Source organism: Ursus arctos, unplaced genomic scaffold, assembly GCF_023065955.2.
Source record: "Ursus arctos isolate Adak ecotype North America unplaced genomic scaffold, UrsArc2.0 scaffold_20, whole genome shotgun sequence".
Classification (NCBI taxonomy): Eukaryota; Metazoa; Chordata; class Mammalia; order Carnivora; family Ursidae; genus Ursus; species Ursus arctos.
In genome coordinates this window covers 51,694,655-51,821,669 of record NW_026622875.1, presented here as the reverse complement: position 1 = coordinate 51,821,669, position 127,015 = coordinate 51,694,655, and the positions used below count along the sequence as shown (strand labels likewise).

Genomic DNA, 127,015 nt, shown 5'->3' with positions numbered 1-127,015 from the left:
AATCAAGACCCGGCAGATTTGGGGAAAGTTCTTTATCTACCCCCAGAACTGCCTAAAAGAATTTAGAAGGAGGAGCTGCTCCAGGAAGAGAGCTATTGCCATAGATAACTACATTATGATATGAACTAGGTATGGTAGACAGGGAGGAACCTAGAAAGGCCTGTTTGATCAAAATCTCTCTTTGTCCCACTGTTTCTGAATGGCTTAGCAAACATTCATTTACAAAACATGTACTCTTTTTCATTCTTCCTGAAGATTGCATTGCTTCCCTTTAAAGATCTGGACCCATACCCCTTTTTCCTTAGTTCAGAATGATATATATACCTCATTGTGCCTGACTGTCTTTCCATGTCCGTGTGGATTCCCTGTATGTACACTCATACACTATTAAATTTTATTTTCTCCTATTAATCTGTCTTATGGCAATTTGATTCTTAATCTAGCCAGAAGGACCTTGAAGGGGACAGAAATTCTTGCACCCTGACAATATTAACTCACTTAATTCTCATAAAAACACTAGGAAGTAGGTACTAATACCATCCTCATTTTATTAATATGAAACCAGAAACACAGAGAAACTAAGTAACTTGCCTAAACTCACACAGCTAGTTAGTGGTAAAAAGTCTGAATGCAAGCTCATGCAGTCCGAACTCAGAGTCCCTGCCCTTAACAAATAGTTTCAATCATATTTGAAACACTGATTAATATGTAATTCACTAAGAAGGGTTCTAAAATCATGTCTGGACTCAGGAGGAAAAGTGCCACAATTGATTAGCAATATCTACAATGATAGTGTCTATACTGTCTTTTTTACCATTATGTTATAGAATGACAAAGACTTCGCCCTTAACCAAACTTTAGTCAGACTCCTCTGAGCCCTCTTTTCAACTAGGCTTCAACATTGACCTTCATCCTGTGTTTGGCCTGCCTATCCTGGTCTTAACAAGAATCTTTCAAAGTCAATTTAGCAAGTTAGGGTAACATTTCAACAAGGGCAAGTGCTGAAAGCCTTACGCCAATGTGACATACTTAGGGGTGGCATATTCTGCTACCCTAAGTGGGCACAGCATGATGAGGGTCTAAAAGTTTCTCTCAATAAGTAAACAGTAGCTTGATAAGTGTTTGCCCTGGTGAATAAGATATAGTCCTGAGAAGGGAGCTCTTCAGGTCATAAGAATTCCCTGAAGCAAATGAGGAAGTACTGGTTCAAAGCCTTAATTCCCAGGCAAGAATTTTTTGAAGTGGACAGGTGATCTAGTTCTCCGTCCTTTTTTTTTTTTTTAAGATTTTATTTATTTATTTCACAGAGAGAGACAGCCAGCGAGAGAGGGAACACAAGCAGGGGGAGTGGGAGAGGAAGAAGCAGGCTCCCAGCAGAGGAGCCTGATGCAGGGCTCGATCCCAGAATGCTGGGATCACGCCCTGAGCCGAAGGCAGACGCTTAACGACTGAGCCACCCAGGTGCCCCTAGTTCTCTGTCCTGATTGTTAAGCTGATGGATGAAAGTGGTCTCAGTTCTCACAAGAAAAAGCACAGTAGGGGCTGAGCTTTCAGCCTGGACAGATGGTGATCCCAGCAACCAAATCTGGGTCTGGAGGACGAGGAAAGGCCACATGGGGCCAGGAATTACACTTGAATTTGAAGGTGTTAAGTCTGAAGTGGCTATAAGCCACCAACATAGGGAGTCCAGTGGGCAGCAGGTGTTTATTGATGAGAGCTGAGCTGTTGTTTAGGGGAAGGGGGTACTGTGAGGTGTTGGTAGTTGTAGACAAGCCATGGGATCATTTCAGTGAAAAATTGGCAAAGACAGTGCTTTATCCACAGTCCTCAACAGCTCTTTCAGCTGTGGATCTGCTGGATCCCAGATGGAGCCAGCTTTCAGCCTGTTCCATGTAAAGGTCTCTTTAGAAAACTTAAAGAAACCAATTAGCCATGTAGAGCTAAAGATGGCTATATTCTGGACTTGATCGAAGACAGATCTTTTGTCTTTTGTTACAAGCATGAAAGCCTAGAGGCATCCAGTGGCAGCAGACTTATACTTGATCCTGTATGCCAACACCAAAATGGTTTGATTAACTGCCACACTCAAAATGATCTCTGCTCAGCAAACTGGCTGTCTTACACCCATTAGTTCTAATTGTTTTCCTAGGTTTATCCTTTTCTGGCAGAAGCCTTTTGAAATCCATTCTGCTTATGCCCAACTCTCTCAGACCTGGTTCTAAATTTGAGTAGAGCTTACATATGAGTTAGCAAGACCCTTCCAAGATGTCATGTCAGGGATGTGAAGTCAATCTGACTACAACATCTGTCAACCCATTGATTGCCAGGATTGATTTGGCTGATCTGGCTGGCTAGGTGAATGTCCCCTTCCTTCCTCACCACTCCACATGGGTTCCTTCCAAAACTGCACACTGGGTCAAAGAAGACAACCTTCCCCAGTAGAGACTGTTCTTTGCTCAAGGATATAAGGTAGCTGTGCTCCTCTGCTAGACCCTCAGAGATGTTAGGTCAAAATCCTTGCATATGGCCCAAATGGAGTTCCATCTATACCACTTTCTCCAATATGCTGATTCAGGGAGCTTCCAGGCTCCTGTCAGGAATAATCCATTGGAAACCTAGGCTGGGGATCAGGTTTCCCTACTAGATCAGTCAGTTTTTACTAGGATACACTGTGGTAACAAACAAAATCCTGGTGGCTTATATCAGTGGTTAATTTATCATGCATCTGGCATGTCTTCTGCAGCTCAGCTTTAACCTCTCTTTGTCCTTTTCATAATAGGATCCATGGCTGAAAAAGCAAACCTTATCATGGCAGAGAAAAGAGAGCAATGTCAGGACAGCACAATGGCTCCCAAAGTTTCTACAGCAAACAGCACTCATTGGTTCCATTTACATTTCCTTGGCCAAAGTAAGTTATATTTGGTGAAGCCTGATGTCATTGGGGTCAGAGAATCTTTTCCTCCTACATAGAGGAGACTGCAAGTTACATGGCAACCATTAAGGGTAAATGTCCTCTTATAAGGAAGGACAACAAATAATTGAGATCAATGATACATTCTATGTCAGTTTCCCCTCTTGGTCACAAATATTCTCTTCCCTGCCTTACACAATCTGAATCCAGTCATCATTCATCCAAAACAAATATGCCAGGGGTGCCTGGCTGGCTCAGCTGGAAGAGCATGCGACTATAGGTCTTGGGGTTATGAGTTTGAGCTCCATGTTGGGTTTAGAGATTACTTAAATATATATGTAACTTTAAAAAAAAAACAAAAAACAAACAAAAACAAAGCAAATATGCCCGAAACCCATTCCAATCACAGCACCAGGCTCAAAGTCCAGGATCTCATTTTAGCAGATTGTAAAAACTGCTCTTCCTTGCATCTTCAGCCTTGCAAAAGGATATTGGCCATCCACAGATGGTCACATTACAGAGCAAGTTTATCGCTTCACCCACTGAATCTGGGCTTCACCATGAGACTTACTTTGGCCAATAGGACATTAGCAAACATGACACAGGCAGAGACTTCAAGAGGACTTGACCACTGGGGCTTGCCCTGTTACTGCACTTGGATTAGAACCTTTTGACCACCATGTGAATGAGCCTATGGGTGTTTACTAGATGCTGAGAGATAAATAACCCTGTTATCCCTGACTTAGCTAGCAACAGCCAAACACCAGAGATGTGAGTGAGGCTATCTTTGACCAGTCTGCCCTCAACTAACCCACCAGCTGAATGCAGACACCCAGCTAAGCACAGCCCAGACTGTGGACCCAAACAACCATGAATTAAATGAAAGATTGCTGGAGTGCATGGGTGGCTTAATTAGTTAAGGAAACAACTCTTGATCCCATCTCAGATCTGGATCTCAGGGTCATGAGTTCAAGCCCTGCATTGGGCTCTACATTGGGCATGGAGCCCACTTTAAATTAATTAATTAATTAATTAATTAATTAAAGGATTGTTGTTTTCAGCCATAAAATTTTGGGGTAGTTTGTTATGAAGCAAAAGCTAATTTAGGATAACCTCTACATCAGATTCCTAGGTGATTCCTCTTGATCTGATCACCCCCTAAATACACTACATATCATGTCTGTACCAGTCAGCTTTGGTTAACTTATTCTATGGAAAACACCAACAACAACCACCTGAAGATCTCCATGGCTTACAGCAGCAAAGGATTATTATTTGTTCTTGTTACATATGGACCATGTCAGCTACAGATCTGCTCCACATACCTCCTTCATTCTGGGACCCAGGCTGAAAGGACGACCCATCCCTGTGACATACAAAACAATTCTGATGTTGTTGGTAGAAATGTAATCCATCCACATGCAGGAGCACCCACCAGGGAGGGGCACCCAAATGATAAACCTGGTGAAGAGCAGGAACTAACAATCAGGAATGATATAATATACCACAACTGGTGTTTAGTTCTCTAGTTCTGGCTCAGCTCTTCCTTTTCCAATCTCACTTCCTCTGCCATAAAGTGTGTGTGTGTGTGTGTGTGTGTGTGTGTGTGTGTGTGTGTATGAGGGTAGAGGAGGAGAGGTGGGAGGAGTGAGCCTCTAAAGTTCTTTTCCAGTTTTGATGCTGATTTTTACAGTCCCACCCCAATCTCTAGATTCCCCTCTTATTGGTCCAACTGGGTTTAGAGCCGTAAATCAATCCCTCTTAGCCTAGTAAACTGGATAGTTAACATAAACCAACAATTTCCAGTCTCCCCCATTACCCTAAGATTGACAGCTTCCATGCACAACATACCCTGTAACCATTTCCAGTTTTACATAGATAGGCTATTGATTGTACGTGTGACCCAAAGTGGCAGATCACCCTCACCAGTGTCCCTCACCTTTGTGGAGGCAGTCAAGAAGTTCCGACTTACTGTCTCTCACACACAAGTGTCTACCTGCTAACACAACCCACTCCTGGTTCCATCTACTGTTCCTGATAATTACTGGCATCTCCCCTTGAAATCCTCATAGCTGTATGAGAGTTTGTATGTGGCTGGGGGAAGGAGATGGGGGACCCTTGCTCTTCTGGTCCCATTGCTTCCAGAACCCCATAATATAATTAGGGTGAATTCTATCCATCCATCCTTGAGCCAACCTGAATTGCTAGTCCCTACCCAGACCAAACCACAGCATCACAACATACACATATAAGTTTCTGTACCAAATAGTTGGGACAATCTCAGAGTAGTGGAAACTTAAGGGAGAAACAGAGCAGGGTGTTGGGAAAGGTCATCAAAAAGATGTTGCCACCAGTTGACCCATGAGTTGGACCCAGGCACTCAAAGAGACTCCTTACCCCCTCCTCATCCTTGGAATGTGGGTTCCCTTTGCCTTTCCCACTCCCAAAGCCTGCTCCAAGGACACAGCCTTAAGATGGCGATGTGGTGTTGAGAACACCTGCACGGTATCCGTGACTAAGCCCAGTTAGGGCCTCTTTATGAACTTCTAAGATTTTGGCAGCAGGTGCAGGGGTACGTTTGTCTTGAGCTGCCCAAGACAAGCCTTGTATATGAGTCCCCTTCCTTATTAAACCTGCCACCCGCCAACCTGGAGTGACCTGCTTCTTTCTTCCATCTCTCCTTACTCTCTGCTGGTTTCAGATTCCACCTGGGAAGCTCCCAGAGGGTTGTGAAAGGGTTCTTGGCTTTTTCCAAAGGCATGGTCTCCATGGAAGCTTCCAGCTTCTTCACTCAGTCTTTTTCCTATTGGATCTCCACTTTTCATATTCATTATTCTGAACAAGTGTCTCAATTCAGTGACCCCAACCACTACCTTATTTAAGGTGACCATGGACACAAAAGGTAAACCAAAAGAGGGTGCAAAAGATGCAGAGTCAACTTAAAACAGCAAAGACCTTCATTGTTAAAGGTGGTAAGAACTGTATAAGGAAAACCATGGGAGTGTAAGACACCTTCAGTCACAGACCTGAAGATGTGACACCAGGCAAGTTCTATTGGAATGCGAATTTCCAGCACTAACAAGATCACAAAGGTTGAGATGACAAGGGTTTCTTATGGACTGAGACCTCTTATGACAAACTCCTCTGAGAGCTGGCACAACCACACAGAGAGAATGTTGCTTGTAACTGAGTGTCTCAGGGTCTATGTGACAGGCCACTAATGCACACTGGTAGGTGTGCCTTCCTAATGGCAGAGGACAGAGGGAATATTCTCACTGGTCACAAAGCCAAGCTCTCAGGATACAGAATGAGACAAAATGAAAAACCCCATCCAGTTTTTACACAGGGGACCCACCGCAAAGTTTGTCTAAACAGAGGTCCATCTGATGAGAACCGTGAACTCTATAGTCTGGTAGACTGGCTTGAAAAGCAGGCCGATGGGTCCTATGCCTGTGTCCTACCCTTTGGGGGTTTTTTTCCTTATGACAAATGGCACAACAGACAGAGACAAAGAAAAACAGCAACCATCTCTGGGAGGAAAAGGATCAATAAAAACCAAGAGTACTCACACCAAATCGTCAGCTGAGTCCCCATACCCAAGGAACTAGTTCCACAAATATTTTCTCTTGCTGATCTAAATTTAGAAAAAGAGAAAAAGAACTCTTGTATTTTGGAGCCATCAGACCCTGCAGACAGAGATCCAGGAGGCTGATGGAGCAAGAATTCTTACCTTCTGCCGACTTTGTGTCAGAGGTCCCAGGATCTCTTTGTCTGCAGCAGTTCTGGGAGCAAGCAGTATCTGATCTTGCCAACCGTTCCCAAACTGTCAGGGAAGGGAAATTTCTCCCTACCCTTCCTGGTTCTTTTGGCAGGTCTAATAATTAAATTGATCAAGACAGATTAACAGGAGGAAAAAAATTTTTAAATACATTCATACAGATGTCTCATAAATGTGCTACCCAAAGAAGTGACCAAAGTAGGTAGCTTTTATACTTTTTAGACAAAGACACAATAAATTTGTGAAGAATTGACAAGACAAAGAAGTTTGGGCTTGGGTTAGTAAATTAGTAAAGAATTAATAAATTGTGTCTTATGCCTTCTTGGCCTTAAATTCCCCATCTCTGGCAATAAGGGTGACTCCTTTGCTCCACATGGAGATTTATCTCCTGCTTTCAGGGAGACAAAAGAAGGTCTGAGTGTCCTTCCTGCATCAGCTGTTTCTTAAGTAACTATAATTAAAAATAATCAATATGCCACTTTGGCTATTTTGGGAGGGACTGACCTGGGCCCCATTATAAAATTCCTATAAGTTTGAAATTGTCAAAATAAAAAATGAAACCAGAGTGAGGAAGGCTAGGTAAAAAAAATCTCAGCATGCCGATTTACAAAAGGGTAAAGGAGGAACCAGACCTATTCTCAGGGCCACCTCTGTGTTCAGTGGTTTGGCTAAAATGGATGTCTGCTTAGATTACACTAATTCTTTCACACAATAAATATTCACTATGTCTGAATATATTTAATGTCAGTGTTATGCCCTGGGGATACAAGAGTGAGCAAAATAGGCACGATCCCCCATTTATGGAAGTCAGCAAGCTAACTGGGGTTATAAACAAGTAAAAAGGCAATAACAACACATAAAACAAGTGATCAAACCTAGACTTGGGAGATGATGTAGTCTTCCCAAAGGGAGTAAGATCTAAGGAGAGACTGAGCAAAAAGCCAGAAAGGAAGGTGATTTAAAGTGTTTGCAAGTTTATATTAAAATATGCTTCATATGTTATCTGACCCAAGGGATAGTTAATGCTAAAATCTTGGCCCCTCCTGGAATCAACACTCTGATGTGGCAAGCATTTGAGCAGAGCAATGATGTTTCTTTGGAGATGTCTCTCCAGGCACTGTTCAATTCTCAATAAAGCAGACTCACTTTTCCCCCCATTCCATGGAAGTGGGAATGGGTGCTAAAACAAAAACCATCTTCCAAAAGTGACAAACTAGGCATTCCAGGAGCTCTGGGTATTTATCTGTAATGCCTTATAAACAGTTACTATGACAACAACCAAAGACGTTACCTCATGTATGCCTCTCAACTGGCTTTTACTGACCTGCTTACTTGTGCTCATGGTCCCCTAAATGTTGCTCCCATGGAGTCTGTGCTTTACTGGACATTTAGGGGATTCTGTGCTGAGATGATGTTACAGAGACTTGGTGTACAGAATGTGAAAGAACTCAAAAAGGAATAGCCAGGGCTATTTGGGAAAGAAACTGGTAACATAAAGTGATAAGCTTTTGTATTAAAATAACAAGTTAAAGCTTAGTGAATCTGGGGAGTTAATTGTGCATGAATGAGCATAAACTCAAGATCTTGAGATGTCCTATCTACTTTTGAAATTGCCATACTCTGCTTGGAGCATGCCTAAAGCAATCTTGCAGCCCAGGTAACAGGACCTTGGCCTCATTTTGCATGAAGGCACAGAGTCATATATATACATATATATGTTTTTTTATTATATTTTTTATATTATTTTTTTTATTATTTTTTATTATATTATGTTAGTCACCATACAGTACATCCTTAGTTTTTGATGTAGTGTTCCATGATTCATTATTTGTGCATAACACCCAGTGTTCCATGCAATATGTGCCCTCCTTAATACCCATTACCAGTTCTAACTTTTGGTTGGTGGAAGAAGATAAGACTGAATCACCTTTTCTTTTTCTTTTTCTTTTTTTAAAGATTTTATTTATTTATTCAACAGAGATAGAGACAGCCAGCGAGAGAGGGAACACAAGCAGGGGGAGTGGGAGAGGAAGAAGCAGGCTCATAGCAGAAGAGCCTGATGTGGGGCTCGATCCCATTACGCCGGGATCACGCCCTGAGCTGAAGGCAGACGCTTAACCGCTGTGCCACCCAGGCGCCCCTGAATCACTTTTTCTACAGCAGCAATGCCCTCTGAGTTTTCTTGTGAGGTGCAGCATTGGGTGGAACCAACTGGGGCCAGCCTAGAAGCAATTTATACTGGTGGAACTATATACTGTATATTGGTGGGACTGGTCAAGCAGAGCAAAACTTGCAAAGAAACTTAAGTCCCTGTAGGTTGGAGCTAAAATGTTCCTCCTTTCTCTCCCAAATGTGAGGAATTGAGTGGGCTGCCTGCCTACAAGGCTACGTTGAAGAAGAGCCTTGCAAACACTTCAAATGTGATACAGCTACAATGCCAGGTAGCACCTAGTTGAGATCATGAGAAATCATGCTAAAATGTAGGGCCACAACCAGGTTAGCTATGATAGACCTACTTCCCTAAATGCCTTTAGATCTGTCTGAAGGGCTCCAGTTCAGTGGGCTTGGAGGGTCAGCATGCCAATTATAGGCACTAAATTCTCTGTGGTAACTTGTTCAGGAAAAACACAGAGACGTGTGTGCTCCTGGGGTCTGTGCTCAATCTATTCCCATGGAAAGCAACAGAAGAAGCAGGAGGGGACCAAGTACAACTGGGGATTTTAGAAAAGTAAGCTCTCAGAACAGCTGACACAGAATTATTTGCTGTGAATGTCAACTGCCACGATTGTGATCCTTTTGCCTTGTGGTCCTCACATCCCCGCCAATCCAGACCCCTTGGCTGATCTGGGATGCACTCCTCAGCCCTACCTCCTCCTCCTCCTCTCTCATTTTGAAGCCTTGACAACCCAGCCTCTCCCCACCCTTGGGAAAGGAGTGAGGGAAGGCTAGACAGGCTCCAGGAGGCCCATTACCCCACCTCCGCACATTTAATCATTCATCTGTTCAAGAAATATGTATTAGAGCCCTATGGTGCTGAATAGGCAAAAGTGGATAAAGCAGATAATTCCAACTTTCAAGGAAGATAACAAGATAAATTCTAATTGTGGTAAATTCTGTAAAGTGAGCAAAGCAGAAAGCCATGACTGAGGGAAGTTGGGCCTCTCAGTGGCTTCTGGACTCGTATGCTGGTAGCAGCTGAAGCCTTCAGTCTTCATCCTCCAAGGGAAGAAGAGAAGCACCTTGGGGGAGTGGGGGTGGTGTGGGGTGGATCCCTCTGTTAGTTCAGCAGATTGCTGGCATCTGAGCCCTGTTGCCAGGCAACCCAGCCATGCCCCAGGCAAACTTGGCCTGAGTTTGGAACCCAGGTAAGCAAAGTCAACTTCTGCTAAGCAAGAAACCTCCCACCCAGAGCATCTTGGTATCTGGGTGGCCTTGCCCTGTGGGTCCTTGAAAGAGAGAGAGAAAGAAAAGCAATTTTGAGGGGGCAGAGTCAGAGGTCTAATTCTTGGTCCATGGAAGAGGCAAGATTGAAACATCTTTTCAAAAAGAACAATGTGAACAGCAACAATGCTTAGCAGTAGACTAAGTAAATCTTGGCCAAAAAGATCATTCCCTGTCTCTTTTGATTACACTTCTTCCCCTTTCAGCTGATTGGCCTTGTGCTGCATTCCCTGGCCCCACCATACATCTGGCAAACTGACACTCAGTAGGAGAGACACCTAAAGCAGGGGCTGTCCCTGGATGGCCAAAGGGCTCCGAGGTGTGGACACCTGTATCGAGCAGGTGGGTTGCTCCTCGAGAATGAGCCTTGTCCTCATTCTAACATCTCCCCAACCGTGAGCATTAGGTACATTTCTTTAGCCCCAATGGAGGAATGTGCAAACATGCTACTCAGAGAATCTCTTCTTACTGACGATCAACCCACCCCTTGTGATGAGAAACCTACTCTTAAATCTTACTGAGGATTTCTTGCATGTGACCAGTTCTCTGTTGCTGCTTTCAAGATTCTCTCTTTGGGTTTTGGCTTTTGACAGTTTGAATATGACATTTCTAAGTGTGATTTTTCATTTTCCGTTGTGTTTTGCAACTCCAAAATTCCTATTTGTGTCCTTTTTTTTTGTAAGTTCTGTCTCTTTATCAATGTTCCCTATGTCATGAGACCTTGTTCTCCTGGTTGTCTTTAGATCTTTGTCCATGGTTTCTTTTAGCTCTTTAAGCATATTTAAGATGGTTTAAATTCTTTGCCTGGTAATTCCAATATCAGGGTTTCTTTGGGGACAATTTCTATTAATTTCTCTTTTCCTATGATTAAACCATATTTACTAACTTCTTTTCATGTCTTTTAATTTTTGTGGAAAACCGTACATTTTTAATATTATAATTGGCAACTCTGGAAATCTGATCCTCTCCCCTCCCCAGAATTTTTGTTACTGCTGTTTATTATAGTTGTTTATTTAGTGAACTAATTTTATAGTCTGTAGTATTTGTCATGTGTGGTCTGAGTTCTCCATTCCAATAGTCCATTAGTGGTTACCTAATGATGAGACAGAGATTTCCTTAAATTCCCAGAACCACAAAGTCTCTAGTCTTTGCTGAGAAGTTCTGTGTGTGTGTTGAGGCATATGCTTAACACTCAACCGCACACTTCACAACCCTGCCTTAACCTTCACTTCCTGCTTCTTCAGAGCCTCGATGTCAGGAGAAGGTGAATCTTGAGGACCCTCTTCGGTTGTTCCTAATAGCATGTGCACACACCTAAGCATGCATGTGGACTTCCATCCCTCCAGAAATATGTCACTATTCCTGAGTGACCTTCATGCACAATCCCCTCTAATCCTTTTGAATGGTTCTTCCTCTAGCCCCTGGTAGTTTCCTCACATACAGTACTAGGCTGAATACTTGATCAGCACCTTCTGCAGTATCCAGAGTTCTCTCTTTGTGCAATTCACTACTTTCTGGTACTGTGCCCTGAGAATTCTAGCCATTTTGGCTTCACCAGACTCCCAGCTCCATCCCAGCTTGGGGAGACTACTGCTTTCTGCCTGGGTTCCCTCTCCATGCATTATGGCCTGGAAACACCCTCCAGGAAGTAAGCTGTGGCCATTATAGGGCTCACCCCATTTGTTTCCTATCTCTCAAGGATCACTTTCTTGATGGCCAGAGTCTTAAGTGCCATTGTGTCATTTATTTTTTTTGTATTTGATTTATTTCAACAGCATTTTATAACTTTCAACATATTAATCAGGTACATACTTTATCAAATTCATATCAAGGATCTTTTCACTTTTGATAGTGTAAGATAAACTGTATTATTTTTGTCAAGAAACATTTGTTTTTGTCCATTTGTTATTGTTAAAACAGAAAAGTAAATCCAGTCCCTGTTACTTCATCTTTTTTTTTAATTGAAATATAGTTGACACATAATGTTATACTAGTTTCAGGTGTACAACATATTGATTTAACAATTGTATACATTACAAAATGCTCACCACGATAAGTGTAGTTACCATATGTCACCACACAAAGTTACTACAGTATGAATAGACACTTCACTGAAAAGTAAACACAAACGGATTTTAAATGTCTGAAAAAGTTCTCATAAACTCTCCAATAATATGAAGAATGAATATTAAACTCAGATTACTAGATATAGCTATTCCATTGACAAAGGTCAAAAAGTGTAATAACACATTTGTAAGGATATAGGAAAATACGTTTCTCAGACATTGTAAAATGAAGAATAAATTAACCATTAGTTTATGGAAATTTAGCAAAACCTCAAATGCACACACACTTTAACCCAACAATTCCATTTCTAAGAATCTATCCTACAGACATGTTCTCTTACGTATGCAGATGAATGGACAACTACATCATTGTTTATGATGGTAAGAGATTGGAAACAATCTATGAGACTTGTTAGGTTATATATGTTGTAACTGTAAAAAGAACGAGGGGGGGCCCGGATGGCTTAGTCAGTTAAGCATCCCGCCCTTGATCTTAGCCCGGGTCTTGATCTCAGGGTCATGAGCTCCAGCCCCACAATGGGCTCCACGCTGGGCATGGAGCCCACTTAAAAAAAAAAAAAGGAGAGAGAGTGACATGTTATTATGTACCAATATATATAAAGTATGTTATTAAGTGAAAAAGAGAAAGGGCAATATTGTTTAGAAGAAAAACTAAAAATTCGGGAAGTCTTAATATTCATAGTATACTCTTGTGCAGTTTAAATGTTTTACCTTGTGTGTATTGTTGTTGTGTTTATAGGTAAAAACCCAGTCAAAATTAACTAATTTCAAAGTATATTATCCAAAATAGCTGTTTTCAGTTTAATGGTAAGTAATAAAAGATAGTTTTATGAGAACTAATCCAACTCTCCAGATGTAGCACTATTTAGGTGAAATGATAGATTTTCATTAATGACCCCAATTCTTCACTCTTCCTTATATCCATACCCTTTGCCTTTCTTAGGTAACTTGTTCAGGGATCTCTCACTGTGAGGGACAAAATTTCCCACTCCTGACATCAGTGTGACTTGCTTTGGCCAATACAATGACACTGAAGGAATGGGTGTAAGTTCCAATCCTGGGCTTCAAGAGACTCTCTGTGTTTCAATGTGTTCCTTGTGCTTCTGCTCTCTTCATGAAAAGGACATGACCAGGCTCATCCACTGGTCCCAGGAGGGGAATGAAGAACAGGTGGAGTAGATCTATTCCAGCTAAGACTGCCTAAAGCTCAGTAGGGAGCAGAAGCCCCAGATGACCCACAGACACATGAGCAAGCCTAGCTAAGATCAGCTAAGCCCAGCCTCATGACCTGTGAGCTCTAATATGAATGACTTCTGTTCTAAATGTTCTAAATATTCTAAATTAAGGTGGTTTGTTACACAATGATTTCTAACCAATAGGGCTGGTGTCGAGGCATTTTAAATATTGCCCTGGGTGATGTATGGTGAGACCATAAGCAAATTAAGAGAGAGAAAGTTGAAAGACTTTTACAATTTTGTTACTCACAGTTTCCCTGGGAGAAGACAGCACACCATGCAGGGCCACTCGGGGAAGCACAAGGGTTGGTCAGGAGGCAGAAGGAGAAAGGGAAACTGTAGGCAAGTGCCTTTACCGTGGCTTCCGAGCGAAGGATCGGGCAGGCAGGATGAGCAGGTTTAGGATTGGCCAATGTGAATAATGTCTGGGGCATAGAGGCTGTCCTTGGTTATTTGGTACCTGGCCCTGGGTGATTAGGGCAGCTGTGTGGTAGCCCATGTGTGTGTGGTGGTCCAGATGTAAAAGCCTGATAGGGTGGGGGTGGACTCAGCTAATCAGGAAGGAGAACTCGCCAGCCTCTAACTAGGACCTCAAAACTGGATCAGGGGAGTATTTTTTTTAAACTACAATACCCAAGGTCATAGTCCCTGTGATCTTAAGGACTTTATCATACAGGATATGTGCTAAGAAGCACTCAGAAGCAGGAATCCCAGTGAGAAAAAAAATCAGAAAAAGGCTGCAACAATTATTATTAATTATTGGGACTGAAAGTCCATTGGAGGTATTCCAGTTACTATGGCTGCAGAACAAACTACCCCAAAGCATAGTGGCTTAAAACAACATTTATTTTGCTTACAGATCTGCAGTTTATGTAGGGTTCAGTGAGATAGCTTGCCTACTCCATTAAGCATCACGTAGGGCAGCTCAAAGGCTGAGAGCTGGAATCATCAGAAGGCTTGCTCACCCACATGTCTAGTGATTGCATGTCTCGTGTCAGCTGAGACCTAAGAATGGGCTGTTGGTTGGAACACCCACAGATGGCCTCTCCATATGGCTGCTTAAGCTTCCTTACAGCATGGTGGCTGGGCTATCACTTCTTATGACTTAGCCTTCCAAGTAATAGTTTCCTTCTACTATATTCTTTTCCTCAAGGTAGTAACAAACTCCCACCAGTTCAAGGGGAGGGGAAATGAACCATCTCTTGGTGAGGAGTGTCAAAGTGCTGGTAGAGCACAGGGACTAAAAATACTTCTGTGCCAGCTTTTGGAAAACATAATCTGCCATGGGGGTGGGTGGAGAAAGACAAGTTGAAGACGATAGAAGAGCACAGGAGAGATGAAGTGGGGGTGTCCCTTAAGTGGGAAGGGGAGGAGGGGCATGAGGAAGCTCAGTTGCAAAGAGCCCAAGAGCGAAGCGAGCTATCAGCACTCTGCCCATGGTAGAAGCAACAGTGGGAGACATGGTAGGGCAGCTAGGAGCTTTATGTCCTGCCTGATGGTTTAACAGGAGTTGAGGGAGTCAGAGGTACCTGATGCTTGATCAGGCGCTGGATAGGGCACATGGCTCAGGCTGGCTGGCTGGATAGGCAAATCTGATTGCTGCCAAGGACACGGGGGGGACAGCCCATAACATCCCTCATGTTTATACTGCTCTAGCAAGATATGGAGCCCTGCTCGGTGAGGGGGTGAAGGAAAGGCACCATCACGTACCCTCACTGCCTCACACCTTTGTTTCTACATCTGCAGAGTGGACACTGCCTACTTTTCAAGGTCACCAGGAAGATGAAGCCCAATGAGAGCCATGAGGTACTTGCCAGTCACTGGGGGCTCTACACAGAGGCCACAATTGCTCTGCTTGGATCGCTCATGAGCTTTCTTGAGGGAAAAGGAATGAAGTATCAATTTCTTGATCAGGAATAGATTGATTCCCATGTGTCAAAATGATCTTATGATATTAATGCCTGGGAGCATTTAGGGGGAAGGCAACCGAGTTTGATAGGGGAGATGGCCCGCTCTTGATTTGCACCTGACAGAACTCAGAGCCTCCCACTCACAGCTGGAGGGCCTGCAGCCTGGATTTCCCAGAGAAACCAGCTCACTGTGGCTGCAAGGGAAGCGCCTCTGTTTGAAGCTGACTGACATACAGCCCCAGATTCAGGCTGGAAGAAATCCAGGAGCCTTGCTCTTCCCCCTCTTTACAAACCTCCCTGCATTCTCTCTACTGTCCCATGTCCCTTCTCAGAGACTAGGTTCAGGCTGTTTGGGCTCCTCTGCAAGCCTGCCTGGCTGGCTGGGCAGGGCAAGGCAGCACAGTGGGACAGGGAACAAAGGAGGCAGCACTTGAACATTATGACAGTCCCAGATGCATACGCTCCAATGCACACTCTTGGCCCTGATTCTGTTTTAAGCTGTGAGCCAAAAATGTGCCTCATCCAGATGGGAAAATGTATCTAGAATAGCAATTGTCTGCACCCACACACCACACACACACACACACACACACACACACACACACACACACCACCAGCCCCACCACATTTTGGCATTGTACATTAGGTCTGGCAAGTAGTAGGTGCTCAGCTCCCAGGCCTTCCCTTCCGTTCTCCCCATCCTTCTGCACTTCAGGGGCAACTCTCAGTTCACTCTGGAAGACTGCAAAGCTCATTCAAGGACACCAAAGATTCTTTTTCTTTTTTTCTTTTAATGATCTTCTGATTCTTTTACTTCCTCCAAAGCATATGTCCAACTTAATTCAACAAACATTTATGGAGCACATGCTGTGGGCCGAGCGCGTGCTTACCGCCAGGGCGGACATCTAGACGCTCTGGATCTAGAACTGCGCTGTGGCGATGGCCATGCTTTAGACCTGTGCTGTCCACTACAGAACCACCAGCCACATGTGGCTACAGAGCCCTTGAAATGTGGCTGCTGTGACCGTGGAACTGAATTTTCAGTTATATTGAATTTTTGCTGATTTTAGTTTAAATCACCATAAGTGGGTAGTGACTGCTCTGTTGGACAGTGCAGACTAGAAGGAGGCGGGCATGTGCGCAAAAGCCCTATTCCACCTCTGCTAAAATGCCACAGTGGAGGTGCAGAGACCACCTGAAAAAATTGGTGAATTTCCATGTGGGAATTATGGAAGTTTTCCTGGAGGTGGCAGCCTGGGAAAAGAGGATTAAGGGAGGGAAAACATTTGAACAGGTCGTCTGGCTGGGAAAGGGACTTGTGGAAGAAATAGCATTGGGCAAAAGTCAGGTACTGGAAAGTGCATACGCTCGAACAGTTAGGAAAGACAGAAAGTTTCTTGGGGGCAAAGGAGGCTGGACGGTAGGCTAGTGAGAGCCTGATCTGCATGCTAGTGTTTGGTGCCACTGAACACAGAATGATCTGGTCATCATGAGCTTTAGGAAGCAGACAGTGTGGCTAGGACACAAATGAGGGGGAAAGCTGAGAGGCCCTGGGCGGGGGTGGGTCATAGCTGGCCTGGTACTGGAGGGCAGGCATGGAGAGACTGAAGAAAGACGTGGGCCACTCCAGATTGGCAGGTGGCAGTTTTCACAAGCAAGACAACTTACTTACAGGCTTGTCTTGGGTGGCTGCAAGATGAGTAGGTCCCACACCTACCACCAGAATCTTAGAAGCTTATATAGAGGCCTTAAAGGGGCTCAGTCTTGTATAGTATCCAGAGGATTTCAACCACACACTGTTCCCTCAAGGCTGGGTCCTTGAAAACAGCTCCCACTATGGAAAGGTGGTTGGAACGGACTTCCCAAGGACAGGAGAAGGGTGAGGAGCCTCCAAGTCCCCGGGTCCAGCTTGCAGGTCATCCTCTCCATGACCTCCTCCAAGAAGGGGTCATGGTCCAAATGAGAGGGAACGAAGACCTGAATCAGGACAGAGGACACAGCGGGGGGGTGGGGAAGTGTGAACTTGTCCTTCAGTGACACTCCTAGTGCCTCCTACTCTGTCCTGCCTCCCTAACACCCAGCTACATTTCAGTCCATAAAATGGACTGTCAAGGGGCGCCTGGGTGGCTCAGTTGGTTAAGCATCTGCTTTCAGCTCAGGTCGTGATCTCAGGGTCCTGGGATCAAGCCCCGTGTTGGGTTCCCTGCTTAGTGGGGAGTCTGCTTTTTCCTCTCCCTCTGCCCCTCTCCCCCACTTGTGTTCTCTCTCACTCACTCTGCTATCTCTCTCAAATAAATAAAAAATCTTTTTGAAAAATGGACGGTCAAAGCACATAATAGACGTCCAATAAATGTTTGCAGAAGGATGGATGAGATTGAGCAATCTCTCAGGCGGGGTGATTGATTATAAATTAGTTTGGGAGATAAAGCAGGGTTAGACATTTATTCTGTCAGTCTCCAGATAGCTACTGTGTGCCCACTAAAGGTTGCACACAAAGGCATGGGCGGTGCAGCAGTGACACAGCCCAAGTCCTGCCCTCAGGGAGACCACAGTCGTGTTGAAGGATGTAACCAGCTGCTTCTGAGACTCATGACTGACGGAGGAAATGGCCCTTAAAGGAAATTGAGAAATCAGGACAAAAAGGTGGCCCAAGGGGGCAGAGCATTTTGTTTGGGGCACTGGAGTTTAGTGTGCCAGTGAGACATCAAGGTGAAAAGGGTCAGCATGTCCTTGGAAGAGGTGTTGGGGTGGGAAGACTTGCTATGAAGCCATGAGCACGCCAGGGAAACTGAGGCTGCAGGAGTGATGGAGATGTCCAGGCAGTAAGATCATTAAAGACAAAAGGGAAGCAGACGACAATGCTCAGAGGACAGCCTTTAGGCCCCCCGCAGCCAGACAGTCGTCCACACCTCACCTGCAGCATTACCGTCAACCAGATGACGTCAACCCTCGGTCCCCTCTGCTTAGCCCACACTTGCCCATCACAGGCTCTGCTCTCTGCAATCGGGCAACCAGGGCTCCTAGATCCAACCGAAGTCATTTTGCCACACATGTTGTTGAGAAAAGCTGATGCCTCTACCTGCAGCTACAGGCCGAGTTCTGTCCTTCAAAGTTCATAGGTCAAGGTCTTAACTCCCCCTACCTGAGAATGTAGAGATAGGGCCTTTTCAAAAGAGGTAGTTAAGCTAAATAAGTTTATTAGGGTGGGCTTTCATCCAATATGACCGGTGTCCTTATGAAAAAAGGAAATTTGGACGCAGACACACAAAAAGGCAAGACCACGTGAAGACACACAGAAAAGACAGCCATTTCCAGGCCAAGGAGAGCGGCCTCTGGAAAAACCAAACCACTGGCACCTTGATCTCAGACTTCCAGCCTCCAGAACTGTGAGAAAATACATTCTGTTGTTTTAAGCCCCCTAGTCTGTGGCACTTTGTTATGGCGGCCCTGGCCAACTCATCCACCCAGTTATCATCAGTGGGATGGGGGCCTTCTCCTCTCCTGTCAGACAGCTCCCTCCCTCTGTGCAGAGTTCCCCCCCCCCACCAACCTCCCTACTCTCCCTGCCCCCACACACCTGCTTCCATCCCTGCACAATGAGAAAGGGATTCATAGACCCTTCAGATTGCAGGCTCCCACTTCACTTTTTTAACTGTCTCCTGTAAAAAGTGTAGACAAAACAGTGTTTTTCCCTTGGCTAAGACTCCTTCTTAGATATATTTGTGGATTGCCGTTCACTTGAACTAAACAACAGTGGCTTAATTCCACCTGGACACCCCCAGGCAGCCTGTGCACTTTTTTTTCCCTTTAAATTAAATGCAAAGGAACAGACGGGATGAGAAATTCAACCACATGTACCTCCTTCCTTTATGTCCCAGTCCCCCCCCAACATACACACACACACACACACACACACGCACATGCACATGCACACACATGCGCACATGCAAGCATGCGGGCAGAGATGTTATTCTTTTCTCCTGGAGAGTGTTCTGCCTACTCAAAAGTTCTGCCCTTGCGGCCCAGGCCACGTTCCCACTCCTCAGCATAGACAGCCTCACAGCCCAGCATCTCAAGAGTCCACTTTAGTTCTAACAGGATTTCTGTTGCTTTAAAATTTTTATTTGAAAGCCCTTGATAGGAGAAGGATTAGTGTTCTTCCAGGAAGGCACCTCAGTCACAAACCCAGATCTCCCTGAAAACTCTAAGCCAAACTTAAGAGCTGAGTTTTGATGAGCAACAGGAAGGTCAGCAGTCCTCCAGTCAGCAATCCTGAGGACTTGGGTGTGGCATTAGGCACACAAAGTCCAGGATGACCAACTGCCTTTCATGTGGCTCTTCTGACATCTCAGAGCCCTAGCGGAAGGACTAAAGTGTTTTTCCCCTAGCTCTGACCCATAAGCTCTGAAAAAGCTCTGAAAAAGCTGAAAAAGTCACCAACCTGATCTGCAGTTCTGTTTCCTCCCTTCTGAAGTCAGGGGCATTCCATGTGAGGGACTCTTCCTCTTCCTTGGATGTGCTGGAGCCCTGTATTGTCCCAAGGGCCCCACTCCAAGACCAGCAACATGGCGGAAAGAATCCCCGACTTGGGGCTCACCATTATAGCTCCCACCAAGACAACAGACTTTGTGAACCGTGACAAAAACCAGATGCTGCCACCTCCTTCCAAACGCCAAATTAGCACCTGGAAGGTCAGCAGTCAAAAAGCCAAAGGGCTCCAGAGAATTGGAAACACACTGACAACTGCTTGAAAGAAAACTGAACAGAAGAAGAAATTGAAGATGGAAGAACAGTGTTTTTATTCTCAAGAAAATTTCCATCCTTTGTGTCTCTATAGACTAACTTCTCTGTGATCCCCACGGACTAGGGCTGGAGCAGGTAGTCCTGAGGCACAGGGTTACATAGAGCTTCCAGAGCTTAGGCGATATGGGTATGATGGAGGTGGTTGTGGGTATTCACCGAGGTAGGTCTTGTGTGAGCCAGTACTGAAGTACTTATTCACTAAATGACAGCTGCTGTGATTTTCATGCTTTTGCCTTGTCGCAAGCCCCGCACCTAGATGGGTGTGTCTTCATAGCTCAAGAAAGATGCCAGGGAATGTGGCAGGAGGATATCAGTTGGGAGACTTAAGAGCAAGGATGCTGCCAGGGGGTAAGAAGGTCTAGAGGCAGGAATACTAAGAGCAGGACATACAAGGATTAGGTGATAAAGTTCAAGTTGTCGTGAATGACCTTAAGGATTCCCTCTTATTCGCAGATGGCTGCAGATGCACTCCAGTGGAATGGAGGTCAGCTAGGATGAGAAGCACAGGACCTATGTGGGACTTCTGGGGTGTCTAGAAGAGCCTCCTTCCTACTGGATTGTCATCACCATGGAACATATGACAGTATTGCTTTCGAAACACCTGAGTGGGGGAAGCATGTTCCTCTCTGACCGCCTCTTTGAGCAACAAATATTTGCCCGCCGCAACTCTCCATTTTGATTTCTGAAAATATCCTTACTGTTTTCTGTAACCACAAATATAATCCAAACTATTTTTTAAAAATCTGGTTCTTACAGAGTACTCAGAATCACCACCACCACCAACTCCAATTTGGAATTAAATTTTTACTAATTTTACAAAAGTGGATTGAACCATAGAGACTCCTTTTTGGCTTGAGTTTTCAGTGAACAATTGATTTTTGCCATATTTCCATGCCAGCACATTTAGCTCTTTTTAAAAACTGAACCATATTCATGGTGTTTAACCACGCCCCTGATGAACACTGGAGTTGTCTCCAATTTTGCACTGTCCCAGATGCTCCTAAGGTTAGTAGGAATGCTGGTCATAAATGTATAATTGAATATGATTAAGCCTTAAGAAGGACAGAAATTCGGGCACATGCTACGACATGGATGAAGTTTGAGGACATTATTCTAAGTGAAGTAAGCCAGTTGCAAAAAGACAAATACTGCATGAATCCACTTATACGCATCACCTGGAGTAGTCAAAGTCATAGAGATAGAAAGTGGAACAGAGGGGGTGCCTGGGTGGCACAGCGGTGAAGCGTCTGCCTTCAGCTCAGGGCGTGATCCCGGCGTTATGGGATCGAGCCCCACATCAGGCTCCTCCACTATGAGCCTGCTTCTTCCTCTCCCACTCCCCCTGCTTGTGTTCCCTCTCTCGCTGGCTGTCTCTATCTCTGTCGAATAAATAAATAAAATCTTTAAAAAAAAAAGTGGAACAGTGGTTGCCAGAGGCTGAGGAAAGGGAGAATAGGGAGGTATGTTTCAAAGCGTAGAGAGTTTCAATTGAATTTCTGGAGATTGGTCATACAACAACATGAACGTAACTGAGCTGTATACACAAAAGTTTAAGATTGGAAATTGTATGTTACTTATAAAACACTGTATGTATCCTACCACAATTAAAATAATAATAATAATAAATAATTTCTTAAATCTCAAAAAACAAAAAGTAGGAATGCCAAGTTCAAAGGTGATCCCAGTTTTTATTTTAATAGATATTGGCAAAGTGCCTCCAGAAGGGCTGTACTGGTCTTATTTCCACTGTAGGGTGTGAGAGACCCCTTCTCCCACAGCCTCCAACACGGGCATTGCCAGTCTGTTCTCCGTCATGATCTGGTAATGGCAGATGGGGACAGAAAGGGGGCAGAAGCTCACTCTCCCCTTGAAGAACAAAAGAATGTTCTTCTGTTCAGCCCATCTCAACACTTGAGGGGCCACAAAATGAATTTGGGTTGCAGCATTCTACAGGGTAGGTGTAGATCTCTTTGGATGCCTCCGGAAACTCCAGAATTATTCTAGTTCTTCCCCGTCCCATCCCACTCCCTAACCTTAAAATCATGACTCCAAATATCATGGACTGGCCTACATATTTTCCTGAAACAGCTGTCCCGCAGAATCACTAAAACTTGGGTTAAAAATAGCCTCAGTCTCTAAAAGAAGGTTGAGTCCCCGGAAACAAAGCCTGCTTAGATATGTCTCCACCTCCGTAAAGGGCACACAAAATCTGACCCAGCTCTGTCCCCAGAGCTAGTCTCTACCTGTGACCACCCCTTCCTGCCCTGGAAACAGATCCCTGCCTGAGATCTTTTCCCACTCTTGGTCCATCTATGGAAGACAAACAGGGAACAAGGGAGGATAATGCAATTATAAACAAGCTACAAGCTCATGTCCTTATTTCCATTTTATAAATGCCCAAATGGGCTCAGAGACTTTAAATAACGTGTCTGAATTCCCACAACCAGTATAAGAAGCCAAATTTCAATCTTACATCTCACTTCAAAGCTACTGCGATGACAATATCCTGCTTCCCCAGGGCAACCTATCTCCCCTAAAAGGTCCTGTCAGGTATTCAGGTCCCATCACCACTGAGGAGGGTCAGATGATGTGTCTTAGGGAGAGAACAGAGAATTCTGAATAGGGTTAGAATTCTGCAGCACCAGGAGACATTTCTAGACAACAACCCACCTAAAGAACGCCCGGTACCTTGCTGATGGTTTCTCCCTCCCCCTTAGCAAGTGGGGAGACACATTTTCCTGAGTGGTGGGTGGGAGTGAGGATCAGCTGTCTACTTTTGTTGGCAGACCTGGTTTCTCTGCTGTGGTAAGGACTGGAAGTTTCTCAGGTTACACAGGGAAGCTACCCATGAGCTCTTAACCGCTGTGCTATAATGGGGGTTGCCAGGTGGGGAGATGGCCTCTGGCTGCCCACTTGACCTTGTGCTCTACAGTCAGGATCTCTGAAGCATATTTCAAGTGACAAGATCAGACAAAGCCAGCCTCAGTTGCTTAGGAAAGATATCTGTGGCAGAAGGAAGAGCAGTTACCTGCTGCACTGGTTTACCCATCCTCTGGATCATAAACTTAAGGATGATCCCCAGGACACAGATGTCTGGCAATTACATGGTATTGATCCAGGAAGGCCTTCAAGGCATCCCAGACCCCAAATCAGACTGTTGGAGAAGGCCAGGGATAATGTGTGTGTGTGTGTGTGTGTGTGTGTGTGTGTGAGAGAGAGAGAGAGAGAGAGAGACAGACAGACAGACAGACAGATTGAGATGTTAGATTTTGAGAAGATTAAGATGGTTATTATGGCAGGAGAATCTATGAATCCTGGATTCCTATCTGCAAAGACCCTGAAAGAGTCAGATGCATGAGGAGAAATGACCAAGAGAAGTGGCATGAAGCTGTGTTGTTAGCTACATACTCTGCCCCAGACCTGCAAAAAGAGTATGTATCCACAACCCTCTCCAGATTTTATTCCTGTAGTGAGGAGTCCCCTGATCAAATCACCCTGAGCCTCTTTTCCACCAATGTGCTGAATCCAAGGGGAAGCCAAGAGTGGCTGTTCGGGGAAGTGAGGATGCAGATATATAATGAGCTTTCATGTATGGTCAGAATGCCCATACTCATGCCAGGATACCCTTTGTGGTGTAAGCTGAAGACAAGAGTGGAAAGAGAAGGGATGGGGGAGAAATGTGTCTTTGTATCCTTATCCTACATCCCACAAATGTTAGGGGCAGGCCTGCCCTTCTGTGACAGCCAGCACAATTGGCTGCCAGTGTCTCGGGGGAACCAGAATCCAGGAGCTGAGTGATGAGAGCTCTGTAACATTGGTCCTAGTAACTCTCCCTGCAGGTTGTCCTGGCAACCAAGTCTTAGCTGCTAGTGAAGACTGCATGGCAAGCCAGATGTTAGGGTCTGGAGGGGAGGTGGCTAAGATGACAAATGCTTGGTTTCAGGTATGGGTTCTAGGATTCCTTGGGGTGCTAGGGTTCTAGGATCCCCACCAGGCCCGGTAGACAGGTGGATGAAACCCTTTCCTTCCAAGGGCAAACTATATAATAGCATGGGCTTCAATAGGGAGTTCTGCTCGCTGACCCTCTCCTTCACTTTACACATATTTGTGATAATCACTGTATTTTGGAGAGTTGTAAGATCTGGAGCTCACAGATACAACATGCTTAGGGCCTGGTTTCTGTTATCTATTACTGGGTAACAAACAATCCCAATACTTAGCAGCTTAAAGCCATAATGCTTTATTAATTCTCAGCTAATTTGGGCAAGTCTCAGCTGGTGGCGGTGGTGATGGCGTCACTGCTTTGGCCTCATTGAGCAGGCTCTGGGTTGAAAGTTCCAAGAAGGCTCTGCTCACATGAATGGTACCCCAGGGCTCCTGTGTGTGGCTCCTACATGTGGCCTCTCCACCCTGCTAGCTTGGGTTTCTTCACAGCATGGCGGCCTCGGTGCAGTTGAATTCTTACATAGCAGCTGGATTATCCCAAAGAAAAGCAGAAGCTATCAGACCCCTTAAAGGCCAGACCCAGGATCAGACAATGTCACTTCCACTGCAATCTATTGGCCAAAGCAAGTCATAAGGGGAAGGGAAACGGACTCCACCTCTTGATGGGCGGAATGACACATGCATGCAAGGAAAGTAAGAAATAGACAGTGGCTGTCTTTGAAATCTACCACTATAGCCCTCAACTCTTATTTAGCTATGAATTTGTGACTGTTCTCTCCAGACATTCCACCCCCTTTTCCAAGGGAGTAGCTAGGACTCCTCAGTTCAAGACTGACACAGGGGCCAGGTGATACCATGGCCAGTAGGGACCTGCACTCACACTCATTGCAATGCAAAGAGGAGGTGGGAAAACTTCAGGGATGATGGTTGAGTGGTTCATCTACAGATGCTGGACCAGATGTCCCAGGGCTCCTAGCCTTACCAAGCTCAGCTTGGAAGGAGTAAAGTCACCCGTCAACTCAGACCCCCTGCCAGCTTCGACAGAGTGTGTCAGCAGTGGCCACTATGAACTGAAGGAGAAAGGGCCTTCCTCCTTTTACCTATGCCATGTAGACCTCCCAAGACTTGAGACCTCAAGGAAGCAAAAGTTCCCCCAATAATAACTAGGGTTGAATTTCCCACCAAAGAGGGCTCAGAGTAGGATTTTAATTAATTTAAACAAAATGTGACGTTTCTTGTACAACTAAAATTCATGTGTACTGCATTATTGCTAGAGCATGAAATCCCAAGATTATCAAAACCATACTAAAATCAGATGGAAACACAGGAAATTCACATTCAATGTCATTCACATTCAAAAATTCAAATGAAATACCTCATACACATATTGGGTAAAACCTGGAAGTTGCTTTGCTGGGATTTTAACATTGAGTGTTTATAGCCTTGGTCATTTTCCTAGGCCCTGGGAGTGATCTCCCCATCTGAGTCTGGAGAAACCTTTCTGTAAGCTCCGGAGAGAGGGCAGAGTACAAGTCTTGTCCGTTTCTTGGCCTCATCCCTCTCACATCCCCACAAGCCATGTGCCTATCCTGCAGCACTGGAGGAGCCCAGAAGAGCCCAGGTCATGACACTAGAGAAATGAACAGCTGACGCACTCCAGCTATCAGGAGACCTTAGTGACGGCCAGGACCTGGAAGCACTACTATGCCGTCCTTCTGTGCTGAGAGCAGGTGTGAAATAAGCTGTAAATTACACTGAGCTCCATGAGCAGGTGCTCTTGCTATGGTCAGTGCTGGCCAGGATGCTCAGCAAACCTAGGGCTCATTTTGAGCTACAAGTGACCACTCTGGGGAAACTGACCAGGTTAGCAAAGGAAAAGTGAACATGGTATCTACAGCCCTGGGTTTGGAGGTAGGGGATGAAATGAGATTCAGTGTATGAACTTTAGTACGTGGGGTGAGGGGTGGGTGCACTCAGGAGAGAGTAAAGACACCAGCTTTGGGAGCAGTGCTAAGCTTTGCTATCCACTGGGACTGCCTTTGGGCAGCTGCTTTGTCCTGTTCTTGGGAGTCAGAGGCCAGGCTGCCCTGAGTGGGTGGCAGGAGGAGACACATTAATTTCCTTGCCAGCCATTCCACTTTCCTATAGGAAGACCCCAGTGCCAGACAGCAAGTGAGAAATTGAAGTGGGTGAGCTGTCAGCACCCAGGGACCAGTCAGCGCACTCTATGTACTGATACTGGGCAGGGGTGATGGGCTCCGGAAAGAATAGCTGACATTTGCTGTTGACCTCAGTGCCTGAGTCCTCCACAGAGAGAGTGCCAGCTGGGCTCAGAAAACCCAGTCCAGGTCTCAGCCATGCTTCAGACTGGCTCTGTGACCCAGGGTAAGATGCATCACCTGGGCCTGTTTCCCCACCAGCGATGAGGTGAAGTACAGAGCTGTTGGCTCCCACGTCAGTGTCCTTCCTTCCTCCAGTCATTGAAAGACTGAACCCATGTCCCCAGATTGAATTTGAGAACAAGAGCTCTTGGCTAAGAACAGTCAGGCCAAAACATGCACATGTTGGTAGGAGCCGTCCAGCCCTTTCCCTTCCCTCAGCAGGCCTCAAGGGCCCTAAACACCATTCTAAACAATTAATGCTGACAGCAAAGAAATGGAATTAATGTCTGAGGCAGTTAGGGAAAATAGCTGATTCTTTATGATGGGCTTTTGGAAGATGAGCTGTCCCTGAGAATTCACCCTCTTGACAGGGGAGATAGACATTAGCTATGTACATGCTTGTCCAGCAGCTGGGCACATGGGTGGGGCAGTGGGGGGGAGGTGGTGGGGACCACAGGTAGGCTAAGGGTTGATCATGACAGAGCTCCAGCCTGGGGGAATCCCTCGTGCAAGAGAGAGTTAAGACAGCAGGCCTGACTGATGTCTTTTGAAAGGCCTGCTTATGAGGCTGCCCCTTGGCTGGTGTCTGGGAATTTAATTTCTGGAGGGTTCCTGCCATCTCCAGAACTGATAACCGTGATTCAAAGTACTCAAATTGTTTGTACAAACAATGTAGTTTATGCTGAACACCTGCTTTCCTTCTGTGACACTGTGACTTGGATATGTTCTAGGCAGAAGATGTTTATATGACCAGCCCCCATTAAAAACTCTGAGCACTGAGTCTCTAATAATTTTTGATTGGCAACAATTCAGGTGTCTTGTCACACTCAGTGGGGGAACTAAGCGTGTCCTGTGTGAGTCCACTGGGAGAGGACCCTCAGAAGCTTGTACCTGGTGTCCCCCCCGCCCCGACTCGGCCCATGTGCCTTTTCCCTTTGCGGGTGGTGCTTGGTATGTTTGTCTATAATAAATCAGAGCCATGAATACAACCACATGCTGAGTCCTCTGAGCCCTCCTAATGGATTACTAAACCTGAGAATTACCAAACCTCTGACACACACACCCCATTCTGGATTTCCAGGCAAAGCCTGGGACACCAAAGCCCCTCCTACTGGGAAGGCTTTTGAGGTCATCGGTGGGAATTACTGACCCTGCTGCTGAATCCCATTCCTCACTCCCAACCTCCACACCCACACTCTAAGCCCCCCTACGAATTGAGAAAGTGGATTCCTGAGAGTGGTTCTCTCTAGAGAGTTCTATCAGACAGTGTTGATATAGAAGACAGCAGGCTCATCTGGCCCAGTTAGGAGCCTCCTGGACCTTGAAGCATAGGATCAGAGGCCACTTTGTTTCCTGAGATTCAGCTGTCCTGCTCACCCAACATAAGCAAACACTGAGATCACACAACCAAGACCTGAGGGTGCTCAAACCCATGGTAACAACCTACAGAACCACTGGGCATCAGGGCACAAAGGGCTCTTGGACCACTTGATTCCCCCAAAGGGGAAGCTGAGGCCCCACTGGGTTATGTAAATGCAGCTGCCACCCCGTGCGATATGCATTTCTATCACTGCTGCTTTTCCATGTCTCCACCTCCCTCTCACAGCAGACTCTGAGCCCCCAAGGTGGGGCCACATGTAGCACTCAGTGATCTGACCCACCCCAGGTTACACTGCTCAATAAGGGCAGGAGAGGATTCAACCTCGGGTTTCCTGCCTCCCAAGGCTGTGTTCTTGTTGGCGGCAGTCCCAAGAGGCAACACTGATGAAACTCCTTACAGTCCACACCCCAAATGCTGAAGAGGCACAGACAAGCCCTCAAGAGACACCACAACCAGCCCAGAGTCCCTAGATGTCTTCATTTCAGACGGCACAGCAAGCTTCTGCCCTGGTCGGCATCAACCAGCTGGCCACAGAGAACCAACACCAGGCTTTACCCTTCACTCTCTGAGTGGAGACCAGAAATGAATAAATGGACGGCTGCATGTAAGAGAAATGATTTAATTTCATAAAAATGTGATCATACAGTAAGATTTGATTGATTTTTTTCCCTTTTTTTTTTCTGGCAAGTGAAGTTTATAAAAAACACCTGGAATAAAAATTAGAAACATAACCTAATAAAAATTAGAAACAAGGAAATAGAGTCATTTAGAAAGACAATAAAGAGAAAACAATAAGCAGCAAAAGCAGCAGCAACATGGGGAGAAAGTTGGCTCTGCTGTGCAGACAGAGCAATGAAGGACCAACATAACCCGAGCTTTCCCAGCAGGCTGAGCTGAGGGGCAAGGGAGAGAGGGGGCAGTAACCATGAGCGGCCTGACGGCCTCCGGAATGGGACCACACTGATGGCCGCTGGCTCAGTGGGGGTTGGGGGTGAAGCAATAGCCTCCTTCAATCAAGAAAATGAGACATATAGAGCCACATACAAATGCTTTTTGGAATGTCTGCACCATAGCCAAGGCAGAGTTAGGACCACCTTGAAGAGGCAGGCTTGGAACCCCCTGCAACATCCCCAGGTTTGCCTCCTAGGGCAAAAGTCCAGAGGCTCCCGCCCACAGGACGCAGGGGGAGTTCAGGACTACATTCTGAGGTAGTCTAACCGTGACTTGCACAGGTAGCTGAAAATGATCACAAAAAAATGGGGAGAAGAAAGGCAGAAAAGGTGCACAGACAGAAGAGGCTAATGCAGATAACAGAAGGGACCTTAGGGACCTTGCTACAAGAAAGTTCAGAGATGACCAGAGGGTGTGGCCTGGGGGAGCACAAGTGGCCTGCAGTGGGCCCACAGGGACCCTGGGCGCACACGGCTCTTGTACTACTTGATGCTGCAGCCGTGTGAAAGGAGATGAAGGAATCCGTGGAGGGATTTCCCGGCCCAGAGCAGCGCCAACTCTGAGGGGAGGGATGTCCCTTGCTGATGACTCACGTCACAATGGTGATGTGCCAGAGAACCTCAGAGCTTCGGGGTGAGGCACCCCAAGGTTATTTCAGCTATGACTCCTCTCATCTGAACAAGTTCTAGAGAGAACTAACACTGCTAGACTTACAGGCGACAGAGCGATCAGATCAAAGCCACCGGTGAGAGAAATAAAAAGAACAAAAATCAAAAGTGTTGCTAGACACCCCCCCCTACTTTTTTAGGCTAATTTACATTCCTTTTCTCATCTGCCCCAGCACTCAGAATTCTACGTCAGGATGGAACGTTCTGAAGGCTTTGGAGGCAGCAGCTATGTGGATGTTAGTATTTTCTCTGCTTTCCACATTTCCGCAGACGCCTTCGAGGACGGAGCTCACCAAAGTCCTCCACTTCATTTTCATAATCATCTTCCTGAACAATACCTGTTTGAAAAGCAAAAACAAAAAACTAGAAACAAAGTACAGAATGGTGATTTCTTTTTTCACTCCACTATAAAATATAACATGCTAGTAAAACCTGATGTCTCTGTAATTGTTTTTTTTTTATTTTTTTTAAAGATTTTATTTATTTATTTGACAGAGAGAGACAGCCAGTGAGAGAGGGAACACAAGCAGGGGGAGTGGGAGAGGAAGAAGCAGGCTCATAGCAGAGGAGCCTGATGTGGGACTCGATCCCAGAACACTGGGATCACGCCCTGAGCCGAAGGCAGACGCTTAACGACTGCGCCACCCAGGTGCCCCTATTTTTTTATTTTTTAAAAAGATTTTTATTTATTTATTTGAGAGAGAGAGAGAGAGAGCACAAGCAGGGGGAGGGGCAAAGGGGGAGGGAGAAGCAGACTCCTTGCTGAGCCGGAAGCCCAACATGGGGCTCAAGCTCAGGACTGCTGAGATCATGACCTGAGCTGAAGTCAAACACTTAATCAACTGAACCACCCAGGCGCCCCTCTGTAATCATTTTAAATTAAAGGGCGAAAAAGCCTGAATTAGAGCCCAAGTGAATACCCTTCTCTAGAGTTAAGTTCTTATACAGGCTGATTCCTCTGCCCTCATTTCAGAGACCCCTCAAATGGCAAAGAAATCAAGCAAAACCTAAACTCAACCAAAAACTTGAGTTAGTATACCAGTTATCTTCCTTTTGAAATAATCATAAAAATCATAGTCCCGGCAGCCACTATATTCTAAAGATTTTTTACTGCCATAGATATTTGTGCCCAGTCCCTTCTAGTTTTTCCCAGCTCTGGGGTCTGGGTTTTCCGGTAGTATCTGGATTAGGAGGACCCACAGAAGAGCATTCTGGGGCACATGAAATATTTGGAGTAAGAAGAAATAACACCTGGCCAAGAGCGGGCAACAATTGGCATGGGCAAGAGGGAAGACCTCCCAGATGATAAAGAATTTGGCAAGATCATTCTGTCAGGAGAGAAACGTGACTCCCTCCATATAAGCACTTAACCCTCCATGGGAAGGCACACGCAAGTTTCCCCAATGATTTTGTGTGCTTCGCTCACAAATGTGCTTATTTCACATCCCCAAACTCAAAACAGTGCTGATACATACTAGACATTTAATAAATATTCACTGACTTATTACATGAATGGTTGACACAGACAAGCATATTTACCAAGAGAAGGCACTTCAATACTTTGTCTATCCTTGGGAGTCACTGTATTAGGGTGAGTAGTGACTGGATGTCATCAATAACAGTTCATAAGTGGCAAAAGAGGTTGTCTAAAAACCTGTGTGAGCCCTCACAGTCAGATGGGGAAACTCGGATCCTATGTTGCTAATAATTTGACTAACTGGGGGTGAAGCTCCTAGACAGTGAGTGGCCACTATTGACCCCTTCAGCAACCCCACTTCACATTGACCTGGGAGTCAGCAGAAGCAAGAATCATGAGACCCAGAGCATCACCCTGGGATAAAGGGCTCCTTACCTTCCTCCTTTAAGTGGAGTTCCGTCTTCATCAGCCAGTCCCGCGCATCCCTGACTGACGGGATCAGAATGTTGACCAGCCGAGCCATCACTTCCTCTGCTACAGGAACCAAAGAACAAGGGCTCTGAGTGAGGGGGCCGCTGCAGAGACTAGACCACTCAGTACTAGAGCCAAGGCCCCCACTTCCCAAGAGCCTGTTTCTGGGTTTCCCCTGAGGGGGACAATGGAATAAGAACTTACAGCCACCTTCTGCCACCACAAACAAACTACAATTACATGCTAGCCTGACACCATCACTGCATGTCTATAGAGATTGCCCGTAGCAAACCTCCCAAGGAAGCTTCGTTCATCATGTCACTAAACCTTACACTGGAGTGTCCAGATTATAGAATAAGTTTTAAATATCTAATTTCACTAATTTTATACATAAGGTGACTTCTACTCAGTGTTGCTAAGAAATAGCTAATAAGGAAGTTAGAGGAAATCTGATTCAGAGACCACATAAGAATTCTTATTGTTAAAGTCTCACACTGGGTATGGTTTAAGAACTCTCCTTAAAGGAAGAGACCAGCTACGCACCTCCGGATCTTAGTCAAGGGTTCAGTACAGAGTAGGTGTTCAAGAAGTGGTCACTGATGAACAGATCGGAAGCTTAAAGAGCTTCCTCAAGCCTGAACACTCTCCCTATATCCTTGCCACAGAACTAGTTAGCAAGCCGTTTTCTTGTCTGTAGTGCTGGGGAAACCATCCTGACCCAAGATAATCACAATATTTTAACTGGGGGCGGGGTGGTTCAAAGAATGGGGTTTTGCTGTAATTTGAGAACACACATTCCTCACTTGTATTTCTGCCAAAGCCAAGTTCTGTTATCCCCAGGACAGACCTCACCACAAAGGACTTGATTCTGACATGTGTTCTCAAAGCCTGGGTTCTCACACCACCTGGGCCCCAATTTCTGAGGACCCCTTACCGCCAGCCCAGGCCTTGCGCCTGTAGAGGTCCTCCACCGTATCCAAAACCTTCTTGATGTTCTCCTGGACCTTCCTCTGCAGCATGTGGCTGTGCTCTTTGGAGCCCAGGTGACTGCGGATCCACATGCTCTGCTCAATGTCCTGTACCACCAGCTTGCCTTCATCGATGGCCGGGTCCACCTTCTCACGGAAAAATTCGGAGTACTTCTGGTAGGCCACCTGCTGCCTCTGATGACCTTCTAGGCGGATGTGCTGCTCGTAAGACTCGCTATTCCTCTCCCGGCCCTCCGTGTCTCCCAACTCAGTGCTGGAAATGGCCACCACCTCTGAAGCCTCTCCCTCAAATGCTTTCCCAGGGCTGAAATAGTTGTCAGGACCTCGGGTGAACTTCACCCCACACAGGTCACACTGGGTCCTGTCGACGTCTGCCTTCTTGAAGTTCCCAGCCCCGGGCTCCCTGGCCTCCTCCCAGAAGCACTCTGCCTGCGCACTCACCCTTCTCCTCCAGCTGATGCACAGGGACACCACCAGGCATGCCTTTCTCAGCTTCCGCTGGATGGAAGCCTTCCGCTGCTTCTGGGAAAGGATGGCAGCAAGAAGGTGGTCCCGGTCTTCCAATGCCAGCTCATCTGTCTCGTCCTGACCAAACTCACACTCTGGCTCAGCAAAGTAGTCCACAGGGTCCACACAGAGTAGGCGGCTTAGTTTCACCTCCTCGTGATAGAGGCCACGCACCACGGACCCTTTGGTGTGCATGCTGTCCCAACGCCAGTGGCAGTCCATCAGGTACTCTTCGTCCCGTTCAGAGAGCAGGTCCTGCAGCGCCTCAGCCACAGACTTCACATTGACCTCTGTCAACACCCGCTTGACCACTTTCAGGAGCCTCTCGGGAACCTGGTCCGGGCAGTCCATGCTCATCAGCTGCAGCCTTGTCTGGATCTCCTGAAAGTGGCGGTACAGAAGAGGCTTGCAGTACGGCTGCAGAAGCTCCTCGGCATTCACCAGCATCACTAGGCACAGCACCAGGGTCCGCTCTGCCTCACCAGACACCACACAGTCTATTTCACTGAAGGCATCGAGCAGGACGTTGAAGTTCACATTCTCATGGCCACATAGCACCTTGACGAGGTAGGAGAGGTGGAACCGGAAATCCTGAATGGCTCTTGTCACGTCCTTGGGCTTGTATTCCTGAATGATGGAGAACACGTCCCCGAGCTCCCTGTCCTTCTTGCTGAACAGGAACTCCCAGTAGTGCAAGAGTGCAATGTAGCTCTTGGGGAGGCATAGGATGGCATTCTTCCAGAGGCGGGCCAGAACTGCTGCACAGTGGACAAACTGGAACTCCAACAGGGCCACCGTGTTTCCAATGCTGGGGATGAGCGGTTCTTTACACCTCTTGACAAGGACATTCATGAAGCGGAAAAAGAGCCTCTTGTAGTTTTCTGGGTTCCTGTATACATAGAACTGGTCAATGCAGTTCTCCAGCAGTCGGATGAAGCAAAGGTGGGTCTTCTCGGTATTGTCGTCATCCTTGTTGGGTGCCAACATGCCGAATTTTCCTTCTATTCCCTTCATCTTGCTGCCTCTCCCCCTGCCCCTTTCCTCTTTTTCAGCCTCTAGAGCTTTGAGATCCCTGTTGTAGCTGTCCTCCTCCTGGTGGAGCAGCTTTTCAAACTCCTCCGGATAGTTGGAGGAGACGAGGAAAGCCTGCATGGCGCTCAGCCACAGGTCTGTAGACTCCCGGCGGCTTCGTGCCCTTTCGTTTTGAAACAGAAAATGAATGTACTCTTTCAGAGCAGACCTGTAGGATCGAAAGGATTTGTAGTTTGGTTTGAGGATTTCTTTGCATGCCATGGGGTTTTCTGACAACACTCTCTGATGGAAATGCTTAGGGAAGAGGACATTCAGGAAGGATTTGCAAAGGCCATACATATCTGTAGGCAAAATATAATTAATTTCTTCAAGTTCTTCTGCTAAGATTTTAGGGAACACTTTTTTGGCCTCCAAAAGCAATCCACTGATTGCCACCAAGTGCATTTTTGACTGAACCAAACACCTGGCCTCGCAACGCCTCAAAGGCCTGTGGAAATCTTTACAGTTTTCATCCTCACATTTCAAGCCTACAATAAACCTCATGCAGACGCCTGGGTAGGTCTTCCCAAGCAGGCTTTGTGTGATCTGACACAGCCTGCTCAAAAGGTGTTTGTTGAGGGCTAATTTCACTTGGTCAGTCATTATCAAGAAATAGTCTTTTGTTTTCTTATCTGTGAAGTTCAAATCCAGGTCAAAAATTATTTTTAATATGGGTCCAGGGTCATTCTGAGCTATCTGGCAATACTTGGCATCCACCTGAGAAATTCCAAAAAACTCAAAGCAAGACTTGACCATCTCCTTCTCAGCATTGTTGGTCACTCTTTTGAGGGCCCTGACTAGATTGAGGAGGACTTCCAGGCCCCCCGGAGCCAGCGCCAGGACCTTCTCAGGCTCAGCCTCACACTGACTGGTGGCTTCATAGAGCGCCTCCACCACCCCAGCTGAGTGATTGAGCCTGTCAAACTTGAAGAAGGCATCCTTGAGCTTTTGAAAGTCTCTCAAGATTACCCCCTGGAGGAAATGAGCCTCAGCAATGCCAGACAACTGATTGGTTTGATAGCAGAGGTCAAGGGCTTCTCTCAGAATGGCCTTGGTGTGCTCTACATCTGAATCCCTGGCCACATTGAGGCGGGCAGCCCCCAGCAGACATGAGGCCTGAAAGTCCTTGTCGGCAGTGAGCCTGGCGGCCTCCAACAGGCAGCCATGTTGCTTCATCAACAAGGCAGCCTCTTCCCTCCGACCTTCCCTGTTCAGCAGGTCTGCAGCTTCTGCAAGCCGTCCGCGAGACTTCAGGAACACCAGCTGGTCTTCTATGTCTAGCTTCGAGAGGACAGCCATCATCTCCTTGATCTTATTTGCGCTCAGGTACTTTGCTGCTGCTTCCAGGTAAAGCTGACTTGCAGAATAAGACAGCTTGGATATGGGAAGGGTCTTGGCCCTTAGCATTTCTTCATACCTGAAACGACAGACAACACAAATGTCAACTCATTACCATCCAATAGAAAATGTTCTCCAAAATACAGCACAGAGCCAGTTAACTACAATTCCCACATGCAGATATAAATTACAAAATAGGACCTAAACCTATCCAGCATCTTTACAAATGTTTCATTTCACAAGGATAAGATTAATTCTTTATTCTCCAAAGGAACCAAGCATTAGTATATTAAATTAATGAAACATAATGGAGTTGCAACCTAAGCAAATGGAAGTTAGGTTTGGAAGTCAATCTGAGGGGCAACAATTATGCATAATCAAAATTATCATTAAAAAAAAACCTTAAGCTTTCATAAAAGCATGATAATCATTTTGGGTCTACAACTCCATTGAGTCTGAGACCAGACTAATGAGGAAGGGTGAAGACAGAGACTGCACACATACCAGCAGGACATTAAACTTCCTCTTATTCCCCGAACTGATTTTTCTCTTCTGCCAGGTATGCATGTGGTTGAGTTAGAGTGAGATTAATGAGGCTCTGAATGCTTCCCTTTACTCTTCTGATCAAAGTCAGTATATCCCACACTACAATTCCAGTTTTCAAGGCACTGGAACAATCCAATAAAGCATGCTTGGTTTTGAACTCTCATAAGATAAATCATCGCATCACAACCAGAAAAGTGCCCAGATGTCTTATGATGCCCCCGACTTACACTACAAACCTCAGATTTCTTAGTACAACAGGCTTCCCATGAGGGGGTGTAAATCAAGATGAAGAAAGGGAGTATACGTCACATGTGAGCATTGGCTGATGGAGTAAGGAATCATTTTAGCAAATATAAAGAACTACTGAGGTATTTTCTTTTCAAATTTAAAATGTCCTCAATGCACTTTGAGTCACGCCAGTTAGCGTTTGAATTCTTTTTTTTTTTTAAGATTTTTGTTTATTTATTTGACAGAGATAGAGACAGTCAGCGAGAGAGGGAACACAAGCAGGGGGAGTGGGAGAGGAAGAAGCAGGCTCACAGCAGAAGAGCCTGACGTGGGGCTCGATCCCGTAACGCCGGGATCACGCCCTGAGCCGAAGGCAGACGCTTAACCGCTGTGCCACCCAGGCGCCCCAGCATTTGAATTCTACACTCAACATGCATGGTGTTCAAAGGACACTCAAATAGATCTAGTGTGAGGCTCCAGTTAATACTCATTACACTTAGATCTCAACTCATCATTAGAAACTCTCAGTTGCATACCTCAATAAAGGTGAAAAAAATAATGAAAGAAAAAAATGTTTCTGGGGAAAATCTGTGACTGACTATTCAAGGCTCTTCTGGAAAACTGAGGACAGCAAGTTAAATAACTTATTAAAGGTTTAAAAAAAAAACTCTCTCAGTCGGTTTTGTCATATGAACTCACAAGGGAATTGGTCTGGTCAATTATTCCCACCACCACTGCATAGCACCCTGATAACTGGGTACCCAATAAATATCACAGCTGGCACGCTGTTATGGACTGATAGTTTGTGTCCTCTAAACTTCATACATTCAAGCCCCAACTCCCAGTATGATTTTTTTGGAGATGGGATCTCTAAGGAAGTAGCTAAGGTTAAATGAGGTCACAAGGATGGTGCGCTGAGCCAGTAGAACTAGTGTCCTTATAAGAAGACACCAGAGAGGGGCACCTGGGTGGCTAAGTCGGTTAAGCATCTGACTCTTGGTTTTGGCTTGGGTCATGATCTCAGGGTCATGGGATCCAGCCCTACATCCGGCTCCGTGCTCAGCAGGGAGCCTGCTTGATGATTCTCTCTCTCCCTCTTCCTCTGCCCCTCCCCTCACTCACGCACACACACACATACTCTCTCTCTCTAAAATTAATTAACTTTTTTTTTTAAAAAAAGAAGAAGACACCAGAGAGTGAGCTCTCTTGAGCGCTCTCTCTCTCAAGTGCCAAGGAAAGGCCACATGAGGACACAGGGAGAAGGCAGCCATCTGCAAGCCAGAGAAAGAGCTCTTAGCAGTAGCCCAACTGGCCAGAGCCTTGATCTTGGACTTCTAACCACCAAAACTAGGAGAAAATAAATTTCTGTCATTTAAGCCACCCAATCTATGGCATTTCATTACAGTAGCCTGAGCTAACTAATACACACCCATTGCATATATCGCATATATAATGGTACCAAAGATGTGGCTAAAAGAATATGCTTATTTACCCGCCATGGCACTGAACACCTACTTTTTCATTTCCAAAAATAAAACTCAAGGTACCGAGTACCTTTATTGAGGTACTGGTTACACAAGTGTATTAATTTTGTGAGAATTATGTGCACCTTTTTGACTATATATTATACTTTAATAAAAGCTGGCTTAAAAATAAAAATCTGAATTCTGAACATCTGGGTCAGTTATGTTCATTTTGTCATCTGTATAATTTGGTAGAAAGCAAAAAAAGAAATGTAGAACCAACCCATACTCTACTTTTCTAGGAGCTGAGAGTAGAGTGGACTCAAATTCCTGCTCAACAGAAATGCAAGATAGCAGACTCATACCATACCTAGCTGTCCCATAGCACCAGGAAGATCTCCTAGGGGCATCAACAACATGGTGTTTCTATATTCCTTGTCAACCATTAACCCCACCATCTCCACTTCACCTTTGGAATATGAACTAGGCTAAGAGCTCAAGAAGGCCTTCCAGTGAGTCAAGTATGAAACTTATGAGGGTATGTGTTCATACATTTCATACACATATGTATGAGTGCACGGCTGAGGATCTGCCAGTAGACTGTGGTGAAGCAAAATCCTGATGGCCCCCTAGTGCTCTTACCTTTATTCATCATTCAGCAAAATTGACAAGTCAGCGGGTAAAAGTGGAGAGGACAGAACCATCATTTAACACAAAACTGCCATGTGTGTTATGTACACACTTGTAACAAACCCTTCATTTTCCTCTACCCCTTCTCCTCATGACATGGTGTCAAAGCTTATAAAGAGAGTAGGGTATATGAAATATACATATATTACGAGTTCATATACTAAATGCACTGGAATAGCTGCCGATGAAGAGAGAAAGGGAATGAAGACTGGTCATGAAGAGGAAGAGGAGGAACAAACTAAAACCAATGGTGGGTTTGCTATGAAGAGGAGATTATATTCCACTCTTTTTCCTCCCACACTTCCCATCTAGCTCCTCAGTTAATCCTTTAAGCTTGGCTCTTGCCTTTAAGGAGCTCCTGATCCAGCACTGATGCCACCACTCAAGTGGAAGGAGGGCAACATGGGCAAGCCGCTTCAGAAGAGCAGGATAACACCATCCAGGGCAGGCTGCCCCCAGAGAGCAGTGGGAGGGAAGGAACAGGGTGGGGGAAGGGAGAGAATAAAACCACCTACTTTTCCACTGCAATAGCAGCTTCTTCGAAAAGCTCCTCTTGGCAGTACATTTTGAGTGCTAGATCGAATTCCTGAATCTGCTCAAAGCATCTGAAAGCATCTTTGTAGCACTGGCTTCGCTTATAGAAAGAGGCAGCATCTTTTATCTGGGACAGAGTAAAATATACTTTTAGAGTATTCATAGCATAACTTTTTACCTTAAAAATAAGCCAACACCATGAATAATAATGTCTGCTCTTCAAATATGCATGCAAATGGGGATTCCACATTAAATGCACTAGAATGGCTGCCAGTGAGGACAGAATGGGAATGTTCGGACACCAGCCATGAAGAGGAAGAGGATGAACAAATGAAAACCACCAGTGGGTCTGCATGAACACAAAATTATATCCCACTCTTCCTCCCACACTTCCATCCAGCCCCTTGGGTAATCCTTTATGCTTGGCTCTCCCAATGTTTCTCCAAATTCCCTTCCCACCACCTCCACCACCATCACAGCAATCCAAGCCACATCATCGAGCCTCAGTCACTGCTTCCCACTGACCTGTCTTCTTCTACTCTTGCTGCCTAAGGACCTCCTCCCAGAGCATCCAAGCAATGAGCTCCATGTCACTCCTGCAGTTAGAACCTTCCACTGGCTCCTTGTCACATTTGAATAAAATCCAGTCCCTACCATGGACTTTGAGGCCCTACGTGATTTGCTCCTACCACCCTCTCTTGCTCATTTTACCACTTCTACCCACTCACCTGCTCTGGCCCAACCAGCTTCTTTGCTGTTCTTTGAGCTCCCCCACATGCTCCCACCTTAGAGGGCTCTTGCCTGCAAGAATATTTGTCCTGTGATGCCCTGCAGCAGTTCTCACAGTCTCTGCTCAAAAGGCAGCTCCCTTAACTGTAGAGAACAAACTGAGGGTTGATGGAAAGAGGTGTGGGGGGGGTGGGCTAGATGGGGGATGGGTATTAAGGAGGGCACTTGTGATGATGGGCACTGGGTGTTATACCTAAATGATGAACCACTGAACTCTACTCCTGAAACCAATATTGAACTGTATTGTATGTCAATTAACTAGAATTTAAATTTTAAAAAAAGAACAAACCAAAAAAGGCAGTCCCTGCCCCCCCCCCCCCCCGCCACACACACACACACCCTCACCTAAAACAGCAGCTCCTGACACCTCTCTCCCCTCACCTAGTTACCTAGCCTCATCATCACTGGCATCTCCTATGTTACTGGCTAGTCTGTCATCCCTCTCCCACACTAGGAAGGGAAGCTCTCTCAAGGCAGAGGCCCCTATGTTGCCACCTGCTGGCCACTGAGCACCCAGTGCCTGGCACCCAGTAAGGGCCCATCTCTTTGTTGACTATTTCATTTCATAATTCTACTAGCCGCACCTGAGGTCCAAAGAGAAAACAAAATCAAAGTGAAACAAGGCAAAACACATACTTCAGGCCCTCTAATAAATCTTAGCTGGCTTCTATTTCTTTAGACAATCTACACCAAGTGCCAAAATACAAAGAAGATTCAGGTAGGAGGTTCTTCTATGTCCAGAGACCTTATAAAGCAGGGATCATCAAGACCCATCTCAGCCACATGAATACAGCCCCATAACCAGAACATCTACCACCCTATCTCTCGTCCTCTCCTGACAATGCTGATTACTCAGAAGGAAAACCCCAAGTGGGAATGCATGCCCTCCTAGGGGCCAAGCATGCGCCCAACCAGAGAGAGAACAAAGGGCTGGCTCTAAGCAGCAGCCCCCTGCTCTGCACGTTCTGCCCCCTGAGGGGAGGTGTCCCCAGCTGCCATCCAGAGCAAGGGCTTTGAGAGGTTTCCAGGGAAACCAATGTCACTCTCGGGAAAGAGGCAAGAAGCAGGTGAGGCAGAGGAATCCCTGTGAAAAACATCTTACACCCCCAAGGCCCCCTCACAAATATTTCTTTGCTGGGGTAGCACATATTTGGGGGCTGGGACACAGAGGCAATTTGGTCTAAGGATGTTGACAAGGGCTGCTGTCAAGCTGATCAACTTGAATCACGCTGGTTAGTTAAGTGGGAGAACCACATGAGGTCTGAGGCTGGCTCAGGTTGGACACCCTTCCAAGGAGGAGCCTGAACAAAGAAAGAGATGAGACCCTTCCCTGGGTGGGGTTTGGAGCTGCTAGAATGTACTGGGGAGAGGAAGTAGAAGAGGCTGCCACCGGACGTCAAGCCTGTGGAAGGGGAAGGAAACAGGGAAGGCTGTTTTTCCAGGAGCAGGGTGGCATCCACATTTTGAAGACACTGAAGTCCTGAAGAAGGGAACATAGGCTGTACTTATGGCCTCCTGGTCCCCATGCCTCCTACTTTCCGAGGAGGGGGGCTTGGGGGTGGATGGGCAACGTGAGTAAGGAGGAGATCTCTGACTCAGTCACGGCAGGCGCTGGTGGGCAAAAAGGGGAAGCAAAGGCTTAGGCTGGTTCCCTGTGGCTGTCACCACTTAGGGTCCAGGTGGTGGCATGGAAGACTGAAGGGTTGGCAGCTAAAGAACATGGTAAGGTTGGAAACTACCTTAGTTCCTAGAATCTCAGGGCCCAAACTTCCACCCACCCTGAAATCCCTATCCCATCCCCATCTCCCACACCCTAACAAGTCACACCCCCTAATAAACATGGGGCAGGGCAGCACAAGGAGGGCCTTATGATCTTTACATGGACTTGGGGCCACACTTCAAAGTCCCTGGTAGATGTCACACCCACCCCACCCAATGCCCAGGGTGCTCTGAGGATCCAGAAGCTACTACATTTCACAGAGAGATGTGGAAACCCAGCCCCCTCTTGGAGGGGCATAAAGCCGCTACAGCATTGGGGGGGGGGGGGAGCAGGAGCCCCAGCTGGGCTTTCTAGAGCACAGCTTCTCAAGCCACCTAGCTCTATACCTCCAATCCCTCACAACTGATACCCTGGAAGTGAATCATGTGAGGTACAGCATGGTGGCTATAGTTAACACTGTATTGTATATTTGAAAGTTACTAAGAGAATAGATCTTAAAAGATCTCATCAGAAAAAAAATTTGTGTAACTCTATATAGTGATGGATGAATGAAACTTACAATACATACATATATCAAATCATTATGTTGTATACCTCTAACTGATATCATTTTACATGCCAATTATATCTCAATGAAAAAAAGACAACGGAATTGCTAAAAAAAAAAATCATCACTGCTTGGATGTTACAGCAATGCCAAAGTGCTGTAACAGTCTGTCGCTGGTTACTTTCATCTTCTGTGTTAACCTTGTTACAGACAAATAAAAATCTTATTTTTAAGATTTTTTAAGACCAGCCTGCTGACCACTCTGTGAGTAGCTAAGTTCTAGACCAGCTCTGTCTGACAGCACTTTCCATGATGATGGAAATATTCTATAACAATAAGCACCTGAAATGTGGCTAGTGAGACTGAGGAACTGTATTTGTAGTTTTATTACATTTTGATTAACTTACATTATAAATTAAACAGCCACAGGTGGCTAGTGGCTGCCAGACTGGTTGGTGCAGATCTAGAGCAATTACTGAGAGCACAGGAAAATTGCCATGTCGATGCCAGGCCGTTCACACAGGCAGACTCCAGACCCAACACAGAAGACAGAAAGGCAGGAATATTCCAAATCCCACCTCCCCTTTGATTTGAACAATGGGCCTCCCCGTGATTAATATCAGGTCACAAACATTCACACAGATGTGGGCATGCATGCGCACACACACTTCTTTGGAGCCACGTAAACCCTCGGGCAAGTGGAGAAAAAATGGCTGCCCTACAGTCTTCAGAGCCAATGTCTCCCTCTTTGGAGGCCTGGAGCCCCTCCCTGATGCAAGCAGGGGCTGAGGGAGCCCAGTTCTCCCAGCGGCAGCGCAGGCTGGGCCCGTACCTTCCCCAGCCTCTCACACAACTGGGCGGACAGCTGGAACTCCTTGGCGTAGCTCAGGCACTTAAGGGACAGCTGTGGCTCCTTGCACTCCAAATAAGTCTTGGCCAGTTCCAAGTACTCCACCTGCTTCTCCCTGGAGGAGAGAGAGAAAACAGAGTACCCATGGAATGGTGACCAAGGCCCAACAGATCTCACCAGCTGATCTCACCAGAGCATCCCTGAGATGACCCCTGAGACTCTTACTTGGGGCTGACTTTCTTGGATTTCATGTTCAGGGCAGTGTTGTGGGCCAGCGCCAGCTTCTCCTTCTCAAATGCTCCTCCTTTTTGGTAACACTTGGCTGCAACCTAAAACAGGCAAAAAGTCTTGATTCCCAGCAAAGGAATGGAGGTGACATACAGAACAAGGGTTAAAGCATACGTGCATGTTTGCACTGACTTCCCCCAGCCTGAGGGGGAGAAGCAGGAACGTGCTGATGAGCTAAAAAAAAAAAAAAAAAAAGCCTCACAGGATAAAGCCCAGTAATGTTACTAGTGAACACTTCCCACTCAAATGTTCCTTTTGAAAGTGCCCAGAGAGGTGCCTGGGTTGCTCATTTGGTTAAGCATTTGCCTTTGGCTCAGGTCATGATCTCAGGGTCCTGGGATCAAACCCTGCGTCAGGCTCCCTGTTCAGCAGAGATCCTGCTTCTCCTTCTCCTTCTGTCCCTTCACCCCCACTCATGTGTGCGCTCTCTCTCTCTCTCTCTCTCTCAAATAAATAAATAAAATGTGGAAAGTGCCCAGAATCCATGGAAAAGGGATACAGGATATATTTTTATAAGCCACCATAATTAACACCTCACTTAATCTACCAATAGCCATGTGTGAGAAGTTTCATCCATCTCACTGTATACAGTAACAAAAACATGGGCCCAAAGTCACCCAGTGGCTCTTCTGGGCCCCACACAGTTTTTCTCTAGTTGGTAACTATAATGGTTAACCAACAGTGTTGATGGAATAGCTGCAGCACAGAAATGGGGGTAGAAATGGGGATGGAGATGGTGTCACCACACATTCCAGAAGACACCTGGCTAGATCCCCTGGTCATACCGGTCTGTGTTGAGCAAGTAGAAGGTGAGACAAGCATCACAGGAATGTTGCCTGGACCTCCATTCCTGCCAACAGAAAGCTGCTTTTCTTTTTTTTTTTTTTTTAAAGATTTTATTTATTTATTTGACAGAGATAGAGACAGCCAGCGAGAGAGGGAACACAAGCAGGGGGAGTGGGAGAGGAAGAAGCAGGCTCATAGCGGAGGAGCCTGATGTGGGGCTCGATCCCATAACGCCGGGATCACGCCCTGAGCCGAAGGCAGACGCTTAACCGCTGTGCCACCCAGGCGCCCCCAGAAAGCTGCTTTTCTAAAGCAGGAATGCTGACACCATGTCTCAAAGCACAGGCTAGAGAGCAGAAAGTCATGTTTGGCCCAGCATGTAAATACTAGGTCTCAGTGTGAGCGTGTGATTAAGTAGTGTGATTAAGTAGACAAGATGACATCTTGTTCCCTCAGGCTCTTTGCTTCAGCCTCCCCAGCCTCATGGGCCTCCTTGCATTCCCATGACCTGTGCCACACTCTTTCTCACCATAGGACATTTGCACATGCTATTCCTTCTGACTGAAATGCTCTTCCACCCCTTCTCTGCCCAGTTAACTTCATTCATCCTATAGGCCTTATTTCTAGGCTCCTACTTAGAGCAGCCTTCCCTGGCCTCCCTGTCCAGGACAGGTGGTTCTGTGGCAGCTGATCTCTCCTGTGGGATACCTGCAAGAGCTAGAGCTGGGCACTCTTCTGAGTGCCTGTCCCACTCACCATCACATCCCCGCAACCTAAACATGATGTTTGGCCCAGAGTTCCACAGGAATTTGTTGAATGAATGAATCTCAAGTGATTGCCATTTGTATGGTAGTTCTGGAACATTCACTGACATGCAGCCAAAAACTCAATAAACCACCTGAGTCCTGAAGTCCTTCAGCACAGTCAAAATAAAATCAGGTGAGGAAAAGGCTTTTTATAACATTCTCATCTGTGCCAACTCCCATAAAAATATTATAGATTCAAACATTCAAAAGGCCTTTTTTAAAAAAAGATTTTATTTATTTATTCGACAGAGATAGAGACAGCCAGCGAGAGAGGGAACACAAGCAGGGGGAGTGGGAGAGGAAGAAGCAGGCTCATAGCAGAGGAGCCTGATGTGGGGCTCAATCCCATAACGCCGGGATCATGCCCTGAGCCGAAGGCAGACGCTCAACCGCTGTGCCACCCAGGCGCCCCTCAAAAGGCCTTTTTAAAGGGATAAAGAATTGGAAATCCATGGGCAACATGTATGGGCTAACACCAACAGCGTTCTGAAGGGAATAAAGGGAAAGACTATCTAGTTTTCCAATTTCGTATCCATACCTGCTGGCCATATTATCCCGCTCTTCCCTCCCTGCCCCCCACCGGAAAAGGGATCTTGGTTTTATAACAGCAGCCAAGTTATGACAAGGATGGGCAGGGAATAAAGTTTCAGAGCTCTGTCAACCTCCAGCAGCTAAATACTACAGGTTTATGGAAACACCTTGCAGACACACCCAAACACACAACAGTGCACATTCTGTTTTCTCACCCCTGAGTACTGATTACAAGGTGGCGACAGTCCTTCAGGGACAGTCATCCCTGTATCTGCCCACATCCCTTTACCGTGTAATTCTGCAGCTTCTCCCACCCAGACTGCTGCCTATGTCCCTTCCCTTCAGATCTGGGCAGTGACCTGCTCTGGCCAACAGTAGAAACGACACAGGGCCAGCTCCGAGGCCAGGCGTCAGGGGGCCTCCTGCACTTCTCTGCTCTCTGAACACTGCTGGGGCATCAGGTGAACAAGCCCAGGCTCGCCTGCTGGAGGATGAAATGCACGTGATTCAGGATCCCCATTCACCCCCATTCTCCGAGCCAAGAGCCAACCAAGGCCCAGAAGCGGACCTGCTTGCTGACTGGTGCTGAGTTCAGACGTGAGTGACCTGGCTGAGACTCCAGGAGCTACTCCACTAAACTTGGCTATTGGTTAACTGCCCACAATACTCCCCTCTCCCTCCCTTGCATGATGGCAGAACCTGCCTTCCACGAAGGGCTGAAACTGCAGGATGGGACTGCTCTCCCAGACTCCCTTGCAACAGGCATGGACATGTGACCTGGTACCGACCAGTGAGGTGTAAGGAGAAGTCCACGGGGGACTTCACGATAAAGAAAGAGACCCACAAGAAGAAAAGTGTCTGCCTTTCAGCCCTGCTTGGGATGCTGCCGAGGGGAACGGGCTGCTTGGCACTGCTGCAGTCATTATGTTATCTGACAAGCCACAGACAACACAAGGAAGAAATGGAAAGATACAGGGGCCTGTGATGAGTTTGTTGAGCTGAAGGTGTCTGTGCCTTACAGGTGGAGACATCACCACCACTGCATCCTGGGAAACACACACACCATGGTGCCCCACCTGAAACTGGGTGATGTGTAGGGATGCTGACGGTCAGGAGAGGGATGGGGCTCTTCGAGCTGGTTTCACTCTTTCCGGAGGACTGGCAAAGATAACACTGGCCGGAAGAAGGCTGCTCAAGCTCACTAGGATGGCTTGTGGCCCAGAACTGGTCAATTCAGTCTAGTGATAAAGCTTAACCCCTGCTCACTGACTCAGCTTGGGAGTCAAGTCTGTGTCGGATCAATTTGAAAAACAAATGATCAATCTGTGACTATTTTAAAACGCAGTGGGATGACAGCAGAAACGTTTAAACGTAGAGCACAAGAGGGAAAGAAAATAACGAGAAGGGTCTCTTGCTGGGGCAGAGGCCATGACCCTTCATTTTCCTGTCAGTCCATTCTGGCACTTGGCCACAGTGAAGGGTTATCATGCTTGCCCTGGAAAAGCAGCTGGACAGGGAGCTCTCCTCATCGCAGGGGGCCTGATGTTTCCAAAGAAGCAGCACCATAACCTTGCCCTATCCTGGTGACAAGCATGATGGTGGAAAACCTGCCTATGTGGCCCGACGAGGTCACCAGTCACAAAGACCTCCCCCGCTGGCTCCTGGCCCAGCCGCTTACCTTCCAGCACTGGTGTTTAGCATAATATTCTCCTTGCGCAATCCACTCCTCAGGTGTTGAGGTCTTAACAAACATGCTGTCATCAAGATCTAAAATGAAAAAAGAAAAGTAGATTTGCTTCTCTGGGCGTTCATTCCCTTAAACTTGACGTTATAGCCTGAAGTTTGCCCCCTTCTCCCGCCCCAAAAATGCATATGTTGAAGCCCTAAACCTCAGTGCCTCAGAATGCTGACTATATTTGGAGGCAGGGCCTTTAGAGATGTGATGAAGTTACAACAAAGCTGTTCAGGTGAATCCTAGTCCAGTCTATGTCCTTACAAGGAGATTAACACACATAGAAAGAGACACCAGGGGCTCACACAGAGGAAAAGCCATCTACGAGCCAAGGATAGAAGCCTCAGAAGTAACCAAACCTGCTGACACCTTGATCCTGGACTTCCTACATGTAAGACAATACGGTTAGTGGCGCTTTATTGTGGCAGCCCAGGCAAACAAATACACCTGTGTTGTCTTTCCAGGATTCATTTTAAGATGGATTTTAGCTTATCAAGCCAGTTTATTGTGGGTTTTGGAAGGAGGAGGCAGGGGTAAGAAAGGATGTTGCTCAGTTTTTGAACTTCGGTCTACCTTCCTCTCCTATGGCGATGGATTAGAAGACAGAAAATTCTAATTCCTCCTTGAAAATCCAAAGCCATGTGGCTCTTAGCAAACTCCCACACAGGGGCTTTAGCAAGGAACAAGGTGAAAGGGTTTTACAGTATTTTCAAATATGTAGACTTTGCCCTCAGGGTAAGCAGTGTGACACGTCCCCATAGGTGGACATGGACTGTCACAACCACCTGCTGTCAGGCCCTTCTGTTGTCATACCAGCCCACTGCCGACTAGATCAGCCACCCCTCCTGCAGCCCCCTGAGCATCAACAGCCGTGAGCATCCCTCTCTGCAGGTTCTGAGCCTCAGCTTCAAGAAGCGCGTGGAAGACTGACGACCAGCACAAGGCTGAGAGCCAAATCTGGGCTGAACAGGTGCAGGATACCCAGGCCCATGGATATCAACCGGGGACAGCGAGGCAGACATTCCAGCTTCCTTTAGAAGGCGCAAACTCCTTCCTGCCAGCCCTTTGCCATGCCCTGCAGCGCTGTGTGCAAAGATAACTTTGCAGCATCTTGTCCTGACTCTGTGCATGCTATCAGTGCTTTGGTGACATTTGATTCTCACAGGGAGCTCCCTGGTGTCCTTGCATAGGGCTGGTGTACGTTGCCAGCATGATGATAAAGACACCCAAATTACACAGTCACTATGCTTATCCCCGGCTCCCCCTGCACAGCGGGAACAGATGTTCTCACAGACCTTACCATGTGCAACTTACAACACACTTAAGACTGTCCTTTTTCTTGTATTCTTAACGCTACCAAGACAGAAAATAAATTGTGGGGCGCCTGGGTGGCACAGCGGTTAAGCGTCTGCCTGCGGCTCAGGGCGTGATCCTGGCATTATGGGATCGAGCCCCACATCAGGCTCCTCTGCTATGAGCCTGCTTCTTCCTCTCCCACTCCCCCTGCTTGTGTTCCCTCTCTCACTGGCTGTCTCTATCTCTGTCAAATAAATAAATAAAATCTTTAAAAAAAAAAAGAAAAAAAGAGAAAATAAATTGTGATCTTGTTTCACTTGTAATTTTTAAATGAAAGAAAACTGCCTATCTTGATGATCTCTTATAACAGGTGCCAGAATCTACTTCGGAAATGAAAGGAGTAGGCGCCACAGGGAAGAATAAGAACGACCATGGCAGGCCAGCCCCCTTGCTCCCTTTTCATTGAAGAAGTGAAGGCCCAGGGTGAGAAAGTGGGTCTGGACAAGGTCATGTGGCTGCACAGCTGGAAAGTTCTAATAAGAAGCTAGGGCTTTTTTTTTTTTTTTCACTCCAAAACTTCAACTTTCCCCATTACACCTAACAGCCAGGGCCCAGGAACAGAAGAGCTAACCCTGGTCCCCAACTGAGCCATTGGCTGCAACCAGAAATACTCTCCATAAAACTGGCCAGCAAATGCTCAGGAAAGCAGCAGACCTCTAAACAGTGGCTGAGCCCTGCACTTTCCCTCATCCATAAAGAAATTAACTGTGGCCTGGAGGAGCCAACTCAACAGCTAACCCACAAGAAAGACAACAATTTTCTGCTTTATGAAGGGCTGATGACTTCTCTGCAAGTTATTCCATCAGGAGAACTTCACTCCATTTTTTAATTAGCCAGTCTTTGTAAGTGATCAGAACAACACACAATATTGGTTTGGCTTTTTAAACACTGCAAACAGCACAGAAGGGGAAAAGGTGAAAACTAAAAGGTGTTCCTATCTCCTCGACAACCTGCACCCACCAGCCCGAGGACCAGAGCAGCTGCTGTGAACAGTTCCTCACTGGCAGACACTTAGGTCGTTTTAGTTTCTTATAATTACAAACAAGGCTGTGAGGAACACTTGTCTGTGTATCTTTGAGATTTTATACAAGAATATCTCTAGGTTAGGATCCTGGAACAGGAATTGCTGCGTCACTCTTAACCCAACACATTCTTCATTTTGATAGATATTGCCAGTCAGCTGTCCAAGACCTAGCAATTTGTGTTCCCCCAAGAAAGCCTATTTCCTCTCAACCTCGCCCAGGACCCTCACTTTTTTTTTTTTAAGGAGGTTCCACACATAACATGAGGCTTGAAGTCACGACCCTGAGATCAAGAGTCAGACACACTTCTGACTGAGCCAGCCAGGCCCCTACCACGACCCTCACTCTTAAAGGATCAATAAAAGATCTTCCCTGAAGGAACTAACCTCCCCCCATCCCATTACAACCACACTTTCCCACACATTTTAGCAGTAAATACGAAAGCTCATTTCTCAGAAGAATGTGGAAAGGAAAGAAAAGGCTTTCCAAAACCTATGTCCTTTACACCTGACCATAAGAAGTTGTTCAGAGTAACATGTTTTGTGTTTTGTTTTGTTTTGTTTTGTTTTGTTTTGTTGGGGCAGGGGGGTGGTTATTATTCAAATGAGAGTAACATGTTTTGTATCCAACAGCCAGAATATCTTAATGAGATCTTACCTTTATTTTCATCTGTCTTCACAACTTGGACAAAATTTCTTCTCATGAAATATTTGAAAGCAGGGGCCCGCTTCTCTGGGTTTTCATCAAAGATCCAGAGGTTCACCCGGGCCCGTGTAATGGCAGTGTACAGCTGCTTCAGCTCTCCATTGAGGAGCTAAATTGAGGACAAAGACAGAGAGCCTTTTGTCTATAGCGTCAACGTGATACACTTCAATGGGCTTACTCACTTTGGTGAAATACAAAAACCAAATGTAAGGATAGCAGAAGCGTGAGCAGGAGGGGAGGAGCTCACTGTGGTCGCAGCACAGATAAGTGAAGCTCTAGCAAGGGGGCTCAACATTAGCACAGCACTGCCGTTTTCTGCTGGAATTTTCTATTTTGAAATAATTATACGTTCATAGGAAGGTACAAAGATAGTGTAGAGAGGTCCCATGTGCCTTTCACTCAATTTATCCCAATGGCTATATCTTACACAATTCCTGTAACTTATTTTTACAAATTAAGCCGGTCATACACTTCTATGACCACTATCATTAGTACAAAATTACTCACGACCTATGCCATGACTGAGAGCTGCAGACATAAGGGGTTAGGACTTGAACACGGGGAGGGCCTACTTGATTAAATAATGCACATTTCAAAACAACAGTGGATCTGTGGCTACCTAGAGGTTTGCATAGCTTGGCAGTGATTTAACTTTAATTTCTATAGAGCCTTGTAGGCATTTACTGAAATAACCTGCTAACTGCTATTCCGTTTATTTGTTTTACACATTGTACAAGACATAAAACTAGGGCGGTAGTTTCTCCCCAAAGATTTTGGTTTTACTGGTTCAATTTTCACTCTCTCAAGGTTCCATCAACCTTCCTCAGTCAAGAGCTCTGCAGAACTGCTCAGCTTTGGCCTCCTTCTCGGTGAGGCAGCTGCGATGTGAAGGGAAAGGGATGCTGGGTCCCTTCACAGTGTAGCAGAGCAAAATCTGCCACCCCAAAGTGTGGACTGCCATCTCTTCAGCATGTGGATTATTTTAGGCTGATTATTTTTAAGAAACAAAAGTTCACAAAGAAACTTTGCCCTTCCCCCTGACTGCCTAAAAGAATTTAGACAGAGAACCTGCTCCAGGAAGGGAGCAATCATCATAGATAACTGTAGTATAATGTGAACTAGGGATGCTAAACAGGGAGCACCATAGCAAAGCCGGCTTGTGTGAACTTCTCTCTAGGTCCCATTGTTTCTGGATGGCCGAGCAAACATTTGCTTACCAAACATTCACTTTTTTCATCTTTTTGTGAATTGCTTTCTTTCCCTCTGAAGCCCTAAAACCCTACCCCCTTCTCCTTGGTCCAGGATGACATATAAACCTCATTTTGCCTGTTTTTGGAATCTCATGTTTATGTTGATTCCCTATACATACGCAATTAAATTTTGTTTTCTTTTTTTTTAACTTTTTTTTAAAGATTTTCTTTATTTATTTGAGAGAGAGAGCAGGAGCAAGGGGAGCAGCAGAGGAAGAGGTAGACGCAGATTCCTCATTGAGCAGGGAGCCAGATGCAGGGCTCGATCCCAAGACCCTGGGATCATGACCTGAGCCGAAGGCAGATGCTTCACTGACTGAGCCACCCAGGCACCCCTAAATTTTATTTTCTTCTGTTAATCTGTTTCATGTCAATTTAATTTTTAGACCACTAGAGGAATCTTAAAAGGTAAAATGTTTTCCTCCCCAACAACAGTCAAGCCTGGTATTACAAGTCTACATGAACTATTGTCCTGGACTTCACATGTGAGTTCCCTGTCAGCATCTTCAAAATTTCTGAATAGAGCTGAGTTCTAGAGGTGAATAGTAGGTACAACCCTCCCCCTTTCACTTTCAGACAGTGCCCCACCCATCAAGCCCCACTCTCTGCTGAGAAAAGAGAGTCTGCCAACACTGAGATCCCTGCCATGCCCATTCCCATCCTCCACTTCCCAGTGCTGATGCATGAGAAAACCAGTCAAGTACCAGGCTCTATTTTTAACTTCATCTTCTCATCCAAACTTTGTTTACTGCCCCCCCCCTTCAAATATGCATGCGGACAAATGGCAGAAAATCACCTTGTACATTTCTGGATTCACCATGAGGGACCGACCCTGGGAGGAGCTGGGTTTCTCCAAGGGCACTTCAATCAGTGGCCGGTTTTCCTGTCTGGAGTCAGATGATGAAGGCGTAAATGAAGAAATGATCTTCCATTCCTTGTAAGCCTGAACAACAATGACAAATTAAAAGCCAATAGAATATGCCCTTGAACTGTACACACAGCCCCATGGTAAATTAACCCCCTTTTCCTGGCCTGGGGCCCTCAGCCCAACTGTAATGAGGGGACCATCCTATGGCCTCGGTTGGAGGACCTCAAGTGGCACAGGCAGGGAAAGGGGAAGCTACCATGAAAACTCCCCCAGATACTTGGCCAAGATGGCCGAGAAGCCAGGCACACATGCCCACTTCCAGGAGGAATGTTAAGCACCCAGGAAGTTTCTTGCTTAAAGAATTTCAGCAAGCAGTATGGAGGGAGGAACCCAGTGTCCTTCACCCCTTTTCACAATGTGTAAGAGATGCCACCTAGTGTCAGCTGTTAAGATATATATGACAAAATTTTCTAACTACATTATTCAACCAAGGATGGAACAAAATTCAGGAGCTGTGGAGTATAGTGTGCACAGGAGACTGAGGTCAGACAAAACACATTTGTATCTCAGTTCTTTCACTCATTAGCTATGTGACCTCAGAAAAATTGTTTTTTTTGTTTCCTCTACGTCTCCTTTCCCTGCTCTGCAAAATGGGGATGCCAGAACTACCCAAGTTTGTCGGGAAATAAAAGGAGATAATCAATGTTGAGTGTCTAGTACAATGTTTGACAAATAGTTGATATTTTAGCCATGTGTCTCTTTATCCAAACTCAAACCACAAAACCACAGTGACCATGTAGACCAGAAGTTGGCAAGTTTTCTTTCTAAAGGCTCAGAGGATAAAAGTTTCAGGTTTTGTGGGCCATGTGGTCTCTCTCACAACAACTCAATCTGTTATTATGATGCAAAAGCAGGCGTTGTCAATTATGTAGATGAATGAGCATGTGTGTCCCGATAAAACGTTATTTTTCAACACTAAAGCTGAATTTAATATAATTTTCATATGTCATATAACATTATTTTCCTTTGATTTTTTTTAACCATTTAAAGATGTAAAAACCACTGTTAGCCCACAGGCCACAAAAAAGTAAGCAGGGGGCTGGATTTGGCCCTGGGGACCATGGTTGGTCGACCCTGGTAAAGCTAAAGTACCCAGAATACATGCAGTACTTAGAGGGCAGAATTCCTATGAAATTTCAGATTTCATACTTCAGTGTATCTTGTGAGAGTAGCTAGGTAACTCCCCTTAGCCTTTACTTTTCCATGTATAAAATGGTGCTCCTTGCCACCTATGTATCTTCTCAAGAATAATGAAAACACGGAGTGGATACGGTTCATGACCTCCTTTAAGTCACCCCGTAACTTAAACTAGTAAGTATCAGGTTAAATGCTTTAAACACTCTCTAATTTATTTAATACTAATAAAATTATCATTACATTATAATTATTCTGATTTAAAAAAATAAACACTGTCTCTTAAAGAGGGATGGTTATACGACTAACCAATTATGGAATTAATCACCATATTCTGAAAAGAGATGTCAATCATGTAATCATCGAAGTAGTTGGGAGTTTAAAAAAAAAAAGCCTTCAGGACGTACTTATGACTGTCCTCTTTGTAGAGCTGTTCACACCCTGAATTGTTAGCCAAGGAAGGCAGGCAAAAGACACAAGCATTTTAACATTTGCGAAGCTCCCCTGGCAGACAGCAGGAGGCACAGGCCAGCTGACCTTGGAAGGGCTAGTGAAGCACAACGTACTTTAAAACTGCTGAATGAGAAGCAAAAGCCGCTCATATGGCACAGGACTAACCTCTTTCCAGGAATAAAACACACTTTACTTTCAAGACAGAGTCTTTGAGGAGTGAGTACGTGTATTTGTGGCAAGAATACAGGCCTACAGCACCTCTGACAATAAAAGAAGCAGCAAGTCCAGTTTCTTCTATTGGGACTGATCATTGTGAAGGTCACTTCGGTGGGGCCTGTTCTCTAAGTGATTAACCCCTAAAAGCTGTGGTTTTCGAAGTCCCTCCTGTCCTATTCACACAGGAGTATGAAGGAAAGGACTCCCCTAGGAGTCCTTACACTGGGGCTGAGTGTAAACGGCAAGCACCCTTCCAAGTCCCCACAGGAGGAGAGTCTGGGGGTGACTGGGAGAAAGACTGCTGCTGCCCCAAATGAGGACAAATCCTAGAAGAGAAGGACTTGGTGTAGCCATTCCTTGGTCCCTTCCCCATCTCAGAAGATGGCCTGGCAACTATATGGTTGAACAGGGAGCAACAAATCCCTTAAAGAGAAGAATCACACACTGGGGCAACCAGAACACCCCACACACACATGCACAAAGAGAGTGTCTGCCAGAAACATAAACCAGGGGTGGAAGAAGAGGCCAGGGGTGGAGAGAGGAGCTCTCCACTGTCCCCCGTGTCAAATACAATTACTATGCAGCAGCCTGCAGCCAGTCACCCCGAAAGAAACCCCACATGAGGAGCCAGACCTCAGGTGACTGAAGACTTAGGTGATCCCTGTCTTTCCTCTACTTTGATTAAAGCATTTCCTCTCATTTAGAAATGAGATGTTTTTTGGTCTTGACTGTCGATGATAAATGGAGCGTGTGCTTTGGGCCCGGGGAATGCATAACGACATTCCTCGGGAACCGAGAAGCACCACTATCAGGAGTCTTTTTAGAAGTCTTATTGTGCACATGGGATGAAGTGGATGTTACCAAAAGATTCCATTTGTGATTATTTTAATTTTATTCAACAAACTGGTTGGGAGCACAGGGTCAAGATAATCTGGGCCTTCGCCATTTCCAGGATCAGGTGAGACAGAATAACTGGATTATTCTTTCACAAACAGAATCGACCACAAGTTACAGATCCGTAAGGCCAGAGCTCCTCGGGCTTCTTACTGGCACAAGCATACAACTGGCAGTTAATAAAGGACAGGAACAACAAAGTCTTACCCCTTCCTCTTTCAGCACAGCCTCGGTCCAACCATGACCAATGGATGTATTATGAGAAAAAAGAGTTAGTTCTCAGAGATTAAAAATGGTTCCAGGGTTAATGAGAGTGCATCTGATTTCATTAGCAAAAGTCAATAGAAAAGGAATGCACTTAAGATATGGCAATGATATACTCATCGTGGAAGGTTCCAGAAGCCAATTTGCATGCGGGGCTTTAAAAGGAAAGGAGTACAGAGGAAAGATCGCAAAACTGAGAACTCAAAGCATCTGAGTTGGTCTCCAGGCTCTGTCCCCTACACCATGACTGTGGGCAATTTACTTAATTTCCATGACCCTCAGCTTTATCTGTAGAATGAGGGTAATGAAAATACATACAAACTCAGAGGGTTAGTGGAGGATGAAGGGAAACAAAGCATTGAAAAAGGACTTTATAAACTGTGAAGTACCCATAGCAATAGTAGTCAGAGGTATTATCAAGGCAATCCTATTTTTTAAAAGACCAGAAAAAAAAATCAGGACTCCATTTAATAGTCAGTTCTGGGGCAGATTTTAAGGTGTCAAAGTTAACAGTGCTCCTACCGTAAGTATGAACAACAGCCCCTTCAAGCATGCACCATGTGCAGTGGGAAGTCTGCAATAGGGACCAGGACACAGCCAGCTAAGTGCCCAGAGGAAACCCCCCCAGCACAGGCAGCAGCCAGCCTGAGCCCCCACCGAAAGACAGTGGTGAAGAGAAACCAGTGGCTCGAGTTGGTGACTCTACCCATAATGTACTGAGCTTGGGAAAAAAGGCCATCCCAAGGACTCAGGAGCCAAGTCAAAGCAGTGGGCTGGCACGGAGGTCCTGGGGGTCGGTCCAGGGACTCTTTCACTGCCATGGTCTGCATGGGACGCAAGCAGTGGTGAAGCCATGCCAGAAGGGAGCTCCCAGGCAGGGCAGCTGTCCTCCTCCCCCACATTACCTGATCCAGTGGCCAGGAACCAAGCCTCATTTGTCTTCCCGGAGTTTTCTCTTTCTATGAACTGAACTTGCCCAGTTCTGTCCTCATAGGGTGGACACTGCTAACCTTGCTTTCATTTGTAAGGCTCTCCTTAGAGCTCACTCCAACTGGAGCATCCTTGGGAGTCAAGGATAACAGAGCTAGTGAACACTGGATGCTGGCACTCGGGTACCAGGCATTCAGAAGAAAGAGAGAGCAGGGCAGGGCACAGGAGAACCAGCCCATGACACACTGGGAAACCACCCACAGCCATTGACAAAACCCATATCCAAGCACACAAAGCCCCCACCAAATGGATGATGCTCCAGAACGGAAAGAGGTACCTGTGACAATCTCAATTCTACTCAGCTCCACGTTCTCTTTCCCAGAGTGGAAGTGTAGCTCATACATATTTGCATGCACAGCGTGAAAAGAATTCAGCACAACATACCTCAGAGTCAGTAAAAAAGTTGTAAAGGAGGACATCATCAAATTCTAAACCTTTTGCTTCATACACGGTTAGCACAAGTGCTAACCCCAGCTCTTCTGGAATCTTCTCCTTTGCCATTTCATTAGCTACAAGGATTACCTGGGGTTGGGGGGGAAGAGAAGAAGAAGGTAGGAAAGAGGAAAACATCAAATTCTACAAAGAGGGATCTGGTAAAGCTCAGTCCATTTCTGTGGGAGGCAGGTAACATCTTTAAAAAGAAGTGGCTGGCCTGGATTTGGTCAGCCAGGCTAGCTGACATATTAACAATTGCTCCCTCACCTAGATCTGAAATTTACGCACTCTGGTGGAGGAGCTATTGAACTCTACCCCATGGAATAATTCAGCCTCCCAAACCTTTTTTCAACCGCAAACTGCCTTTTTATTTCACAACATGCCATCCCAAGCTCACCTGGTGGGCTCCGAATTCAATAGGCTGGGTTTTCCTTTTGTTCCCTCGTAGCAAAATTGCCAAGTCGCTCACACTACAAGACTCCAGGACAGTTGGTTTGGGACCATCAAAGAGGCCAGAATCCCTGGGGAGGCGATCAAAAGATTCCGGGAAATAGAACTGAAGTAAATCCACCACCCCAGATGCCAGATTGAGGATTCCTGAGATAAAACAGAAAACACATGTCAGATATGGAGCAACACGACGACAACATGGCTGGGATTTTTTTGTGTGATTTGTGCTTTTTTTGATTTTTTTATTTTGACTTTGGTGTTTTTCCTTGAGAAGCAATATTGGCCCTGATAGTATGGGTAATTGCAAGTCAATTTCTATTTCCCACCAGATTATCACTTTGGCCCTGTGCTGTATTACTCTGGGTACAGGCAATGAAGGCAGAGATGCATTGCTAAGAAGGTTTTGTGGGATCTCATTCCTGACCTATACTCAGAGAAAATTACCTCATAAAGAAAAGTCAAGGCAGAAATATAATTTAAACAATGAAAGCTGTTAGAATGCTAATATAAGGGGCTGGCATAGATGGTAGGAAGCAAAAATTATTCGGACCCTCTCACTGGAGCTTGGAGTTGTAGAGACGTTGTCATGGTAACAGCAGGGCTGAATGTTAGCTGGGGGCAGCAACCAAGGCTTCTATCACCTTCCCACCAGGATTATACCCAGCCGAGAGGACTATCCTAAGAAAAATGGTAGAGCTGGAGAAAGGATTTTGCAAAGAGCTTTCTCCCTGGGTCCCATTGCTTATCTAAGCTCTGAGTCACGTTGCCAGTCGCACTGACTGAACACGACCACAATACAGGCATCTTCATAAAAGTATCCCATTTAATCGTCAGGACTGCCCAGTGACATAGACCAGATAATCCCACTTTTACAAACAGAGACTCCAAGGTTCAAGAAATTAGTAAAAACCTCCAAGTGACAGGATTTGAACCTGAACTGAGCAAGATCATCCTCGGTCTCTCTCCATGGTTCACTTTGTGCCTCGTGTCCTTTGCCTGACACCAGGTAAATACTATGTTCTTGGTAGAACACCATGAAATAGGCATACATGGTCCCCATTGCTGTTACCAAATAATAAGGAGAAATTTTACTTCCCAGTAGTAATATTATTAGATGTATACAGTTGGGAGCATAGCAGTGGATTCTGCTGTGGGAACTGCTGAATCTAAGCAAATCAGCTGCTACTGGGGTCCCCTCCTCTTCAAAAGCTAGCAAGGGCCAGAGATGTACATCAGTGGGAGAATCAGAAAAAGGCACAGAAGTGTCGATTACAGTGATAAACGGGAATTCACTAAAATGCCCTTCTAAAGAAACTAGATAAATAATTTTTAAATGACCCTACCCAAAGAATAAAAGATGGTTCCACCATAAAAAGGAATGAACTCTGACACATTCTACAATGTGGAGGAGCCTTGAAAACATTATGCTAATCACTTAGCCAGACACAAAAGGCCACATATTATATGATTCCTATTACATAAAATGTCCAGAATAGGCAAACCCATAGAGACAGAAAGTAGGTTAGTGGTTCCCAGAGGGGTGGGGTGAGGGGAAATGAGGAGTGACTGCTAATGGTATAGGGTTTCTTTCTGGCGTGATGAAAATGTTCTGGAATTAGGTAGTGGTAATGGTTGCACAACCTTGTGAATATATTAAAACCACTAAACTGCATATTTAAACAGGTGAATGTTATGCTATGTGAATCTCAATTTTAAAGAAGAGAAAAATAAGGGAAAATATTCACTAATAGTAAATAGTCACTACATAATCAATAAATACATGTGTGTGATAAAGAAAAAAGATCAAAAGGAAATGAAATAGAATGTTAGGAGGGAGTGGCCTTACAGGTAGCTTGTAACTTTTTTTTAACATTTTAGGCGTTTTATAAAGTCTCTAAAATCTAGTACATTTTGGGCTTTTTCTGGTTCTATACACAGAAACATATACACACAGCCTTCCCTCCATCCCAAGATGGGATTTATGTAGTCATTGTCCTAATGCGTTACCCTGCAAAAACATCAAAACTGCTCCCAGGAACAACTCCCTCTGCCATGCTCTATCTTGCCAGTCAGAAAGGCTGTTGGCCCCAGGCTAGTGGCACTGAACCAGGGGGTTAATCAGAATGAGCAGCTCATTCAACTACTCATGCCAGATCCTTCTACTGGATCCAACAACAGAAAAGGAGGTGCCATTGGAGCCACTTCCTGAAGACAGAAAGAGTGAGTTACGTGTCTCAGTCACCTGGCCGCGCACAGTGCCAGGCAGGGGAGGAGAGCTCAATAAACACCTCCTGAACAGATGAACAAGGGCCAGGCTCTATTTCCTACTAAGAGAATAAATCACTTTGTGCCGGCTCTTCCTACACAATCCAAGCCCCAGGTTTAAGACCACGGAAGAAGAAGAAGTTGAACAGCCAGATCCTGTGATTTTTTTTCAATGTGACATCAGTGAGGAATCCCAGAGCCCTGGAAAGCTGGGCTGAGTTGTGTGGTGCATGCTACACTCTAGGACGCCACCTGCCTTCTAATCATTTTCTGACTCCTTGGCTAAGCAAATCAGAATTTTAATCTAATTTCACAATGTGTGTGTGTGTGTATGAATGTGTGTGGTGTGTGTGTGTGGTGTGTGTGGGGGTGTGTGTGTGTGGTGTGTGTGGTGTGTATGTGTGTGTGTCTGTGGTGTGTGTATGTGTGGTGTGTATGTGTGTGTGTGTATGAATGTGTGTGGTGTGTGGGGGTGTGTGTGTGGTGTGTGTGTGTGTGTGTGGTGTGTGTGTGTGGTGTGTGTGTGTGGTGTGTGTGTGTGGGGTGTGTGTGGGGTGTGTGTGGGGTGTGTGTGGTGTGTGGTGTGTGTGTGTGGTGTGTGTGTGGTGTGGGGGGGTGTGGGGTGTGTGTGGTGTGTGTGTGTGGTGTGTGCTGTGTGTGGTGTGTGGTGTGTGTGTGTGTGTGTGTGTGGTGTGTGTGCGTGTGTGTGTGGTATGTATGTATTTTCTGTTTCCACCAAACTGTAGCCTACCTGAGCTGCATCTAGAAAAAGACCATCCATCAAAATTTACAATAAACATCAGACTTAAATGGTGAAATATTAAAAATATGCCCATTAACTTCAGAAATAACACACAGATGCCTGTTAAAGCTTCTGTTTAAGGTCCTAACCAATGAAATATAACAGGAAAAAAGGAATGATAAATATAGAAAAGAAGATAAAGACTGCCCTTACCTGCAGAAAAAAATGCCAAAATCTGAAAGTTAGAATGTTCAGCATGATTGTTAGGTTGACCAGATCAACATATAAAAACCAACAGTATTTCTCTATACCAGTAATAACTGATAGAAAATGTAAAAAAAAAAAACAAAAAAAGAGAGAGAGAATGAGAGAGAGAAAGAGGCAGCCATGATAGTAACAAAAAGTATAAGATCCCTAGGACAAGTCTAACAGCTGTGTGAAATGTCTGGGGAAAATTATAGACTAGTATGGAAGGCACTAAAAGAAGACCTGAATAGAGAAATACACCAAGGTCGTGGTTCAGAAATCCCAATGATGTAAAGATGTGAATTCTTCCCAAAAAGCAATAAACTCAATGAAATTCTGATCAAAATTACAAAGAGAGAATCTGATAACTATGGTAAGTGTGATATCATGCTAACTGCAAGAACATACAAATGAGACAAATCAGAGAAAACCGTGAACCCAAAAACAGAGTCCCAGATATATCAGAAAAGCAGCCTTACAAACCAGAAGCAAGGATGAGCCAAGCAGTGAATGGAATCAGCAGCACTGATTCTCCATACGGAAAAAAGTAAAATTAGATCAGAGAAGGTTTGGTTCAATAAAAACAATGTCACACCTCACACACATTTTAGATAGACTAAATTTAGTTACTTAAATTTACCCAAATTTAAATACCTGCCTACATATAAAAAGCAACATTTTAAACAATTAGAAAATTATTTAGAAGATAATATCTCGGTAACTCCAGATCAGAAAAATTTCTTACGACACAAAAGGGCAAGTCATAGTAGAAAACATTCATAAGTTAAAATTTAAAGGATCTTTCTACTAAAGAACACCATTATTTATATGCCATTTTACTGTAACAAAGTTAAAAAAAAAGCCCTGCAATTTTTATAATCAACAAAGGATGCGAAGGCAAAAATTTATAGAGAATTTTTAACAAATCAGTAAGAGAAACAACTCATTACAAAGGTAGGCAAGGGAGAACAGGCAATTCACAGAATACAGACACACATGAAAAGACACCACGTCTCAAGAAAATGGAGATTCAAACCATACCAGATGTCCTTTCACACCCATCCCAAGAGCAAAGCAAGGAGATATAACATAGATCCAGAGAGATTTGTTCAGGAAGGTTCACTAAAGGATTATATGTCACAGTGAAAAACTGCCAGGAGCCTAATGTCCACTACTGGGAAATGAGCAACAAACTATGGTACAGCCATAAAATGGAGTGCTAACACTAGTTAGAAATGCGGGATCCAGAGCTCCACATCATCAATATGGAGAAATTCCGAAATGTAACATGAAGCAAAAATACGAAGTGGCAGAAAGATATATGTGGCATGATCCCATTAAATAAAGTTTCTAAGCATGTAAAAGGATATTCTATATTGTTCACAGACACACACAGGACACAGAAGGTAAATGTGTGAGCATTTTATAAACCATAAAGGAAGGATTCTGGCATGGATGTTGTGTTATTCAAACCCTGCGTGCCTTGGTGTCCTTTGTAAAATGGGAAGGCTGCCTGCCTGGCAGGGTCCTTGTAAGGGTGAAGTACAGGTGGTCTATATCGGCTGCCTAGCATCACGCCTGGCACAGAGAAGGGGCACAACTAAAGTTAAAAGCACCCGAGTGCGTGCTATCTCCCACCACCCCCTAGCCCTCTTCTTTGGCTTCTCCTCGGGAGAAAAGCCGCTTTGGGAATTAATGACTTTGAAATTGGCATATTGCTTTATGTAGCACAAGAACGTGCTTCCGAAGTGCTTTACCAAAAGTTCGCAAGCAGTTTAAATGTTCCCCTGTAATGTTTTCATGTCGTGGCAATCTCCCTAAGATGTACTTTCCACTCAACCACAGCTTGAATTATCAACCTACGAGTGGGAAGCAGCAGAAACCATAAGACTTATTGTTCGTGAGTACATTTCCCAACAAACTCCAAGATACTCTCCTTACTTCAGCTACAAAAGCCTAATAAAACAGTGCAAGATGGCGCCCAAGCACCTCCCCTGCAGGCAAGCAGAAAGCGCAGACATACCTGAATGGGACCTGTAATTCTGGTACAGCTGGTGGATCTTCTTGGGCTTCCGGACGGCACACTGTTTGTCCACAGTGTTTCTGCTGGCGTAGTGGAACAGAGAACGCAGGTCACTGAAGCGGAAGGCCACGCCCTTCATGATGCTCTGGGCCGTGTCCCCCGTGAGGAACATGGCATTGGGGTCATTGATGCATTTCATCAGCAGCGTCAGCTCAGCTTGAGTGAAGTCCTGAATCTCATCGCCATAGAGTTCATGGATGGACCACGGGAGCACCTTGAGCTTCGACAGCCTCCGGGACAGGTTATATAGAACATCTTCTTCATCGAAATAACCTTTTTGAGACCTGATCTGCTGGTACAGGCAGAAAAGACTGTAGATCTCGCTCCGGTCTTCCTTGAAGTTGGGGGACCGCTTCCTCCCTAATTTCTTATATGCTTCTTCCGTGAGCCTCCCCTGGGGGCAGCTGAGGGCCTCAAAAGACCCCTTCAGAAAAGATTTTATTTCTTTCCAAATCAGTGCGGGGTTGTAGGAAGTTTTCCCTTTGATCATTTTGGGCCATATTTCATTGGTGAACACCTCAAATGTCACATACACCCGGGGGTCACTGTCACACATACGTGTTTCTGCAGCTTTATCCTCCTCGCCATTGTCTCCGTCTGCCTCAGCCTCCTCCTCATCCTCCTGCCAATTGGGAATGGTCAACTCTTCCTGCGTGGACCATCCCACGATGGATCTTTTCAAGCTGCCATCTTCATTTCTCAGAAAGAATGGTTTGGGCAGAGAAGCATCAAGCAAGAGGAGCAGCTGCTTGGAAGTGATGAACAGAGGAAAGTTCTCATCCCTTAAGTCCTGAAGTTTGTGGACATTGGGTTCCAGTGGTTTGTAGTGACTGGTGGCCTTGGTAGACTTGGAAAGCTCAATGAAATTCCTCTGCACCTCCTGGCACAGGACATGGTTCTTGGTCACAAAGATCTGATGTAAATGCTCCAGCTGGTGAGGATGCTCTGCGGTGCACACTTCTGCCACCTGGCCAGGCTCCCCCGGCTCCCCACTGGATACCCCTACACAGGCTTCACTATCCTGCTCCTCATCTATGCTGTCCACTGTTTCCACTTCCATGGAACCTTCTTCTTCCTCCTCCTCCTCTCCCTCCTCCTTATCTTCTTCCTCTGTACGTGGACCTTCCTTTCCAGGTTCCACTTCCAACCTTCTCTTCAACCACAGCTGCTTGGTTAGCAGCGGGCTTCCTGCCTGCTCAGCCTTCTCCCAGTATATGTGGAATTTCTTCCACAGCCTGTACAAGCAGCAAGTTGTCTTCCCAGTGCCACTCCTCCCAATGAGGATGATGGGCTCCAGCGGCTTGGGGTCGAGGTCGATCACAGCATACTCCAGCTCTCCCACCCTGAAGGGGTACTCCACCGTTGCTGTTGTGTCATTGAGGATGTTGGAAGCCATGCTGTTGCTGAAGCTGTGGAACTTCATGATGTTATACTCCGTCTCCACTGCGCTGGCCGGCGGGAAATACTCGGGATTCACATGCTCCTGGCTCTTCTTGGCCTCCGTGTCCTCCACGTAGAAGCGGGGTATGCGCTTTTGGACCTTCACATTGGCTGACACCTGGCCCTGGTGGATGCCCTTCAGCTTCTTCCTCAGGACACAGGACAGGCCCCGGTTGTAAGCATTACAGATGGCCCTGATGGAGTCCGACAGCTTGCAGTGGTCCAAGACGATGTCCCAGATCCGGATGATTTCCGTGTAGACCCGACCCGACTTCTCCGGGCAGTGCAGGTTCCGCTCCGTGGCGGCAATGATCTTCTCCGGGTTCTCGCTGCATCGAGGGGAGAAGTCAATGGCCAGCTCCCACAGCATTCGGGCCCCCTTGTCCAGCTTGGCCTCGAAGAGCTGGATGCTCCCCTTCAGGTGCTTCAGCCGCTTCTGCAGGCCCTGGGTCCACTCACCGTTCCCCAGCTGCTGGATAGCTAGGATGATTTTCTTCTTCATGACCTTCGTCATGACCTTACTGGACAGCTTTTTCAGCATTTCTGAAGTACACTCGATCTCCCACGTCATGTTCTCGAAGTCCTGGAGGCAGGCCTCGATCTCCTGTGTGTTCCAGCTGTCTGGATCATCGCTGCCCTCACTCCCTCTGTGGCTAGCAGGAATGAGCTGTGAGGCCCCAAGGCCTGCCTGAGCGCATCCACCCCCTGCCTCAAGGGCGCTGTGGTTGTTCCCACTAGAGTCAGAGCCTTGCACTCCCAGGGTTCGCTGGAGCTCATCCTTCTTTACTTCCGTACCAACGCCTGTCTCCAGAGGCTCAGAGTCCTGAGGACAGTCCCCTGGGAGGGACGTATCCAATTCAACCTGCTGAATTAAACCTGTAATGTCCTGTACCAGGCGGTCTCTCAGAGAGCAGGGCCTGACAGTTCCAGGCTCCTGCCTCATTGCCTGGGCATCCGGGAGAGTCTCCCAACTGTCAGGGACCATGGCTCCTTCGGGCAGGGTCCTGGCAGGGACACTGCATGGCAGTGACTTGGATGAACCCTGGGACTTGAGCTGAGACGTGTGACCAGGGGCAGTGGGCCTCGGGAGCTTCCCTGGATGGGCAGCAGAGTCCTGCCGGTTCCTCCGCCTGCTCTCCATCAGAGCCTTGTTCCAAGCCAAGAGCAGAGCATCGTTCTTCTTAATCCGGTGCCTCGCATCTTTGCCTTCTTTGTTCTTCAAGTTGAAGTTGATGTCAAACTTCACCAGCAGGTCTATCAGCTTCTTCATGCGCTTCAGCATGCCCTTCTGGAAGATGATGTGCATCAGTGTGTTCCCATTGCTGTCCTGGCTATTGGGGTTGAGGTAGAAAAATTCAGTGGGGTTGGACCAGAAGAGATCCAACAGGTGGCTGAGGAAGTTAAAACCGATGTCAGCTGAAAGACACAAACAAAATGCTGTGAGTGCTGAGCCGCTCTTCCCAGAGAACAGAGACCCCTGGATTTGGAGAGATGCCAGCCAGGGGCATCTCAGAACACCACACCTCCCCAAGCACTTGATAACCCAGTGATTGCAAACCAGGGACAATTTGCTCCCAAGAGATATCTGGCCATGTCTAGAGGACAGCCAACTTTGAAACTTAAGAATCCTCCTCAGTCAACCCATCCTGACCATTCACCATGATGGTTGCTCCTTCTCATCCAGTTGTGGGTGAGTGGCCAGGAGATAATCAGGGGGCCTGAACAAGAAGAGTCTTTTTTCAGATCATTGGTTTTCCCAATAGGAAAGACGAAAAAGCTCAGCATCAGTTCTAATATCCAGCCTCCTCTTCAAGGAAAAGACTACTTAAAAAATAAAGGCCTACCTTTGATGTCTAAAAAGATGTGGAGTGCTGCATGCAAAGGAGTATCACCTTCCGTGAGGGAGATACCGCGGGGGTCTGCACCCTTGGTCAAGAGTAGAAACGCCAGCTCGAAGTCCTCATGTTTCAGGCACATAACAAGCGGAGTCTCCTGGTTGTCATGGAGACCCTCGGGCAAGGCTGAGATGGCAGAGGAGAGGGGCACATCCCCGTGAGGGATGTACCCTGTGACAAGTGACCGCCTGGCTCACCTGAGGAGGAGGGGACTGCTTCTGCCGCGTACTCCAAGGGAAGAGCTGATACTGACCCAACTTCTGAGGCAAAGGCTTCCCAGAGCCCTCAGAGTGAAAACCCAACTTCTTCCAGTGTCCCATTCATGCGCATGCCTCTCCCCGATCTCCTGCTCCCCTTCATGTCCCCAGACCCCATCTTCAGCACTGGCTGGGAGTGGGGACAGGGCCTGTGATCAATGGAAACCCCGGTGCCTGCCTAACACCCTACCTGACACACAGTCAGTGACCAGGATATGAGCATGGCTTCCTACATCCTTTGCTTCTATGAAGCTTCGTCCTGAGGATGCCCATTGACCCTCAAATGGCATCTTCCCTGACACCTCTCCACCCCCAACATCAGCTTCCCTTTAGCTCAGTCGATGCCTCCCCTCTGCCCTGCAACCTCCCTGACCTGCACCCCTGCGATCCGCACACCCCCACATAGCAGCCCCGCATTCACTCTGTCCCTGGTCCCCAGCACCAGATTCCAGGGAGGCGTTTCTTAAGTGCTGGCTGACTCAGGGATAAAACAGTAAATCCATGACAGCCACAGCTTCCAGGCAGAGGTAGTAATATTCCACTCGAGGAATGGGTTTGAAGAAATAAACTATAGGAGGCATTCCATCTACCTCTTGGAACCTGTGGGAACAGCCAATGCCCAGAGGCTTTACATGGCCCTTTGAGAGTTAAGGACCAATAAAGGGCATTCCCTCTTAAACAGACGAGCAAGCAGAAAACCATACAGCCACAGTGCTCTTCCAAGAACCTGCATGCATGAGCTCATTTAACATTCAGAATATCCCTGAGAAAGAGGGACTGTTATCATTCCCATTTTATAAAGAAGGAGACGGAGGCAGAAATAGCATGCCCAAGGCCACACAACTAGTAGTGGCATTAGTGCGGGGGTGGGAAGTGGTAGCAGGAGGAGGTTGGTGTTTCCAACTCAGTTTTAAAATAAAACCAAGTCCAGGGCACCTGGGTGGCTCAGTCAGTTAAGCATCTGCCATCAGTTCAGTTCATGATCTCGCAATCCTGGGATCGAGCCCCACATTGGGCTCCCCCATGGGAGTCTGTTGCTTTTCCTTCTGCCCTTCCCTCCACTCATGCTCTCTCTCACATAAATAAATAAAATCTTTACACAATAAATTTAAAAAAAAATAAAACCCGATCCAGCAAGACACTGGCTCTCTCCAGACATACATCCAGCCAAGTGTGATTGGGCTGATTATAGTGGCAGATATTTCCACCCACCAATTATTTGGCTGTTTCTTTACAAATAAGCACCTCAATCGTAATCCGCTGACTAGAAAAGAATGCTGGAGAGTTTACAGGGACACACGCAGCATACTGAGTGCAGGGAAAAGTCCAGCTGGCAGTCGGGAGGAAAGGACCCGTGCACCACACCTGGGGCCAAGAGCCCCGAAAAGCCAACAGAGGTGACTAGAGTTCACAAAGACACAGAGCTCCTACAAAGCCAGCACCCACTGACAGGGCATTAACCTGGTCACTGTTGCAAAATAAGAATTTATGGAGGAAGAGAATGGGCCAGAATTTAAAGGCGTCTCCAAAGTCAAGTGAAGGACCCAGGACCAGCCATGGCCTAGCATCCCAAGGAACAAGTCTCCAGTGCTCATCATGGGCATTCTCACCTCCACTGTCGATGAGGCAGCCCAGGAGCTGCATCCTCCGAGGGTCCCAGGTGCTGAGGCGGGGGATGACAGTGCAGAGGTCAAGGTCTGAGAAGTTGCAGCCCTTGATGAGGCAGTCTCCCAGTGGTGGCTCCCCACTTACTTTGCGGGTCAGCAACAGAAGCACTTCCGGCCATTTCTGTTTCTCCAGTAAAAACTTGATGAAGGTGTTGGCGCAGTCACGGTTAATGTCACAGACCAAGTCAGGAGGGATTTCTTTCAAAAATAAGAATATACCACACTCCCAAAAAGTTTCATATGATTCCTGTCCCCATATACCACCCAACACGTTTAGGCGTAATTAACAAGAATTATCGGTCAGTGTTTTTAACCCCTGGGGAAAATATAAGCAAGTAATTACTTTGGGCACCTATTCAACCACTCGTAAACGTCAGTATAAGCACCGACCATGTGACCTTCTTGGGAAGGTTAGAAATTCTTTAACGAGAATAGAGCCTGGCCCAAGAGGAGAGCGGAATTGTCTGTGTCATGGAAGAATACGTGAGTCAGGGCATTCTACTGAGATCAGAAGGGCAAGAGCCGGGCTTAAGTTTTGCATAATATTAAAAGTGTGTTCTGCTTAAGGAGCACTGAAATACAGGGAGACACTATAGAATAATTAAAAAGTTAAGAGTTGTCAGGTAGCAGAGAGAGGATGGTTTAATCCTCAATTCTTAAGTTCATATCATGATATACTAAGTATTTCCATCTGCTATCTAATGTATGGAGACAGGATAATGGTTATCCCAGTTCATGATGCTGGTATATCCTATGGATGGAAAACTTCTGAAGGAGGTCCTCAGTAAGCAAATTGCCAGATTTAGCAAATAAAAATATAGGATGCCAGTTAAATTTGAATTTCAGGTAAACAACAAATTAAATTTTAGTATAGTTCCTGCAATATCTGGGACATACTTAAACTATATTCACTGTTTATTCAAAGTTATAATTCAACCAGCATTCTATAATTTGTTGGGCAACCCTATTAGTAAGAAAGCAGGAAGGAAGAGAAGGGAAGAAATCAAGAGTTAACCTAAATAAGAGCAATTTAATTTGTATTTGCTAGTTTTTGCTTCCCACCATACTCTAGGATTTCTAACATGAATATTCATTTTAATACTTAATATGTAATTTGAAAATAAGAAAAATAGTTCTGTGTGCAGGACCCTGGACTAAGTGCTCCACACTCATCATCGCAGCAGATTAGTACCCTCGCTAATGCAGGAGTGAAGGAACTGAAGCTTAAGAAGTTAAACAATTGACCCAAGGTCACAGAGGCGCTAAGTGGTAGAATTAAGATGAAAATGTAAAACTCCAAGCCTTAAACACTATGATCTGCTGCATCTCCTGAAGAGCATTTTTATTCCACTGGCCACCCCTTCCCACATTTTCTGGAAAATTAAGAAATCTCAGCCCTTTGAATGGTCCGAGTGAATGTGTTACAGCCCATACTGACTGCCAGTTTAAAAAATACTAAATTTCACCTCCTTAGGGTTTCTAGAATCTTCCCTAATTATTATCTAAAATGTGTCATCTGAAGTTCTTTTCTAGAACTTTCCTGATTTCTTCATAGTGAAAAAGAATTAACATTCAATTCTATAATAACTTTATATACCAATATTAGCCAATACCTATGGAAGAGAGAACTATCCAGGGTATTTAAAAAGGGATTGTATATGCAACAGTAATTCTAGCAGGATACATGAAAACCCAGACACAGAGACTGACGCTGGCAATGGGCTTTAGGGACTAACGTTCCGGGTGGATGATTTGGACTTTCCACTGAGTAATGTTCTGTGCTGTTTGAATGTTTCACACACAGCTCATCACTTTTATTTTTTTTGTAATTAATTGTTTTAAAGATATTAGAAAAGAGTTCTAACAGGCATCAATAATCTTTGGCGCAATTGAACGTTGTGAGGAAAGTTACCTTGCAGAGAAGAAAGGAGACGCAAGAACCTCTGAACTACTTCTTGCTTCAGTAAGTTTTTATGCAGTAGCTGGTTTCCTGAGTTCATGTACTTCACCAGCTGCTCAGAGGCCTTCCGGAAAATGTCGGTCTCACTAACAGATCCATCCCCATTGTTCAGTCCTGCAAAACAAGCAGGTGATGCTTCTGAATACAGAGATCACAGCTGTGGGAGATTGCCAAAATTACCCTAGTTCTCCATCCCTCCGTGGACGCCCTTGCTTTGCCCGGTGACTCTGGGTCTCCTTCCATCGAGAGGTGGAGCCTATTCCCTGCCCGACCCTGGATTCCGGCCTGGCTTCCGGACCTGGTATGACCAATAGAATGCAGTTGTGTGATTTTTGTCCTGGTTCTAAGGTGCGGCCTCAGGAGGCCTGGCTTAGTTCTATTCACTCTCTTGAGACCCTGCCCTCTGCCATGTGGACAGGTCCAGTCTCGACTTTGAGGGGACAAAAGACTGCATAGAACAAAGAGAAATCAGTGCCGTTGTCCAAACTGAAGGTCCATAGATGTGAAAGAGCCTGGCCAAGATCAGCAAGACAACAGTTGCCGGGAGGAATTCAGTTAAAGCTATGAGAACAGCCCAGCCTAAACAGCTGGCCTGCAGGATCACAATCGAAATAAATGCTTATTGTTAAAGCAACTAAATTTTGGGAGCAGTCTGTTAGGCAGCAATAGATGAGTGATGTAAGAGTTGAAGGAAGTGGGGCGCCTGGGTGGTACAGCGGTGAAGCGTCTGCCTTCGGCTCAGGGTGTGATCCCGGCGTTATGGGATCGAGCCCCACATCAGGCTCCTCTGCTATGAGCCTGCTTCTTCCTCTCCCACTCCTCCTGCTTGAGTTCCCTCTCTCGCTGGCTGTCTCTATCTCTGTCAACTAAATAAATCAAATCTTTAAAAAAAAAAAAAAAGAGTTGAAGGAAGTGATAGCAAGAGAAGGGCTTAGCAGCACAGAACATCCAACCACATGCCAGCCACCCATGCGTCTCACTGGCCAGCAGAAAAACCCGAGAGGAAGGAGCCACCTCTCTGGCCAAAGAAGGGAAAACAATATCCCCTTGGTTGAGTTTATTTGAGAAAGTAGTCATGATTAGAAAACTCCCCCTGACATAACGTTGAAATGGGAAAATGTTTTATTTGGTATCCGGTGATACACTCAAAAAGCAATGTTGCTCAAAATAGAATCTTACTGAGCACGTGGGGGAGCAAAACTGGAAGTGTGTTTTCACACCCAAAGAAAAGGCCCCGGACCACAGCATTAGGTGCTGTCACGTTGTGCAGAGATGAACAAATGTTCAATGTCATGTTCTAACAGAGTAGGAACACTTTGTAAGAGATGGACTATTTGAAAACGAGAAAAAAATGAAAAGCATCCTATCATCATCAGGTTTCCCAACAGCAGGCCCTGAGTCAAGGATTTGTGTGCAAGTAGTTCACCAAGGACGCGACAGGTGGGGGAAAGGGGGAAGCAGATTAGGAGTCAGGGAGGAAGCCAGGTGGCCTTGCCTGATCCTACGGGGGAGCTCTGGAGCGAGTACACCTCACAGCTGTCCCAATCCTAGGCCAGGGAGACGGGCTTTCAAATTCTCACCTCGATCTATCACTGGCTACAGGCTGCCCTGGGAGGATGTACGTTCTCAGGCACTTGTAGTTTGAAGGACCCAAGCAAAACTGGCTCCATATGCTGTTCTCCTTGAGAGGAAGCCTTAGGTGCTGGCTTTCCAAAGTGAAGGCACCCCCATGTCGGGGAGCACAGCAACGGTGAAAGGGATCTAGGGGATCCACGCAGAGCTCCAACATTATCTGCTGTGCCTTCTGGTACACATCTGGATCACCTTTCAACTAGTCAAGTCCAAACACCAGAGACACACACACACCAACTTCGGGGGCAAATGCTCGTTGCCCTCTACTCAAGAGACCTTTAGGTGCCAGAGAGAAGCAAGACCCACTTTAGCACTGTCCTCCAGAGAAAAAGAAATGGAAACCACTTAGCAAAGGAAGACCTACATCACCTCAGCTGGAAACCTGGAAAATATGTATGTGCTCTGACAGTGACCTGGCCCTCCCATCTTCCTCCTAAAATACCTATGAACACACAGAAATGGTGAAAACTCACAGTACAGAGAAATAGGACCCTTGGAAAAGGAGCAACTTCCTTCATTATCATGTGTTACTTGTCCCCCAGCCTCATGCCATTAAATTCTTTTCTTACTTGTCCCTCAGCCTCATGCCATTAAAATCTTTTCTAGAATATCATTCTTCCACTAGGGAAATTAGTATAAAAAGTCACTTGACACTGAACAGAAACAGATTAAGATTTAGATTAAGCTGGCCAATACAGACAATTAGATGCAGTTGTATAATTAAATGCATGGTTATCGGGTTCAGAATAGTTAAGCAATGGGTCAGAGAAAGTTCCACATTTGTCAGGAAAGAAACCAGAGACTATCAACAATGTTAAATGCATAAAAGGAAAGGTGCTGGTGATGGTACCCCTGGGTAGACGTGGTTGACTTATTTATTACTCTGAATTTGTGTTTTTTTCCTAAATTTTCTATAAGTTTAGTAGGAGACAAAAGAAACATCAGAATATAAAGTCGCTTGTGTATTATAATCACAGATTGCTTTTTAAAAGATGATTATGTAAATGCTAAACAACACCAACAAAAAGACTGGATAAAATATACAAAAGTATAATTACAATAAATTTTTGTTTTTTACATAAACCTATGTTTTTATAAATTTTCTACATTGATATTTAATATATATAAGCAGATTTGAAATTAAAAATTTCAAAAATTAAGGGGTGCCTGGGTGGCTCAGTCGTTAAGCGTCTGCCTTCGGCTCAGGGCATGATCCCAGGGTTCTGGGATCGAGCCCTGCATCGGGCTCCTCCGCTGGGAGCCTGCTTCTTCCTCTCCCACTCCCCTGCTGTGTTCCCTCTCTCGCTGGCTGTATCTCTCTGTCAAATAAATAAATAAAATCTTTTAAAAAAAATTTTCAAAAATTAAAAAAGAGATCTTCTGAAGTTGCAATAGTGCTCAGAAGTACTAGAAAATAGAAATAAATCATTTCAAAAAGAGATTTTGCTCTTGCCTGAAATTTTTTTTTTTAAGACTTTATTCATTTATTCGACAGGATAGAGACAGCCAGCGAGAGAGGGAACACAAGCAGGGGGAGTGGGAGAGGAAGAAGCAGGCTCATAGCGGAGGAGCCTGATGTGGGGCTCGATCCCATAACGCCGGGATCATGCCCTGAGCCAAAGGCAGATGCTTAACTGCTGTGCCACCCAGGCGCCCCTGAAATTTTTCTTTCAAGCTAAAAAGGCAAAACTGGGGTGGGGGAGGCAGGCGAGTTTATAGAGAACTCATACTTTAATGTTTTCCTTTCCTATATTTTGTAATTCTTTTTAAAGAAAACATTGTTTTTATAATAAGGAAAAAGTATCATGAACATCCTTTAGGTCGATTCCAGATGCCTGCATTTACTGAAAACAGGGCACCATCTTGGTGCTGAGGGATGGTAAAATGACGAACCAGGGCCTCTGAGTCCCAGGCTCCCCCTGTGGGGAAAATCGACACAGAGAGAAGGTTCCAGTGTCCGAATGCTGTGTCTGAGGTGCCTGCCTGAGCACAGAGCAGAAAGCAGCTGGCTTCCACTGGAGCAGCAGAGAGAAGGCCTAGAGGCCTGGAATGGTTCTCCCTCGAGTGAATCAGAGATTACAAACCCTGGGGAGAAGGAACGCTCCAATCCTGTTCTTGGTCCTAGAAGAAAGAAGTAACAGCGGCCAAAGAGGTGGACGTGCTGCCACCTAGTGGTGGCTGGGAGAAGCAGGTAAAAGCAGTTAGGAGTTTCACTTTCCACCGCGGTTAACTGCGGTCAACCTCAGTCCAGAAGCAGATGATCCTCCTTACGACGAATCGTCGGAAAGTCAGTAGTAGGGGTGCCTGGGTAGCTCAGTAGGTTAAGCATCTATCTGACTCTTGGTTTCGGCTCAGGTCATGATCTCAGGGTTGTGGGATCAAGTTCTACACCGTGCTCCACACTCAGCAAGTAATCTGCTTGAGATTCTCTCTCCCTCTTCCTCTGCCCCTTTGCCCCTCCTTCCATGCTCTCTCTCTCTAAAATAACAAATAAATAAATCTTTAAAAAAAAAAAAAGGTCAGTAGTAGCCTAATGCTCTAATGCTCACAGCACCTACGTCATTCTCATTTCACCTGATCAGGCAGGCATTTTATCATCCCGTATCATCACAAGAAGGGTGAGTACAGTACAGTCAGGTGTTCTGAGAGAGAGAGACAACATTCACGTAACTTTATTACTGTAGATTGTTATAATCGTTCTATTTTATTGTGAGTTATTGTTGTTAATCTCCCACTGGCATAATTTATAAATCAAACCTTACGGGATATATGTATAGGAAAAAGCAGTACATGCAGGGTTCAGCACTACCCATGGTTTCAGGCATCCACTGGGAGGCTTGGAAGTATCCCCTGCAGATAAGGGGGGACTGCTATAAACAATCCTGACTGCTTAGGAGTAAGGCCTTGCTCCTGCAAGTGGCCTCTGGCTTCCCCTGGTACTTTGTAAGAACTACAGAATCTCAGGTCCTGCCCTGAACCTGCTAAATCAAACTCTGCATTTTCACAGGCTCCCAAATGGTTCCCGTTAACATCGGGAAGCTCTGGCTTAGAGAACAGCAGAAATCTTCAGCAAGACCCTTTATTTCTCACCTCAGTGCAAAAGCCACCCTCTCCAAAGTCATTGTCACCTTAATCATCAAAATGTTGCACAGCAGTGCTCAAGATGAGCCAAGGGTGAGAGCATCTTTTATCCTAGTCTTTAAGTTAAAATGCTGTTCGTCTGCATACAAAAAGCTAGCATCCTGTTGGTGCTTTACCTGGAGCCACAGATGTAAAAAACCAAATCATTAAGTCTGTGGACTCAGGTCACAAGCAAGTGTACCCAAGTCCCCAGCAGCAGCTCTTCCCAAAGATAGTGTGCTTCCATCAGGCCCACCATTAGGGTGGGGAGGGATTTAAGTCCATAAAATCTTCATTTTTATGACTGGAGATCTACCTTTCTGCCCATGGCCCCAGGCCCTCCCTTTGCCTGTCTTCTCAATTACTACACCGGTTAAAGAGGCCATGAGGGGGCTAAAGTCTAAAACTACATTATCCACTACAGTGGCCACTAACTTAATGATGTATTTAGACGAATTAAATAAAATTAGAATTTCAATTCTTCTGTTGCATGTGTCACACACATTCAAGTGCTCAAAAGCCATAGGTGACCAGAGGCCAGCCTATGAGACAGAGCAGATATAGAACATTTACATCAGTACCGGAAATTATATTGCATGGTCCTCATCTACAAAGATTCCCCAGTCCCATCTCAGGTTTTAAAGTTTGTACCACTGGCAAAATCTTAGAAACAAAATGTATGTGTACAACTCTATAAGGACATATGGATGCACAAAGTAACCATGATATTCAGGACAGATGTCATATTCCCATACTGACTTCTACAAGGGCTCCACTGCAAGGAGCCTTTGGGAAGTACGCTACCGGAAGACTCCAACTCCCTAGCCCTTTCTGATAACTGGTCATCCCTTTCTGATAACTGGTCATCCTCCACTTGTCCGGTTTTTATCAGTTTCTTTTGCTTTTTTTGACTCCGTGCTTCCCTATAGTCTTTCAATATTCTTCTAGCATGACAAGGAAAAATTCATGGTCGATGGTCTGGAAAACTCAAAATTAATCAAATATACAATAAGCTTACCAAGGAGTACTGGGGACTGGGGGCTTCGCTGCAACCACTGTCATCACAAACTACCCAGTGAGCCAAAGGCAGGCTTGGAACGAGACACATTCCTCTTGAATGTGCTTTTCTTCCTAAGCAAGCATAACTGAATTCTAATAAGTAAAAAGGGAACCAGCTGCTTTTCTATTGAGTCTCTTCTCCTGGTTCTAAATCTGGGCCACAAATTTAGTTGGTGAAGGCAGAGAAAGAGGAAAGAAGAGAGAGACCCTGTCTCAGAAACTGAGCTGTTTTTAGGATTAGCAGATATTCAAAGATTGTATTACGCTCCCCCAGAAAAAAAAACTGAAAAAGATCAAAACTTTAAAAACTAAACAGAAACACATGACCTATGCTAAAGCCTATAACACTAGATATACCATACACACGTGCGTATACAGTATTCTAAGGATTAAGGTTAGAATTAATTGCAAACAAAAAAATTAAATGTAAGCGAAAACCTGCAAACAAATCAGCCATTTTCTACCATTCACTGGTGGTCCTTTTTCGTTGTTACACTAAAATCTGAAAATTCATTGGTAAAAAAATCTGTTCAGTTAGTTTCAATTTCTCAAACAGTAGAACCCATCCTGAAGCTGAGATTACAGGCATAAACTCTCAGAAAGCACTTCATAGTGACTTATTAATTATACTACCTCACAGAAGAAATCACAAGTCCTTAACACCGGGTCTTTTAAAAACTAAATATATGTCACAGCTTTTTAAAAAATCCATGAAAGGGGCGCCTGGGTGGCACAGCGGTTAAGCGTCTGCCTTCGGCTCAGGGCGTGATCCCGGCGTTATGGGATCGAGCCCCACATCAGGCTCCTCTGCTATGAGCCTGCTTCTTCCTCTCCCACTCCCCCTGCTTGTGTTCCCTCTCTCACTGGCTGTCTCTCTCTCTGTCAAATAAATAAATAAAATCTTTAAAAAATAATAATAATAATAAATAAAAATAAAAAATCCATGAAAAACAGAGAAGTCTGCAAATACACTTCTTTCCCCTCATTCCAGTGATCTCACGGAAATAACAGACGATATTTTTTTTTAAAAGAAACTATATTTAGTTTTTATTTGGTAAGTCTTCTGAAGAAACATGGATTTTGAACTAATGTAGAATTATTTTATGATTATAATATTACAATTTCAGAAGTTATTCACAGATTTTGAAGAATAAAAGATACACTCTTAGATTATTTTGGTTTTTTGGGGGTGTTTTTTAATTTTATAATAATTTTTATTATGTTGCGTTAGTCACCATACAGTACACAGACAATATTTTAAATAAGTAAATGAAAAGGAAAACATAGATGGGGCAATGAGGGGGGCAGGGACATTAAATGAAAAGCAGCTTCTCCCCCTTGTGAAACTTTGCTGACCCTGGCAGTTGGGATGACCCCCACCTGTCCAGCTGCCTCCCACTCCAGCACATACACCCAACGCGCTGCCTTCAACTCGCCACCTACTTACCCACTCCGGGGGCGGGGGAGTGTGTCTGGGGAAACGCATCCAAATATCTTCAGTAAACACACTAACCGTCTATTACGTATTAATCAGTTCAGTCCTTCATTCATGCACCCAAACCATCCGCAGATCAGAAAATAATTAAAGAAAAGCAACAGCACAAAAGAGAAACAAGAAAATGAATCTACTCGCCCCAAAAGAAGCAAATGATTCAGAGAAGAGAGGAGGACCTTCTTTTAGAAAAAAAAAAAATACTCAGTATTCTTAAATGCCATTCAAGAAGAAGTGGCAGATATAAAACAAGAAAAAGCTGCCATAGATTAGAAAAAATCAGAGAACAAGAGTTCTTAGAAATTAAAACCGAATTCCCAAATTAAAAAATGCAATGGACAAGCTGAATTACAAAAGGAAAAGCTATAGACCAAGTTAAACGTCTGGGAAGAAAAAGTACCTAGAGAACAGTAGGGAAAAGTAGAGAGACATGTTATAAATTCAGGAAGCTCAGCTATTTAATATTTACAATAAAGAGACATCGGAAGGGGAAAAAAACGATAGAAGATAAATTTCCTGAGCTAAATAAGTTAGATTGAGAGGGGCCAACAAGAGTCAATCGAGAATGTATAAAGACCCACACCTAGAAACTTCCCAGGGACATTTCAAAGCTGGAAAGACAGAGAAAATCCTAGAAGGGAAAATAAATGAGACAGACATCAGACTTCTAATCAGTAGCAAATGGAGGTTAGAATACAATGATACAATTTCCTCAAAGTTGTGAGGAACGAGGTTTAACAGCATATTTCATAAATCTAAGATGCCGTGCATTGTCCAACACATCAGAAACGGCGCATAGACCTGACCTGTCACCGATGGTGAAACACATTCTAATTTTAAAGATGTTAAAATGTGGGGAGAAATTGCAATCAATGAAATACAATGTCTATATTCAAAAATACAATGCCTATATTCAACCACTATAAGGACAACATAAAGACATTATCAAAAACTCCAAAAGTCCATGCATTCTCTAGGAAAAACTTACTTGAGTAGGTATGCTAACAGATCAAGAAAGAAATCTAAACAGACAATATGAGCCACAAAGTCATATGTGAGTGCAAGGGACTGAAGTCTGAATAAAAAGTCTAAATAAGGACCAAACAGTATATACGTGTACATATATATATATATACACATACGGTTCATTAAACTGAGATGCTTACATGGTCTCACATTGAAAGAGCAAAGTTTTCAGGATGTCTGGTGGTTCTTTTCTATGGGTTCTGCTATGCTACCAGTTGCAGAACGTAATTTACATAACCATTTACATAATCATACTACCACCATGTAAATGCCACTTACCGGTTTTTCATTTCTACAATTCATCTATGGATGAAACCCAGAACACTTAAGAGCTTAGGAACAGAATGCAAACAACACAAATGACATTACTGGGCAAAATTCAACAACTGGAGCTAACTTGTATTTCATTCTCAACAGCAGCCAGTCAGTAGATGCTGTCCCAAACTGATAAACCATATCTATTGCAGAGATATGAACATATTTTAAATTGTTGGTTGTATTTGCTCCTGAGGAGTAGGCTTGATTTTTGTTAGCCCCTGTTCTGTATGACTTTTTTCCTTTTTTCACTGTGTGCATGCATGGGGGGGAAAAAATCACCCAAACTGCCCCAAGGTGGACCTGGCAAAGTTATAGGGATGTCATAGATACTATCTTTTAAAGAAGAGTTGTCTCTGTCTTTCAAAAAAAAGCAAACAAGTTTTCCGAAGACTGGGGTCTCACTTCCATCTTCATATATGAAAAAAAGTATAAACTGGTTTGTATCTAATGTCACAGGACGCGTTTTACCACCCCCCTTCAAAAAAAGTTACTTCACTAGAAGCTGTACCTGATAGGTCCTTAGAACACGCGGCCAGCTTTGCCAAGTGACTGTTGATTTTCTCAATGGCTTTGAAGTTCTTATTCCTCTTCAGGACATCCATGGCAGACCGGGACTGTCGATCCAGCAGGGTAGGGTCTGCCCCAAAGCGCAAGAGCATCTGCACATCCTCTGTCTGTCCTAGAGCGGGCCAAAAGGAGAGAGGGGGGCTGTCATGGTTCCTTCCATAAGGCGACGTCCCCATGAGTGCTCTTCCTTCCAGTTCCCTGCCCAAGCAGCCTGGGGCAAGGGGACCTGTGTCCCTCTGATCATAGAATCTAAACTGCTGGCCTTGGGCAATCCACCCAACTCCCCGAAGCAAGGAGTCCTGTGTGGAGTGGGTAGGACAATAGCTTTGAAGAGGTTCAGAAGTGAGCTCCTCTCTACCTTTCTCCCCTCTCCCTGGCAACAAGCAAGGAGAGGGGGAATCTGGTTACTAGGCAACAGTTACAGCTGTAAGGATAACAGCAAGCTGTGACTTCAGATTTCTTTATTCCCTTGAGAGGAAACAGAATATTCTTCCAGAAAAAAAAAGAAGAAGAAGAAGAAGAAGCCTGTCTGGCAATGGGAGAAGAAAGTGGCAATTGCTTTTGCATCAGGGTCTTTTTATTGTCACTGTTTCCAGTCTCCCAGCCCCAACCCTCTGGCTGCCGGCTCCATTTGCTGCTTTGACATATCTATTTGCCAAGCATCAATGTGTCTCTGTGATCACAGATGCAACAGTTTTCCCAATGAAACAGGTATATCTCTGGGGGTACAAAGAATGATGTGGGCATAGAGAGTTCAGCAAAGCAATGCCTGATCCCCAACTTCCATACCCATACTTTCCTAAAATCCATCACCTGGACAAGGCACCTGTACTCCAGGTATCGTCCCATTCACAGTGCTCTTCTTTCCCATCTCCCCAGTCACAACTGCCCTTCTCCCATTTACCAAAATGAGACAAAATTAAAAAGTCAAACTTTTTACCCATGGAGTATCTCACTGAGGCAGGCAGAATTCTAAGACAGTCCCCAAGATTCCCAACCCCTGGTGCACACACACCTTCTCCCCCAGTTACTCAATCAAATACGAATCTAAATGTGATGAGACTTTGCAAATGTAGTCAAGGTCCCAAAGCAGTTGACCTTAAGATAGGGTGATTACCCTGACCTAATCACATGAACCATAAAGGTCAAAGGTCTACAGGTCAGGAAGACGGCAAAAATTTAAATAGGAGAGGGAATTGATGCATAAAAAAGTCTCCCTTGCTGGCTTTGAAAAGAGAAGGGGCCACATGACAAGGAATGCGAGTGCCCTGTAGAAGCTGAGAGCAGCCTCCAGCTGACAAGCAGCAAGGAAACAAGGACCTCATTCCTACAACCAGAGGAAACTAGATTCTGCCACAACCACATGAACTTGAAAGAAGGCCCACAACTTCACATGAGAACATGGCTTCTGTCAGTACCTTGATTCCTCAATTTCATAAAAACCATCTATGAAAAGCCTACAGCAAATATCATTCTCAATGGGGAAAAGCTGGAAGCCTTTCCCTTAAGATCAGGAATACGACAAGGATGCCCACTCTCGCCGTTATTATTCAACATAGTACTAGAAGTCCTTGCAACAGCAATCAGACAACAAAAAGGGAAAAAAAGGTATCCAAATTGGCAAAGAAGAAGTCAAACTGTCTCTCTTTGCAGATGACATGATACGCTATATGGAAAACCCAAAAGAATCCACTCCCAAACTATTAGAAGTTATAGAGCAATTCAGTAATGTGGCGGGATACAAAATCAATGCTCAGAAATCAGTTGCATTTCTATACACGAGCAATGAGACTGAAGAAAGAGAAATTAGGGAATCCATTCCATTTACAATAGCACCAAAAATCATACATTATCTCGGAATTAACTTAACCAGAGACGTAAAGGATCTATATTCTAGAAACTACAAATCACTCTTGAAAGACATTGAAAAAGACACAAGAAGATGGAAAAATATTCCTTGCTCATGGATCAGAAGAATTAACATAGTTAAAATGTCTATGCTACCCAGAGCAATCTACACTTACAATGCCATCCCGATCAAAATACCAATGACATTTTTCAAAGAACTGGAACAAACACCCCTTAAATTTGTGTGGAACCAGAAAAGGCCCCATATCACCAAGGAATTGTTGAAAAGGAAAAACAAAGCTGGGGGCATCACATTGCCGGATATCGAGCTGTACTACAAAGCTGTGATCACAAAGATAGCATGGTACTGGCACAAAAACAGACACATAGACCAATGGAACAGAAGAGAACCCAGAAATGGACCCTTGGCTCATTGGGCAACTAATCTTTGACAAAGCAGGAAAAAACAACCAGTGGAAAAAAAGACAGTCTCTTCAATAAATGGTGCTGGAAAAATTGGACAGCTACATGCAAAAGAATGAAACTTGACCATTCTCTCACACCATACACAATGATTTCAGCCTCGGGAGACACTGAGTGGAAAACTGAGTCACAGCATTTCAGACTACTGACCAACAGAGAACTGTGAGCTGGTAAATGGGTGTGGTTTTGAGCCACTAAGTTGATGGTGATTTGTTACAGAGCACAGAGAACTAACTACTAATTACTGTCTTGCCCCAAAGGAAGTGAAAATTCCTGACTTTCAGAGTATCAACTGAAGGGAAAATTTGGTGCCTGCCAAGCCCCTTTTAAAAGGCACTTACAGGGGTGCCTTGGTGGCTCAGTCAGTTAAGCGTCCGACTCTTGATTTCAGCTCTAGTCATGATCTCGGGGTCCTGGGATCAAGCCCCGTATTGGGCTCCAGGCTCAGCAGGGAGTCTGCTTCTCCCTCTCTCTCTGCCCCTCCTCCTACTTGCATGCTCTCTCTCTCTCTTTTCAAATAAACAAAGCTTTAAAAAGTAAATAAATAGATAAAACAAAAAAATAAAAGGTACCACAATCTACCCTTCTCTTACTGCCCTCCAAAGTTATCATTTTCATCTTTAATAATTAACTACAGAAGATTTTAATATATTTCTGTTGCTTTGATATAGGTAGTAATAATTTTGCAAGATAAGGAAGCAAAATTTGAAGACATACTAGACTGTTTTTTAATTGACCAGCATCCATAGTCCTTTTCCTGATAACAACACCTCAGTTTTTCTTTGAGAAAGCACCTTTTCCCCCGTTTTCAGCCTACCTGATTTGATGGAGTAAACACATTCAGTCACCATGACATCCTCCACCACTGCTCCAGCCCGAGCTCCGGGGATAAACATCTGACCAGAACCTGACCAATCAATCATTCCATCCTCGGGCTCTGCCCCAGCCCCAGATCCAATGGTGAACACCTGACCAGGATCTGGCCAATCAGATCATTCCATCCTTCTGGCTCTACTGATTGGTTCATGGAAAGCATGTGACCAAAGTCCAGTCACCGAGACTCACTCCGAGGACTTTAACTGAAGTACTGAGTAGAGATAGCCTCTTTGGCTGAGACTGACAAATAGGCATAATATAAACCTAATATCAGGTGGCTTCAACTGAAGGAGAGCCTGCCCTACAATGAACCTAATGCAGAAGAAAGCAGAGCTGGGAGCCAGGGCAGATTCTTGAAGACACCTCTGGAACACCTGGAGCAAACTCTGGACAATCAAGTCACATGAGCCATCAAATTCCCGTTCTTGCCTAAACCAGTTTGAGTGTCTGTAGCTTATAACCAAGTCAGATGCAACTACTGATCTGGCCTCATGTTCCAGAAGGTGATCATTTCTAGGTTTTGAGTCCTGCTGCTGGGCTCTGGTAATTCCCTGAGACTTAACCCCTGGGCCTCCCAAACCACATGGACCCGGAGCCAGGAGGACCATCATAACAACCTCTACCCGCCAAAGTGCCACCAGAACTGATGATTTCAGAGGCTCTGTGATGCTGCTATTATTTTAAATGGTGGATTTGGAATTCAGGCCACATTAAAGTATCTGGAGAGCTCTTGACTCTCCACTTATCAGAAAAGTATTCAAGATGGAGATAATCTCATACACTGTTGGGGCAACCTTCCTGGGGTTCAAGTTAACAATAGCTTTCAAAAGCCAAATACATCCCAATATGCTAGCATCCTAAAACTGCACATATGTTTTTACTTATACATTATAGAATATTTGTGGGGAAAAAATCATAAGATATTGGTAACACTGGTTCTGAGGTTAAAGGACAGAGGCTCTCAATGTATACTTTTTGTATCTTTTGATTTGTGAATGTAATCTATTTAAATTTTAAATAAAATGAGTTTATCCAAATAAATAAAATGAATAATTGTTTGAACAAGCAATCTCTCAACTAGGAAATAATCCTCCAGGGACGCCTGGGTAGCTCAGTCAGTTAATTGCTTACCTTCAGCTCAGGTCATGATCCTAGGGTCCTGAGATCGAGCCCCATGTCCAGCTCCCTGCTCAGCAGAGAGTCTGCTTCTCCTTCTCACTCTCCTCCTCCACCCTGCTCATGTTCTCTCACTGTCTCTCTCAAATAAATAAATAAATAATCTTTAAAAAAAAAGGAAATAATCCTACAGGTACATTCCCACCAGTACACAAAGATGTACATAGGAAAATATTCTCTGAGCATTGTTTTTGGTAGCAAAATAACTGAAAACCATTTAATCATCCATCAGTGCAGTATAGTCATATCAGAGAATACTGTGAGCCATTTAAAAAAAATGAAATAGTTATGCAGGTACTATTAGGGAAAGATGGCCAAGATTATTGTTTAGGGAAAAAGCAAGTTGCATAGTATGTACACATTCATATTTAAAAGAGGAAAAGAAAAATTGTCAAGACTCACAAAAAAATGCTTGGTAGACTTTGTGAAAGAGAATTTACTTTTTATCACACATCTTTTTAAAGTGTTTGAATTCTTTAATTTTTTTACCAAGAGCATGCCTTTCAATTTCTTTTGACTTTTTTGCCTTTAAAATTCTTTTGATTGAACATACCATAAAATTCACCCTTTTATTTTTTTTAAGATTTTATTTATTTATTTGACCGAGAGACAGCCAGCGAGAGAGGGAACACAAGCAGGGGGAGTGGGAGAGGAAGAAGCAGGCTCCCAGCAGAGGAGCCTGATGTGGGACTCGATCCCAGAACGCCGGGATCACTCCCTGAGCCGAAGGCAGATGCTTAACGACTGCGCTACCCAGGCGCCCCAAAATTCACCCTTTTAAAGTGTATAATTTAGTGGGTTTCAGTATATTTATGAAGTTGTGTAATCATCACCGCTATCCAATTCCAGGACATTTCATCACCCCAAAAAGAAACCTTATATGCATTGGCAGTCACTCCACATTTCCTCTTGCCCCACCCCCAGGGCAACCAGTAATCTGGTTCTGTCTCTAGGGATTTCCTTATGGAGGACATTTCATATAAATGAGATCATGCAATATGTGACCTTTTGTGTCTGGTTTCTTTCACTCAGCATAACGTTTCAATGTGCATGTATGTTGTAGCGTGTGTCAGTATTTTGTTCTTTTTTATGGCTGAATAATATTGCATTGTCTGTATGTACCACATTTTGTTTGTCCATTCAGCAGTTGGAGATTTGGGTTGTCTGCACGATTTTGGTTGTTATGAGTAATACTGTTAAGAGCATTCATGTACAAGTTTTTGTTTGAATATGTTTTCATTTCTGTGAGGCATATACCTAGGAGTAACATTGCTGAATCATATGGTAACTATTTGAGTAACTGCCAGACTTTTTTCCAAAGCAGATGCACCATTTTTCATTCCCACCAGCAATGGGTCCCAAAATTTCCACATCCTTGTCAATACTTGTTGCTGTCCATCTTTTTTTATTTCAACCATCTTGGTGCGGAGTATACTTCCAATTTTTAAACTAGTTCTTGAAAGGTGATTCGAAGAAGTCTATATGAAGGGGTTCCTGGATGGCTCAGTCGGTTAAGCATCTGCCTTTGACTTAAATCATGATTCCAGGGTCCTGGGATAGAGCCCTGCATGGGCTGCCTGCTCAGAGGGGAGTCTGCTTCTCCCTCTCCCTCTGCCTGCCGCCCTCTCTGCTTGTGCTCTCTCTCTCTCTCTCTCTGTCAAATAAATGAATAAATCTTAAAAGAGAGAGAGAGAGAGAGAGAGACAAGCCTATGTGAACAATGAAACCAGTGGAACAGAACAGAAAGTCCAGAATTAGTGGCATCTCAAATTGCCGAGGTCATGAGAACACTTCTAAACAAATGATGCTGAGACAAATAGGTAGTCATCTGGAAAATGATAAAACTAGATCCTTACATGAAACTCCAATGGATCAAGGATCTAACATTACAAAGGAAACTATATAGGCACCAGGAAAAAGATATAACTCTTTTTTTTTTGATGTGGTGTTCCATGATTCATTATTTGCGTATAACACCCAGTGCACCATGCAATATGTGCCCTCCTCAATATCCATCACCGGCCTATCCCAATCCCCCAACCCCCCTCCCCTCTGAAGCCCTCAGTTTGTTTCCCAGAGTCCATAGTCTCTCATGGTTCATTCCCCCTTCTGTTTACCCCCCCCTTCATTCTTCCCTTCCTTCTCCTACCTATCTTCCTGCTATTCCTTATGTTCCATAAATGAATGAAACCATATGATAATTGTCTTCTCTGCTTGCCTTATTTCACTTAGCATAATCTCGTCCAGTCCCATCCATGTTGCTACAAATGTTGGTAATCATTCTTTCTGATGGCTGAGTAATATTCCATTGTATATATGGACCACATCTTCTTAATCCAATCATCTGTTGAAGGGCATCTCAGCACCTTCCACAATTTAGCTATTGTGGACAATGCTGCTATGAACTTTGGGGTGCATATGGCCCTTCTCTTCACTACGTCTGTATCTTTGGGGTAACTACCCAGTAGTGCAATTGCTGGATCATAGCGTAGCTCAATTTTTAACTTTTTAAGGGACCTCCACACTGTTTTCCAAAGTGGCTATACCAACTTGCATTCCCACCAACAGTGTAAGAGGGATCCTCTTTCTCCACATCCTCTCCAACATTTGTTGTTTCTTGCCTTGTCAATTTTTGCCATTCTAACTGGCGTAAGGTGGTATCTCAATGTGGTTTTGATCTGAATTTCCCTGATGGCTAATGATTTTGAACATTTTTTCATGTGTCTGTCAGCCATTTGTATGTCTTCATTGGAAAAGTGTCCGTTTATTATAAAAAAAATCCAAACTCACACAAAAATCAAGAAATGCAAATTAAAACAACCTTGAGATACCAATTCATACCTCTCAGACCAGAAGAAACTTAGAAATACAACAATAAAATTCTGTTGGTGAGACTGTGGGGAAAGAGGCACTCTCCTACATTATGGGTGGTTGTGCAAATTGGTACAATCCTTCTGGATGAAGATTTGACGATATCTAACAGAACTACATATGCATTCATGCATATGAATGAATATGGAGTGATTTCCAGGACACACTGTTAATGAAAAAAAAAGCCAGGTGCCAAGCAGAATCTATATAATGGACCCTCCATGTAAAAAAAAGGAGGTGTAAGAAAACACATATGTGTCTGCTCATTACTGCAAAAGGAATCCAGGAAGAATAAGCCTTTTAAAAAAAATAAATAAACAGAAACCGATCATCTACAGGGGGGTGAATGGGAAAGGGGCAGAGAAAAGGGGGAAGTGGGAACTCAGAGGAACCAAGGGATGAGGAAGAAGTGACACTTCTCTGAGTATATCTTTCTGCAAAGTTCAGACTCCCAGAACCATAGTAATGTTTCACACATGTGCCTTTTACATACCAAAATATAAACAAAACCGATCCAACCCTAAAATGGAATGCAAACACTGAAAAAATATACCTAAGTGTACTACAAATGAGCAAAATAACCATAGTAAATAGGGTGGGGAGGAAAAGAACTTAGTATCTGACTGGAGACAAAAAGAACTGAACACAAACAAACATAAAATGAACATAAAACAAACATCTAGTTAGTAGATGTGTTTCTCAAACGGACATGGTTTAGCAAGTCTGAAACTTATAAAACTGAACAAGTAAAATATATTATAGATGAGAGATGTTACAAATTTTAAAAGGCTAAATGACCATGGAATCAGTGGTATCAGTATAAACTTAAGGTTTTTAATACAAATACATGCAGATGGACACAGTAATACAAACACGTGTATCCATGGGTTAGTACACGAACACACATTTCCTACCTCTGTCTGCTAAGAAGGCCTAGAAATAATGGCACTCCAGTAACAATGATCACAGCCAGTGCCAGACCTTGTTTTCTACACCATTCTCTAACAAAAGGAACTGGGGATCCTTGGAGAAATGGTTGATTCCAGGGGGACACAGAAAATTCATGATGAGCCTGAAGCAATTTGTGGTGTCTGAAAGTAAGGAAGTTCTCAAAAAAGGATGGGGCTTGTCCAAGGAACACAGGAGCCAATCTGAAGAAAGGAGTACTTAATGGCCAAAGCTGGAATAATTTGAGCAACTACGGATTTTATCCCATAGAATAAATATCCTTGAGTCCATACAGATATACATACATACATACATACATACATACATACATACATACATACAGAAAAGGGACAGCTCTTCATTGCAGCAGAATTCCAAGTAATAAATGTAGAAAGAAAGAAGAAAATAAAAAATCAACATTAATCAAAGATCACAGTGATAGCTGATGCTGACAAGATCCACCGATGAATATAAAATTACTGTGCAAAAATTTGAAGAGAAGCAAGGTATTTGCACAGCCTCAAAGTATTTCCTGCAAGATATTTAACAACTACAAAGGAAAAGATGGTAACTTTACAATGAAGAAATCTCACGGATCCCACCTTAACCAACTAATCAAGGTTAACATCAAGGACATATTGACATGATAAACTCCTTGATATAATATGGAGAAGCCTATGAGCTCATTTCTGTCGTATTCTTACCAAAAATGCATAACTTTATTCTATCATGAGAAAAACATTTAACAAACTCAAACTGATAGACCATCTACAAAACAACTGACCAATACTCTTCAAAAGGGTCAAAGGCATGGAAAACTGAGGAACTGTCAAAGACTGGAGGAGACTAAGCAGCCCTGACAAGCAAGTGCACTGTAGGTCTCTGAACAGAAAAAGGACATTAATGAAAACAAGGGTGAAATTCACATGAGGTCTGTGTATTAGTTGATAGCATTCTGTCAATGTTAACTTTTTGATTTTAATAACTACACCCTGACCTATAACATGCTAAGATTAAGGGAAGCTGGGTGAGGATATACAGAAACTCTTGAACTATTTTTACATCTTTTCTGTATGTCTAAAATTAGCTCAAATTGAAGATTTAAAAAAAAAGGTGAGCTTCCCTGAGGAAAGAGAGGAAGAAGACGTGGGTAGTAAGAGAGAGGTGGAATTAAAAGGAGAAGCGGCCTATAAGAGTCATGAAGGCTCGTTTGGCAGCAGCCGGGACGGGGAGTGGGGGCAGCGCATGTTACACCTACATGAAGAAAGGGCCGTCTCTTGACTTCACGTGTTTATTCTCCCATGTTTCAGAAAGTCGGGAAGGTTTCAGCTTTTGCAAGAAATAGTATGAGGTTGTGCTGTCCAATATGGCAGCCATGAGGCACAGAGATGGCTACCAAGCACTTCAGATGTGGCTAGTCCACACGGAGATGTGCCAGCAGAGCAAAACACATGCTGGACTTCAAAGACTTTGCACAAAACCAGAACACAGAATGTAAAAGGTCTCCATACTTTTTATACTAATTACACAAGGTAATGACAATATGTTGGATAGATGGGTTAAATAAAATATATTACTAAAATTAATTTCACCTATTTTGCTTTACTTTTTCATAGACCTACCAGAAAATTTAAAATTTTGCACATGGCTCTCATCATGCTTGTACTGGAAAGCACTCATTTCAGTCCCAGGAAATGGAATGCTTGTCAAGTTATTGAGACATACAGTTGGAATCCAAGGCTCTGTGTGCATATAAAATACCCAAACACTGCTCAAACCACCTGGATTTCAAGAGACTTGGAGTTGTGTTTCTTTGCAAACCCAAAGAGTCTTGTCTGGAAATACTTTTTCTTGGGCATTTTTGGGCTGGGGATGTGTAAGGAGAGCACAGTGATTGGAGGCACAGACTTTAACCGTAAATTACCAGACTAATTATCATTAGCGCAGAGGTGAGCTGGACCCAGCTCACACCAGTCCACGAGGGCCAACTGTCGAATGTCCAGAAATGCTATAAGATGGTTGATAAACACAGCCATTACTAACAACTTACTTAATTTAAACTTACAATAAATAAATCACGTTAAAGACAAAACTCATCACTTCCTAATTATTTTGCTACACTTCAGTATAATCTATGATGAGGTTTCTTTACATCTATCTTAACATGGATCTGTGTGGTAAAAATACAATATAATGGTATGCTACTGCACATGTCCCAGCCCCATGTTCAATGACATCATGTTAATAACTAGAAATCAATCATGGTGGAAGTATTTACAAAAAGGAAATTGGCAAACACCACAATTCGGGACTTTTCTTTTTGAAGACCCAGTTGTCAAACACTTGCCAGGATACCACTGTCTCTCAGAGGGTACTAAAATTCAAGGGACACCAAAAAGACAGACAGTAACAAGTGTTGGCAAGGATTTAGAGAAATTAGAACCTTTGTGCATTGCTGGTGGGAGTATAAAATGGTGCAACCACTTTGGAAAACAAGCTGGCAGTTCCTCAAGACATTAAATATAGAGTCACCATGTGATCCAGCAATACCACTCCTAGGTATCTACCTAAGAAAATGAAAATATATTCCAAAAACAAAGGCATATATGCAAAAGTTCACAGCAGCATTATTCATAGTAGCTGAACAAATGACCATCCACTGATGAATGGATAAATAAGATGTGGTTCATCCATACAATGGGATATTATTTGGTAACAATAAGGAATGAAGTACTGATGCACGCTGCAACAAGGATGAATCTTAAAAGCATGCTCAGTGAAAGAAGCCAGTCACAAGACTGTATGAGTCCATTTATACGAAATGTCCAGAACAGGCAAGTCCACAGCCACAGAAAGTAGATTAGTGGTTGCTTAGGGCTGGAGAGGGAGGGGGAAATAGGGAGTGACTGCTAATGGAAACGAGGGTTCGTTTGAAAAAGATGATGAAAATGTTTTAAAATTGATTGTGATAATGGTTGCAATACTCTGTGAATGTACTAAAAACATGGAATTGGACACTTTAAACAGGTGAATTATATGGTATATGAATTATATTTCAATAAAGCTCAAAACAGCCTCTGTAGCACACCTTTTCTCCATTTGCCCAGATGTGGTTTCTGGGACCCAGTCCAGTGGAGAATGACATTAGAGAAATACACCTCACTGTGCTCCTCCGGGACAAGCTAAGGACACAAAACTGTAAGTTCCCAGGCCAGGGGTCCCCAACCAGATGCTTCCGGGCTCTGTCTAGTCCTCAGGCATGTTTAATCTTGAGTGGACATTTTAAAATCATGAGTTGTCTTATTTTTTAAAAAAATCCCTCTTTCCAACGTCTCCTGCCTTCAGAAGATGGCGGGAAGGCCTGGTTCCCATGATCAGCAGGAGGCTGTGGCCACAGCAAGCCAAACTCCCCAGCCCCCCACCCCCTCTGTCAGCTCCCTCCCACTGGGGCTGGGAGTCCCTTACCATTCATCATCACAGCTACCCTAGCGTTTTTATAGAACAAAATGTGCTGTCTCCACGGGTTTCCAGAAAGGCAAGAGGCATCAGAGAGCCTGGTGGGTGGGAGCACACACAGCCTTCCTATTTCACAGGCTAACAAGGTATGTCTGTATCAGTGAACCAGTTTGTCCTTGCCTGCGCCAGCCTCACTCTTCCTCGTGGCCTGTCTGGCCCTGGCGAGTATGGAGGATGAAATCCCTGTGTTAGATTCACAAGTGGCTAGGAAGCAGGACCACATCGGTGGTCTGGTTCACAGTGTATCTCCAGTAACTAGTGCAGATTTGGCACAAAATAAAGCACTTAGTAACTATGTGATGAGGGAGGGAACAAGTACAGCCAGGAGCCCCTGTCCTTGAGACACTCAATCCCACGGAGCCCCTGAAGCTGCAAGAGCATGTGGGACCCAGCCATTCTTCCCTCTCTCACCCCCCGTCCTTCCTGCATTCAGCCTGCCCTTCCAGTCATGCTTAATTCCAGGTGAGGTTTAGCCTGAGCCTGTCCCAGGATGGATGGGTAATAGATGTGGTCGGTTGAGTGGGCTCTCTAATGCCTGAGGTCAGTCAGCCCACAGCGCACCCCCCAGCCTAGTGCTGCTACTTACGCTTAATGAGGTATCCTGGGTAGGGGGCCGAGGCGACGACGTGGAGGACAGTGCAGCCATCCTCATCCTTCTGGTTGATGCGGCCTTTCCACTCGGGCTTGTGGTCCATTAACCACCTAAAAAGATGGTTTTCCTCTGAAGAGAATTAAAATGTGTGACTGATGTTATTTTCTATACACAGAAAATCAATAAAACACATCGGTGTGTAGCACCCTGAGGGAACCAAATGGGGAATCCCGCACACATTTGGCACTCACTACAAATAGGTCCAGGAGACACAGCGTTTGTGAATTAAAAGGATTGGTTATAGAAAGTTATTCATAGGGGCACCTGAGTGGCTCAGTCAGTTGGGCGATTGCCTTTGGCTCAGGTCATGATCCTGGAGTCCTGGGATCAAGTCCCGCATGGGGCTCCCTACTCAGTGGGGAGTCTGTTTCTCCCCCGACCCTACCCCCCCATGCTCTCTCTCTCACTCTCTCTCAAATAAATAAAATTTTTCTAAAAAAGAGAGAAAGTTACTCATAATGAACTTCAGTCAGGCTCCCTAGAAGCAGAGCCTGAGACAAGGATTCCTATACATGTGAGTTGTTGACAGGGAGCTCAGGAAAAAGAGAGAGGGAAGCAGGATAGGGCAGGGGAAGGAGGCAAGCAGAGATGTGGTCTCAGCTGAGCGGCCTCAGCCGAATCCCACAGGAAGCATAAACCGCACCACAGTGTTGACCCATCATGAGGCAGGGGCTAACCTTTTGTACTGCATGTCAGTCAGTCAAGAGCTACAAAACACCTCTAGAGAGGGGGTGAGGATGAGGGAGAACCTCTGTAGGAAGTGGTGCTAATTGGCAAAAAGCAGCACTCTGGGGGAAGGAGGCAGCTGTGGAGCAGCAGGTGGGGATGGGGGCCCTGGTGGCAAAGAGGCTCCAGGCAGGGCACCAACAGTGCCCATGTCGGAATCAGGTCAGGATCTGAAAAGATCACCCTACTCATTACAATCAATAGGACATATATTTAAAAATTATCTTCCCACGTTCCTTTCTTATAGCTCCTAGGCTCAAGGAAAGCCACATGCTTCTGCCAACTCTGCAAACACCGTTTGTCACCATGTCAGAGCTTTCCTCTACAAATCAAGGATAAAGTTAAACACCTGATCAGACTGATACCTGCCTGCACCTGCAGGAGCTAAGGTAAAGAGCAGACACAGTAGGGAATCGTGACTTTCACAACCAGAGACACACTTCTCTGGGTTCCAGATTCCTACTTGAAAACTGGAAGGATTGGATCAGATTGCTTTTAATCAGTCTTTACTTTTAAATCTTTGATCCACCAATCCCTATGTAAGAATAAAACATCTTATGGACTCCCCAGTATATGAAATGGATAACAGCAGGGCAAATGTGGCTAAAGCAAAATGGCGGCCCAGGTCTTGAAGCCCCTGACCACCCCCCTCACTCCTTCATTCCTGGGAAGGCCATCCAGCCTAGGAGAGGAACACTGTCTAGAAAATCCTCTTGGCCCCTTCTGGCTCTAAAACAGTATGGGTACATGTCCAACACTGATGCCATACACGCTTGGAAAAGAAAAACAAGCTTTTTTATCTAACGTGTGTATGTGTTAATGAAAAAATTTAAACATTTTAAAATTTAAATCCTATCGCCAGGTGGTGAAGACTTAAAGAAATAAAAAAGAATTGTATGAACATCAACATCCTTCAGAAGACCCACAAGCACTCTGTCTCAGCAAGAACAAGTGTTTCCCTTGGTATCGGCCCCCAGCACCACCACCACCATGGCAGTCAGCCCTCTGGCTAGAGAGAAAATGAACTTGAACAAAGGGGAGAGAACACCTGTGCTCTGCCAGCTAGAAGAAACTCCACAGCCTCAGGGTGCTCTGCCCTGCAAAGGCTGTCTGTCCCAAGTCCTCTGCGTGGGTCTCAGGGCTTGTTTGCTGCCAGCATCTGTCTAGGAACACAGAATCCTTTTGACTTGGGCCCCTTAGCTACCAGGTCCCAGGTGGAATAAAAACAATGCTGTTTCCCTGCTGCCATTGTTCATTTGAAGAATCAAACTATTTGTGTATTCAAATCATTTGAATATGCCACCTTCAGGTAGCTAAATTCTGGTTTTCTCTTGAGCTCAGTGGAGCGCCGGAGCTCAGGGCTGGGAGGGCACCTTGGATGGTGTGCGACTAGAAGAGCACTCACTTGCTTGGATACAGAGTCGCATGAGGGCATGAAGAGGGTACGGTCCTACACTCTCGATACTCGCACCAATGCAGATAAGCCACTGCACTAACTTGGGCACCTGTTCCATCTTCTCATAAAGTCCAATGAACACGTATTTCTGGGGGAAGAAACACATAAGAAGAATTATGGAAGTCACTCCATCAACATGAAACTTCAAACTCCTTCACTCATAAAGTTCGGGATCAGTAATACCTGGAGAGCTGTGGCCCAAGCCTGAGATGATTATAAATAATCAATTTGCAGTGAGGCAGCTGAAGTCCCCCTATACAGCTGAGGTCCCAAATACAAGCCTGAAGTGGCCTGACTTGAGACCGTATGTTTGAAGAAGTCACCTTACCTCAAAGAGACTCTTCAGTGATAACTCTGGGACATGGATATTTCTTGGTAGCCGGTCTTTTCTGGCCGACAGAAGTAGGAATGACTGATGAGAAGGGAGAAAAAGAAAAAGCCGGAATTATCATGTTCTCCACATAGGTTATTAGAGCAAAAGTTATCTTCAGGGTTAAAACAAGCAAGAAAAAAAAAAAAATACCCTCCAGCCCTATCTGTCTTTTCAAGCTACCTACCAAGCTTTACAGCCTGAGCTGTAATCGAAGTCCCTCTGTCCAGCCAACATCCTGTTCCTGCTGAGAGCTGAGCTCTCCCCACATTTCCTCAGAGCCAGCTGAGGACAGCAGCTGCTGACGTCAAGCAGCACTGCTGAGACTACAATGGGTAAAGAAGTGATTCCCTGCAAAGTTCTTAAAGCCTACTCAGCAAGCAGAAAAATCCGATCCTTTACAAGTATCTCATTCCAATTCATTCTTTAGCACTTCAGTGTTTCATAAGCCCCAACGTGTTCGGGGTCCGTTAGACCCTGTGGAGCAGTGTGTGGAGCGGCTCCTACCAGCCGGTGAGTGAGAGCCGACGGCAGTTCAGAATTCCCAGTGCCACGTCCCGGAGCCCTTATTAGTGACTTCAAATTGGGCCCTGGTGAGAGTATTGACACTACAGAAATTGACAAACTTTTTTTTTCTCAGCGAGCCAGTGACGCTATCTAAAGTCACTAAAGAAACTGAATCCTGAAAACGTCAAGCCATTTTTCTAGGTCACACACAGAGCATGTCCTGAGAGGTCCCTACTGAGATCATCCAGGTGTGCCAACAGGTCTAAGGGCTCCAGGCTCTGGTATGGCCACGGCTGGAGACCAGGCTCGGCCTCAACCTCCATCATGTATGCTCCTGCTAGTGGATGTGGGACCACAGGAACTGAGCCACATCTTGAATCCGGGTTTTGCAGCCTGATGCCCACTCTTTACTGCTCGCCCTGAACACACCCCAATCTCAAAATGACATGCTCAGGGTTCTGACAATCCTGATGGCTTACCTGGCTTTTTTTTTTTTAACAAGATATCTCTATTTCCAGTATGTGAAAAAATGACTGGGGCCCCACAGCTGGAATATTGGACCAATGGACCTGCCACGGAGCTGCAATCTTGGACCTTCCCTTGCCTGCCTGCTTTCTCAAGACCTTTTGATATGGGAGTGAGCTTCAGGAAACTTGTTGCTGGACTTTCAGGGATTTCCCATGAACCACCTGAAACTATACCCATAACTGTTGTGTATGCAAAGAAAACCCCATCAATTTCATTAGATTTCCAATGTAATCCATGAGCTTTTTAAAAATTGAAGAATTCTGTATTTTAAAGTGATTTACCTTGCCTGGCTCAAGAGTCCTTATAGGTTGCCCTTGTTTTTGGTGACTTTGCTGGACTGCCCAGCTTCTGAAAGCCCAGCAGGCCCTTCCTGACCTAACTGCCACCTTTGGCCAGCCCTTTCCACATGCACTGAGAGCCCACCATCAGTGACAACTAATATTCACTGGGCATTTAGCACATGCCAGGCATCGCAAAGCTCCGTTAGCTCAGTGCCTGGCACGTTGTAAGCCCTTGATAAACATTAGCTAATGTTATTATTAGGTGTTCTTGGTCCATTATTTATCATTCTCACCAAAACCCTGAGGAGTAAGTATATATCCTGCAACTTGCAAATGAGGAAATAAGGCCCAGAGGGGAAGTAATTAGCCTAAAAGAGAAAGTGGAAGATTATGATTTGAGGAGGCATCTGTGTGACACTGAAGCCCAGGCTCACAGTCCACCCCACTCCTCCATTCTCTGGATTCCCAGCCCTGGGTTTGGCTCCTGCAGCCTCACTGTTATCTGTGGGCAGCAGTCCCTTAAAGCTACACAGAAGTGGGGCACCTGGGTGGCTAAGCCCATTAAGCGCCTGCCTTTGGCTCGGGTCACAATCCTGGGCTCCCTGCTCAGCAGGGAGTCCGCTTCTCCCTCTCCTTCTGCTCCTCCCCAACCCCCCCCCACTCATGCTCACATGCTCTTTCCCTCTCTCTCTCTTTCTCATGCTCTCTCCCGCGCACGCGCTCTCTCTCAAGTAAATAAATAAAATCTTTTTTTTTAATTTTTTTAATTGAGAAAAAAAGCTACACAGAATTGCTCAGGGTAACACAGGCAGGTCTTCTAAGCCAACACTAGCAAATGCAGTATAAAAAGATGATGAAGATGAACATGCAATTGTTTATTTTCCTCATTCCACATTATCATTAGCACCTGAACTTGACACTTCTGTGATGACAATGAAGACACAGAGCAAGGAGTGAGGGCAATACACATTAGCTAATATTATTATTAGGTGTTCTGAATATGTTTCCTATCTTTAAAAAAAAACAGAAACTGGTTAATCTATATCACTCAGTGACTTTCCATCTTCAATGGTGGTGCAGTTAAAAAGTTATTTTGGCATCAAAATACACAGATAACAAATTACAATCCCCTCCCCAATGCAGACAGAAAGAGTCCATTTAACCAAGAATGTACGTCCCCACAAGAGAGCCATCCTCTTTTACTTACATGCCATAATCCTTTCTTTGCCAACTTTTCTATTACAGATTGCCACACTTCTGTTGAGAATTCGGTAGTAAAAATGTGATCAAAACAGGGCAAAAAACTTTGCAAAACAATGGGGTCACCTGAAAGAAATTTCCATAGTTTAGAAATTTTAACCTGGGCAGAGTCTAGAACATTTAGGGAAAGGTTCTCCAATTAAGACCACAGATAGATACATGGAAAATTAAAACTATCAGAAAGAAAGGCATTTGCAAAGTAAAAGTCCTTTATAACGGACCGAAGTAGCAATCACTTCAGGCTAACCTATCAGCTCAATGCCCCAAGAGTTAGGCAGTGTGATGTGAGCTCACTTCGCTCTTCTATATGCCAAGCCCAGCAATACGTGCTAATATTTAATCCCTCAAACAGACCAACAAGGCAATGGCCTATTATCTCCACTTATAGAGGAGGAAATAGAAACTCAAAAGAAGTTAAAAAAAATAAAAATAAAAAAATAACACCTCATATCCTTTAAGAAAGATGTGACAAATATTATTTTCACCCAACCGATGAGAAATGATGACAAATGAGGTCAGGTTTCATGGCATATCATGCAGCTAGTTAATGACAAAAACAAAGACGGGGACCCAGATTTGCCAACTCTCAGTCAACACACATTCTTCTAACCTAGTGGCCCATTGCATCTCATGATCCTCCAAACCACATTTCTCAAACTCATGAATGAGATCATCCAAGGAGCAAGGGCAGGTGTCAGCCTCTCCTCCAGGATTATCAACTTCCAAAAACAAGTAAATATCAAATAAATAGATATTGCTCGAAAGGATACAAAATTTCCATAAATATATTTTTCAAATTTTAGAAATTGTGCCATAGGCATACATTCACCTTCCAAATAGGAATACTTTGGCATAATAGTATGGGATGCATTGCCCTAAGAAGTCCCATGAAATGCCCCCTCTCAGGATGGCGGCAGAATGGAAACCATCCAGATTTTTTTAAGGGAGCAGTCACCCAGAAATAAACAGTGACTTTACAAAGATGCAGAGAGGACATGAGGGATGGTAGGGAACAGGCCAAGCCATCAGACTCAGGAAAGGCAAGCAGGTCACTGCCAGCAAAAGCCGGACTGGAAAGCTGGGACCGGTCAGCATTTATCTGGGGATCTTCTACTTCTCTGTCCAAGGGACTCAGCTGTGCCCACCTCTAAACCCTTCCCACTGCCTGCCTGATATGGCTTTCACCCCTCCCCCGTCTGCCAAACTTGCCCAAATTTGCCACAGACCACAATAGTTGCTTTCCCACAATCTCCGTGGGCACAGTTGGACCTGTAACAGCTGAATCTATTTCCCCACCTCTGAAAGCCAAAGACCATTTTCCCCCAATTCTAACACGTGCCATTTTTCGCATTCTAACATCTCCAGCATCGGGACGTGTGTGACAATTGATTTTGTCTCTCAGTGGCAAAACATTTATCAACGGCACATCTTAAGTCAATACAATCTTAAATGCAATCAAACACAATATTTGAGAACAACGGCCTGGCCATTGGCAGAACTTCAGACTGTGCCAAGATAAGCACGAAAGAGTTCCTTTGTCACTGGCAAGGAGTATGTTAGATTGTGTTTTATGGTTTTCTGTTTTTGCCTAATCCAGGCCACTGACAAAGCCAGCTCACCGGCAAGGTCATTAGAGTAATAACTCGAGGCAGTGACGCAAAAGGCTTCCCGTGCGTCACTCCTGCACTGAGTGCCCAGGTCCTCTGCTGCAGTGAGCATAGCAAGGGAGACCTTGAGCACCACGTCATCTTCCACTGTTAGGAGTTAGTAGGACAGTTAGGTAGTCAGGGCCTGGGCCCCCAACAAGAAAATATGGAGTCAGGACAGCTAAGATAGAACAGCACCAGCATCCTGTTTTGCAGCTCAGACAGGAGCGCCCTAGCATTCTGCTTTGCAGCCTTTGCAGAAATGACTTCTGCAAAATGTCCTAAAGTAAGACAGTTACCCACAAAGCACTTGTCACTATCACAGGCAATGGCAGTTAAGACATAAGCCCCCAGATATCAGCAAAAAAGACCATCCACACGTTGACGTTAATCTAATAGGTAGATAATGTGACCAAAGTCCTGATTGGTACGACTCAGCACACCCTGGTTGCTGAAAATAGTTCCACAAAAGAGCTCATAAAATCCCCTAGACTTGGAAACTCGGGGGGCAACCTACTCGGGCCTCTCTCCGCCTCCGGGAGCTTTACACTACAGCTCAGCAAACTTTGCTCTGCTGCCCACCACTCTTCCTCTGGTCTACCTGTTCATTCTTCCAAGCGGCATGACCAAGAACCACAAGCACTAAAGGCAGAGAATTCCTGCAACACCTCTATGAGCCCTTCCAGGGTATTTTGATAGCAAACAGGAATATTTCTCGGCGTATTGGAGAAACACATGCAAACATCACAGGAAAGAGCACAAATCACATAAAATAAGTAGCATAGAGAGGAAAAGATCTATAAGAAGCAACAGAGAAAACTGAAGTCTGATTGGCAGAGCTTTATAAGTGGTTTCTGCAAAAGGATTTTGTTGTTTTTACAAGGACATGAGCCACCAAAGCTTCTAAAATGCTTTCTAGTGTGAAAATAATTCCATTCAAACTACATAAACCAGCCACAAAGAAACACCCTGGAATTATCTCCCCAAGAGCCTTTCAAATAAAATAATAGGATTTTAAAATTTTTTAAAAAAGGAAAGAAAGAATGAACAAAGGCTCCCTCCGGTTCCAACTTACTGCCCATCGTGGTGAAGATTCCCACAAGGAAATCAGCAACCTGGATCTGGTCTGGAGTGCTTTGCAGAAGCCGCAGACCCTCGAAAAACATGCGAGCCGCTTCATAAGGTTGGAGCAACCGCAGCAAAGAATAACCAGCTCGGTAGTATCCCTGGGACAGAAGAAAAGCAAAACCGTAACTCGCCCATCTCTTCCAACCAGCCGCTAAAAGGAAAGGAAAGATTGATGACCTGGGGGAATGGACTGTAGAGGTTTCGCTTCTATGTAAACACAGATTTCTAACAAGCGCTGGAGACAGCATTCCCACGTTACGTTCTGTGCCACATTTTTCCTGTCGTTTTTTAACAGCCAAGAAAATAATCACTTTCAAATCCATGACTTAAACACAGCATCTAACATATGACACAGAGTGATGGAAGCAGGCCTGGTTCCAATTACATGTGTGGCTTATTTATTCATGCCTCAAATCACAGCCCGGGCAAGAAGAGAATGAAAAAATCCTAGGATGACAGTGTTCCAAAAAAGAATGAGATTGTCATGTAAACACAGAAGTTGTTCCCTGCTCCTTTCAATCAAAGTAAACACAATTTCCACTGGGTATGTAGCCGGAAAAAAAAAAATGAAAATGGTAACGACAAGCACTGAGATGTATTGAGCTCTACATTGTAGGCAATGCACACCAGAGGCAAAAATTTTTTCTTTCTGTAAAGAGGCAAATTACAATGAGTAACAGAAAAATGGTTTAGTTTTACCTATATACACACTGCGTACCTTGAGTAGGAACAAAATGATACTGCCTTTCCCCTCTTTGATTCTCTAAAGGAATCCATACCAGCACCTACCAAGACAACATTCTAAGATAATGAAAGGTGTTCACCAATCGGCTTCATAAAAAAAACAAGCACTTAAAAATTGCACTTGACACCAAATCTCTGATTCTTTCTCGATTTGTTTTCACCTTCCTTTGAAAGTCCAGAACCTTAGATAACAACCAGAAAAGAGGGGTGGGAGAAGGTGGGGTTTTTTCCCCCCAACTGGGTAAGCTGGACACAGAATTCCCCACTTCCTTGCCCTCCTCAGATTTAAGTTTCTTTCATCTTTTATATTTGCAGGGTGGGGGGGGATGAAGGGGATGAGAATATGCCACCCCAAAATATGACACTTTGGCATAGGTGTTATCTTGAGTCCGAGGCATTTGAGATTCAACAGATGCAGAAAGAACCCTTCCTGGAGCCTCCCTTATCTGACTGAAAGCAGATAGTCTAAGAAAACGAGGACTGCCATAAATCCCCTCTCCCTCTCCCAGGGAATTTTTATGGCCATGAAGGAGGCCGAAATCTGGCACTGAGCGGGACCAGCACTGCTAAGTGTTGCTAAGATAGCCTGATCTCCCTCCCATTAGTTTCCCACACATACGTGTGTTCCCACAGTCCAAGGCCCCAGAAGTCTACACGCCTTTCCTTTGTCCGGCCCATCTCTACAGTTTATTGCTCTTTGTTAAAAATGTATATAAGTTCTCAGGGCGTGGCTCAGTCAATTTTAAGCCTCTGATTCTTGATTTTGGCTCAGGTCATGATCTCAGGGTCATGGGATAGATCCCTTGGTCGGGCTCTGGGCTCAGTCCCAAGTCTGCTTGTCCCTCTCTCTCTGCTCCTCCCCCCACTTTCTTTTCTCTCTCTATCTCTAAAATAAACAAATAAAATCTTTTAAAAATATATATATGATTTCTCAAGCCTACCTGCTTCTCTTGGGGTCTTTCCTAGGAAGGCCCCTGTGTCATGTAAAAATTAACACAAAATAAAATTTATATGGTTTTCTTTTGTTAATTTGTCTCTTGTCAGTCAGATTTGCAGGGCCCCAGCCACTGAACCAAAAGAAGGTAGACAGAAAGCATTCTTCCTCCCCTACAGAGGACATTTAGGGGAGGACGGCAAGTGGGAGAGAATGGGGAAAGAGGGAGACAGCCAGGAGTAAGAATGGGGAGTGGGTCCTGGTCACTGTGCTGCTGGGGACTGCTGTAGGTCTGGCCCCTCAAGGAAGTCCATCCAAGGCCTGGGGATGTGCGCATGCCCCAAGTCCTCCCCCCCCCCCCATCCAGCTGGGGGATGGGGAAAATCCTAAAATGTCTCTGGGGAGACTTCCTCAGGAATGCTTTCCCATTTTTAAAACTATTCAATAGTTCCTAAAGTATCCATCCTCCAATATAAGGGGTTTAAGGTAAAAGAGACAAATCCCTTCCTTGAGGATGTAGAATCCGTAGGTCAAAGCCCCTCCCCACTTCCCACTGTTCAGCTTCTAGCAGTTGTGCACAAAAGGCAGACCCCTGAGGAAATAATGCAAACTCCTATTTACCGAGGGCCAAGAACTTGAACCAAGGACTCCTTTTTTTATTCTTTTTTTTATTTAATAATATTTTTATTATATTATGTTAGTCACCATACAGTACATCCCTAGTTTTTGATGTAAAGTTCCATGATTCATTACTTGCATATAACAGCCAGTGAGGACTCTTAATCCTGGAAGCAACTCTAGGATCTAGATAGCATCTCCCTTTACAGTCAGGGGCGGGGGGGGGGGGGGGCGGGGAGGAAGGCTTAAGGAGGGAAAAGGAGCTCCTTGGAGCTGCTGAAACCAATCCACAGCAGAGCACTGGGGAGAAAGGGCTGTGCTTTTCCCATCTCGGAGCCTCGCTATAAATAGTCTAGATCACTGACAGACACTTCATTGCATGTGCCTCAGGCTCCTGAATGTCCACTCCTTTACGGACTCTGATTCTGCTTTTTGTGCTCTCCCCAACTGGACAGTGAGTTATTACTCAAGAGCTGGGATGGTGTCTTCCTGTCTGTTTGCCCTCCTCAAGACACAAAGAACGAAGAACAGAGAGGTGCCTCGCAGAGTGGGCACTGACAGAATTTTAGCTGAGAACAACAACCAAATGGTCATTTATTGACCTTTGCTAACTCCAGCCTCTCAAACGTCCCCAATCCCTCCAACGGAGCTGATTTCCACGTAAGAAGTGCTTCCTGAAGAATCCGTGTCATATGTCCACCCAGCTGGCTAAAATGAAACTTGCAAGCGTCACTTCAGACGCCCAGTCCTGATGTAACTATATCAGAACACTACGAGCTCCCCCCACAAGGGCATTTCCACAGCTGGCCACCATGGTTGTTAGTCTCCTCCAGATGGGCTCGCATGCCCTATGGGCATCTGTCTGAAGTGCAGAGAGTTGAAGGCAAGCTCTCCTCACACTTTCATTTTACAAAGAAGGAGGAGGTGAGAGGAAGATAGGCAGGGCCCCCAGCTGTCACCGTACCTTCACGTAGGTTGGATCCCACTGGAGACATTCCTTGGCCGCCACAAAGGCCTCATTCCATTTCCCAAGGCTGTAAAATGCATTGGATTTGTTGCACAGAAGCACAGCCAGCTCCCGGGGGGGAACCCTGTCAGAAAGAACGGACCGGTGGTCAGGAGAGCTATCTTGCTGCAGATACAGAAAACCACCCTGAAGGCCGCAATGCTGGGCCTGGCTGCCACCATCGCCAGTTAATGTCCCAGTTACACCTATCACGTCTGGCCCTCCAACTCTCCCCCCACCCCAGAAAGCCCAGGACATTCGCAAAGTACAAGTCTGTCCCTCCTCGCTCCCAAATCCTCTGCTCCTTTTCATGACAAATGTTCTCAGCACCTCAGCTCTACCTCTCACTGTTCTCCACCGATCTTTTTATTTTTTAGAGACCACCTTGGTGGAGATGCTGTGAAAATGGTGACCGGTCCTAAGGACGGAGAGGATGGAAGTTCCCACTGAGCCTCAGCAGAGTCCAGACACTGATCCGTGTAGTGTGGGGTGAGCCCCTCTACGTGCATGTCCACACTGGATGGATGCAGGGCTTATCACAGGAAGGGCCTTTCACACATGTGACCACACCATCCCCACGGACCTACTGTGACAGGTGCAGGATGAGCACCATTGTAGTGTAGAGGCAGGACCGCCCTAACATTTGCAGGACCCAGGGCCAGAGTGCAAATGGGGCTCACACACACTGGGGTTAATCCACACTGTCCAATATGGTAGCCACTGGCTATGTGTAGCTATTCATATTTAATTTAATTTAATTTAATTTAATTTAATTTAAATAAAATTTAAAATTCAGTTCTTTAGCTGTATTAGCCACATTTCAAGTACTTGATAGCCCCATTCTATATTATAGAACATCTTCATCATCATAGAAGGTCCTATTGGACAGTGCTACCCTAAGTATTTGAAGGTCATAAATCAAGTTCACAAAGTGTTCAATAAAATATGTTCTATCTTCCTACTTTATAATACCTGGTTCAAATTTAGAACTGTAGGAACTGTGTCAGGGCAGAGTGAGCCAAGACTGCACCCCTGCCCACTCCCTCCATCTCAGCCTTCATCCTGCCCTGCAGGAGGCATGATTCCAAGTGCTGTCCACACGCATGAACTTGCCCAGCCCTCGGAAGAACAGGCTGCAGGTAGGAGGTCTGTGAAAGCCCTGGGAGCAGAGTCCATGGGCAGGAATTCCAGGGTCCTGATACCCATGGAGTGGACCAAAGGGGAGGAAAAGACTCTGGGTGGGTAAAGCCCATGGCCCCACAGACTCCTGCCTGGGTGGTGGGCACAGCTGGAGGGAAGCCACAGGAGGGCCCTCTAAAGCATATCAGGGTGGGTCCTCTTGCCTGGGTCTAGGGATAATACTCCAAGCTTGGTGCCAAAACCACACCAAATGTGAAGACATATGCAAAGTGTACCACAATATGTTGAAGCCTAGATGCCATTCAATTCAAGACACATGAGAGAAAAAAAGCCAGGCTTATACCTCTTTTTTATCGAATATTTTAATTGCAAAAGTACTACAAATCACTATAGAAAAGATAAGTGATGCAGACAAGCACAAATAAAAAGCAAAGTAAAAATCACCTCTACTACTGCCCCAGCCTCAGTGCTTTATGTTTCCGGCTTCTGTCACTGCCCGTCGTTCCCTCTAGGTGAAGGGACGAGGCCCCAGAAGCACAGGAGAGGCAGTGGGGCAGCCAGTGGGTGACTGGCAAGGAAGCTATGACTGCAGGTGCCGAGCCCAGATACCCTGCCCAGGGCCACCATCCCCAGCTGCAGTGAGCACTGGCTGCCACTAGGGGCTCCCAGTGCCCTGTTCTCCAGATTTGCCCTCAGCCTAACGGGAGCTGCACTCTTCGCAGGAGGTTATGACCCTGCTGTGCACTAAATTGTGCCCCTCCATCCATATGTTGAAGTCCTACCAGCCAGTGTAATGGTATTTGGAGATGGGGCCTTTGGGGAGGTAATTAGGTTTAGCTGAGGTCATGAAGTGGGGCCCTCATGATAAGATTAGTGCCCTTATATGAGGAGACACCAGAGAGCTTCCTCCCTCTCTGTCTCTCTCTCTGTCTTTCTCTGTCTCTCTCTCTCCACCATGTGAGGACATGGTGCAAAGGTAGGCATCTGCAAGCCAGGAAGAGAACTCTCACCAGAAACTGAATTGGCCAGCACTTTGATCTCAGACTTACCAGCCTCTAGAACTTCGAGAAATAAGTTCCTGTTGTTGACTCCGCCCAGGCAATGGTATATTGTTATGGCAGCCCAAGCTGACTAATACAGCCCCACTCCTTAGGACAACTTCTCAGGGCCAGACAGCCTACAATAGATGGCTGACTGACATGAGAATCAAAAGGTCAGCTCCCTTGCCCCAAAGTGGGACCAGCTCTGCAGTACAGCTCATGCTCCGGAGCTCCCCAGGGGATCAGGCTGAAGCTGCCTTCAGTTGGCACACCATCCCTGCCTGGAGCCTTCTCTGCCCCATCCTGCTTCCCTCCATTCTCTCCTCCTGAGAGCACTTGCACCTAAATCCCTAGTTCAGCGGCCAGTGGCAGGAAGGTCGTGAAAGACAATACGTGAGGGTCCAGGCAGAAGTCCCCTTAGTGGTCCCACAGTGTGGGGTCAGTCTACAGCCATAACTGCTACACAACATTTCATCTTTAAGAAAGTCAGATGCTATGGGCACCTGGGTGGCTCAGTCGGTTCAGTGTCTGCTTTGGGCTCAGGTCATGATCCCAGGGTCCTGGGATCAAGCCCCATGTTGGGTTCCCTGCTCAGTGGGGAGTCTACTTCTCCCTCTGCCCCTCCCCACTTGTGCTCTCTCACTCACTCTCTCTCTCTCTCAAATAAATAAATAAATTCAAGAAAGAAAGAAAGAAAGAAAGAAAGAAAGAAAGAAAGAAAGAAAGGAAGGAAGGGAAAGAAAGAAAAAAAAAGTCAGATGACTTGCACTCTAAGCCTGGCTTTGACACCGTTCTGATCTTAGCCAGGAGGTGCAGAATTACAGATCCAAGCCAATGGCACTCAACTCACATCCAGCTAGAGGGTAGACACCAAGGTGATAGAAGGTAGGAAGTAGGAGGCATGATTCAGTAATTTCATTCAGTGGCATTTCCCAGCACAAGTTTAAGCTCCATGCACCCCATAAATGACAATCTCTATTGCAGCTGTTCCCAAAGCGTGGTGTGGGAACCTCTGGGGGTCCCTAAGACCATTTCAATTGGTCCACAAGGTCAAATATTTTCACAATGGTAGCAGGCTGAATAATGGTCCCTAAATAATATTACCTTTTATGGGGGGGGAACCTTTGCAGATGTGATCAATTTCTAAATCTTGGGGGGAGATTATCCTGGGTTAGGATTCTATCACAAGGGTCCTTGTGAGAGACAGACAGGGGGAGACACGACACAGAACAGGAGACAGTGATACAATGCAACAGCACACTGGAAGGATGCACTTTGAAGATGAAAGAAGGGGCCACCAGGCAAGGCGTGCAGGAGGCCACCCAAAGTGGAAAGAGGCAAGGAAATGGATTGTCCTCTGCAAAAGACCAGCCCTACAGACACCTCAATTTAAACTTCGTGAGACTCATTTTGGACTTCTGACCTCCAAAACTGTAAGATAATAAACATGTATTGTTTTAAGCCACTAAATTGTGGTAATTAGGTACAGTGGTAACAAGGAACTGAGATATTATGTGCCTTTTTCACACATTCTCTCACATGTATCCCAGGAATCTTCCGGGGGGGCTACATGATGTGTGATATCCCAAAGGATTGAATGCAGAAGCAGATATGAGAGGTCAGGTGTCTTCTATTGATAAAGAGCTCTGCAAAAATGAAAAATGTGCAGCTCTTCTCACGAAGTTTCTGGTTTTGGAAAATATACTTATTTTTCATTAAAATACATTACTGAGGTTGACGTGGAATGAGTTTGTCATTGAAATTTTAATGAGGTAATTGAATCTATATTTTAAATTTATCTCAGTTTTAAGTTCAAATCCTGGCTGTATTGACAGCTCCAGCTTACATAAACAAAAGCTCTTAAGGGTCCTCCATAATTGTCAAGCATGTCATGGTACTAAAATGTTTGGGCACAGGTCAGTTGGAAGCTGAAGGGGCAGGGGAAGAGGTGAGCTGGAGCTCCCCTGTGGTACCACTGGAGCCACAGGGGAAATGGCACAGAGAACCAGGAAAACGAAACAAATGCCAGCGAAGAGGCTGGGGCCTTGGACCATCCCAGGAACTCTGATTCCCATCACCAGACAAAAGGGGAAGTTGTGCAACAGCCCCTGTGTTTCACTTTCTATTTCCCTCTTAGTATTCTCTGTGCAGTTTCGGAGCTCACAGTACAGAGCAGATACGTAGGAAGCAGGGGAGGAGGGGAGGAGGAAGAGAAAGAAAACAGAAACTAGGCGACGTGATTAGAAACGGGAGGTAAACAAGTGACAGAGGGAGTTTCCATTTACTGAAAACACAGAAACAAACCCAACACCAGAAGAGCGGAGTAAACTGCACTCACCCCCACTGGTACAACTGCAGGAGGATCTGGATGGCTTCATCGTACTTTCTGATGGCCAGAGAGAAGTTCCCGTTCTTCAGGACCTGGTTGCCGGACTCTTTCAGCAGCTCGGCGTAAGCCGTGGGGTCCATCCTGTGGGGAGAGGGGGCTAGGGCTGGCGGCCAGGCCCCGCGTGGGACCCGGCTCCCTTTACGTCTGCATGGCTGGGAGTGTGCAGAGGCAGTTTGTCCGCTCTGGCCCCACCCACCTGCACGGAGCACATCCTGACAACGCCCCTCACCACCCCGGGGACCAGACAGGGAGTCCGAGGAGACCGTTTCTTCCCCAGTTCTTTTCTGACCTGGGAGGCAGCCGCCGAGCAATTCCAGGTATCCTGTGGTAGTGATAAGCCAGGCACTGAGGGAGGAGGCTGCCGCCAAAGCCCGAGACAACTCGCACCTCATGGGTAGCCTGTGCCCCAGAAGTGGCAGCTGTTCCCCAAAAGGGCACTATCGTTACTTTCTCCCTTACCCACCATGACGGCCCATAAAGGAGGCACTGTCCCCACTGTTCAGATGAGGAAACTGAGGCTCAACGAGGTTCAAGTCACTTTGCCCAAGCATCTGCTAATGGCATTGCTGGGTTCTGACCTCACGTCCAAGTTTCTGCTCTCGACCACTATACCACATCACCTGTCCGTACAAACACAGCTCAGTGGATAGTCCCGCCATTCTCTTGGGAGCGGGAAAAGGGAGGGGAAGGGCAATTCTAAAGGCCTCCATATACAAGAGGCTGGGACACAGGGCCACAACCACTGCCTCTCCTGCCCTCCTCCCTTCCTAAAACACTATAAAATAAGCCTTGGAGTATGTGTCCCTCAGATTACTTCTTGCAGGTCATGACTTCTGTCTTACTCATTTTTGTAGTTGCACAGACTAGCGATGGGCACTTAAATATTTGTGGTGTAACAGGTGTGAAGGCCAGACCCAGAAGGTTGCCTGTTACTGATTCTCTCTAGGGTGGGCTGCGTAGTCGGAGACAAGCGCCTGGAGCCCTACCTGCCCGAGAAGCCCAGGAGTGTTTGCTGGGCAAAGGTAGCAGAAAGGAGAGCATCTAGGGATGTCTTGGGAAGCAGCCGCCAAGGAGGCAGAGAAAAGGTGGGGCTCGGAAGAGATGCCCCTTAGAATCTCCTCCTCCCAGGGTAACAGTGGGAAGGGGAGTCTGAAATATGAAGGAGGACAATTCAGGTGTTTGCATAGGCCATGTACCTGGGAGTGGGAGATCACACAATCTATCGGGGGGTTTTATTATTGATCTTAGATAATGATTCATATTATTTTTATCATTTCAAATCTTGGTGAGAAGTTTTGGGACAGGGGAAGAGATCCAAGCAGATATAAGTGGTGGCCTATTTTAAACCCACATGAGCTTATCGAGGATGGGGTTTTGGATCAGCGCTCCGTTCCTCAGCCAGAGCTGTATCTGAATGAGGCTCATGGTTCCTAAACAAGTCAGAGTACAAAATTCCACATATACTTTCCATTAAATAATCTCTCAATTCCATGACTCAAATTTATACAGAGATGACAGAGGTGAACATGAAAAAATGTTCAAGAATTGATTGACTACAGGGGCACCTGGGTGGCGCAGTCGTTAAGTGTCTGCCTTTGGCTCAGGGCATGATCCTGGCGTTCTGGGATCGAGACCCACATCAGGCTCCTCTGCTGGGAGCCTGCTTCTTCCTCTCCCACTCCCCCCGCTTGCGTTCCCTCTCTCGCTGGCTGTCTCTCTCTGTCAAATAAATAAATAAAATCTTTTAAAAAAAAAGAATTGATTGACTACAGATATAAACATGTTTCTCTTCTGAGTATCATCAGCTATCTGTCCAGTTTTTTAAACTGGCCATGACCAGGCAACTAGGAAAAAAAAAGTCACCATTCACAACTGACAAGGATTAATATGCCTCTTTTGGGATCCCTGCTCAGCAGGGAGCCTGCTTCTGCCTCTCCCTCTGCCGCTACCCCTGCTTGTGCTCTCTTACTCACTCTCTCTCTCTCTCATATAAATGAGTAAATAATATCTTTAAAAAGAAATAATATGCCTCTTTTAATTTTTGTATGAAGTAATCTCTACACTCAAGGTAGGGCTCGAACTCATGACCCCAAGATCATGTCGCATGCTCTACAGACTGAGCCAGCCTAGCATCCCAATATGCCTCTTTTAGAAATACCTTTCCACTCCAAGAAAAGGCCAAGAATTTGTCCAAAATCTGTAAGGCCCTAAACACACAATTCACACAGGAATACAAGTAATTTCTAAGTATATGGAGAGTAGACAAACAGGATCCCCTTCACTGGTGAGCAAAGAAATGAAGAATTACAGCAACAACATATCACTGCAAAATACTTTTTAAAATGACCCCAAGTATTGGGGGCTGTTATATGCTGCTTACAGGGGAAATATACTACATCATGGATAGATTTCATTTCATGGATGTTTGCCACAGTGAAGAAGTGGAAATAACCCTAAATATCCTATAACTCGTAATGGATTTGAATCAGTTATAGAATATCCATATGGTAGGACACCCCACAGTTATTTCAAAAATCATGTTGTAAAAGGATATGTAATGATTGGCTAAGTTAGTAAATGAAAAATACAGTCTACATAAATTGGTGCATAATCCCAAATTGAATTTTTTTTAAAGATTTTATTTATTTACCTGAGTGTGAGAGACAGAGAGAACACAAGTGGGGGGGGGGCAGGGGGCAGAGAGGGAGAAGTAGATCCCTGTTGAGCAGGGAGCCCAATGCAGGGCTCGATCTTAGGACTCCCAGACCACAACCTGAGCCAAAGGCAGACGCTTAACCAACTGAGCCACCCAAGCGCCCCCCAAATTGAATTTTAAACACATATAATATATTGAAAATATGCCAAAACGTTAACTAAAAGCCACACCATTGGGATTAGGCAGGGTTTTAATTTTCCTTCTTGTGCTTTTCTGAATTTTCAACTGCTCTACAATGGACAACATTAATAATCAGAACATAAATGTTGTTCAAATGAGACTCTTCAAGGACTTAATTGAAGAATTCAAACACAAAACATTTCCACTGTATTTACAAATACAATAAAAACTATTCATGTCAGTATTTGGGGTTTTTTCATACTCCTCTAGACACCAAGAGTGAGCTCTTAATGTTAGGTGAGCAAACATCAAAGGTATTCCTTCGTTTGTTTCTGCGTTTTCTTGGTAAAATCACGTCACAGGAAATCAGGGGATTGCCAAGCACACAGAAGGGTTTTGCTTCTTAACAGGATTTATTGGCAGTCACATTCTCATTATAGGGAATAATGCTTTAGTTGTTGAACCTTTTTTTTTTTAACACCTGGGCAGCCTGTTAATAAGATGAAATTGTTGAATACAAGTGGTAATGACAATGCACTTGATGGCTAACAGGTACTGAGCACCTACTATGTGCTTTATGTCAATCATGCCATTCTAGTGTTACAAGAAAACCCATGAAGTAGTCATGATTGTCCCCATTTGACACACAGGGAAACTGGGGCTACTTGCCACAGTTACCTAGAAGGTGGTGGAACTAGAATCCAAACCCAGGTGCTGCAACTTTATTTTTTTATTATAATAATATTTTTTATTATATTATGTTAGTCACCATACAGTACATCCCTGGTTTTTGATGTAAAGTTTGATGATTCATTAGTTGCGTATAACACCCAGTGCACCATGCAATACGTGCCCTCCTTACTACTCATCACCAGCCTATCCCATTCCCCCACATCCCTCCCCTCTGAAGCCTTCAGTTTGTTTCTCAGAGTCCATAGTCTCTCATGCTTCATTCCCCCTTCTGATTACCCCCCCTTTCTTTATCCCTTTCTTCCCCTACCTATCTTCCTAGTTCTTATGTTCCATAGATGAGAGAAACCATATAATTGTCTTTCTCTGCTTGACTTATTTCACTTAGCATTATCTCCTCCAGTGCTGTCCATGTTGCAACAAATGTGGAGAAATCATTCTTTTTGATAGCTGAGTAATATTCCATTGTATATATGGACCACATCTTCTTAACCCAGTCATCTGTTGAAGGGCATTTCAGCTCCTTCCAAGATTTAGCTATTGTGGACAATGCTGCTATGAACATTGGGGTGCATATGGCCCTTCTCTTCACTACGTCTGTATCTTTGGGGTACATACCCAGTAGTGCAATGGCTGGATCATAGGGTAGCTCAATTTTTAACTTTTTAAGGGACCTCCACACTGTTTTCCAGAGTGGCTGTACCAACTTGCATTCCCACCAACAATGTAGGAGGGATCCCCTTTCTCATCCTCTCCAGCAATTGTTGTTTCTTGCCTTGTGTGCAACTTTAAACTATACTCTGAAAGGCCAAGACAGAGGCTCAAAGGTCAGCACACAGTCAATCCCCAAGGTGTGTTATGATTTGGCTGGCACCCAGCATTCACTTCCAGTTTTGCTGGTCATATGAAAGCTAAGAATATACTCCGTTTCACAGCAGTGGTGCTGGCTTTCAGTCCCTATCAGAATTTAGGGTCCGGTTGTAGGGAGGTATCATGGCTGCCTAGTCACATGCAAGGATGTTAGAAACAGGAAAAATACAAATGCACTCAGATTTTGAAACAAGCAAATCTGAAATAGAGCATATCCAGGTTGTTGTGGCTTTTATTACTTGTTGTGTATAAACACATGAAATTCTATAACTGACTTACAGGAATAGAGCGAAACCTGCAAATGGGGGGGGGGGGGTTGAGGCCACTAAAATGGGCAAGGGAGTCTTCACCTTCATACATTATCTGAGTGCTACTCGAAATCTTTATAGAAAATTTACTTTTCTTGTTTTTTTGGGGTTTTTTTCCCCATTTTATATTAAAACCCTTTCAAAAGAGTCCAAAAGCCATCAATGATCTAAGATGAACTCTGGAATGCTGGGAATAGAGATAGTTCCAAACTGAGGCCAGGGAGAACAGTTCTTAAACCTGACTCCTTCCTACTCCCCACAGGAGAGAAGGCAGCCACAGATGGTCCGGGATAAAAATCCAAAGTCAGGAGGCACCTGGGAGGCTCAGTCAGTTAAGCATCTGACTCTTCAGCTCAGGTCTTGATCTCAGGGTTGTGAGTTCAGGTTCCATGCTGGGCATGGAGATGGAAGAACAAACGAAAGAAAGAAAGAGAGAGAGAAAGAAAGAGGGGTGGGAGAGGGAGGGAGGGAGGAAGGAAGGAAGGAGTGAAGGAAGGAAGGAAGGACGGAAGGAAAAGGAAGGAAGGAAGAAAGAAAGAAAGAAGAAATTCAAAGTCAGAACTCATTCTGGGGTCTTCGTTTTGTTTTCTTTGCCTTTCTTTCTTTTTTCCTGAGGGAAGGGGTGTAAATGCAGAAGAAGAGTAGAGATCTTCGTAAGAAACTCACATTTTTTCAAAAGGCCTGTGGGAAAGTATGAAGGGCTGGGCCCAGGCTTTTCCTACCTGGGTGTTCTAAATAGGACAAGAAAGCGCAGACCACTGTGTTGCCCCCCCACCATCAGCTGTCTCACCAGCCTGCCCCAACCCACCAAAGTGCAGCTCAGTGGCCTGCCATAAACCTGGGGCTGTCCCAATCCAGCCAATCCCCTCTATCCACCAACTTTAAATTATTCCACCTTAATTCATAGCCTCATTTGCCTCCAACTACATGTACACCAAAGTCAAGATGGTGATTTGAAAACCAGTTTACTAGTCCAGCTCCAAACCACCCTTGTAAAATTTATATCCTAAAGGCCACACTCCCAGCAAAAAAGTAAACACCATAAATATCTCCCTAATATGTAGGGTCTCTTGATTGTTTTTAAATCTATGCCCATTTTGACGAAATTTTCACTTACTCACCCCACATATTTGTGCCTCTCAAGAGGATCTGTGACTTTCAGAATACTCCAACTTTAATAGAGACACGGAATTTATCCTGTGCTCGGTATCGAGCGTTTGATGGCAAAAGGACCACCACTATCCCACCTTCAAGAAATGTATTGTCTGTGAGGGAGATGGACATTAAACAAATAATCACACAAATATTATAGCTGATGGATTTGTCTTCTGAAGCAGAAACAGTAGAGGGTATAAGAAAGCATGTGAAAGGAGAGTATAACTTTAGAATGTGGGATGCAAGGCAGGTCTCTCTAGAAAGTGACATTTAACCCAAGATCCAAAGAACGAGTAGTTGGTCCAGTGAAGAGTAGGGCAAGGGGGATGGTGTATGAAAAGGCTCTGAGCTGCACAGTTCAAGAAGTGCCACGCGGTAGGGGACAGAAGTAAGGCTGGGGAGGAGGCAATGGCTGCCTCACTGCCAAGAGATGGACAACCTGGGATCGTGAAGGCTATCCGAGGGTCCTAGAATTCATCTTAAATGCAATCAGGAAAGCAGCACTGTCCATTACACTTTCTGTGATGATGGGGATGTTCTGTTCTATACTATCCAACACAGTAGCCACTAGCCACATGTGGCTATTACACCTTTGAAATACAGCTGGTCCAACTGAAGAACTGAATTGTTTATTTTATGTAATTTTCACTAACTTTAATGTATAGAGCCACAGGTGACCAGTGGCTGCCATGCTGGACAGTACAGCTCCAGAGGGTTTTGAGCGGGGGATTAATAAGAACTAACTGCATCATGCTGGCTGCAGGCAAGATGTAGAGAAACGGGCCACTGTAAGACACAGTCAGGAGGCAGACAGACCCCACGGGAGGAAATCGCAGGAAAAGTCAACACCAAAGCTTTAGTCAAACCTTACCTTGCATTACAGAAATAGAATCTCTGGTTTCAAACATAAATACAGGTAATGTTGAATTCTCTTCTACGCACACACAGCTTAGCCCCTGAGGAGAGCCATTCTGATGATAATGAATCAAATGGGGTAAAGTATATGCTCTGTGAAGTACACAATTTAAGGAAATACACAAAAGCCTGAGGATGGATGCCCGTGACTATCAGGGATGGACCAAGTAGAAATATAGGGAAAAAACAAAGATCTAGAGAAAATTTTCTCTACCACTTTAAAATGTTTTTATAGGGGCACCTGGGTGGCTCAGTCAGTTAAGCATCTGCTTTCAGCTTGGGTCATGATCCCAGGGTCCTGGGATCGAGCCGCGCATCAGGCTCCCTGCTCAGCAGAGACACTTGCCTCTCTCCCTCCCTCTGCCTGCTACTCTGCCTGCTTGTGCTCTCTCACTCTCACTCTCTCTCTCATAAATAAACAAAAATATTTTAAAAATAAATAAAATATTTCCATAAAACTTATCTAATCTTTAAAAGATGATACTAATGTGAGGGTAGGCAGACCAGTGGAACAAAACAGAATATCCAGAAACAAATATATAGTATGAAAGAATTCCACATGTGATAAGGTACAACGGGCTGTATATCTGAAAAAGAAGTTAAATTTCTAACTGGTACCATGTGGTAGGTCGAACAGTAGATACACACACCACTGCCAAAAATGTCCATGCCCCAAACCCTAGAATCTGTGAATACAAAAAGGACTCTGTCAATGTAATTAAGATTATAGACCTGTAGACAAGGATATCAACCTGGATTCCCTGGGGGAGCACAGTCTGATCATATGAACACTTAAAAGCAGAACACCTTCTCTGGCTGAGTCAAGTAGATTCCGGAAGAAGGCAGGAGAGATGTAGTAGAAAATGTGACACTAGAGAAAACCCAGACTCGGCACTGACTGCCTTGATGATGGAGAGGAAGCAATGTCAAGAGGAAGGCAGGTGGCCCTGGAACCCGAGAGAAGCCCCTGGCTGATAGTAAGGGCCCAGGGCCCTCACAGCTACAGCTGCGAGGAGCTGGATCCTGCCAGCAATGTGAAGGAGGCTAGAAGGCACTTCTTCGCAGACCCACTCCGTAAGAGCCCAGCCAGCTGACACCTTGACTTCAGCTTTGTGAAACCTGCCAAGTTAACCCAGACTTCTGACCTCCCGACAGTGACACAATTCATTTCTGTAGCCACTGAGTCTGTGGTCACTTGTTATGGCAACAAGAGAAAAGCAATACAAATTGTGTAATAAAGTGCACAGCAACATCAGAACCTAAACACTAGTATGATGAGCAAAAGAAGCCAGACTCCAAAGAGTGTCTACTGTGTGGTTCCACTTGGATGAAGTTCTAGAACTGACAAATCTCAGAGATCAGAGCAGTGGTTGCCTAGGGAGGGAGGGCTATTGACTGGAAAGGGGAATGATTGCACTTTTGGGGGGAATGGAAATGTTCTATATTAAAGCTCATTGAACAGTATGCTTAAAATCTGTGCCTTCTATTACATGCAAAGATCTCATTTTTTAAAAAAGCCATTGAGAGAAAGAAACCATAAAAGCAGTATGAGAAAATAGAGGTACAAATTTTAGATCATGTGCAATGGCTCTAGGAGGAAATTTGGGAATACCGAACCAAGTGACACATACATAGAGCCTTTGGTCCAGCAATTCCATTTTTGGAAACCAATCTTACAGACGGATTGCACACGCCGGAAATGGAAAATCTACAAGATTATTCACTTGTCAAATTGTAATTATAAAAGACTAGGACCAGCATTAATGCCCATTAACAGGAGACTGGTTTAATAAATTATAGTGCAGCCCCCACAACAAAATCTTACAAAAGCAAGCAAGAAAGAAAAAGAATGAAAATGCTTTCTATGTACTGATCTGGGATAATCTCCAAAATATATCTGAAAAAAGCAAATGCAGAATAGTGTGATACCACATTACCTTTTGTACAAGTTAAAAAAAAAAACGAAGAAAGAGTGGAATAAATTATACTCGCCCTTGCCTACATGTGCATAAAGAAGTTCTGGAAGGATCCACCAAAAATAAAATTATTTACCTTTACTGGAGGATGGGGTGGAGGGCAGAGGAGTGAGACCTACTCTCTCCTTTCCATGGAAATCTTTTATATTTTTGGATTCCTGAATTAGATAAATTCAAAAGTTTTAATGCAATGAAAAACATTGTATGTAATCTTCACCCTCAAAAGGCCATTCTAATGATAGCAAAAGCAGAAACCATACAAGAGAATTCATTAAAAATTAAAAACTCCTGTACATCAAAAAGCCCCCAAAACACCCCGAGTCAGCGAGATGATGGGTGGAGAGTCACTCACACAGAGCTGATGGCCGGGTAAAGTGGTGGGGCGTCTGTCTACGGGAAAAAATGCACAGACTTCCTCACAGCTAGTTAACTAAACGGGTAAGTATTCTACAAACATATTTCTTTCAAGTACATGAGGATATTAACTGCCTCGTCCTTTGAGAAAGCCAAAGTATGATACAAATCCGAAAGTCCAGTAAGTGGAGACCTTTATACAAACAAAGGTACGGCTGAGTGCAGAACACGAAATAGCTGTTAAAACCGTGAAGGTGATCTAAGAGGAAGCCGTGTCAAGATGCCCAGTGAAGGTGAATAAAGCAAGCTGGAGACCAATTTGTAGAGGTACTTGAAGAGCTTAAGGATACGTGTGTGTGTGTGTGTGTGTGTGTGTGTGTGTGTGTGTGTGTGTACACCGGACCTGCCGGGAGAATTTCTGGAAGGCCTTAAGAAACGAACAAAAGTGGTGATCTTTGGGGAGTAGATCTGAGAATGGGGAGAACATTCCCAAACTATGATAGAATGAACTTCTGTTGAGGTAAGTCACCCAGGTTGTGGTAATTGGTTATTGCAGCCCTAGGAAACGACACCTTCTCTGAATATGCTCACAGAATCATATACACAGAAAGGACTTAATAAAGTGAGATAACCATTTCGGGACCAGGGAAGCCACGGCTCAAAGATTTGGGGGCCTGACCATGGTCACACCGTAGTGAGCACCAGAGCTGAAACTCAGGCTGACCTCCCAGCCTCCCCCACCCCCGGCGCACTGGTCTAGAGCACTGTGGGTGGGCAGGAAAGCCAGGACCAGAAGCCAGGTCTTGCCCCTGGTCTGTGAAGGTTCAGCCTAACGGGACTGGCAGTGACAACCTCTATAGGTTATTTGAGTGTAATCCCTGCAACATTTACAGAACCTTTGCTTTGTTTACCCAGCAAAGAGAAAATATTTGGTAAAAAACACAGCCCTAGTATTGGCCTGTTTCCACAGGGCTTCCCTGAAATTAACAGTCTGTTAAACGACTACAAATGAGAAAACCTGAGCTTCCAGGCCTTCCTTGAATAAAGAGTGGGAGGGGGTCAGCACTGTGGCATCTGAAAATGGCCCCAAGCTTTCTCTATTGTGATTGTTTCTTTGAAAAGAAGGGTCCACCTCCTCCTTACAGGATAAACCCTTGTCAGCTGGACAGTCACCAGGGTGAGCTCTGGGATGGATGCTCGCCTCACCGGAGAGGCCTTCTGAGGGGAGGTCTGAGGCGCACAGAGGCAGGCCCCAGGGCCTCCCACGTGCTCTTTGTGCCAGACCTGCAGGCCAGAGTTCCCTGACAGAGCCCTTCCCTGGGACTTTTGAATCAGAACTTTGGGAAGAGCCTCCTCTTGTAGAGGTGATGTAGGAGGCTCCAGAGGGGCACAGCCTTCCCCCAACCCTGAGAAGAAGCCACTCTGGACTGAGAGAATACAATACTCACACCCATAGAGAGCAGAAAGAGGGGATCCCTCCACATCCCCCTGCCTCTGAGGCCCAGCTGCTTCCCTACCCCTTCCCTAGTTACTAAAGACATCAGCAGCCTTCTAGAACTTTCCTCCTTTTACCTGAACAATTTGAGTTTTTATTTGCATTCACTAGAAAGGGAGGAAATGAGAGCGGCTTGCCCATTTCACCCCTCTCTGCAGGTTCATATTAGACAAAGGTGTATATCAGGGGTGCCCTGTCCCCACCCCACCGCAGACATCTCCAGTCATGGTATTTCTTCTCTCAGGGCCTGACAAGGCCTCAGAACCCTTCCTCCAACATTCATTCTAGGTGGCACACATCCATGCCCCAAATGAATCCTATGGGCCATTCCCAGTTGGGCCAAAAATCAACTTGTGCATCCAAACACGACCCCCGGAAGTGCCACAACTAGGAAACAACAGGCTGAAGACAAGGCAACAGTTCCCCACCTCTCCCTCAGCTTCATCATCTCTAAGAGGCAAACAGGCCCCAGAACAGCTGTCTCAGAGTCCAGTTTGCACACACCCTCCAGAGACATCTTCCCGGTCGCCCTGGTTACTCCAGTATCCGCCTTGTGATCCTCCTGTCACCCCAGCTCACCCAGCTCCAGCTCAGCCTCCTCACGGTCATTGGCAAGACGGACCGCAAATCCATCAGACCACGTGCTGGGAGGGTTCAAAAGCCTCCATGATCTCCCATCCCACCTCCTCTCAGGCATCATTTCCATGAAAGTTCCCAAGGGTTTAACACCCTGTGTTACGATCTACTCCTCTCGACATATATCTCCCACATAGCCTTTATGCTTCACACCCAGTACTAGGTTTTTCTGCTTTCCTTAGTAGACTAAAGTCCTAAGGCAGAAACTAAGTCTTACTGAGTCTTATGTCTGCAACCAAGGGCTCAGCATTGTTAAATGAATAAATGACTTTCTAGACATTTCTTTACTCATCAGATTAAGCTGGAGAAATGGGAAAGGAAGAAAGGTTCTGGAGTTTTGAACTACACAATTTCACTCCTGGTTTCGGATCTCTGACCATCTCCTGGGAAGCCAAGAATGTCAGCTGCTCCCTTGGAAAAGGACACAAATTTAAGAAAAGCCAACCATGTAAAGGACAAACCAGAAACAACCAGATAAGTCCAACCAAAATCTGCCAGAGCTGGTGGCTACTTTGGGAAAACAAATTTATAAGCACCTGTTGAAAATTCAACAGATGGCACACAGGGCCGTATATTCCCATGTGAAATTATATTCCTGGAGATTCAGAAATACTGAAAGCAAAGAATAATTCTATAGATCAGTGGTTCCTAGACTTTTGGAACTGACAAACAGAAACATTTACACACACAGAAAAGAAACTGGAGGGTACCAGGGGCCTGGGTGGCTCAGTGGGTTAAGCCTCCAACTCTTCATTTCGGCTCAGGTCATGATCTCAGGGTTGTGAGATAGAGCCCTGCACCAAGCTCCTCCGTGCTCAGCTTGAGATTCAACCTCCCTCTTCCTCTGCCCCTCCCCCCACCACTCTTCAAACGCACACTCTCTCTAAAAAAAGAAAGAAAGAAAGAAATTGAAGGGAACTTAAATAGAGTTGCCAACTCTTTGTTTTGCCAAATAAGAATATTTTTTTAAAAGCATACCATCAGGAGACACCTGGCTGGCTCAGTCACCAGAACATGTGACTCTCGATCTCAGAGTCATGATTTCAAGCCCCATGTTGGGCAGAGTTTACTTTAAAATTTTTTTTAATTTAAAAACATTTTTAAAAGGTGTACCATCTACTGCCCCCATAATTTCACAAAAGAAGGAATTTTTTAAACTCAAAAAAAAAAAAAGGAGGAAGAATGTAAACTCGGACTAAAGAACACCATTCTTGCAAAAGGATGAACCAAGAGCCTTACAATATATTGTAGGCTTGGATGGTGTGCAGATAGTATGAGCTTTAAGAGTAGACATTCCGAATTCCTAAAATCATGCCAGGTCCCTGGCAGTTACTCAAGAAATATCGCTAAGGGCAAAGATGGACCAGTTACAACTCTTAGTTCTAAAGTAGAGTCCCTATCACCTGACCTCCCCGGGAGCCGGTGATGGGCATGATTTCTCCTCAGTGTGTGTACAGACTGGCATCTGTCCATTTTGCTATTTGAATGAGAGTAGTCCAAGGCAGCTGTGTAATAACAACTGATATTTACTGAGCGCTTACTATGTGCCAGGCCCTGTGCTAAGCCCTTCTTGGGCGTTTTCTCATGGAACATCCCTAACATTGCTAGTGAGGGAGGTATAACTATGACCCCAATAGTACAGATCAGGAAACAGGTTTCATCAAGATGAAGGGACTTCTCCAAGCAAGGTACAAACCCCAGTCTGATACCAAAATCTGTGTTCACAACTCTTTGGAGAAGATGGATGTAGGAAAGGTGAGGGTGATTGGGGAAAACAGAAAGGACGGCCTTCAAAACTAAAATCAAATCCAGAGACACCTGGCTGGCTCAGTTGGTAGAGCAGGTGACTCCTGATCTCAGAGTTGTAAGTTCAAGCCCCACATTGGGTGTAGAGATTACTTAAAAATAAAATCTTAAAAAATAATAATAAAGTTTCTACAAAAGCAAACCTGAAGGAAACTGAAAAGTGAACATTCCACACTCTGCCTCAAGACAGATGAGGAAGGTAAGCATAGGCCAGTACAGAGTGCTCACAAATCCTGACTCGGTGTCTGGGCTAAACCCAAGCCACCCAACAGCTGCCACATTCCCCTCAGTTAGCTTTCCCACTCTCCCTTGGAACACCTGGGAGCTATAGATGGTTGTGAAGTCAGGGGCAGCCCCCAAGGAGGACACAAGGCCCTCCTACGACAGCCCTTAGGAAAGGTGCTTTCTCATTCAAAGGAGAACTTGGAGTTTGGTTACTAGCAGCCCTGTCACCTTCTCCTCCAGATCCACCCCCAAGCCTTCTTTAATCACTTAAATGCTAATGAATGCCCCCCCATCCTCAAAACCACAGCAGTCTGCTTCCGTCTCAATCTGGAAGGTAAGACAAACCCAGCAGAGAGCTAACATACCACCCACTGTAGTCTGGGGAGGGTCCAGAGGTGCCCAGGACCTCCCCATAAACAAAACAATCTCCCCCAGGCAGGGACCTTGAAAGGCACACCTGGTGAGGGGAAGTCCCTTAGCAGTGCTGGGAAGACCTGAGTTCTAGCCTCAGCTCTAACACCACCTGACAGATTCCTGAAACACAGGGGACTTGAACTTGGCCTTGAAAAAAGTATGAACTTTGGCCAGCCTGAGCAATTATTCATCCAGTCTCAGCCTTCTAAATAAAACACAGAGTTACACACACACACACATAAACACACACACACACACACACACACACACACACACACACCATTCAACTTAGTTTTCCAGTATTCTCCAACCCTATATGCCTGCCATGTTGTAGCCACATAATCCAAATTATTCCGGCTCCCTCCCTCTCATATGCCTCTGCAGTGCTGGAGCTAATGCCAGAAGGAGAATATAAGGATATGAGTGTGTCCTCCTTGTATGAGAAAGGCCAAAAGCATGAGATCAAGTCACACTTGACCTCTTCCAGGCCCGATACCACATAAGCCTAGGCCTGTTCCCTTCCTGGGAAATGGGGACCGCGTCACCTGTAGAACTGGACTCTCTGTTTCCTCAGTCAGTCAACCACATTAGTTGAATGTCTAAAATGTGCTGCAACGCTGCTGGATGCCTGGGATATATGAATGAGCACAACCGACCAAAACACTGCTGCCCAGAAGCTTACATTCTGGTGCAGGGACATCTGTAAAATGGGGACTGTTCATAGTACTTCTGTGACAATTACATAAGAGAATACCTGAAACACACCAAACATAAAGCCCAGCTCAAAATCAACTGTTATTATTATTACTATTATTACACTGGTATTTAGAGTCTAAGCCCTTTTGCTCACTGTTATTCTTGATAAGAAGCTGCTGCTTTTACCTGGACTGTCCCTCTCTCCCTCCTGGCACCCCTTGATCTGCCCACTGGAAGTTCTCTTTGTCTGCCTGGGCATGGTTCAACACTAACCTCCCCTACTTCCTCCTGGGAAGATTTCAGGAGCTGGCAACTGTCTTGGAGTGTTTGTCTACATGTCCACAGATGCCTTCTCACAGGTCTGCATGGAATTAACTCTGTTCTACCACCCTAAGAAGCACCTACGGCTCATATCTTTACATCCTCCATAGGCCAATGCAGGGCCCTCAGTCAATGAGGAGAACTGACTTGAACAATGAAGAACAAAAAGAGGGGAGAATAGGGAAGACCCTGGGGGGAGAAGAAAGGGCCTATCAGAGAGAAAGTCAAAGGGCCAGACTAGAGGACCCTTAGTCCCTGGCCAATAAGTTTAGACTTGAGTGAGCCCTCAAAGTTACCAATTTTTGAGTCTCCGGGGAGAGTGGATCCCAATGGGCAGATGATGAGCTGGCCCAAAGGTGACCAAAGGAGAGCGCCCTGGAGGCCACAGCTGGATATGAAGCTCATTCCGTTTCAAGGCTGTGAGCCAAGTATTCTTGTCGTATTCTTGTCACAGGGAATCAAATTGCCCCGTACGGCACTGTAATTCTCTATATTTTCTGTGTTGTGTACTGCTGGCCTGGTTTCCCCCAAAATATCATCAGCATTTTCCAGGGTTAGCAATCTTGTTGCCTTTCCAAATGCTATCCCACTGATAGGAGGACCCAGTGCTTAAAAATAAAAACATCTCAGAGCGCCTGGGTGGCGCAGTCGTTAGGCATCTGCCTTCGGCTCAGGGCGTGATCCCAGTGTTCTGGGATCAAGCCCCACATCAGGCTCTTCCGCTAGGAGCCTGCTTCTTCCTCTCCCACTCCCCCTGCTTGTGTTCCCTCTCTCACTGGCTGTCTCTGTCAAATAAATAAATAAAATCTTTAAAAAATAATAAAAATAAAAACATCTCAGTCTAAGTGGTATTGGAACTTCAAACACAGACAGCCAAATTCAGACCCATCCTGAGTCTGACAGACAGAGAGTCCCACCAGCTTGCCAGACTCACAAGAGCTCAGGTAAACACGTCATGGTGAGTGCAGGTGGGCACTGATACTGACCAGACAAAAGACAGAGTCAGTTTGGGTAAACTGGGTCCAGGGTATCACAGGTAAGGCTCATTCACCCGTCCAGATAATCAGCAAAAACAAGGAAACAAGGCAATGTTTATGTATGAATGTTGAGACCAAGAAAAATATCTGGTCAGGCAGGATGGACAACCACGCTGACCTGACCAGAAAGAAGAACACTGCTCTTGGTTTGGGCCCTGTGACATTTAGGGACCAATGTCTGTTTACCTGGTTCAATACTTTTTAACTTTAAACCTGAATGTTCACCCCGCCACTGTCCCCACCATCAATCTCTGCTATAACTTGAAGTGTCATCTTGGCTAAGGAAACTGTCCATTTCCCCAATTTCCTCTTTCTTGTGAAGATTTCTTATAACAAGGATTTGATGGCCTTTAGAACTTCAGGCTGCCCTCCAAGGAAACTTGTTCCCAAAGCCATGAGGCCATACTCAGCTGTGTCACTGGCTGGACAACCGGAGGCAGATCAGTGTCAGCTCCACTTCCCCAACTGGAAAGGCAAAGGAGAGCTCATTCCTCAAGGTCAGATGAAACAATGCCACACTCTCAGCAATGGCCAGAGGGAGGCCCACACCCCAACCTCCACTTCAGCCTTAAAAACATCTACAAACACGGGACCTCCAGGCTCCACTTTGGCTACCGAAACACACCTGCAGTACCGTATGATCTCTCTTATATGTGGCATTAAAAAAAAAAATCTCGTAGATACAGAGAATAGATTGGTTGTTGCCAGAGTTGGGTAAGGAGGCTGGAAGAAATGGGTGAAGGGAGTACATATTTATAAAATAGAAAATTGAAAAAAAAACATAACTGATCTGATTTTGCATACCTCACTCTGGAGAAAAGACTTTCATTTATTTTTGTTTTCCATCATTCAATTAACTCTTAACACCCATATGTACAAAATGCTGTTACCCATTCTATGAATAGAAAAGGATTCACAGATATGTAAGACATGGCCTCCACATTCAATACAATTTTGAATCTTAATTGACAATTAATGAGGCTACATGGTTGGCATATGATAAATGCCAAAATATAAGCTGGCCCTTAAAATAGTGACTATGATATGGTAGTGGTTCACCAAATATTTTGAGAAAAAAGTATATGTATAAAATGATTTTTACAGCATTTATCTTTGGTATCTAGAGAGGATAAAAGGAAGGTGGTACTATGGTCCAGAAAACTTCTTTGTGACATTTTCCCAGTGACAGCTAAGGTTTTGAGAGGAAATATGTGGCCAAACCTTAAATGAACCTGAAGTAATAATAATAATAATAAAGTCAGCAGCTATAGACCTGAAAAAGGGGGGAGGGGCAGGGATCCTAAGAGACGGGAAGTAAATGAGGGGGAACCTTGGGGTGCCTGGGTGGCTGAGTCGGTTAAGCATCAGACTCTTGATTTCAGCTCAGGTCCTGATCTCAGAGTTGTGAGATCGAGCCCTGTGACAGGCTCCCACTTGTCAGGGAGACAACTTGAGATTCTCTCTCCCTTTGGCCCTCCCCTCTGCTCTCTGTCTCTCTAAAATAAATAAATAAATCTTTTAAAAATAAGTAAAAAATAAAAGAGGGGGAACCTTATAATTGTCACAATTTACTGCCAAAAATAATTTTCCTAAGCCTAGCACATGCAGGGGGAAATCTAAGCAAAGAGAAGGAAAAAAAAAAAAAAAAGAATCACCATCCCAAGAAGCAAAAATAAAATAGTAAGATGGTAAATGCCATAGAAATGGGTCATTGGCAGCAACGCAGAAAAACAGAACTAATCAGCAAAGAGAAGTTTGAGAATTCCACAAGGGCAAAGTCTCTATTTGGTCCCTGAGAGCCATGGGCTGGGAAAGCAAGACAGTGGGTGTCCAATCCCAGAGCTACCCTTTATTAGCTGTAATGACTAATGGGGGCTGGGCTTCAGTTTCTCCATCTATAAAATGTTCACAGCCCTACTCCTAACACTGCTGTTGTGGAATTCTGAGCAGAGACTTCAAGAATCCTCTTCCAAATTCATGAATCCAGAGTTCGTGGCACATCCTTCCTTCTTCCTACACCAACACAAAAAAGGCCTAATGCCAAGAAGCCATTATGTCCCTATCTCTCCAAAACTTCTACAAGGCCCCACTGGCCTCCATTGCAGGCAGCCAGCTCCCTGTGGACAGACAGATGGACCTAGATTAACTAGAAGCATCCCTTGGTCTGCCTTTATAGATGCTACTGGTGGGAACCACACAGTCAAGTCCTAATGGACTCTCATTACTCAAGTATGAATTTCCTTAATGTGGTACGAATTTCAGCGTCCTCCATCTCTCCTACACCAGCTCCCCCCTTCCAAAGTTGCTTCCTCAGTGAAATGCTGATGGTCTCCTCAGCCTCTCTTAGGGTGTCCCAAAGACAACTTGCAGTTCCCACCTAAAACTGATTAGTCCATCACAACATCAAGTTCATGAATTATGACAGGATTTTTTAAACAATATAAAACAACATTGTGCTCCATCCTGTAGAGAGAATAAATATACTGTTAAGCCTTGTTGCAGTTTTATACTTATGTGGGTAGGTGTGGGTCTCTATTGTGGGTCTGGTTAAAAAAAAAAAAAAAAAGACGGGAAACCCACATCCTGAGGCACTGGGATCCCACTCGGGGTGAACGCCGCACACACCTATCCTACCCCCAGCCCTCGCGTTGGATACAAGAACAGCAAAGGTTACTTAGAACTCAAACGCCCATCCTGCAATCCTACAAAACAGACCAGCCTGGAAAACAGCTAAAACAAACTTCTGACTCTGCTACAAGGTAGTACTTTCATTAAGGCACAGAACAGGATGCTCAACAAAAGACCAAGCCACCTGGTAAAAGCTTTGCCTCAGAAAGGTGCCTGGCATCCAGGGAGGCTCAACACCAGGCAGCGGGGGAGAACCTGGTCACAGAGAATGCTGGGCCCTTTACTCCCAGCTTTCTCCCTGCCTAAGGATTGACTGGGCTAACAGCAACTGGGCTGGGGACTACAGACCTCAGAAGCCCCCCTTTCTCCCCCTCTTTTCAAAATTTTTCTTTTTTCAAATTGCACATCTCCCTAGAAATTGTCCCTGGGAAGCACGAAAGCTCGCAGGCTCCCTGAAACGCCTCCAGCTGGGAGCGGAGCTGGCCCGCGCTACACTGCACACAGAAAGAGAGGCGCTATTCCAGCTGGGCTTCGGGACTCCCTGGGGGCGCGCGGAGAGGGGGGCGGAGCGCACCGCACAGCCTACCGGCTCGGGGCCCACGACTGCAAACGTTCGCTAGCAGAACCCACCACTTCTCAGCCATGGGGCCCCGCTGCTACCCCGCCCCTACACTCCTTTAGCGGAGGATCCAGGACTGGACAGTCCCTTTCGGGCCAGCCCAGCTCGGGATCGCGCGGGCTGGGGACGAGGCCTGCCCGGGGCTGGAATCGCGAACCTCCTCCCGCCGGGCAGCGGCCAACGCTGTCCAAGTTCCCGCAAATCCCGCGCGGAGCCCGGACCTGCCAGCCCGACTGCTTGCCCCGGGGGCGCGTCCGCTGGCCCGCTCATCTACACCTGCTTAGCGGCCCCGGGGTCCCGAGCTGGAGGTGGGAGGTGGGCCCGGGATCCGAAGCTTCGGTCCCCGGGTGAGGACCAGGCAGGCCGCGCGCCGCCGCAGTCCTGTCGCAGCGCGTGCCCTCGTCCCCCGGGGCCGGGAAGGCCGGAGCCGCCCCCCGCGCGCGCCCCCGCACAACAGGCCCGGGTCTGCAGCTGGATGACCGCGGGGCCCGCGGAGCCGGCGGAGCCCGCGGGGCCCACGGGGACGATCTCTCAGCCGCCGCCTCGGGGGTCGCCAGCCCCCGCACGCCGCCCCTTCCCGCCGGGAAGAGGCGCGGGGCCCGGCAGGCCGGAGGCGCCCCCCGCGTTCCCCGCGCCGCTACGCACCTAGCTGCCCGCGGGTCCCACATGGCAGGGGCCGCCGCCGCCGCCTCGGGGGCCGCTTCCCGGGGGCAGGGCGCGGCGGGAGGCGAGGAAGCCCGAAAGCCGCGGCCCTGGGCGCGGGCGGCGGGAGCGGCGGGAGCTGCGGCCGCGCGGGGCCCCTGCTGGCGGTGGCGCGGCTCCCGGGCTTGCCGAGGGGGCGGGGGCGCGGGGACCCCGGCGCCCCGGCTGTGTGCAGCCGCAGCCCTATTCCAAGTTTCCACGTAGTTGCGAGAGCCCGAAAACTGTCACGTGCACGTCGCTGCTGGGTGGGAGGGCGTGTTTGTCACCGTGTTCAAAAGAGGCGTTTCGATGTTTCCCATCATGCATGCGAGTACTCCAATGCGGTGGCTCCCGGCCGCCGAGTGCTTCGAGCTGGCTGCCACGACGGACCGAGCGCGCACACACGACCCTGCGACACGTTTGGGTCCTTGGGATTTCGTAGGCTGGCCCATCGCGATGGTGGGGGAAACCAAGAACACCGTCAGCTGAGGGGCCCCAGCTTGCCTCTTCTCTTCCCTCCCGTCCCTTCCAACAAAGAAGCTAGAGACAC

General features: G+C 45.4%; 1 protein-coding gene across 3 annotated transcripts; it reads right to left on the bottom strand.

The window, feature by feature from the left end:
* Nucleotides 1-28,475: 28,475 nt before the first annotated feature.
* TRANK1 (tetratricopeptide repeat and ankyrin repeat containing 1) lies at nt 28,476-126,699 on the bottom strand. 3 transcript variants are annotated; one of them, XM_044383285.3, is made up of 24 exons: nt 126,430-126,699; nt 106,753-106,884; nt 102,193-102,319; nt 98,880-99,030; nt 96,106-96,224; nt 93,541-93,624; nt 93,162-93,300; nt 90,965-91,099; nt 78,602-78,772; nt 69,399-69,560; nt 67,430-67,684; nt 65,512-65,688; nt 62,168-65,083; nt 56,839-57,038; nt 56,391-56,528; nt 51,924-52,070; nt 49,830-49,986; nt 46,741-46,829; nt 42,877-42,980; nt 42,634-42,766; nt 38,727-38,872; nt 32,314-35,363; nt 31,344-31,442; nt 28,476-29,829 (listed from the first exon to the last, which is right to left on the bottom strand). In XM_044383285.3, exons 1-24 carry the CDS (start codon nt 126,450-126,452, stop codon nt 29,729-29,731), a joined length of 8,955 nt encoding a protein of 2,984 aa, XP_044239220.1. In that variant the 5' UTR covers nt 126,453-126,699; the 3' UTR covers nt 28,476-29,728. The 3 variants fall into 3 exon arrangements, with proteins under 3 accessions (XP_044239220.1, XP_044239221.1, XP_026352487.1); XM_044383286.3 differs by lacking the exon at nt 126,430-126,699 and adding an exon at nt 126,006-126,207; XM_026496702.4 differs by lacking the exon at nt 126,430-126,699 and having other exon boundaries at nt 106,753-125,999.
* Between the last annotated feature and the right edge of the window lie 316 nt (nt 126,700-127,015).

What these genes read in the sequence shown, in the direction of transcription:
- TRANK1 (XM_026496702.4), bottom strand. Translation starts at nt 107,195, where the DNA reads ATGAGGTGCGAGTTGTCTCGGGCTTTGGCGGCAGCCTCCTCCCTCAGT. An exon ending in GCGACTCTGTATCCAAGCAA is followed by an intron (nt 91,100 to 93,161) that starts GTGAGTGCTCTT and finishes AATTCTCTTCAG; the next exon opens with AGGAAAACCATCTTTTTAGG. An exon ending in TCTCCTTTCTTCTCTGCAAG is followed by an intron (nt 67,685 to 69,398) that starts GTAACTTTCCTC and finishes TATTTTTGAAAG; the next exon opens with AAATCCCTCCTGACTTGGTC.